Source organism: Eubalaena glacialis, chromosome 1 (assembly GCF_028564815.1).
Source record: "Eubalaena glacialis isolate mEubGla1 chromosome 1, mEubGla1.1.hap2.+ XY, whole genome shotgun sequence".
In the NCBI taxonomy this organism is placed as follows: Eukaryota; Metazoa; Chordata; class Mammalia; order Artiodactyla; family Balaenidae; genus Eubalaena; species Eubalaena glacialis.
This window is the reverse complement of record NC_083716.1, coordinates 238105353-238235090: the sequence shown is the minus strand read 5'-3', so window position 1 is coordinate 238235090 and position 129738 is coordinate 238105353. Positions and strand designations below refer to the sequence as shown.

The following is a 129738-nucleotide window of genomic DNA, read 5'->3' as shown; positions in this document are numbered from 1 at the left end:
TCTCTCAAGAAGTCTCTTTCTCCTTTATTTCCTGCCTGGAGGATACAGCCTGTTTCCTGAGCTGAGGATTTTACCTACTGAAGGCCGATGTCTCGCCTCCCTCAGTCTCCCGCCGGGCTGGGGCAGGAACAACTGCCCAACTGTGTGGAGTGGAGAGTTGTAACTGCTTCTGAAACGGGCCTTCAGCCAGCCCTCCTGCTTTCACTCTTTCACATCCACTTCTAGAGGCACCTGGAACTGCCAATCCCAGAGCCTCTGGGAGCTTTGCAATAAAATCAGATTCTCAGATGCTCTCAATTCTTTTTTACAACGTTGTCTCCTCGGGTATTTCTAAGTCAGTTACCATTCATCTATTTTCTTGAGAGGTTCCAAAATTTTGTTGCTATTTATAGTCATCCTAGTGGATTTATGCCTTTTTAAAAAATTAAAATTCCCTGTAACTTCAAGGGGATTTCAGGAAGGAGCTATGGTAAACGGCCACATCGAGCTGTAAGAAGTCTGGGAAATGAAGACCTATTCAGAGAATTCAAGTCTCCAGCTAGAACTGTGGGTCTGTTATCACAGATGGAGACAATGAAGGAAAACCAGCAATCTCTGCCACACAGATGCAGCTGGTTTTGAGGTAGACTGAAAGTGAGGCCATCTTTCAGTAGAGCAGGAGAAGTGTACACATGGGGGTAGGGGGTAGGGGGTAGGGGGTAGGGGGTAGGGGGTAGGGGGGTGGGCATCGGTGTGAGGAACAAGGAAAACATCCGAAACAGCAAACAGAGAGACATGCCAGGGAGTCACTGAGAGATGAATAAATGCTTTATTTAGTTCATTCATTCCCAAAGCTTCACACCTCACCCTCCCACTTTCAAACTAAGTCACAAAGAACAGGGGCCCGCAGTCTCCACCACCTCCCCGCCCGACAGAGCACTGTAGGGACGGTGTCACCTGACTGAAAGCCACGCGTTACGGACACTTTTAGGGGCGCACTCTCTGCAAACTAGAAACCCCACCACGTAAAGCAGGCTCACCCATCAGTTTAAGCCTGTGCAGCATTTTGGGTGCCTCCCTAGAGCGCCGGGGTCCCCCAGCGCAGTTTAAAACTCCTGTGTTACATAAGCCCTTCTCTGCAAATCATTAGAAACTCTCCAGAGAGCCAGCTGCTTCTACCTGAAGTTCATGTACAAAGGTTTCACATGGTCAGTTCTTCTATCCAATGAGATAAACAGTCCACAAAATTAAGGCATCTGGGGGGAATTAAAGGGGACTAAAGCATTTACTAAAGTTACAATAACGTATCAAAGATGTCCATTGTATTTCTGAAAGCTCTTAACCAGGCACAAGTGCAAAGAATATTCATGGTCCCAGCTGCTGCGGGCAAGCACACAGTCATTACCAAAGGAGGAAGGAGAAACTGAGGGCTGATGGTCAGCATTCCCCGTGTGCAGGCACACGGGCCCCAGTGCGTGTCACACCTCACGTGCTCGACACCAAACAGAAGCAGCGGGAGCTGTGCAAACACCGCAGGGCGGAGCGGGGGCACTGCCGGCTCAATCACAGCAGCAAACTGATGTTATACACACAGGAGAGCCGTGCTCACAAATACCACACTAAACTGCACGTATGCACACGCATACATCACTTGGGAGAGATCTGAAATCCAAGCAACTTTAAAAAGAAAAGCTCCCCATGCATTCCAGACACTGAGCAATTACAAGTTAAGGCAACAGAAGTCACCCTTCCCCACGCCTCACTTCTCCATCGGACTGTCTTCCTAGAATTTATAGCATATATTCCACACATCACTGCACTTCAAACTCTGCACGTCCCCCCCGTGGAATTCTCCTAGGACGTGATCCCACTAACCACTCATGTGTGCACATCAGTTATTTTATTCCACATCAAGAGAGTCAGGTTGGGGGCGGGGGATGAGGAGGGAAGTGAGGCATAAGCGAGCGAGGGAGAGAGAGGTCATGTGGCCAAATGAGGCACTTCCAGGAGGGAGAGCCACGCTGGCGGGGAATCCAGACCACTCGGGACCGGCCGCTGAGTGGCAGGCGGCTGAGAGGGGCACAAGCAGAAGGCCCACCACCAGCACCGGCGCCATCGCTCGGGGGTGCCTCAGGTGCGCAGGCCTGAGGTCAGGGGCAGCCTCGCTGACGAGGCCACGTGAACCTCCCGGGAGTGTCCCTCAGGGGATTCGGGTGGCCAGAGGCCCATCACCCCAGGGACGTTGCTCTGCCGTGGGCAGGACACAAGCACGCACTTCCTAACAGCTCACACAGTGACCTCAGAGCTTGTTCTTGGACTACTAGGCAGAGCAGACGCTGGGCTCTCCTTCAACCACGTACAGGCCGTTTCAAGACTCCAAGAGAAATTCCTCGGCACGTAAACGTACACTGTAGCGAGACTGCGGGTCCCCGACGCTGGATTTCAGAGACAGGCAAACTCAAAAAGAAATTCTGTGCTTCGACAAAAGGGCAGCCGACATTTTATTCTGCAACCAGGAGCATTTTAAAATAAAAATATTGCCCTCTAGTATCACCTTCATTACGTAAGAGGACATTTTGTCACCCAAATTAGGAAGGACGTAATCTCAGAATAAAAGACAACCCTTTAAATTGAATGAACTTGACTTCCTATATTATTTAACATGTGTCCTTGTACCTCCGACCTGCACAGGAGGCCTATGCCGTGGGCGCCGTGACTCTTGCTGCCCCCTGGGGCACAAGCCCAGCCGACCACCAAGATCACAGGCTGTCCCAGCACCATCATCGCCTCGAAGACCGGTCCACTGAGAAGAGGGGCCACGCTCACCAGGACAGCAGTGTACATGTCGCAGGGATGGCTTAAGTGCAAAGTGCTTTCACGTACATTCTCTCACGTGTCCTGCCAAAAGCTCCGTGGGAAAGGCGCGGCCAGACCCGGCCCGTGTAAGAGAGCAGCCTCCCTGGGAACACGACCTGCTCAAGGCCAGGCAGGAGGCAGCAAGCACAGGAGAGCGCTTCTCTCTAGGGCAGATTTTCCTTTGCTCAGCCTGACCTTGGCTGCATGTTCCTCTCTTTCTATTTATGCGTGAACCTTTTATTTGAAGAATCAATTCATGGAAGCAAGAGGAAAAAATTAAAATGATGGCCCTCAGGCCTGATAACAGAAACATATTCAACATCAGGAAACTGCTAATTGTCCTTTCTTTTTTTAAAACTACCTGTTTAACAACAAGTGCATGTTGACTACAACTTATCAAATGTCAAAAGAGAACATCAAAAACTAAGCATCACTGCCTTAAACCCTTTTCTGGAACAAGGTAGGGCATAAATAAGTAAATAAATACATAAATAGCGTAAGTAATATGAAAAGGCACAGATATGTATGACACTGATGGGTTCTGGAAATACATGCAGAAACGCCACCCAGGATGCCACAGCTGAATTCTCAGAGGTTCTCAGAGGTGTCAGTGCTGCCTCCACCACACCCCGCCCCCCCCCACCCCCCGCCTGTCCGCTGCAGCCAAGGCCCAGGCACAGGATTCTGTTCAGCGGCTGGCAGACGCCCCAGCAGGGGCAACAGCAGGACACTCCCGGGACCAGGCTGGGGGGACCTCGGGTCCATCATGCCCCTCCCTGCGGAGGGCTCTGGGGCTGCAGCTTCATCAAGTACCACCACGTTTCCTGGCTATGTGGGACTGGTGCCCCAGGGCTTAGAAACATGATTTTATAAAACGCTCTGATGGAGAGAGTTACTCTTGCCTATTCTGTATCCTATCCTTGCCAACAAAAGAAAAAGGGAGCTTTAGCAAAGCGTCACTCAAAACAAGCAGGAATGGCCTTAAGTAGCTATCTACGTTATGTGCAGATTCAGGTTTGGCAGCTGTGAATGTCAAACTAGAGCCTGAACCTCAAATTTGCTGGGATTGTGAAAAAAGCTCTAAAGGGTGGCTGCACAAAGAGAAAGCCAACCTGTCTCTGCAAAGGAAGAGCTGAGGCCCTGGCCCCTGTGGACCGGCCCTGAGCACACCACGCTCGGGGGCCTCACTCCCAGCTCAACCTCTCCCCAGTCCCACTGCCTCCCCGGCCAGCTCTGGGCCAGGCCCAACAATGAGCGGCGACTCAGTCCACTCCTTCCAGAGAGACCCCAGAAAAACGGTTCCATCCCCCAGAAACAAACCCTGCACTCACTTCACCTGCAAAGGAGGCTGACGCCCACTCCGCTAGTGCAGCCCCAAGGTCGCACCGGCATGGCTGGGACCCCCGCACTGGCAGCATTCCCAGATGCTGCTTTCCAGAAGGTCTGAGAACAGAGCCACCCTCCTACCCAGGGCCGGGCTGGGGAGGCTCTGTCCCTAACAGACCCCTGTAGAAAACACCCAGCAGGGCAAACCCAGAGTGGCCTGCGAGCCTGCAGCATGGCTCAGCCGCAGGGAACCCGAGCCAAAGGGCAGCTGCAAGAGCTTAAAAGTCAGGGGAGCGAACCACTCCTGATACTCCTCTCTCAGCCCGACCCAGGAGGCGACAAGCCAGTGCTGACACACCCCCAGCGACACGAAGCCCCCTCCAGTGGCCCAGTCCACCGCTGGGTGGCTCGAGCTTCCTTACAACCCTTCCCTAAACGCAGGCAGAGCCCCAGCTCCCCACAGCTCCTGGCCCAGCCGCAGCCCAGCTGTGGTGTGGTCCCACCACAAGGGCCACAGGAACACAGCTGATCCCCGGCCTGGGCTGAAGCCCGGCAGCGCTTGGCTCCGGCTGCAAAGGACCACATCGGCCACCCACCGCAGCTCCTCTCCTCTCTTCTCAGGAAGCCTCTCCTGACTCCCAGCTCTGAACGCGACCAGCCAAGCAGGCTCCCCGTCCTGAGGGGCAGCACACAGCCCGGTCTCGGGCCTCAGAAGCCATCCAACACTTACGCCTCAGCCACCGCTTGTAATGAGGTGAAGCCTCCAGCGGCTACGTCGTCCCCCCCAAATCATCGATGACTGTTCTCCCCTCAGACCTCATACGTGCATATACGGGCCAGCCTGGCTTTCCAACACACGTCCATCCGTGACACAGGAGGTGGGGTTCAGAATTCCATCCTCAAGCCACAGAAGACAATGACCAGACACTGCCTGTCTGGTCAGTGAAGACACATAATGACACTAATAATTAAATAAACCCCTATCATTAGTTCAATTGTTACAAATTAGATTTCTCTTATTGCAGAAAATCCAAACACAGATTTGAAATCTGCCCGTTTCTAAACACTTCTAAAGGTCAGAATCACCATGGATCCACACAATGGCCCTGAGGCCTCAAATTACCAGATGTGATTTCCCTGGAAACAGCAGCACCTGGATGCTCTAGAGAGGCAGCCGCTGGCCCACCTGTGCCGACATGGCCACACACCTGGCCGCGCAGCCCAGGTGTGAGAGTGAGCCCTGCCCACAGCCAAGCCGTCCGTCAGGTGACAAGCCAGCTCATTCCTCTCACTTCTCACCACCCCCAGCAGGCCAGGGGAAGACCTCTGACCTCACTGCTATCCCCTTTCTTCGGTTCTAGGAGCAACTACCAAGACATCAGGTCCAAAAAAGTGAAGATCAATCAACCAAACACCAGATGTTTTGTCCACTGAACACAAAGCAACTGAAAGCTTAGAACCACCCAGAAGATGACTGAAGTTTCCACTTTCCGGTACGTGCAGGGACTAGGAAACAGCGCCACAGGCATCTTCTTCCTTTAGAACTGGCAGTGAATGCTGTTGGACGGTCCTTGGTCCGAGTGTAGGCAGTCAATTACTGGCTATTTCAGTGTTGGCCTCCTAAAATCAATCAACTGTCTGGAAGCTCCCCAAAGTGAAATGGCAGAGAACTCATGAGACCTGTTGGCGTGATGCTAGGCACAGGTAGGTATCAGAACAGGTGCAGCGCTGCAGAACTCTGAGTGGTACCTAAAGAGGCTGTGAACAAATGCAGGTGTTGACTTTGAGGCAGTAAAGCCAACCCATGTGGCCAGGAAACCATCCTTGAATGAAGACAATTAATATGACGCCTCCGCCACAAGGAGAGAACAGTGAAGCGGCAAGGAAAGGGGGTGCGTATGATAAATGTCACACGTCTACCCCAGGAGCAGGGAAAACAAACCAGTAAGTTCAAGAACTGCATCTCTGTACTTTTATACCAAGACTCCTTTTCATTTCGCGTTAATCAAGCTGTCAAGTTGAGAGGCAAGCGCAGAAGCACAGTTCTGGAAAGTGCTAGCTCTCCCTGCTGGGGATGTTAGCAGGCCTCCAACCTCAGCCCGAACCTGCTCACATTTCAAGGCCCATTTCATTAATTTCCAAAACAGAGATACTGAGGAAGAACAAAATTAAGTTTTGTACGAGCCTTTCGGCTGATACCGACCTAAGGACTGTCCGACGCCCCAAGCACCTGAGATGGAATACCATCCATGAGAACAAGGCTGATTCCGCTTCACCAACAGCCAGGCGGGATTTAGTCAGCAGCACAGGACGTGGTCACAGGGGCAAGAATCGGTGTCGACCTGCTCTGCAGATTGCTTCCTCCTCACCGCAGTCAACCACTGCTCGTGAATTCTGCTCGTAAAGTAGAAACTTTTTGATGGGGTCTGGCAGAGGCAGCGAGGGAATCAGATGGAGTCGGTGTTTGCCAAGCGCTCTCCTCACGGCCACGCGGCACAGATTCAGCAAGGTCCTGGGGACACCTGGAACGCGTGGGAAGAAAGGGAGAGACAGAGGGAGAGAGGTTAAATGCCTCCCTAACCCTACAGACCAAAGGCTGGCTGTGAGGACGAGCGGAACTGCGCCAATGCTGGCTGCCCCTTCCCACCTCCAGAGGAGAGCAGGCTCTGGTGAGAAAGGTCCTGTCATCTGCTCAACTCTGTGGAATTCCCTAGACAGAGAAACAGAGCTGACCACTGCAAGCCCCAGCAGGTGTGAGAAACTGCCCTCTGCCCTCTGTCAGTCTCTGCTCTTGGTCCCTCCCAGAAGCTCCAAGGGGGTCTGAAGGGGACGGGCCGAGCAACACAGGAGGAGGGCAGGCTGACAATTTTGCTCTGGGTCAAAAAAGCCTCGCCGTGTCTCTGCCTGTGACACAGGCATGAACACAGGGAGCCTAGCTCGTCAGTGTGGCTCCAACTGACCAGCAAGCAACTCTTTTGGGGAAGGCTCAACAGGAGCATGTTTTAATGACTGGTTTAAGGAAAGCCAATAACAAGAACACAACAAACAAAAGTTCTGCGAGAGGTAAGGGACTGGGGAAAAGGTGGTCACTCAGATGCCCTCAGGACCCAGATGGGAAAGGGGCAGGGTGTGGGCAGGTCAGAGGGCGCACAGGGTCAACTTCTGAGTCCTGGAGAGAGAACGACAACAAGGACCAAGCCACGGATCAACTGCAAACTCCCTGGCCATCAACTTAATTCACTGGCAAAATCCTTCTTCATGAATAAGCAAACTGTAGACCTTATTCTAACAAAAATCATCCTTAGCACACAATGCAGAACAATGGTAATTGAGTGGAACTGAAGAAGGGGAAGTGAGGCGCCCTAGAGAAGGAAGGGCTTGCAATTTGTTGTAAAGCAAACACTTAAAAGCCATAAACACACCAGTGAAAGAATCTGGGATCACAAAGCAGAGCAAAGGGCTAAAGAGAACATAATTCTAGGAACTCTGAGAACATGCACTTTGATAGATTTCTTAGTATTAAATCTTAGTGTCTGGGAATTTAAAAAGAGAAGACCAATGTGGAAGACCATTCTAGAAAATTCCTAGTCCTCACTGAAGGTTTTGACCAAGTGCGTAGTTGGAGGCCGTTTTTTTTTGTAAATTGCTACAACTTGGTTCATTCAATTGCCTTAAAGAGACTGCCAGTCAGAGTTCAACTAAGGCCACTTACTTCTGGCCTCTTTAAAGACCTGCAGAGCCTCAGGGTCCACCTTCCTTCTGCCTCTCGACTCTGGGCCCAAGGATTCCCACTTCACCAGGCTCAGGTTGGCTCCGAACTCCACAAGCAGGCTAACGAAGGCCGCCTCACAGCCGTGACGCAGCACAGCATCCATGACGCACCCGGGGGAGCCCCTGTAGAAGCCCTGCGTATTGACAGGACCGTTGCAGTTGAAGTCCGGGTTTGCCCCAGCCTGCAGGAGCAGCTTGAAGCACTGGAGGTTGTGGTAGGCGGCGCTGATGTACAGGGGGCAGACCACCAAGGAGGTGAGCCGCCGGGAGAAAGGGGGCTGGACGTCAGGAGTCAGGTGGTGGTTGACATCGACGTCGGCCCCGTACCTGCAGGGTAGACACACGGACAGTGAGACCTCACAGCGGGCCAACCGCAGCCAACGCATCCCCACGGCACCCGATGGAGATGGGCCCGAACTCCAGGAGCACTGGAGAGGCCCCCAGTCACAGTGGTCCCGTGACCACCAGCAGGCACCACGGTAGTTAGGAACCTTGGAGTCCACTCACGCAAAACAACTCGTAAGGGAGTTCTTTCAAACCTTTGAAGATCCAACAATCCCATGGCTATTTTAACTATTTCAAAGCAAAGAAAAAGAAGGAAAACTTCCAAATTCAGCTTATGAAATTAACAAAACAATAATCTCCAAACCTGACAAAGGCCACACCATAAAGAAAAACTACCAACTAACTGCGCTTACGAATATCAACTTAACAACCTCCAATAAAACGTTAGCAAAGAGAATCTAAAAACATTAAGAAAGCAACATACAATGACCTCACGGGGGTTATTCCAGGGGGTAGTTCTTAAATTAGAAACTCTATTAACATAATCCATCATATTCATAGAACTAAGGGGAAAATCCATGATTATCTCCACAGATGCAAAAAAAAAGGCATATAACAAAACTCAACACTTAAGCCTGTTTGAAAATACTTAATAAAAAAGAAAGTAATGGATATTTCCTTAACATGATAAAAAATATTTCCTCAACCCAGAAGTCAGCCTCTTGCCTAGCAGGGAAACACACGCAGCAGCTCTGCCAGGAGCAAGGCACACAGTCCCACTTTCTAGCCCACTAGTTTTAAAGACTTTTTTTTTTTTTTTTAAGTACTAGTGCAATTAGACAAGAGAAAGCAATTAGCTGACTAAAATTGGAAAGGAAGAGGTAAAACTTTTCCCTATTTGCAGAAGATATAACTGTCTGGAAAGCCTTAAATAATTAATGAAAATGCAGTTAACAAGCAAGGAGAGAATTTATTAAAGTAGCAAGTTTTAAACCAACAGCCTTCTATATACAAACAAAAACAAGTTGAAAGATAAAATGAAAAAGACCTCATTTCTGATAGCAAAATAAATTTTAAAGTGAGATATCTAAGCATAAACTTAACAGTATATGTCCAAAATTTGCATGAGGAAAATTATAAAATACTACTGAAAGTCACATAAGTAGACCTAAGGAAACAGAAAGACATACCATAGTCTTAGATAAGAAGACTCAATATCATTAAGATGTCATTTTCCCTAAGTTTATTATATAAATGAAAATACCCTCCCCAGAACTAAATAAGTTGACTATAAATGTAAATACATAAAAATAACATCCCTGGAGCTACATAAGTTGATTATAAAGTTGATTTGGAAGATCAGGAAAAGACATAAAAACAAAGCTTTTTTAACATAAGTAAAGAAAAACAATAAGTGACAAATTGGGGGAAATGTTACAAAGGGTTGACATCCTTAATATATAAAGACCTTCTAAAAGGAAAAGATCAACAGCTCTATAGACAAATGAGCCAGAGACGGATACAGACACGTGCAAACAGCTCTCAACCAGATGAAAAGATGCTCAGCCTCACTCATAACAGAAATGCAAATTAAAACTACTCGGAGACACCACTTCTCACCTATCAGATTGGGAAAAATCCAAAAACTTACTGACAGAGCTTTAAAGAAAAAGGAAGTCTTATTCATCGCTGGGGGCCAGGCATAATGGAGCAATCCCTGTAGAGGGAAATCTGGTCATAGCTGGCAAACTTACCTATGCATGTACCCTCTGACTCACCAATCACAACTACTGGAATCTAGTCCCAAGACACATTTGCAAACCTCTGGAAAGATGCATACACAAGGCAATTCGTTAAAACAGTACCCGTAATAGCCAAAGGCAGGAAACGAGCCACAGGTTCGTCAAGAGGGACTGGCCCGTCCACATAAAGGAGCACTGTACCATCTGAAAAGGAGTGAGGAGCAGGGCTAAGGACTGCTCTGCAGTGACCTCCAGGACACCCTGATAAGTGAGAAAAGCAGGACGATGAATGTGAAGTACGCTACTGTTTATCCTGGGGAGGAGGCTGCAACACCAACGTGTACATGACACACACCTAGACACATACACATATCTGCCTATTTTTTAATGATGGAAGGATAAACCACAAAACCTTTTAAATGGTTATCTATAGGGCAGGGATGAAGCAGATGAGGATAGAAGCTAGACTGCTTTTAATATACTTTGTTTTATAGATTTGACTTTGGAACCATGTAAATACATACTGTAAACAATTAAACAGCAATCCTTAAAACTTGCAAGCAAAAAGAAATACTTTAACCCAACTGTGTACCCAGTTGGTGCCATCATGTCCTGCCCGCCAGGGTGGCTCTTCTTTTCAGGCACACTGAACACCCAGAGCAGCCAGACCATTCCCAGCATCAGAGTCACCTAGAAGGACCTAGGGCAGGAAGCACAGCAAGGCAGCCTCGCGCAGCCGCCAGAGGTGGGGGCACTCACGACAGTCCCCGAGCTGATCCGCATGGCTGCCCAGGAGCTCTCCTCTCCTGACTCCCAGAGACAGCCCAGATGTGAGGATGAATCTCACACAGGCCGATGCAGGGGCCGCCCGACCCGGAAGCCTCCTTCTCCACCAGAGCCAATCTCTAAACGACTCTACAGGCAGAGCCTTCAGGATCCCCTCAAGGGATCTGCCCTCATCCTTGCACCCAAGGACACCCAAATACATGGCTTTCTATGGGGCATTCAGGGTTCTCCCAGGCCAAGCACAAACTACCAACTGGGTCATTTTACACTAAGCGGGGGCCGCTGACTACAGCAGGGAGGGTGGCCTGCTCAAGCTGCTGGAGTCCCGGCCGAGTGAAGAGGGTGCCTGCCAAGGAGGCTGCCTTGCCAGGGTGCTAGAGCCCACAGCGGGGGAGGAGGCATGTGTGGGAGGGGCAGCAGCATAGGAGACTGGTTCAATATGGGGGATTGGCAAAATAAGCTAACATGTTAAAGGTAAGGGAACCAGGTCTCTCAATGTTGCAAAAGAATAATAAATTTAGAAAGGGAGAAAAGTAGGATGGACCCTGTGGTGCTGGATTGGATTAGAGGCATCAGGGTGAACTCTTTAACTGTCAATGCATAATAGATACAGAAATGTAGACAGAAACATGTTTAAGTAACCTTAGCTCTGTCCAGTAGGAGAGCCTGAAAACAGTGACACCCCATAAGCAATAAGCACTCCTAGTGTCCACATCTTGGCTTTTAAACAGCATTCGCCACAAAAAGAAACCAGGATTCCTTGGAGAAATGACTAATTCCAGGGATGAATCAGGCAAAGTACACAAGAGCCTAGAATAATTGTAACTCCACAGGAAACCATGAGTCTAACATAAATAAATGAATAAATTAAAAATCTGATGAGGAATAGGATATATACATGGTTCCAAAGTACATAGCCACAAAAATACTTTTTAATTACAGAGGGAAACAGAGGAGCTTTACAATGGAAAGAGCTGGCAGACACCACCTTAATCAAAAGATGAAAGTGAACATCAGCAGTACTGGGACCAACGGAAAACATGTGCAACCTGAGAGGATGTAATGAGAAGAGCACAGCCTCACTTCTGTGAGACTGCTGCCCAAAAGGCGTTACCCAACTCTACCGTGAGTAAACATTAGACAGCCAGCACCTGTGTACTTGAGCTTCCATCGCCCTAGACAGTCCTGCAATGCCTCACAAATTCTGTCATCACATATTTCATCTGAATTAGGAAATGACAAAATGTAGGAAGTAATGATGATGGGGCCTGACACGCAGGGGTCCAGGGCGGAGGGAAGAGCATCGTTTTCCATGCCTTAATAAAAATAGCTGGCCAACACTCACAGCCAGCAATCATGTTTTATCACCCGTCTCTTCAGCACTCTTCCAAGCAAACAAAGGACCCTCCCCTAGAAGTGACACTGCTGCCTGTCAGCAGCACAGAGCTGAGGAAGAGAAAGGACAGCACACAGACCAATGAGCTCACATGACAATCTGCTTCCCACTGATGCCATGCAGCACCATCAGCCACTACAAATGCAAGTATCACCCAATATCCTCCAAGATATCCTAGGAGTGACAAAAGAAACATTCTAAAACACATACCAAACCAAGCAGAAACCGATGTTTCATTTCATACACTCAACCAATTAAGAGAACTAGATTTCAAGCAGTGATATTGTTTTTCCTCCTTATTCTTACGGATATGTCTTCTAGAATGTTTGTAATTTTGGGCAATATGACAATCTGGTATTAGCTGAGCTGTGGCAAAGACAGTCGTTCATCCACTCATAAAAATATACTGGATGGGATCAAGTTAATTTTAATCCTGAATATTTTCCAAAATTCCCCTACTGCGTTTAATATCACTGGCAAGGAACCACCGGGACGACTCAATAAATCAGTATAACTTTTGCACATACAGAAATACCACTCCTTACCTTTTTAAAGAAACATCAGTAATATATATCAAGGGAAATGAGAAGTAACAAAATGGAGGTTACTTGCAGAGGGACACCAAATCACAACAGTGACAGAGGAGAGCCCTGCCTATGAGGGACAATGACACAGGGAAGGCAGGAGTTGCGTCTAGATTGTGTTTAGATTGTATTATCTGTTCAGTAACTTAACCCCATTTTCCAAAAGTCAATTATCTGGTAATTTAGAATCCAGAAAACTTTTCAATAGAGTAATATATGCTCTTGGTACCTCACTGTAAAAGTAATGTCCTGTGCTCCAGCGGGGTGGCAAAATGTCTTAATAACGTTTCCTCAAGAAGGGCACCTGTAAATATATCTTAAAGTCAAGCCTGCAGCTAATTCAAAGCAGTTGTGCATCATGAATTGACTGAAATGCCCTATGGGATTTCTGGAACCAAGATGAAATTTCATGGATTGATCCTACTGAAAAACATTTCCAAATTAATGACTTACGTTCTCCAAGATGCAAAGATACGGGACTGAGGTGGTTTAGATTATCAGACTAGAAATTCTTCAAAAGAAGGGGAAAAAAGCATCATCACATCTTTATCACCCACCAGTATAACCAGCATATCACCCTCAATTATCTTTCCAAAAGTCAATTCCATAGCCATTTAATATATAAATCTTTTTGATATAATAAATATATTCTCAGTACCTAATTTAAAAAACCATGTCCTGCACTGGGCGAGGGGGACGCCAGGTCCCTGCTCCTCAGAACACCCCCAATGCAGCCCGTAACAATGCTGTAACCCTCTCCTGTAATACTTTCCCTCACCGACAACCGGACACCTGAACTGCACTCAGTCCAGCTACAGAACAAACGGCCTCCAGAGCCGGGGGGGGGGGGGGGGGGGGGGGGCGGGGGCGGGGCTGCTGGGCAGGGAAGCATCTTTGGTAGAAAGAAGTCACTGGAGACATGAAACTGAAAATGCAATCTGGCTCAAATTTTTAAAAAGGTAACCGTTAAGTACTATTAAAATAAGACCAGAAACCGTCTAAAACCACAGAAAGGGAAAGCAAAGAAAACACAGATCATGGAAAAAAGATATAAAATAAAGGTACAGTTAAGACACAGAAAGACAACAGTAATAGACCTAACATCAGCTATGGCAACAATGTTAACTGTATTAAAAAACAAAGAATCCCTTTATCCTACAAAAGCTTCTTGCTTTTCACCCCATTTTGCAGTTCTCAGAGACTATCCACTTCCTGAAGTGTGAAATAAAAGTTCATTTGTATCACCTAAAAAAACAAAAGAATCCCAGACAGTCAAACAGTAAAAGTGAGCTCACAAAGAATTACTTAACCCCACTAAGATTAAAACTAAAAGTTACAGAATGCTACATAAATGAGCCCTCAATGAAACCAATGGTTTCCTTTTGTTTTGATAAAGGGCACAATCCATAAGCAAGAACTTTCATGAGCCCAATGAGCATCAAAATATGGTAAGCAAAATTATTAGAAATACAAGGGGAAACTGACAAATCACAACAGTAATTACAGACTAATAGACTTCTATAAATTTGGGGCAGATCCAATGGTTAAAGATGTAAAAAAAAAGAGAGAGGGAGTCTGAATAACATAACTGAGGCTGTCATCTTGTACTATACAAATAAAACCCTGTGGTTATATACTTTGTTACAAGTATCCACAACAACATAGTTGGACATTAAAAAAATAATTTTAAAAAAGCCCAAAGAATCTTCAAAATGGAAATTATATATGGTCTGTGTTATCTGAGCACAATACAATAAAACTCGAAGTTCACAAAAGTTTTAATTAAAACTTTCTCCTCCATAACTGTAAGAACAAAGAGGAAATCAACTTCGATTATACTGATTCAAAAAATGAGAAAAAAGCTTAGCAGACACAGCCAAAGCTATAGGCAAAGGTAAATTAATAACCTTGAAAGTTTACATTATTAATCAAGAAAAAAATAAATAAGCATGCAACTCAAAAAGTTAGGGAAAAAATTAAGTAAAATTAAGGAAAATGAGAAAAAATAAAGATAAAAATAGAAATTAATCAGTAAGTAAAAAAAATAAGAGAACTGATAAAGCTAAGAAGCAGCTCTTTAGAAAGACTAACAAAATAGACAAATCCGCTAACAAGTCTAATTGGAGAGAGAGAGAAAGAAAAGGCAAATACAGAAAACAAAAAATGATAACGTGGCTGCGAGAACCTGCCGACGCGGCCACGCTCCCCGTGGCGGCCATCGCAGGGCAATGGTGGCCCGGTCCCTGTGGTACTGACCTGATGAGGGCCTTCAGGATGTCTGCCCTGCCCACCCGGGAGGCGTGGTAGACAGGGGTGCTGCGGTGGTGCCGGCTTCCATTGGGGTCGGCGCCGGCTTCCAGAAGGATCTGGGCGCTCTCCAGGTGCCCGTTCACCACGGCCACGTACAGGGCCGTCTGTCCCTTCACGTCCACCAGGTCCACCTCAGCCCCCTTCCGGATCAGGAAGTCCACGCAGTTCCCGTGGCCTGCGGTGGCCGCGATGCGCAGTGGTGTGCAGGGCAGCCAGCCACAGCACCACACAGACTTCTCGTTGATGCGGCTGAGAGAGAGCACAGGAGCCAGGCTGGGAGGGGCACTGGGAGACCGGCCAGCCGCCCCACCTCCTCTCGGGCGGGACCCTGAGACAGGGAGCGGGAGGGCAGCCTTCGCTTTAATGATGCTTCCAGGTGCTCTGCTCCATGAAATGCTTTCACGTACCCACCCTGCTGGGTCCACGCCTGAGGCAAGACAGGCAATAAATTAAGAGCCCAGTTCTACAGATGAGGAAATGCGAGGCGCAGGTAAGACTGTTGAGCACTAGAGCTAAGCTCTCCAGTTTCCTGACTCGCGGTCCAAAGCTCTTTGCTCCACAAAGGGGAGAAGGGCCTGCCCGGGAGGCAGCGCAGGATGGAGGACAGCATACCTGCTCAGGACCTGGGTCAGGGCCCCGAGGCCCCTCTTCACCAGCTACCACCTGTGAAGGCCTGAGGCTGGACCTCTCTCTGGGCCTCGGTATCCTCACCGGGGTTAGGTGACCGCTGTGGTCCCTCTACCTCTGACACAGCACAAATGACAGCCTGCAGGAATCACCACACTCCTGGCCACCAGCAGCAGAGGGAAACCGTCCAGGCTCAGCTCTCATTGCAAGCGACACTCAGACCACGACTCCCCATCAAGGGATGCCAGGGTCATGCAGTGCACGGACCCATCACGTCACCAGCTGAGGCTCTTCACCTCAAGCTCCCAGCGCAGCTCTGAGGAATACAGATCACTAAAGCAGTGACCCAGAAACACGCAGCAGGTCAGGGTTCCTCCCTCAGCTGGTTACTAGCTTCCACTAGCCAAGGAGGCCAAGGAATGCTCCAAGGACTCATCACCAAAAAGTACATAGCAATAGAAAAATATCATCAAGAAACCAGAGATTCACTGAACCCGAGTGAAAGAAAGAAAAACGGTACTTGAAAAAGCAATATGAACATACTTGGTCTATTTTAGTAGCTTAACTCTACTTTATTCTACTGTTATATCTGCAAATTTAAGGTTTTCTTTGGACTTGAGTCATTCATGTTAAATAGTCATGTGCAATCCACCTAATTTCTCTTTATGACGATCCTTTCTGGCAATTTGGAGCTTTTTTATTTTTAACACGAATATCTGTTCTAATGAAATAATGCTAAGACATTAGAAGGGAAAGAAGAAAGAAACCTATTCTTGTATTGTTAGAAATCCTTCTCTTGGGAACTGTCCACGAAAAGTGGTATAAGTTTCAGTATCAATACACAGGCATTTCTTCTATCAACTCACTGCCATCCTAGCCCTGAAGGGGAAACAGAAACACAGAAAGAGCCTGAAGGAGTTTCTGGTTGCAGGTGAGTTTCAAGTCTACTTGAGACTCGAATCTTAGACACACGGAGAACAGGCAGAGTCTCTGTGCTCCCCGGGTGTCTCAAGTGGGGAAAAGTAACAGCAAGACTCCGATGCCATGAGGGGCTTGAGCCGGTCTGGAGGAGCTTGCAGGATGTGGCAAGGCAACAGGCAGGGCGCTACCAACAAAAGGAGCATGTCCCTGGGTAATGAGACAGCTGGCCAGAGGCTGAGCCCCAGGCCCTGGAGGCAGATGACTGAGGCCCTGAGAAGCCAGAGGAGAGCGCATCAGGAACGCTGTACAGGTTTGATCCATCAGGAAGTCCGGACCCAAAGGGGGATAACGATGCAATAATTAAGGGAGGAGAATTTATGCATGCGCCTTAGGATAAAGAGCCAGAAGAGACTCGCAAGGGAGCAGGGCCGCTGTTGAAGACAATAATGACGCTGTCGTCAAGGGTAACGTCAGGGAAGCTGACACCCAGAGAGCACCAGAAGTTGCTGGAAAATATAAAGGTCAGTGCCAGAACTGGACTTGAACTCAGGTCTCTCTGTCCTTGCCATCAGGGTGTCGCCTACAAGTCCGACCACGCTTCTGGCAGTCCCCTCTTTTCCCATCCTCCGAAAGTGGAAACGCTCAGGGTCTCCACCTGCAAATCGGAGACCGCTGTGCCTCCCTCACAGCTCCCGAGCCTTAGCTTCGTGCAGACCCACAGGCCAAGCCCTGGGCAGCCCCCGGGCGGGCAGCCGCGCTCACCTCCGGTAGCTCTCCTCCTGCAGCAGGCTCCGGAGGGTCTGGAGGTCCCCCACGTAGGCTGCATCGTGGAGCCTCGTGTCCTCACAGTGCTCCAGCGGATGGTCACAAAACTGCTCCCTCAGCCACTCCTTCAGATTCGGACCTGCACTGAAGAGAGGGGCGCCTGTCAGCTCAGGGAAGCCTTGCCAACGCCAACCGTGAGGGGCCGCCCTCGGCCGCCAGCTCTGCCTCTCCCCCACACGGGTGCTCTCCAACTCTCAAGAACACATCATTCCCCTGCTCCAGAAACTTCCAGAGCCAGAAAAATGTAGAAAGTTTCCCTTAATGAAGCTAGCACACTCCTGACACCAAACCTGGCAAGGTTTTAAAACTTTGATGGGGTGGGCGATAATAAGCCAAAACTCCTTAAGGATAGAGAAGATCCTAAATAAAATATTAACAAAGTGAAATTTAAAATATGTATCAAAAAAGTCACCATAAAATTACTCTAATTTATTCCAAGAATGTCTTAGTATTGGTAAAAACCATATAATCAGCTGCTACGTTACAAAAGGACACCTGACTTTGACAAAACTCAATAGCCAGAAAAACACTGCTGCTTGTAACCTAAATGACTCTGTCATGTGATCTGGGCAATGGCCTCGCCACACGGGAGTCCCCGTGAGTGACACATCTGACGGTAACCTAAGATGGGTGTACTTTTCTGAATATAAGCTGCACCGCAGTAAAAAGGAAAAATTTTAAATACATGCATACAAATAGAAAGCCAGCCCTATATAATGAAGATAGAAAACAGAAAAACAATAAAGACTAGAATAAGTGGTGAAAACCATACCATGTACTTGAGTGAGCGTCAGTGCTAGGAAAATTTTAAGTGATACCAAATAAATTAAGAGGTTTAACAAATCTCTTTGGGGTTTTTATATGAGATGTGACAAAAATCTTCTAGAAGTTTATTTGGAAATAAAAATAAGAATCACTTTTTGTTTTTTTTAGTATGTATGAGAAGAGATCTACCCTACTAGATAATAGAAATTATTTCTCATCAGAATAAAAAGATAAATAAATCAAACAATCAACTGCTCAGAAAAGAGCTTAGCATAAAAAACCTGGTATGTGAGAAATGGGCAACAAAATCAGTGAGGAATGGGAGAAGTAGTTGCTATAAACTGAATGCCTGTGTCCCCCAAAATGTCCTGCCAAATAATATGCTGGGAGTCCTAACCCCCAAGGTGATTAGTAAGAGGTAGGACCTTTAGTAGGTAGGACCTTTAGGTCATGAGGGTGGAGCCCTCATGAATGGGATTAGTGCCCTTATAAAAGAGACCCTGGAGAGCTCCCTCACCCCCTCCACCACATGAGGACACAGTGAGAAGACAGCCGCCTAGGAACCAGGAAGCAGGCCCTCACCAGACATCAAATCTGCCAGTGCCTTAGTCTTGGACTTTGCAACCACAGAGCTGTGAGAAATAAATTTCTTTTGTTTATAAGCCATCCAGTCTATTCTGTTATTACATCCTGAATGGACTAGAACAAGTACCGCTGATCACTGAACAACGCAGGTGTCATCTGCAGGGGTCCACTTATATGTAGATATTTTCAACAGTAAATAGCACAATACTGCACAATCTGTGGCTGGTTGAATCCACAGATGCCTAGGAACCTCAGATGCAGAGGACCGACTATAAGTTATATGCAGATCAACCCCCAAGTCATTCAACAGTCAACTGTAGTCAACAAATTTGTACAATTAGATACCTACAGCTGACCCTTGAATAGCATGGTCTGAACTATGTGGGTCCACCCACACATGGATTTTTCTCACTAAATACATACTACACTACACAATCCGCAGTTGGCTGAATTCTTAGATGCAGAACCTCGAACATGGAGGGCCAACTGTAAAGTTTTACGAGGATTTTTGACTGTGCAGGGGTTTGGCAACCCCTACCCCCTGTGTTGTCAAGGGTCAACTGTAATTGAGTTCTTCACCTCACACTGGAGCCCAAAATATCTCTAGATAATTAAGAGCTTTATAAACATAACTGCACAGACAGGGGCATAAGGAAAGAGCATGAACTTAGACGGCCTTCATTCAAGTCCCCACCGTGCCAGCTGTCCTAGTGTGTGACCACGCACAGTTTAAAGCACACCCTGCCACAGGTGGACTCTCTCCAATGCTGAAGTTGCTTTTTATATTCAAATCAAATCTCTTTTGAGTACCTACTGTATACAAGGCTGGGCCATAGTACAACAGGGGTGATGCGTACGTTTCCTTACACTCCAGGATTTGATAGTTCAATGGCAGAGGTAAGACACAAAGGCCACAGGCAGGTGGGCAGAGCAGCGAGGGTTCACAAACGCATGGGTCACTCGAGCTCATGCCACAGCCAGACCTGCAGCAGACCAACAGGCAGGCATCAAGGACCCCTTGGGCCCCGTGCCAGTCCTCCTTCGGGAGCTATCCTCCACTGTAGTTATCTCCCGGTTTCACTCCACAGGCTGAAAAAGTTCAAAGTAGGGGTAAGATTCAGAAGGTGTAAGGAGACTGACAAACTTTTGCTAAGTTCTCCTCTAGGCCTCCCTTTGCTGGCCTCTTTTTGACCCACTACCTGCCCAGCTCAACACAGCCTCCTCTTCCCCAGCTCCAGCTCCAAGATAACTTTAAGTTTGCATTTTTCTGATCAGCTTCTCCAATGACAACACAATTACTCGACACAGCACTTCAGCTTTAACTGTGGCCCCTCTACTCCCAGGCCTGCAACACCACACTAACCAGTAAAACAGCACCGCCTGGATATTGACAAGAGTGCCTCTGTGTAAGGCGGAGCCAGTCTTCCTGCCACAGGACTCTTCTCCACACTGGGAAGCAGCTGTCAGTCCTCTTCCCCCAAGTGAACACCTCTCAGTCCATCCCGCACTCTCACATGAAGTGATGTCCCAGACCCTAAGGTCCTGGCTGTCCCTGGGGTCAAAGTCAATACCAACCAAAGCCCAGGACGGAAGAGGCTTTGTTTGTATTTTTATTCACTGCAGTATCCCCAGCCCCAGCCAGGTCCAGCCAATAGCAGGTCCTCAATAAACCGTTTGTTGGATGAATGAATGGACGGAGGGAGGGATGAAAGGCACTACTTGCACCCGTCTCCAAATCAACATTATGTCTTAAATTTTGGCACATTTAAGAGTAATAAACTCCTTAGTTTATTACTAACTAATAAACTCTTTGGAGGGGTATCTCTCCAGAGACACAGATGAGCGCGTAAAGTCCAGAGCACATAGAAGCACTTGGTACCCGGGGCAAACTGAGACGACAGACAAGGAGGAAACCTCCCCCCACCCCCGACCCCCCAGGTTAAGAGGAAGCCTCTCCCGAAGGCGGGCAAACGCACTTCCCCGCAAATTCACATTTGTTTGGCAGGAATATTTCAAGGTGGAGACCCTCAGTCAGATGGCTATTTTGGGCGCTAGCCTTTCTAGCCGCCTAAACCAAACTATGGCCCGGCTGCCTCCTCTGCCGGTGGGCAAGGGCCCCTGGACCTGCTGTGTCACTGACAGCTCGCTGGGGGTGGCGTTATCGCTGTCCCTGGCCTGTGCGGGGAGGGGGGCGGTTGTGGAGGGGGGCCGATGCCAGGCTAGAAAGAAGGCACCCGCCCTCCCGGGGGCTGACCTCTGGGGGCTCTCCCGGCCGCTGCGCTCAGAGCTGGAGGATGACCCACGTCCTCTCTTTACAGTTGGGGTCCCATCCAGCCCTAGAGGCCAGCCGGCTGGCAGTTACGGTGCAAGCTCCACAGGAGGGGAAATCGGCGCGAGGGCTGCTCTCGCGAAGCCGGGCAGCCGGGCACCCCGCGAGCCGCGCTGACCGACCCCCGGCTGCGGGGCGCGGCTCCGTGGGCCCCGGCCGGCCGCGGGCCAACACGCAGGGCCCCGGCCCGGGCAGCCGCCCCGGCCCCCCGCCGCCCCACGGCCGCGCGCACGTTACCTGCGGGCCCAGGTCCGGCCCGCCCGCCGCCCTCCGCCATGAGTGCCGGCCTTCGGCCCGTCGGCTGCCCGCCTCCCCCGCGGCCCCCGCCCGGAGCGGCCCCCGCAGACCGGAAGCGGGGCGACCGCGACCACTTCCGGCGCCTCGGGCTGTGGGCCGCGTCGGGGGCGCGGCTTCCGGCGGGCGCGCGCCTCCCTCAGGGGCTTCTGGCGCCTCTAGCAGGGCGCCAGGGCCTCCACCTCCCGCTTCGCTCCGGACGTGAGGACGAACGAGCGCCGGCGCCGGGCGCGCGCTGTCGGAGACGCGTGCTCGGGGGTGCGGGCTGTCGGGGGCGCGCGCCGTCGGGCCGCACCGGGGCTGTGTTTCTCCACAGAAGAAGCAGAGGAGTCTGGGAAAACACGCTCACCTGGGGGACGGAGCTAATTTGCATGTTCTAGGAACTCTGGTTGGTCGGGCCCGTCCCCGCCCCCACGGAAAGGGCGAGGCCTTCTGCCGGGAGGGTGTGGGCGGGGCCGCGGGAGGTTCGGGCCGAGGTTTGAATCCCACCCGAGCCGGGCTGCTGGGGCGTCCCCTGGGAGTGCCGGCTAAAGGAGGCCTGCGGCGGGCAGCGATGGCTCAGCGCCAGTGTGTCCCCGCGCGCTCAGCCGGGGGCCGGGAGCAGCCCCGGGAGAGCGTGGACGTGAAGGTGGGGGACTTCCAGCTCTGTTCCTTGCAACAGATTCTGTTGGAGGGGCACGGCACGGCTGGGCATATATTACTGTGGTATTAGATGAATGCCCCCCCGACGTTCCTTCCATGAAGTCAGGGATCGTGTCTATCAAATTACTATAGCCCAGTGCCTGACACAAAGCGTTTATTGAATAAGTTAGTGAACAAGGGAATAACTTTTCTTGCCCACTCGCTTATTAAAATAATGTCGGACCATGTGTACTGAGTTTTGGTTTGTCAGCATGGATTCCTTAGGCTCCTTCCACGCTCCCCACCGGTGGGGAGAAGGGTTCTGCGGGAGGAGGAGGAGGTCTCCAGCAGGCGGGCAGGGAGGGGGGACTGAGGACAGGTGAAGAGCGGGTTCCGAGTTTTACAGGTGGAGAAAAGGAGCTCCAGCAGGGGACCGATGCGTGTGAGGCTGGAGACCCCCCAACAAGCGTGCGTGTGACCCGCTGGCCTGGCCTGTGTTGTAATCACAGGACCGGCCTGGCGTAGGCGGAGCCACACGGCGGGGATTCGCATCCCCAGGAGGAGTGCTCAAGTGCAGTGGGTGGCACCACCTGGGCAGCAGGCCCTGCAGGGGTGTCTCTTGGGGGAAGGGAGCTTCCTGCAGCTCTGTTTGGGCTTGATAACAGCAGAGACCACCACTGGCAGGAAAGCCAGGAGTGACGTGCCCTCCAGGGAGCCAGGGGCCTGCCATGCCCACTGGCCCTCCACCAGACCTGCACCTCGGGGACACCTGGGAGCTTGAAAAACTCAGAAGCCTGGACCACCCAAGTGTCCATCAGCGATGAATGGGTGGGTAAACAGTGTAGTCTACCCATGTGGTGGGATGTCATTCAGCCTTAAAAGGGAAGGAAATTCTAACACATATGACAGCATGCGTGAACCTTAAGGACATCAAGCTGAGTGAAAGAAGCCAGTCACCAAAAGGCGAATACCGTTTGATTCCACTCATGAGTTTCCTAGAGAAGTCAAAGTCATAGAGACAGAAAGTAGATGGTGGTGCCAGGGGCTGGGGGAGGGGGAGGGGGAGCGGGAAGTTGTTTAATGGGCCTGGAGTCTCAGTTTGAGAGGATGATAAAGTTCTGGAGATCGGCTGGTTGCACAACACTGTGAATGTACTCGCTACAGACCTGTGCACTTAAGGTTAAAATGGTAAAGTTTATTATGTATATCTTACCACAGTTATTTAAAAAAAAAAAAGCAAGCCTGATGCCACCCCACCCCAGAGATCCTGATGCAGGCGATCTAGGATGTGGCCTGGGCATCAGGATTTTTGAGGCTCCCAGGTGATTCGAATGCAGCCGGGCTGAGACACCTGCCCCAGCCAGCTTCAGCTGCACTGCCCCCCGTCCCAATATCAGGGCCTTTGCATCCAGAGGTTAAGTGGCCTGAGCAGGGTGTCGCTCCCTGCCGTCACCTGGCTCTGATATTGCCCTGGGGATCCCGTCTGTTCTCGAGAAAGACCTGAGGCCCCACTGGGTCAGAGGCATCCCACCCCTCCTCCTAACTGCCCGCTGGGCATGGGTCAATGCTCTCAACACCAGCAGGTACTGGAGGTAGCACTAACGCTCGCCCTGTTTTTTTCAGGGCCCTGAGGTCAGGGAGTCTTGGTACCGTGCCCACAACACACAGTGGCCCAGTCAGGACTCAAACCCAGGACCGTCCAGCCCTGCGGCCGCTCTCCTCAGGTCTCACCTTCCCTCCAGGTCCTTTAAGCCCAAAACACCCACCGACAAAGGGCTGCGAGTGAATGGAACAGACGGAATTCATCAGATCACGCGACCCCCTCCCAACAGGAACTCCCTGGTGCTGCCACAGCTCTGGGAGCACCAGCCCTGGACAGACACAGGGCCAGTGCCACCTTCAGGCAGAGTAGGGGGCTGTCCCTGCCCCCCTCCAAGTCCCAGGGGTACCCGGGCATTTTCCCACCCCGTCACTTCCTCCTACCCCAAAATCCCCCGTCGCCTCCTGCTGCCATCTGACAGCTCAGGCCTGCCCCACAGCAGCCCACTTATCTGTGTCCCCAAAACAAAACACCCAATGTCCCCAAATGATCCCTCCTTGGAGTCTGGACCAGTCTTTCTGGAGGGCAGCTTGGCATAAAATGTTCATAATCCTTGACCAGAAATTGCTCTTCTAAGCGTTTATTCTAGGGAAATAATCAGATGCATGAGAGATGTCGCTACAGCGGTGCTCATTAAGTATAATGTTTATAGGAAAAAATGTCCAACAATAGCTTTCTGGCTCAGGAGGTCCGGGAAGGGGCAAGGACTGCTCTCTTAATCAGCCCCTCGTGCCCTCCCCCCTGCACGGAGCCAGGACCTCTGGAAACGATGCAGGCGCTGGGGCAGCTAGAAGCCAGAGCCCCAAGCTGCGCGGCGGGAGGGCTCCTGCCCCGGGTTTGGGGGCGCTGGTGCTGCCGGCAGCTCGACCCCCGGAGCCCAGCCCAGGACGGGGCAGCAGACGGCCACCCCGCAGGGTGGGAAACGGGCGGCTCTCCTGATCCTGGGCCCCTGGGCCTGTGTTTGGGGCGTCTCCTCTCAGGGCCTCGGGCCTCAACCCCCTTTCGGAGATCTCCTTTGCTGCTCCCCTCCCCTCCTGCCCTTGGCCTCCAAGGAGGAAGCCACTCCTCACGTTTACCCAGGAGACCATGAGCGAGGGCAGCCCTCACCCTCAGCTTTGCCCTGGAAACTCTTGACCGGCCCTGCTCTGCAGACCCTGCCTCGGCCCCTCAGAGTCCCCGTCGGGGAGTTGGTTTCAGCCGAGGTGCCTACCCTCCGAAGGGGAGCGGAGCCTGGAGTCCGCCAGGAGCCGGAGGCCACGTCCTTCTGGCCCAGCAACCAGTTCAAGGGGCAGCTCCTCCAGGCCTCGGTCTCCTGGAAAATGGGGCTGATGAGCCCTGTCTGCAGGATTATTGTAAAGACACAAAATTCCTCAGGAAGTGCACTCGCTTCCCGGTCCAGAGAGAGCCTCAGAGCAAAACGGGCATTGGTGCCACGGCCTGCTCCGTCCTCCACGCAACACCGGCCCGGGGCACCTACCGCGCTGCTGGTCCCTGGGGGTGGGGGGTGGGGTCCAGAGGTGGGAGAAGCCTGAACCTGAGTCCCCAGGGAACAGAAGGGGCAGATTCTTGGAGAATGACTCCCCCATCCCAGGCCAGCCCAGTCTGCCCCAGGCTGAGGGGGTCCCAGAACGCAGGACCCCAGTTTTCAAACCGGAGTGAGCTGGGACCCTCCCCACCCCGCAGGATTGCTCCCAACCACCCTGCCTCACCCTCCCTCCCTCCGGCCCCACCAGGTTGATTCTGTGCCCTGCGACTCAGGCTCTGTCGCTCTGACCGACAAACTCCTAAATGGTCCCAGAACTCCTGAATGTTCCTTCGCTGGGCATCTGGGGCCCTTTACAATGCAGACTCCAACCTCCCCCCCTCCTGCAGCTCCCACCTCCCACCTAGAACCCAATGTCTGCACACACCCGGAGCCCTGCCCACACCCTCAGCCAGGGGACCTACCTCCCAGCTCAGCCGATGCCTCCCCCATCCCCACCCGACCAGCTGGGCGCCTGGGCTCCCTGCCAGCCTCCACCCGTGCGTTCTGGGCCCCATCTCCTCGCACCCTGACCTGCAGCTGCGGGAGGGGCTGTCTTATCTCTCCTGGCAGCGGTGCAGCTTCCTCGAAACCTGCTTCTGCCCCCAAAGATACTTAGATTCCCTCACAAGAGCTCGCTCGGGACTTGATATTGAACAAACGGCCAGAAGTGACAGCCACCTCAGCTGGGCACTGAGCCTGGTGCAGGGTGAGCCAAAGTGCAGGGTGACCATGGAGCCTGTGGTCCAGTAGGTGGGGTGAATGGTGGTTCCCCAAAAAGATAAGTCCACCTCCTAACCCCTGAAACCGATGAATGGGACGTTATTTGGGAAGAGGGGTTTTGCCGATGGAATTAAGTAAACGATCTCCATCATCCTTCATTTAGGGTGACCCTAAATCCAATGACAGATCTTTGGGTTTGAAAGGAAGAGGGAGATTTGAGACTCAGACACAGAGCAAGAAGGCCACGTGAGCAGACAGAGCCTGGAGGGATGCGGCCACAAGCTAAGAGCCACCAGAAGCTGGAAGAGACAGGAAGGGTCCTGCCCAAGAGCCTCCAGAGGAAGCGTGGCCCTGCCGACACCCTGATTTCAGACCTCTGCCCTCCAAGCTGAGCAAGAGTACGTGTCCGTTGGTTGAAGCCTCCCAGTGTGTAGTAATTTGTCACGGCAGCCACAGGAAACTCACACCCCGACACGGACCAGAATCACAAATCACCCGCGGAGTGAGGGCCACGAAGGATGGAGTGGGGCCGGCGAGCGGGAGGACGTCTGCAGAGTCAGGGAGGGCGAGAAGTTAACCACAACGAGAGAGGACGCATCGCAACCGAGGCACCGGACCGCCGGGCAAAGGCCCTTCTGGGGCCCGGGAGGGGAGGCCCTGTGGGCCTGGTGATGCCGGGTCCTGTGCTGTGTCGCAGGAGGTCAACAGGGTTTTACCAAGCAGTGTGGTGATCAGACCCAGATTTGGACGGGTGTGGGAAATCGAGGGGAAACGGGCGCGGGACTCCAGAGAGACCCGGGCAACCCCGTTCCCGCACCGGCTGAGGGGACAGAAGACGCTGGCCTTCATGGGGCCGCTGCCCCCGCGTCCGGCGCTGGACAGTCCTGTGCATCCCCGTGAGCTAAGAGTGTGTCCTGTGAGAGACGGTCAGGCGGCAAAACAAACACAGACCAGATGTCCCCGGAAGCTGGTTCAAGTACAAGGAGCCTTTGGTTTGGTCTGGGGACACGGGGTGGCCAGGGCGTCAGGCCAAGCTGAACTCGGAAGCCTGGCTGCACGGGACCCGGCAGCCTCTCTGCTCTGTTTCTCTCCTTGACCTGCCATGTGTGTCTCTTTGTGTCGCCAGGTGACGAAGCAGTGGCTTCAATAATCACCAGGTGTCGTCGTGTGCCATCCTGCATCGTTTCTGTGCGGCAGGAACCTGGACCGGGCACAGCGGGAATGGCTTGGCTCTGCTTCATGACTGAGGTCTCAGCCAGGAGACCCCAAGGCTGGGGTGGGCCATCTGAAGGGACACGGGCTGATGCTGGCTGTTGGCTGCGGCTTAGGTGGGGCTGCGGAAGGAACACCCGCATGTGGCCTCCCCACGTGGTTAGGGGTCCTCACAACGTGGTGGCCGGATTCCACTGGGAGCATCCAGAGAGAAGGGGAGACAAAGAGGAGACAGGGAGCGAGGGAGGGGGATGCACGTCTTACGACACCTCGGAAGCCGTGAGCATCATTCCCGCTGCGTTCTATTGGTCCAAGAAGTTACAAAGGTCCGCCCGTGTTCAAGATGCCAGCATGGACCCCACCTATCTCTCTGTGGAGGAACATCAATGTCACGTCCAAAGAAAGGATGTGAGATGGCATATATTTTGCTGCAGCTATTCTGAGTAATACAATCTCTCTTTCTGTCCATCTGTCTCTGCCTTTGTCTCTCACTGTTTCCCTGAACCTCGGTGTTTCTCTGTCCCTCTCTCTCCCTCTCTCTGTCTCTTTAGCACCCTCCCTGTCTCTCTTCCTGCCTGTCCTGTGCGTGTGCCCATCCCCTCTCTGCAGATGGACTTCCCCGGCCCGGCCGTCTCTCAGCTTCTGCCCCTGGCAGCCCTCAGTCTCACTGAGTCAGAAACTCCAGCCTGACCCTAGGTGACCATCAGTTCAGGCACCCACCTCCCCCTGGGTCTCTGGATTCATGTTCTGGGGACAGAGCCCTGGCCAGCCAGTCGGCCATGATCAGCTTCCTCTGGCCCAGGAGCCCCTGCTCCAAGCCTGGACTCCACAGGCTGTGTCGACCAGCAGAGTCTGGCCACCTGGATAATTAAAAGCCTTTGCTGTGGTCTGTAGCTGAGGGGTTGTTGCCAAAAGCTCAGCCTCTGTGCACCGGTGCTGAATCAGATCTTGGAGTTTTGGGTGAAGTAGAAAAGAGCAGCTTTATTGCTTTGCCAGGCAAAGCGGGCCACATGCCCCTCAGAAACTGTGTGTCCCAACCCAGGAAGATTTGGTGAGGAGTTTATAGCAGTGGTTCAAGGGTGGGGTTGCTGATAAGGATTAGGGTGTGTGCAGGGCCTGCACTCCTTTCATCTGGCCTCAGGTGGTCTCGTCCTAATGAGCTTCTCTGGTTCCTTTCATCTGGCCTCAGGTGGTCCCTTGATGAGCTTATCAAACTGTGATGTGCTCTGGAATGAAGAATGCTGACATCGTCCATTGGTTGGGGGTTTTAGTTCTGTAAAGAACTCAAATACATTGTTATATGTATCCCTTGAGGAGGGACCAGGACCCTGGCCCAAGGCTGCTCTACTGTTTCTTGGCTGCTCCTGCCTTGTCTCTGCATCCCCTCCCTTCCCTGATTAGCAACTGTTTGAATCTGCGCTTTAGAACTCAGGGAAGGTCGTGGAGGCTGGAGTCTTGTCCCTACAAACAAGAAAGGGGGGAATGGAAAGGCTTCGGTGCCCAGGAGCCCCACAGGGTCCTGCTCGGGTTCAGAGTTTCCCTCTGAACATCACAGTGAGTTGATGATTTGTCAGGAGAGGCTCTACTCAAACCAGTAAAGGAAAAAAGAATCTATTGGCCTGTTGTAGCAGAAGCTCTTGGTGCCCTGGAACCACTGCAGGGAGGTGAGAGAGAGAAGGACCCGGGAGTTGCAGCCCTTACCTGAGCCAGGGCAAACTCTGACTGTACTTCATACCTCAGAGCCCCCACGGGATCCAGCTGAGGCCCGAAATCAGATTCCACCTGTTTCCACTCTTCCATGTCCCCCGTTGCCACTCCCCGCCCCCCTCCCCAGGCAGCCGCTGCCTTAATAAATCACTTGCACACAAACCCTTGCCTTAGGGTCTGTCCAGGGAACAAGGAGTTGGCGCATGTAATTGAGAAAGCTGGCAAGTGTGAAATCCAGGCTGGCAGCCTGGAAACTCAGACAAGAGCTGGTTTTGTCATCTTGAGCCCAAAATTTGTAGGGCAGCCTAGCAAGCTGAAAGCTCAGACAGGGTTTCTATGCTGCAGTCTTGAGTTAGAATTCCTTTTTCTCAGGGAAACCTGGTTTTGTTCTTAAGGCTTTGAACTGGCTGAGGCCCACCCCGCTGACTTTAATCTCTTTAAAGTCAGCGAATTGTAGATGCTAATTCCATTTATAAAATACCTTCACAGAAACACCCAGACAGGTGTTTGACCAATAACCTAGCCAAGATGACCCATAAAATTGAACCATCACATCTACCAAGACATCTACAGAATGGGATGTCAATGGTGGGATGGTCTTCAGGCACAGCTGGATCCAGGAGCTCAAAGTCTGGCCCTAGGTCTCGCCCACCTCCAGACTTGCTTTCCTCCGTGTGCAGTCTCCACTGTGACAGTTTCTTCTGTGTTGCATCACCACAGGCCTTCAAGCTCCTCGCTCAGTAACTGCAGGAGAAACCTCTCAGCCCACATCACACGTCCATCCCAAAGAGTACTCTGACTGTCCTGCTGGGCCACGTGCCAACACAAAGACCGGTGCAAGCCCGTGGCTGGGTCCTCCACCAGGGCACTGGGGTGAAGGAGGAGTTCCCCAGAGAACTGGAAAAAGGAGAGCCAGAAGGTGGCCAAAGGAGCCAACACAGCACGTAGCTCCTCTAAGCCGCGCTGCTCAAAGCGCCTTGCTTTGGTCACTTTCCTTCTCAGAACTTACGATGTTTGAAGACAACGTGAATTTATCTTATTTTCTCAAAGGTCGAAAGCCAGAAAACACATGCCATTCAACTGTCAGTGGACACTGAGATGGTCACCTTCATCCAGGTGACACAGTGCCACCTGCTCTGCTTTTCCCTGCAGTGGTCGGTCACACCGGGGTCAGGACCAAGGGTGCATGCCCTGCACAAGGGCCTGATGAAAGGCTGCTTCTGAATCCATAAAGTAACAGAAGAACGTCCTGGGTTACAATTAATAAAGGTCATTGTTACTAGATGTGAACAAAGCCGGCCTTCATTTCTTTATTTGGTGGCCCATTTGGTGAAGCACTTAAGAAGTGCCCAGGCCAACATACACATATAATGGTTTTAATTACATCCTGTGAATTTATTTTTCCAGAGAGAAATATTTCTGAGGGAAATGTCCATAAAAGCAACTTTCGCAGCAGTGTGATTGTGTGTGTTTCCTAGAGGAAGTCTGTTTAGTTTAAGTCCCACTCTGAGTACAACTTTTTACAAAGACAGGGGGCCCGAGAAGGCTGCCAACAGCCCCAGAGATGGTGATGTCGTGGCCTGGGACACCGGGGATACTGGGCGTGCAGCCTGCCCCCCATGAAAAGAAGGCAGAGTAGGTGAGGGCGGAGTGGTTCCCACTGACTCACTCTCTGGGCAACCTTTAGTGAGTCTGCAGGGTTATTTCCACACTCAAAATAAGCTTGACAGAATGAGCAAATATAGATACAACATCGTATGCAACAATTTGAAAGTACAGATTCTTTTCAAAATAACATGAGAAGAACAAGTGTAGGCAAGTATGGTGGTTCCTCAACAAATTAAACAGAGAAATACCATATGATCCAGCAATTCCAATTCTGGGTATGTATCCAAAAAAATGGAAAGCAAGTATGCAAATAACTATTTGCACACCCACACTCATAGCGGCATTATTCACAATAGCCAAAAGGTGAAAGCAGCCCAGGTATCCCCTGACAAGTGAGTGGGTAAACAAAATGTGGTCCATCCATAGCATGGAATGTTATTCAGCCTTGAAAAGAAACGGAATTCTGACACAGGCTACGACGTGGATGAACCTTGAAGACACTGTGCTGAGTGAAAGAGGCCAGTCACAAAAAGACAAACACTGCATGACTCCACTTATATGAGGTCCCTGGAAGAGTCAGATTCAGATTCATCAACACAGAAAGTAAAATGAGTGTCGCCAGGGGCTGGAGGAGGAGGGATGGGGAGTTAAGTCTTTAATGGGGACAGAGTTTCCGTTTGGGAAGAGGCGAAAGTTCTGGCCATGGATGGTGGTGACGGTCGCACAACAATGTGACCGTGCTTAATGTCACTGAATATACACTTAAAAATGGTTAAGATAGTGAATTTTATGTTATGTGTATTTTACCACAATAAGAATAAAAGGGGGGATAATGACATGTCAAAATGTTGTTTGTTAAGCCCAATAAAGTGATAAATTGTGAAAAGAAGTTACATGGCATTTTACGAAATTGACTACATGCTAGGCTATATGCAGCCTTCCCTCAGCTCAAAGGTGTGGCTGGTCCCATTCTCTCATGTGATGCAATCAAGCCAGAAATCAAGAAAAAGATAAAACGGGGGAGGGGGAAGTATGCATCTGACAACAGGCCAAAGAAGAAACGATTATGGAATGAGAAAATATTTGCAACTGAACCAAAATAAGCCCTCCATTCAATGAAATAGTATTCAGCTATCAACATGATGGTTAAGAGAACAAAATGACAAGGGGGAAATACGCTAAATTCTTTCCTGAAGATAAGAAGTCAACATTGCGTAACAATATAAGCCACACTGTCTCAACAGTGTAAATATGTGTGCTGATGTGTACGTGTTGCATATGCATAAAAAATAGATGTGATTGTAAAAAAAAAAAAAAATTTAAAGATGGGAAAACAGATACCAGCAACCAGCATATAAATCATTAACTTCGGAAGATGGGATTATGAGTCATGTTTATCTCCTTCTTGATGCTGTTTTCTAACGGAACAAAAATTAAGTAAGCAGGAAACCGAAACAATGAATGTCACTGGGACGAAAGTAACAGTAGCTGTGTGGGCGGAGCAAAAGGAACCCCCAGCACCCACCTTTTGGTCCCCTGGGTGTTGATCCAGCCACTCAGGCAGGATCAATGGAAGGGCCTTGGGTGGTCAGAGAAGGACACGAGACCCCCGCTTCCATCCTCTGCCTTCCCAGGTGAGGGGTGCCACCAGCGGGACCCCTGGAGTGGATGAGGCCAGTTCTGCTCTGTCTGCAATGCCCCGCTAAGTCCTCTGGCTCTTCTCTCATCCTGGAGCCCCAGCTGACCCTGCCAGACCCCGGGGAGCACCTCAGTACCCCAGAGCCTGCTAAATCAAGGGGACTCAGAACTTTCAGGAGGCCCTCCAGCCCCCAGCCAGAACCAGAGGTCCAAACGGAAGACGCCTCCTCCCCTGGTCGGAGGGAAGGGAATTATAAATATCAACAATGAGACAATACATAATAATATATTCTCAAAATATTAGTGGTATAAATATGTGTAGCACACAACTTACAAACAGTAAGATACAATACTCTATTATAAATTCCACAGAGGTCGATAATCGATTCTCACAGAATGCTTTTGTGGATTTTTGCCGAACTCTTGTGTTCATAGTCAACCTATGGCTGTAACTGACAAACAAGTGTAGTTCTGACCTGAATGTCGGTTAACGTTTTCATTTATTTTAACAAGTAAGAGGAAAGAAATACAACAATTCCTGCAGAGGAACTTCGCTTGTTTGGCAGTGACATGAGTGATGACTTTGCTGAACTGAATAATCATTTTTGAACACTGGAATGAATTGCCTCCGTTTTTTGTGCTATTCACCATGTAATGGCTACAGATACGCATACTTTATTATCACTCTCACTCTATCAAAGTTGCCAGTTTCCATGGTGTAACTACTTCAACCTTGGCCAAAAGGGACTTAACTGAATTTGGATTCAGGGAGAGATGCAACTCACAGTAGTATTCCACCATACAGATAGCCCCAAAGGCAGACACGAGAGTAGAAAGTGATAAAATAATTAGGAAGCGATGCGTTTTCAGTATCCACTACTTTTGTTTTTTAACACAACAGCTCGCAGTGTTCCGGAAAGTTTAACAATCGCTCGTACGAGCAGCTCCAGACCACCGTGCACCCCTCGACCTGTGCTCTGGCCCTCGGGGTGCCAGTGTCTGGGGCATGTGGCCCTGGAGGTCTGGAGGTGCCCCTCAGGCAGGGCCCTGCCAGGCTCCTCCTGGGGGGACAACGAGGGGGAATGCTCACCCCAGAGACAATTCTTCTCTTTATAAACTGTGACCTTTTCATTCCGTTGCTAAGGAGTCTAATAAGAGTTTTATTTTAAAACCACAAATGGTTGTTTTGGCAGCTGTAAAAATAGGGGAAATACTGAGATGGGTGTGCAGTTTTACAGGCGATAGGAGGGAGGCTTGTGGAGGGCTGGAGGCTGGTCCGCAAGCCCTGCCCGCGGGGTTGTGCTGGCAGCGGGACACAGAAGCCACTGCTAAGGGGACAGCTTCCTTCCACAGCACTGCGGGCTGCAAGAGGCACGCCCACGCGCTGATACGAGGCTCTGATTTCGCATCCATCCGAACGAGCTTCATGCCTGCCTAAAAGCCACAGTTTAAGAGCTTCTATTTGCAAGTTCTACTTTTAAATGCACCTCCCCGGTGTTTGTACTGAAACTGCCCCAAAGATGCTTTCCTTCAGAACCATAATCCCTGGAAATGGAAAACCCACCGGAAGACTGCAGCTCTGCTCCACTCCCTGGGTGCGTCCGGGTAAAGTGAGGAGTGAGGTCACCTTCGAGGTGGGTCCAGCCACACTGGGGACGGGACGGGAGTGAGTCCCAGCAGCCGGGCGGCACTCAGGCTGCACGATGGTCCGTGGCACTTGTGCCTTTGTGGGCCCTTCTTTCACAAAAACTATTAAAAATTCTATTTTACAACCACATTGTTATAAAGGCAGTTGTATTAATATTATATATTCAAACATTTACTCTGACCTAAAAGTTAATTTTTTTATTATAAAAAGTTACAACACTTTCCCGGGCCCCTCAAAGTGCTGCAACTGCTGTGCCCGGTGGGTTGGTGGGTACTGCCGACGCGCCCAGTGGCTGTGGCCCTCGGGCTGATGGGCCAGGTATCAAGGTCTTGGCTCAGGTGTGCAGTTTGAGACGGGCAGGGGGTGACCCTCACCCTACAGACTCAGGCAGGGAGGCGTCCTTGCTGGGGCACCAGCCAAAACAAACAGGGGCTTTTAGAAATCACTGACTCGCCCTTTCTTAGCTGTGTGCTCACCCAGATGACAGAACAAGGAACCCACCCTGGGGATCGGCAAGCGATGTGTTCTCAGCCCAAAGGCCAGCAGCCCTGGACCCGGCCTCATGCTCTTCAACTCAGCCCAGGTTTGCTCACCCCAAATGCAGCCGGACAACATGCCTGGGGCTTAGACCTGGCAGAGGCCTGAGACTTGCTATCACAGCCCCGGTTTTCTCATCTGTAAAATGGGTAGCTAAGGCCTGACTCCCAGCCCCAGAGAGGCTCACGTGAGAAGGTGGGAGGGAAAGATCTTTGTAAACAATTCCATGCCAGGAGGGCTCTTTCTTTTTCCCCGTAGCTCTAACAAAAGAGCGGAAGGGGCTTCCCTGACAGAGGGAATGCCAGGCCCTGACCAAGGTGCCAAGCCCTGGAAACCCGCAGGGCAGCTACAGCCAACCCAGAGAGCCAGTGCCAGGCACGGGATCGCAGAGGACAACTTTCCCCGGGGTTTAAATGAAAACTCTGGAACACCCTGGAAGGGTCTCAGGCTACTTGAAAGTGAAATAGAAAAATTAGCAAATGCTCTTGTCCCAATCGGTCTCTGTCCTGAGAGGCACATCCCCCTGAAGCTGCCTGCCCATCGCCTCCAGTTTCCTGGGGCCGCGATGAAACCTCCTGAAAGGCAGTTTGTATTCAGCAGAGAACGATGACATCCACCCCTGGCTGGAGGAGGGCAAGGCGAGGCCTCTCCCGGCAAACTTTGAGCAGCGGAGGGGAATGGAGGCTGTTATTTTTGAAAAAAATAACAAGACTAAAATTCGAGCTTTCTACTTTGATATTCATGCTTATTTTTCTTCTCAATAAGCAACTTAAAAAATGATAACTGGGGGCTTCCCTGGTGGCGCAGCGGTTGAGAGTCTGCCTGCCAATGTAGGGGACACGGGTTCGAGCCCTGGTCTGGGAAGATCCCACATGTCGCGGAGCAACTGGGCCCGTGAGCCACAACTACTGAGCCTGCGCGTCTGGAGCCTGTGCTCCGCAACAAGAGAGTCCGCGATAGTGAGAGGCCTGCGCACCGCGATGAAGAGCGGCCCCCGCTCGCCGCAACTAGAGAAAGCCCTCGCGCAGAAAACGAAGACCCAACACGGCCAAAAATAAATAAATAAATAAATAAATAAACTTCAATCTCTTTTTAAAAAAAAAAATATGGAAGCCATAGTTTAAAAATTATAGTTATGCCACATACAAAAATGTGAAATGACTAAGAACACTGATACGTGAGAGCAGTTAACGGTCATTTTCTTTTTTAAAAAGACATTTACACGTAACACTGTCACCGGGTGTCACGCCGGGCTCCGTGGGAACATGGCCCAGCCCTGCCGTCCACGCGGACCAGCCGGGCCTCGCCCCCACGGGCACCTCCTGAGGTCGCGCTGTGCCGGCTTCAGCACGGAGCGCCCGGGTGGGGCCGTCTCCACGCGCCCGTCGCGTCCTGACGGCGGTACCAGGAGCCCCGGGGCTCCTCCTGCTGCTCTTCTCCAGGCAGGGTCGGCCCGGTCCCATCTTGCCGCGGCCCGGGGAGGTCCTCCGGGGCCTCTGTCCTGCCCGGCCAAGGTCATGCCAGCTGCGCACGGAACAGACCCACTTCCTGCAGCTCCATCCGGACGGCTGGAAGGGCGTCCAACAGGCCCCCTACGATTCCCTTCAGGCAACGCCAGCTCAGACGGGAGCCTTTGGGGAAGGCCCTGCCACAGTCGTGAATCCAAGACACACGTCCACGTCTCGTCCCGGGCAAGCAGAGGCCCTGTCACCTGTCTGCAGTGTGGACGCGTCACGAACGCCCCCTGACCTGCGGCAGAGCTGTGGCGACAGTGGGACCCACACGGCTCTCCTGTCGCTCAGAGGGGCCCCGTCACCCCTTCACGGCCATGTGTCACCACTCCTGGGTATCAAATAGGGAGAGGGAGCAGGTCATTTGTCATCCAAACCAGGACCCTCCTGCAGGCGGGGAAGGGATGTATTAATAATTATGCCTCAAGAAAAGGCACGGCTGCCACCGTCCTGAGCAGATCAGGGCTATGGCTCCGCTCCCGGGGGGTGCGCGTCGCGCCCCAAGTACAGGAGGGCGCAAGAGGCACCACGCACCCGGCGTTCAGGCCGGGGTCCGGCAAGCGAGGCCCACGATCGCTGGCCGCCATCACCCGGCAAAGTGCTGGCTTTGACGGGGATCGTAAACTGCAGACCTAAGTGTTTTTTGGTTTGTTACGTCACGGCGACAGCAACGCTAAGAGCCTTTTCCGAGAACAGAACGGGAAGTCCGAGAGTGCAGTGAGGAACAGGACAGATGCTGTGAACTAGCCGACAAGCGGTGGTTGAAAACTGGTGCGGGCGGAGCGTCCTCCGAGCTGGCCTGACTCGCCGGCCTCGCGCGGGCTGTGCTGAGCCGGCGGTGCGGGGGCAGAGGGCGGGGCTGCCGGGGAAGCTCGCACACCGAGCGCACCCACCGCACTCGCTTACAAAGCCCTGGTTCCGCCTCGGCTGGCCGGCACAGCCGCCGTGATTTACGGCCTTGGCTTCCTTCTGAACCCCGTTTTCGTTTTCTTTTGGGGGGGCGGGGGGTCTGCACCACGAAGCTTGTGGGATCTTAGTTCCCCGACCGGGGACTGAACCCGCGGCCTCGGCAGTGCAAGCGCGGGGCCCTAACCACTGGACGGCCAGGGAAGTCCCTGAACCCCATTTTCTCACCAGAAAGACCAACTTGCTTGGTTTAAGAAGCTGATAATCAATCTGGAACTCAGCTCTAAATATGGACTTAAACACTAGTTTTATAGCTTAAAAAGCCATTTAAATGTCATTTCTCTCGCTGAATTAAAAAAAAAAAAAAGTCCTTCCCAAACTCCCTTTATGAAAACACACATAAGCGCCAGAAGGGGACTCTTCCAGGGGCCTCCTTCTGCCCTCTTGCAGAGCTTGTGTGAACTGTACTCACCCAAACACTTCTTAGGAAAACATGAGGCCTTGTGATTAGTGAAGGGCATCCCAGGAGAGAGGGGAACACAGCCCCGCCACGGCAAGGGCTCACCCCGGGAGTGGACGGGCCTGGGGCTTCCTCCCAGCTCGGGCGGTGGGCTCCTGGGGGCGGGGAGGGCATGAGGAGCGAGGCGCTCTGCCTCTGCCCCCCTGGGAGCAGGCAGAAGACCCCGGAGCTGGGAGGGGGTCTGGGTCGGTGCGGAAACCCGTCCTTCAGGGTGGCCGCCTGAGCACAGGGTCCTGCGTGCGGCCTCACCCTGAACCCGATTCTTGTGGGAACTCAAGCAGACTGGTCGTCCTAAGCCTGTGACTGGTGACACCAAGCCGGTAAAGGTCCAGCCACCTCTCCTCTCACTCGTGTGCCCCAGGGCTGCGCACGTCAGCAGAAGACACATCCCCGTCAGTTCAGGGCAGCTTGGAAAAGAAGTCTGGGAATATTTCAGGGGCACTTGTCAACAGACTGAGAATTTCAGACACCCCCCCCATCCTAAACTGCACTTATATTGTCACTAAATAACATCATCTCTCTTCACAGATTCCAGTTTTGTTTTTTTTTTTTAATTTATTTATTTATGGCTGTGTTGGGTCTTCGTTTCTGTGCGAGGGCTTTCTCTAGTTGTGGCAAGCGGGGGCCACTCTTCATCGCGGTGCGCGGGCCTCTCACTATCGCGGCCTCTCTTGTTCCGGAGCACAGGCTCCAGACGCGCAGGCTCAGTAATTACGGCTCACGGGCCCAGTTGCTCCGCGGCATGTGGGATCTTCCCAGACCAGGGCTCGAACCCGTGTCCCCTGCATTGGCAGGCAGACTCTCAACCGCTGCGCCACCAGGGAAGCCCCCAGTTATCATTTTTTAAGTTGCTTATTGAGAAGAAAAATAAGCATGAATATCAAAGTAGAAAGCTCGAATTTCAGTCTTGTTATTTTTTTCAAAGGTTTATGCATTTCCTTTAAATATAAATATGTCAGCTCAACTTTTAAATTAAAATTTCTTTTTTTTTTTTTTGTGGCCGTACCACGTGGCACGCGGGATCTTAGTTCCCCCCACCAGGGATTGAACCCATGCCCCCTGCGGTGGAAGTGCGGAGTCCTAACCACTGGACCGCCAGGGAAGTCCCTTAAATTAAAATTTCTGAAGTATGACTCCAGTACTTCTTGAAAATTTACAAGCCAAAACAGAGAAAAACATTTAATAATCCCATTTGTGTATTCTATCAAAATAATAAATAACAGGATTTAATTCGTTTGTGATAAGATACAGTAATAACTACATACAGAGACTTTCTAAAACTTCCTGAATGGTCTTAAAATTTCTGATAAATGCTTACCTGCCTTATAAGACTTCAATTTATACAGAAAAGGGGTGGCACAATGAGTGAAAATATAAATTTCCCTGAACTTTCTTCAAAGAAAAACAAACTGCACACATTTCAAAACTAAAAAAATCCAAATGCTTACACATGCTTTCTTCCAGGTGTGAACTGAACTGCACAACCCATACACTGATAGAAAAAAATATCTGATTATTTTTAATGATTTATGTATAAAAGAAAAATAAATTTTATGATACAATTTGAGAGACTACTTCATACAAAATTTTACTCATATACAATGTATGCAATTTTTTGCAACACAAAATCTCTAGTCTTATGTACAAATGCATTAAAGGTAGACACCTTAACCTGAAGCAAAACAGGGTCCCTTTAGGATGGTGGCTGCCATTCAAGTCAGTGGAAAAGAGCCTATGAGCGTGTGGAGGACTGGGGACTGATACGCCTCCCCTCCGCCAATGCTGCGTTTAGTGGAACCTCGCCAAACAGAATTTTATGGTAAACTACAGAAAGGAGAAGAAGACCAATGTTTCACGACAGCAGATCTTAATAATCTGACCTTGAACTTACTCAGCTTCGAAAATCATAGAACTACCTTTGTAACAGATTTATTTTGGAAACTACACTAAGAAAAACTTAACTGTGCCATTTGTGCTAGTCTTTTAAAGAAACAAAACTTTCTCAGGCAAATTCTAACACTTAAAATGGCCTTCCTTGGGTTACATAATAAATACAGTGTCTAGAAATAAAAGTATCAGGACCCAGACCTTAAGACCCGTAAGTATGTCTCCAAACAGTGAAATCCTTTATACACAAATTGAAGACTTTAGTATTTACAATATTATATGTAGTGAAAAACAAAATATAAACCATGTTTTAAAAAAAAAAACTTTTGCTTTAAAAAAACAATTTCCAAAAAAATGCTAACATTAAAAAATTTTGCAAATCCATGTATCCTTTTAAGTCTTCCTTTTGCAGTTTTCCCTAAGCTACCTGTCTCTCAGGTGCACAGGTGCTTACACCTGTGCGAAGGAAAAGGCATGATGCCGAAGCCTTGGAGAGCAAGCCCCTCTTCTGGAGAGAACGAGGCAAGTGACACAACTGTGCACGTGGCAAAAACCCAGGGGCAAAATGTTGAAGAAAGTGAGGATACAGCCTGTGACAATCTCATGTCCAGACGATGTCCATGAAGGCCATACTCAAATCTTTTTAAATGTATGAACTTTAAGGGCTGGAAATATAAGCAAAAGATAAAAGGGACCAGTAAGAAAATTACATAAAGTGTATGCAATTACAAAGAGGTTAAAAATTAAAGTTCATGCGTACCTTATAAAGATATGGGCCGAAATTAACCCTTTTCAAGTGGAAATGAGCTAAAAATATAATTCATTCATTTTCAGGCTTCATTGGATTTATGAAGCTCCTATCAAAAAGTACAGCCATCCTTCACTCAGTGCTTGACTCACAGAAGTCCTGTCACTAGACTCAAGAGTCTGAAATTACGGACTCCTGCATCCCTGGCTGTGCCAGCACCACTTACCTGCTGGAGAATCTGGCACAGAACTGAACAGCCTACTGCTGAAATACAAAGAACAGGCTTGTAAAGAAACTTTTCACACAGGCATTTGCAAGAGCTATTTATAACTAGCAAGTATTCTAGCCGGAGGAAGGTAGGAAAACATGGTCTTTCATACACTGAATATGCCTCAAGCTGTAAAGCTCTGAAAATCAGTTGGATAACATTGTAAACTGTTCATTGTCTTCAAACTGAAACTTAAGGAGTAACGATGTTCTAGCCTCCTTTTTACGTGCAAACTGAGGACCACCTTTAGTCTCTGAAAGGTTTGAGCTTTCACCTTCTGGAACTCAAATTGATACTATGTACCATTTTCTGAATTTTCTCTTCATTCTTTAGAATACTGGCCTTCACAGCACAGATCTTGTCCTGCTGGTCTCTGACCAGCTGCTCCAGCTCCGCCAGCTCCGCCTTCAAGGGCTCCACGGCACAGTCTGTGATGCTGATGGAAAACAAAGCCAGTGGCTCATAAATATCTTTCTCATTTTACATTTGCTTCTTAATTAAAACAATGGAAGACAACAAAAGTGAATTAGTCATTGCATCCAAAGAAAAAGGGTAAAAATATAAACGTACTCTTTTAGAGTGAAAAATTAAAATACTTTCAAATTACAGTCACAAAGCTTTGGGGATTTCGATAAGATACATGAAAAATATGGTATCCAAACTGCAAAGTTCGCTGTCTGTTTTAATGTCTAAATCTCGTTTTTGAACACTGACTGCAGATCTTTTCTAATTGCTACAGAGAAATGCACGTTACACTATGAACGAGAAAGAAAAAGAAACGTGTTTCCTTCGGGGGAGGAGGTAAGAAGGCGAGGGTTGAGAGGCGGTGGGCTCTCGGGAGCGCTCCCCCGGGGCTGCGGGCACACGTGGCCCCGGCCCCCCCACCGGCTCACCTCCCCCCCCCGGCCCCCCACCTCTGCTCCCTCTGCAGGGCCTCAGCCTGCTGCCGGCTCTCGCTGCGCCACAGCTGCAGCTCGTTCCGCATGGCATCCACGTCTTCCTGGAGGTAGTCCATGATCTTGCCCAGGGGCAGCGCGCTCCTGCACAGGGTCTGGATGGACCCACGGAGCTTCTCTATCTCCTTGGAGACGATGTCCTTCTCCTTCTTCCACGCCGACTCAAAGACGAGCAGCTTCTCCTACGATCAGTGGGAGGAGAGTGAAGAGAGAGCAACATCCTCACTCCTAAGGCAGGACAGGGCCTGCTAAGGGCGGAAGGGGCATGGGCGTGGGGACAGCGCCGGTTCGGGACCCACCGGGCTGTGGGACACTGATTCACGCCTGTGACCGTGAGGCTAGGCCAGCAGTGGCCCCGGGGTGCCAAGCCCTGTGTGAGCACGTCAGCAGCGCCCCGTAAGGGCCTGTCCCTGGAAGGCTGTCCGAGGGGCACATTTCTGTAGGGTACGATTTTCATTTCCCAACTGACCAGAAACTTACTGCCGTTATTGTTACAAAAGCTCAGGCAGGGCCACTGATGATCTTCCCAAACCGTCTGGCGGGAAGGGGACCTGGCCCTGCATCTCACTCCTTGATGCACCACCTTCCCAGCTCAAACGACTCTGCAACCCAGCCTGCCAGGCCAGAGGAGGGCAGCCACCAGCCGAGGAGAGGAGGACCGCTTGGTGGAGAGAGGGAGGTACGGTGTGCGGACGGAGGGCGCGGCCAACGGCAGCGCGGGGGCAGCAGGTGAGGTCGAGGAGGGCTGGCCTGCGCTGGCTGGCGCGCAGGTTATGGGGCCTGGGGCCCCGGTGGGCATCGAGGGTGCAGGGTGGGCGGGGGAGGGCCTCATGCAGCAGCAGGTGAAGGAGGTGACGATGGAGGTGACCAGGGAGCTTCATTCAGTTTTGGCCAGGAGTTCTTGGGCTCTTTGACAAGCAATGTTTAATTCCCTTCATATGAGGTTTTACCACAGACATCTCTGAATTTCAAAAACTGATTGGGATTGACATGTATACAGTGATGTGTATAAAATTGATGACTGATAAAAAAAAAAAAAAAGAATTAACAAGCAGTTTGGCTCGGGAAACCTTTCCTGGGGAAATGAACACTGCTTAGCAAGTCCCCCCTAGGTGCTCCCACTCCACACAGGCTGACTAAATGTCCCTGCTTTACCCACTGACACTATGAGTCAGATGCATTAAGTTATAATTTATCAACGTCTTGTTTTATTTTTAAACTTCTTTTATTAAGTTAGATAACCGCTTGTGTCACTTGTAATTCCGGTTTCAGACCGTAGGCCCCAGGAGGGCAGGAACCCTGTGTCTGGTCCATATAAGTGCTCCTTAAATATTTGCCAAATGAACAGATGAAGTGAATAAGTAATTTATGAGTCAAGATCCTAGCCCCACCACGTCCTGGCCTTTGGCAAACAGATGGAAAGCCTTAACATAATGCCTGGCACATAGAAAGTGTTAAGTACGCAGGACTACAAATAAAAGGCCAAGCTCATAGAACTAATAAGTGAGTTCTGCAAGGTTGCGGGATACAAGATAAACATACAAAAATCAACTGTGTTTCTATTTACTGGTAATGAACACACGGATACCAAAATTAAAAATACAATGCCATTTATAATTGCTCAAAAAAAAGAAATACTAGCTGTAAATCTAACCAAATATGTACAGAACTTGTATACTGAAAACTACACAACGTGGATGAAATAAATCAAAGGAGATCTAAAAAGAGAGAGCCATACCCTGTTCATCAGTTGCTAGATTCAACATAGTAAAGATGTCAGTTCTCCCCAAATTGATATATAGGTTTAATACAATTCCTACCAAAATCCCAAATTCTCTGTAGACATGGACAGGATTATCCTAAAACTTATATAGAAAGGCAAAGGAACTAGCACAGCTAAAACATCTTGAAAAAGAAGAAATAAGAGGGAAGAATCAGGCTACCCAATTTCAGGACTTCCCAGATAGCTACAGTAATCAAAGACAGGGTGGTACTGGCAGGATGGACACACAGATCAATGGAACAGAACAGAGAATCCAGAAACAGATCCTCACAAATACGCCCAACTGATTTTTTAAATTTTTTTTATTAGCACCTTTAATTATTATTTATTTATTTTTTTGGCTGTGTTGGGTCTTCGTTTCTGTGCGAGGGCTTTCTCTAGTTGTGGCAAGCAGGGTCCACTCTTCATCGCGGTGCGCGGGCCTCTCACTATCGTGGCCTCTCCTGTTGCGGAGCACAGGCTCCAGACGCACAGGCTCAGTATTTGTGGCTCACGGGCCTAGTTGCTCCGCGGCATGTGGGATCTTCCCAGACCAGGGCTCGAACCCGTGTCCCCTGCATTAGCAGGCAGACTCTCAACCACTGCGCCACCAGGGAAGCCCCCCAACTGATTTTTGACGACTGTACAAAAGCAATCCAGTGGAGGAAACATAGCCTGTCAACATGAGGCACTGGAGCAACTGGACATCCACAGGGAAAAATGAACCTTGATCTAAGTCTCACATCTTGTACAAAAATTAACTCAAAATGGATCACAGACTTAAATGTAAAACAGAAAACTATAAAACTTCTAGAAAAAAAGCTAGAAGAAAATCCTTGGGATTTAGGGCCAGGCAAAGAGTTCTAACTTGACACCGAAAGCATGATCAATTAAAGGAAAAACTGATAAACTGGACTTCATCAGAATTAAAAACTGTCGCTGGGCAAGAGACCCTGTTGAGAGCATGCAAGACAGCCTAGAGAGTGAGAGGACATATGTTCAAACCACAGACCTGGTGAAGGACTAGTACCTAGAATGTAAAAACTCTCAAAAGTCAACAGCAAAAAAAGCAAACAATCAAATTAGAAAACGGACAAAGGACAGACATGTCACCAAAGATGATACACAGAAGGCCAATGAGCACGTGAAAAGATGTTCAAAATCATTACCTATTAAGGAAACGGAAATCAGAACCACAATGAGATAACACTCCACACCTATCAGAGTGTTTAAAACAAAAAACAGCGACCACACCAAATGCTGGGAAGGGTGCAGAGAAACTGGATCCCTCATTCACGGCTGGTGGGAATGTAAAATGGTACAGCTGCTCTGGAAAACCATTTGGCAGTTTCTTTAAAAGCTAAACATGCAACTGCCATACAACCCAGCGATTGTACTCCTGGGCACTGATCCCAGAGAAGAGAAGACATGTTCACACAAAAACCTGTATAGGTATGTTTACAGAAGCTGTAGTCAAAGGAGCCAAAAATTGGACACAACCCAGATGCCCTTCAAGGAGTGAGTAGTTAAATAAACTATGCTACATCTGTATCATGGAATACCACTTGGCAATAAAAAGGAATGAACTGTTGATTCACACAACAACCTGGACGGACCTTGAGAGAGTTATGCTGAGTGAAAAAAGCCAGTCTCAAAACTTACATGCTGCGGGCTTCCCTGGTGGTGCAGTGGTTACGAATCCGCCTGCCAATGCAGGGGACACGGGTTCGAGCCCTGGTCCGGGAAGATCCCACATGCCGCGGAGCAACTAAGTCCATGCGTCATAACTACTGAGCCTGCGCTCTAGAGCCCATGAGCCACAATTACTGAGCCCGTGTGCCACAACTACTGAAGCCCGCGTGCCTAGAGCCCGTGCTCCACAACAAGAGAAGCCACCGCAATGAGAAGCCTGCGCACCGCAACAAAGAGTAGCCCCCGCTCGCCACAACTAGAGAAAGCCCGCGCGCAGCAATGAAGACCCAACACAGCCAAAAATAAATAAATAAAATTTTAAAAATTAAAAAAGAAAAAAACCTACATGCTGCATGATTCCATTTATATAATATCCTTAAAATGATAAAACTATAAAAATGGAGAACAGATTAGTGGTTGCCAGGGGTTCAGGACGGGGTGGGGTGGAAGGTAGAGGGTGGATTGTGGTTATACAAGGGCAACAAGAGGGATCCTTGTGATGATGGAGATGTTGTATCTTGACTGTATCAAGGTCAGCATCCTGGGTGTCATACTGCACTCGGTTTTGTAAGATGTTATCAGTGGGAAAAACTGAGTAAGGCGTCCCTGGGATCTCTCCATTATTTCTTACAACTGCATTTGAATCTACAGTTATCTCAAAATAAGTTTAATTAAAGAAAAAAGGTAGTAGCTATAAAAATGCTTTTAAATTAAAATGCTAAATGACTAGAATGAATCAATACAATGACAAACGACTTCCCAGGAAAAATTGTGTTGTCTTTATTATATTGACTACTTACTGACTTAGTTAAGACATTTAAAATTCTATTTAAACCCACTCATAATGATTATTAAGTAATTCCTATGTATCTGGCATCATGTTGTCTCTAACACAAAACTGTTGAGGGCACAGAACTTAGGATGGAGACTAACAGGCACGACGTCTTGCAAAATCGGCAAGTCCCAACGTGGATGAAGACAATAAGGGGTCATCTGTCAAAATCCTTCATGTTTCTGTGGCACAGAACCAAGCAGGATTTGGAACACTAATCTTAAAAGTCATAATTTTACTTTTAAGAGCCTAAGAATTTTAAACAAGATACATTTGGGCTTGGATTATGATAGTTGGGAGAGGCTTCTATTATTGCTGCAAAATATCAAAATTCTGGCATTTTTCAAACTTTCACTTAAAGTGGCAGGTGGGGTGGATAAGTCAAGCACTGATTATGTGCTTTACAAGCACACTCCACTGACGACAGCCTCTGATTTACGCATAGCTTCTGCTATATCAGCAACTTTCCAGACAAACACAACCATTATAAACCCTTGTTTTACAGACTTTTAATATGTACGGTAGAATTTGAGAATCCACCACCATACTCACCACACAGGAATTAGTCACATGAACTATGCTTAATTTTTGAAAATGGAACAGCAAAAAATAACAAAACTGTATCATGACCCAAAATAGTACCTAAAACCGCCTAGAACACCGGAGGGCCCGTGGGCGAGGCGCGAGCGGTCGGGAGCGTGTGCTCTGCGGGGCCCAAGCCCGTCCCAGCCCGCCTCACCGCCGCCCAACTCTACGGCCTCGGGAGCTTGACGTGACCTCTCTGTACCTCGGTTCCCTCACCATAAAATGGAAGTAATAATATTTACCCTGCAGGTCGGATTAAATGGGATAATATAAAATAAGCAGCTCAGTGCCTCGCACAGGGTGAGCCCTCGATGAACGGTAACCATTCTCATAAATTTCCCCACCATGAAGGAAACTGCAAGGCCTGCAGGAGCAGCTGGCGAGGTCCTGCTTCAGTGCAGGCGCCACAGCTCGAGGCACAGCGGAAGGCCGACAAATACGCTGGTATGCTGTCAACACCAGCCAACAAGCCGTACGTCCAGCTTCAGGCAGACGAGTTCTTTCACCAAAAAATCATTTGCCTTCCTTCCTGACACATCCCCTTCCCCATCGCCACTCTATAAATAACCCAAACCATGAAATTAGCCCTGAAAAATCTCTACCGAAAGACTGCGGCGCTGAGGTCGGAGATCCGCTCTGAGCGACGCAGCACAGCCCGCAGCTCCTGCGTGTGGCCTGCCCCGGGGTCAGCTGCCACAGGTGACACGGAGGGGCGGCAGCTGTGTGTCACGGGCTCGCACGCCCGCCCTCCCGCCTGGCTGGCCCTCCTCCTGCCGCAGGCTGCAGACTATCTGCTCAGCCGGCAGCGTCTGGCCGGCCACTTAGCACGCGCGCTTCAGAAAAAGCAACTTTCCAAGAGTTTTCAGGTGAACAGTTACTCCTGGGACTTAATATTATTTGCATTTACCACACACATACTTGTCCCCAGAACTGCGGGCATTTGTGTTTACAGTGATTTTTAACTTTATAATGATTTATTATTATAAGTCATACACATAAAAACTGCTGACCTCCGAGATTTGTTTCTTTAAATTTCAACTGCAATGCTTCAGGGCAAAAAAGTCCTATTGTTAAAATAATGCTTGAAAGCCTGACCCTGAGATTCTGCTAGAAGTCTCTCAGAAGCGGGATCTGGGGTACGACACTGCCCTCCACTCTGCCGCTGATCTGAGGGGTCACGGACACTCCTGAGCAGAGCTCTACCCTACGTGAAGCCAACCCGATAAACAAAGGCCTGATTAATTGCGGAGGAGGGTAAAAAATCAAAGAGTGTGAGTATTGCTTTAAATAACATACTCTCCCATGACTTCAGGAAGCGGTTTATATACAACCTGTCAAAAATTCATTTTCTTCATAAACCGAGGAATGCCTGCATCCAAGTTACATGAGAAAAGCAGAGACCCACAGAATAATGATTCCAAGCGTCCTGTTCATCCAGAAATATTCCATCACCAAACTTCTCTGTAAACCACACATTCATTTCTAGTGTGGGTCAAACTGGTATCTTGAACACACAGTAAAACAGTCTGGAATCAAACACTTTAACTTTTACACACACACCAAAAAGCACCTAAGACATAAATGAACGGTTTAACAAAATGATAAAGTGACACCTGCAGCCATCATCTGGGTGAGGAAAGCAAACCCTGCCAGGGTCCCCAAAGCCCAAGGTCACTGTCAGCCTGCCGCCCCTGGTGTTCGAGTCCCGGGTCTGCACGACGGGCTGTGCTGTTTGCTGACCCGTGTGCCTGTCCTATGTGCACGGGACAAATGGAATCACACATGTATCTGCATGTGTTGGCCTCCGTTGCTCAACGCTGTACTTGAGAATCAACCATGTAATTACGAGCACATGCGTTCTGTTCATCTGCATTGCTGAACGGTTATGTCATCATATGAATACACCATGATTTATCCAACCACTCCACTGCTGGTGGACACTTGGGTGATTCTTGGTCTGGGGCCACGACAAACAAGGCAACTCGGAACAATCTTATACATTTGTCCTAATACACACAGGCACAGGATTCTCCACGGCATGCAACAAGAAGTGGCATTGCTGGGTCAACGGGTACGTATGTCACACAGTTTTCCAAAGTGGTTGTACCAATTTACATCAAATATTTTTCACAAGCCAGTATTTTACTTCTGTGCATATACAAGAACATCGACTCCGATGGCATTTCCACAACCTGACAGCTGCGGGTGTAACTACTGAACACTGGCAGCAGAGAGAAAACCGCCGGTCCAAGTCAGGGACATGCTGCTAAAAACACCTCCCAGCTGGTAAAACCTGCTCACTGCGGCCACTACGGATAAGAAAAAAACACGAGCAGGAAGCTTTTAGAACGTATGTATGAGAAGCTATATAGTGTGAGGTTCACTGATGTCCTACCTGTGCGACTGTCTACATAGTCTTGGGCAAGATAACTCTTGTGCCTCAGTTTCCTAACCTAGAAAATGGGGATGACACCTATCTCATAAATTACTGTGAGGATTAAATGAAGTGATGTATGCAATTCCTTAGGGGTAGTAAGTGCTCTATCAATGTCAGCTGTTGTTATAATTATTATATTGTCTATGACTGAGAATATCCGATGGGTAAGCTTCTACAGGAGAAGAAATGCATATAAGGAACCACCTAGAACCTGGTGCAGAGAGAAATCAAAAGATCATTAAATGTTAGCTACTTCTACAAACATTAATGTCCTTGGAAAGGAACGAGGAACCCTCTCGGAAGGCTGGTGTGTAAGGTAAGAGTACGGAGGCTTGGCGTGGGGTCACTGTGGCTGAAGCCAAAGGTTAGTACACAGAACAGAGACAACATACCTTCAGCCTGGCCTTTCGGACTGACCTGAAAATGGAAAGAATTTAAAACTCATCTTGTCACATGGAGGACTGACCATACTGACACTAACAAAGCAGGCAACAGGGAAATGTAGAACTCAGATCCCCAGCTAAAATGATCCCTTCTCTACTTAAAGTAATGAAAGTAAGTTAAGAATATGACATTACTGGCCTAAACCTGGTCCTTTCAAACATTTTTATGAAAGGCTATTCTCATATATTTATGCTTTCAGAAAAACTTTAGAATATTCCCTGCCAAATTCCAAAACATCCATTGACTATTTACTGGAATTGCATTAAAATTACAAGTTAACTTGAGAGAAGTGACATCTCTATAATATTGAGTTTCCATCCAGAAACACAATGTCTCTCTCGACTTTTTCCAGACCTTTTATATTTCTTGGTAAAATTCTGTGGCTTCTCAATACAGTTACTATAAATTCTTATTAAATGCATACATGCCTTGGAAACTTACATTTTTGTTTCCAGTTCTGGATGGGGGACTTGATATACATTGTTTCCAAGTGGTTATTGCTGACATATAGGAAAAATACTGACTTCTGTGTATTTATTTTGTCACTGGCCACCTTATAAATTTTTTATATAGTTTTAACTTTTAGGGGGTTGTTTGACTTGGTAGACTGTTGTCATCTTCAAATGATGGTGACCCTGTCTCCTTTCCAGAATTCAACCTCATTTCTTTTTGCACCAGTTAGACCCTCTAGAGTATCTCAGCCAGGTTTCATTTCACATCCTTGTTCCTGAATTCCATGGAAACACCTGCAGCCCCTCCCTGTTGTGTAGGATGCTGACTGCTCGATGCAGGTACTCTCCCTCCTGTGGCCAGAGGTACCTTCCTACCCCTCGTTCACTGCAAGCTTGTAGCAATAATGGACGTTGAATTTTATATATGCCATTTATTCTTGAGAGACAACCCACTCACTAGTGATTTTACCTGAGACACAACACACTGACTAGTGATTTTATTTGGTTCAAGAATAATTTCTTGGTTAAATGTAAGGTAAGTAAGCTAAGTTTAAAGGATGCTACAACAGCTGACTTGAATTTTTTTTTCACTGAAACAACTGACTCTTTCCTGGATGTGGCAGCCCAAAAGAAGAAGAAACACTGACTACTAAAGAAAATGGACAAAAATAAATTTATCCACTAGGGAATAGAGTTTCCATTCCTAGAGTGTATTCTATTTCACTATTAATCATATAATAAAATATATGCTTTAGAAAAAAATAAGATTAGGAATTCGTAACCATGAACCTTTATTTTTGTATTTCTTTATCTTTGTTTAAATCTCTAAAATTCATTCTAGCTAGAGATTTTTAGGATTCTGCAATTCTTTTAAGCTACACCAAGTAGATTCTGCCCAAATAACAAAACTGAAACCGAACTAGGGAACAACTATAAAACAGAACACAATGTCAGAAGCACCCATGCTCAGGAGATGGACAAAGGCAGTGGACGGCTCAGAGCCGGACAGGAGGACGCTCGGGCAGCCAGCCCGCTCTCGCTCCGCTCTCCACATGGGGACAGTCTCCCAACTGCGGCACAGAGTAGGGGGCCACCAAGCTTTGGAGACTCTACCACAGGGCAGCGGATGTGCTGACTCTGCAGGCAGGGAGCCCTTGGAGAATGCCGTCTTAGGCGATCACCCACGATGGGAGCCTCTGCGGAAACCCAGGTTTCCGCGGAGAGGTCCAGCACACCACCAGAGCAAAACAATCCAAGTGTGGATGCACTGGAGAGGGAAAGAGAAACAGCCTGACTTCACCCATGGTGTCACTCCTCCCCGAGGTGGAACAGCTTAGGGCCAAGAGAGACCACCATGGCCTGTGATTTCTCCCGAGGGGGACAGTGAGAGCGCCGCAGTGGGCACTCCGCTTCCCCAGCTGTGCGGGAAGCTGCCAAAGAGGCTCCTTTCTCTCTCGCCCCATCCAGAGTCGTGAGCTGCATTCCTGGGGGGCTCGGAGTGGCTGGGAGAGTGGCAGGTAGCTAAACTGATGCAGATCCTACTACCCCCACTGCAGACTCCACCAACAAGTCTGCCTATGAGCCGCTGGGGACGCCTCACCTACGGACCCCCAGCTGGCCCATGGGTGCCCCCCAGCGCTCAGCGTGCCTCACCCACACGCACTCCCACCCTGCGGCCACTCCTGTGTGTGATCCCCGCATGGTGAGAGCAAGCTCTGATGGACGGCTACTGAGCACATGCAGAGAGCCAGCCGGAGTCTGTGGAGGGAGAGACCACAACCTTCAGCTTGACCTCCACTCCTGGGAAAAGAGACAGAGGCTGTCATCACCCAGCCGGGGGCTGCAGGGCGGAGACGGCAAGAAGCTGAGGAATTCTGCTGAAGGAGGGAGCAAGAAACAGCAAGAAACATGGAGCGAGCGTACGTACAGGAGATGAGAAAGCCTCAGAATTCCTAGCAGGGCTGGTGGAAATATTTATCACCCAAAGTCAGTTAGTATAGATTGAAGGAGATGGCTGCTACTTCAAACGTGAAGACAGCAACATAAGACTCGAGGAACAAGGGGCTTCCCTGGTGGTGCAGTGGTTGAGAATCCACCTGCCAATGCAGGGGACGTGGGTTCAAGCTCTGGTCTGGAAAGATCCCACATGCTGCGGAGCAACTAAGCCCATGCGCCACAACGACTGAGCCTGCGCTCTAGAGCCCGTGAGCCACAACTACGGAGCCCACATGCCACAACTACTGAAGCCCAAGTGCCTAGAGCCCGTGCTCCACAACAAGAGAAGCCACCGCAATGAGAAGCACACGCACCGCAACAAAGAGTAGCCCCTGCTCACCGCAACTAGAGAAAGCCCGCGTGCAGCAACAAAGACCCAACACAGCCAAAAATAAATAAATAAGATAAATAAATTAAAAAAAAAAGACTCAAGGAACATGAAAAATCAAGAAGACATGACACCACCAATACTCTTCCAGTAACCAATACCAAAGACATGGAGAGCTCCAATTTACCTGATAAAGAACCCCAAATAGCTATTTTAAGGAAGTTCGATGAGCTGCAAGGAAACACAGACAGTTCAACAAATCAGGAAAATGATATAGGAAAAAAAATGAGAAGTTTAACAAAGAGATAGAAACAGAAATTCTGGAGCTGAATAACACAACCAACGAAATGAAAAATGTGACGAGAGCATCAACAACAGAATGGTTCAAGTGGAAGAAGAATCTGTGAAGTAGAAGACAAGACCTTCAAAATTATCCTGTCTGGGGGGAAAAGAATGAATTAAAAAGAGTGAAGAAAGCCTACGTGATCAATGGGCACCATCAAGAGAAGCAATCTACAAATTACTGGAGTCCTAGAAGAAAAGAGGGAGAAAGGGGCAGAAAGTTTATTTAAAGAAATAATGGCTGAGGACTTCCCAAATCTGGAAGAAGATTTGGACATCCAAGTTTACAAAGCTCACAGTTCATCGAACAAACTTCACCTAAGGAGATCTTCTCCAAGACACACGATAATAAAACTGTCAAATATCAAAGACAAGAAGAGACTCTTAAAGCAGCAAGAGAAAAGCAGCTTGTAACTTCCAGCTATCCCCATAAAGCAATCTGCAGATGTGTCAGCAGAAACCTTACAGGCCAGGAAAGAGTGGGATAAAATATTCAAAGAGATGAAGGAAAAAACTGCCTACCAAGAATACTCTATCCAGCAAAGCTGTCCTTCAGAAATGAAGGAGAGAGAAGACTTCCTCAGATAAACAAAAGCTGAGGGAGTTCATCACCACTAGATCTGCCTTATAAGAAATGCTGAAAGGAGCTCTTCAGGCTGAAACAAAAGGACACTAATTAGTAACATGAAAACATGAAAATATACAACACACTGGTGAAGATAAGTATACTGTCAAATTCAAAATACTCTGATACTGGCCTCTTGCCTTTCAAGATGGCCCACACTCTGCCTATGGAGTGTGTATCTCCCTGAATAAACCTGCTTTCGCTTTAAAAATAAATAAATAGATAAATAAATAGGTGCACGTATAAATGCAATTATTTTTCTTGAAATGTAGTATTAACCAAATTTAAAACATTTCATCTGAAACAAAATGCTGATTTTGAAGGAAGCAATCTCAAGATGGGACCTCATAGTTCTTATGTCATGACATATAGTTACTCTTAGATTTATGGCCGTTAAATAAGAAGCCATAAAGTCTCAAAAATAGCATATTTGTTAACTGTAGACAATCCCATGTAAATCGTGCCTTCTAAAGTGTCACAGACAGAGAAGAAATGTCACAAAGCCTTATCCACGTCTAGCGTTTCTGCTAAAGCCAAACGAAACAACAACAACAACAAAACTCTAGTACTCTAATGTGATGGAGGTATTAACCACTTAACTCTAGTATAAAGGTTCGAGGAAAAAAGTATTAAAAATAACTAAAGCTACAATAATTTGTTAATAAATACACAATATAAAAAGAGGTAGATCACAATATCAAAAACATAAGGGGGAGTAAAAGGGTAGAGTTTTTGTATGCAATTGAAGTTAAGCTGTTATCAGTGTAAAATTGACTGTTATATCTATGTTTTATGTAAGCCTCAGAAAAAAACAAAGCAAAAAAAAAAAAAAACGAAAAAAAAAAAGCAAAGCAAAAACCTACAGTAGATACACAAAAGAAAAAGAGAAGAGAATCAAGGCATACCACTATGGAAAATCATGAATTCACAAAGGCAGGCAGAAAGAGAAGAAGAAAGGAACATGGGAATCAGAAAACAGCCAGAAAACAACAGGATGGCATTAGTAAGTCCTTACTTATTGTAATTACCCTACATGTAAATGGATTAAATTCTCCAAGCAAAAAGCATAGAGCGGACCCAGCAATTCCACTTCTGGGAACATATCTGAAGGAAATGAAAGCACCATGTCAAAGAGCCATCTGCAGCCCCATGTTTATTGTAGCTCTATTCACAGTAGCAAAGACATGGAAACAACCTAAGTGTCCATCAACAGATGAATGGATAAAGAAGTTGTGGGATGGATGGATAGATAGTTATACACAGTGGAATATTATTCAGCCACACAAAGGGAAGAAATCCTACCATTTGCAACAACACAGGTAGACCCTGGGGCATTATGCTAAGGGAAATACATCAGGCGGAGAAAGACAAATACAGTATGATGGGGGTAAGGGGAGAAGGAATTGGAGGAAGGTGGTCAAAAGGTATGAACTTCCAGTTATAAGACAAATAAGTACTGGGAATGTGATGTACAACACGATGGTTATAGCTAACACTGCTGTACAGTATATATGAAAGTTGTTAGGAGAATAGATCCTAAGAGTTCTCATCACAAGGAAAAAATTTCTTCTTTTTGTATCTATAAGAGATGACGGATGTTAGCTAACTTGTTATGGCAATCATTTCACGATATATTTAAGTCAAATCATTATGCTGTATACCTTAAAAGTACACAGTGCTATATGTCAATTATATTTCAATAAAACTGGGAGAAAGAAGGCATAGAGTGGCTGGAAGGATAAAACAAAACAAGACTCAAGTACCTGCTGCCTGCAAGAGACTCACTTCATCTTTAAAGATACACATAGGCTAAAAGTGAAGGGATGGAAAAAGATATTCCACAAAAATAGAAACCAAAAGAGAGCAGGGGTATCTATACTTGTATCAGACAAAATAGAGTTTAAGCCAAGAACTGTAAGAAGAGACAAAAAAGGTCATTATATATAATGATAAAGGGGTCAATTCATCAAGAGATTATAACAACCATAAATATATATGCATATATATATGCATATGCATTATAAATATATATGCACCCAACATCGGCACACCTAGGTATATTAAGCAAATACTAATAGGAGAGAGGAAGATAAACTCTTGGGCTCAAGCTGCCCCATCTGACCTAGAAGTTCCATGGAAACAGAATTCTGAAAAAGTATCAAGCCTCCTCCTGAGTCCTGTCATCAAGGCAAGAAGACCAGTGGCCATTTTGTCAAGAGGACGGATGACTCTGGGAGTCCCCTCAGACGACCAGACCAGACGCGCCAGGCTCAACGGATGGAGAAAACTGGTGTCAAGCACTCAGAGGAACTTAAATCTGAGAAGACATTCCCAGGAAGGGCCCTTGCTTTCCATCCAAGGCATCTCCATGGCATCTCCATGGCATCTCCATGGCTATAGCATTCACATTTAAGCATCAACTAATAAGTCTTCAGGGACATCAAAGTTATTAACATCCTTTTATGTCATTTTCATTACATCTCACATTCCTCTCATCTCTTTACAAGTCTGTATGTGTTATTTAGATTTCTCAGGAGCTCAAAGATTACAAAGGTGTGTGCAGGCATTTCTCGTAAAATATTGTTAGGATGATCTCACTTTGGGGAAGGGGGGAGAGCCACGGGGTAAGCGAGTAAGCTTGGAGTGGCTAGGCTCATGCAAGCCGGGGCCAACAAGAAACAGTCCCTGCTCCTGACACAGCAACCTGGGCAGACGCACCGGCGAGGAACAGGCCCCATTCCCTGCATGTCAGCAAGAGGAGGAAGCTATAACTGGAGCACACAGGCCACCAGGCAGGAGGTAGTGCATGTTCCCTACTGGTTAGGACGATGCTTTTAGACCTGCCTCAAGTCCATAGCCCCATAGCCCCCCCACCCAAATGAGCCAGGTCCAAGAAGGACACTGCTACCACCCAGGGATGGAGGGAGTGGACGGGCTCTTTCCTCCCCGAGCATTGACCCCAGGTCTTCTAAGGGTTTAATGGGATCAGCCCTTGTGCACAGGAACCAGAAGTGCAGGTTAAGCAACTCCTACCTCATCCCTCCAGGGATCATCGACCACCTGGAGCAGAAGCTTGAAGGCACTGTCTCATTCCTGGCTGCGCATCAGAATCAGCTGGGGAAGTTGTTAAACATACCCACACCAGGATCCTGCCCAAAGACTGACCTATGGGTCTGGGGCAGAGCCAGCACCAACACTTAACAAGACCCTTTGGACGGGGCTAACGCACAGACTGCTTGAGCAGATGTACCTTAAGGAAATTTCAAAGGATACAGGGTTCTAAAGTTCACTTGCTTTATGCTTCATAATCACCTCCCATGATGTAGGCAGTGGCAGCAAATGAATCTAAGTTTAAAAATATACTTTAAAAGTGTTTTTCTCTTTTCACTATCATCTCTGGAAATGCCCATTAGGATTATTAAATTATTTTGCTTTTCCTTTCCATCCCTTTACTAACTAACTGAATTCGCTACTTTAAATGTCTCGCTAAAATATTTACCATTTTCTATTGAGCCTATTGTTCCAATCTGTCCTTATAATTCTGGCTCCAGTTTTATTTTTTTATATTTAGACTTCTAAATTCTTACCATATTTAATGGCTCTAAAAATACCAGATAAAATAATCACACCCAAATTAACCATTAACCCCCAAAGGCAGTTACTGGGCTAAGACCCCACTGAATTTCACAGTTGGCATGTGAAATGGAGAAGAAACCAACACTCAAACCTGTAACTGGAAGTAACCGGATGTCAGAGATCTTCAGCAGAAAATAAATGTCACAGAATTAATGATGAGCATTGGGCTAGGAGGAGCCAAGGGAACTCAAATAAAGGACGCTCGGGTCCCAGACCCCCTGAGGGCGCTGAGGACAGCGGCAAGAGCGCTGCAGGTGCCCTGCAGACACAGACGGCACCATTATTAGGTCTTCTGAAGCCGGGACTCATTATTCTTCGCTCCTCCAGCACTCAAGTCAGTTCAAAAACACATCCTACAATTCCAGTTAGCCACCGATGCCATGAAGAAAACAGTCGGGTCGGACACTCGTGGGTGAGGGGCTGGAGGGAGGACTGGTATAGCCCGCAGGCAGGGGAGGCCTCTCTGAAGAGGCGACATGTGAGCGGGGACTTGAGCGGGGGTTTCTGTGACAGGTCCTGACACTGGCCACCCGGCCCGAGAGGCCGGAAGCCGCCTGCAGATAACCGAGGCCGCAGCACAAGCCAGGGGAGGAGGCGGCTTGCCCGCAGGCAAGCAAGCCGCTAATTACACCCTGACAACAGCCCCGCCCCACCTCCTACAGACAGACAGACCGAGGGAGCGCAGAGGGGACAAACCTCAGCTGTGGGATCCCGCCGAGCCCCCGCAGGGCAGCTGCACCCAGGGCTTCCCGGGGACGGAGGGGGGGGGGCAAGCTGACCCACGTGTGTAGGAGAAGGACCCCTACCCAGGCCTATGTGCCCCGCAGGCAAGAGCATGGGAACCTGTGACCGCCAGCAGCTGGGGGCCAGGGAACCCTGTGAGCTCCGAGCTACTGGTTCTCAGGCTGTCGTCAGGTAAGAAGTGAGCTCCTGCTTCTGACAGCAGCCCTGGGGAGAGGAGCCCCCGAGGGGACCAACCTCTGTCCGAGAGGAAGGAAGGGCACCCAGCCTCAAGGCTCCATCAAACCTCTGTGAACCAGATCACTCCTCTGACTTAAACTGTCTAGGGCACAGGAAAAAAACGAAGTTTATAAAACCAACATAATCTCGATAGTAACACCTGATGACAATACACAGACACATTCGAACAAACACTCCAGGTGAATTTCACTTGAATAAAGATACAAACTTCTATTTTAAAATAGTAGTAAATTGAATATAGTTCTGCAGTGGACAAGTAATAGTCTATGACCAAGCAAAGGTTACTTTAGGAATGTAAGAACTGCTCAACATTAGGAATTCTATTAATATATGATAATCTCAACAGTTGCCAAAAAGATATTTGATAGCATTTAACATTCATTTCTGATTAGATGCCTAGAACAGTGCCCAGGATATGGCAGGTGATCAATAAATGGCTGGTGAGTGAATGAACACTGACTTTTTTTTTCTTTGGCTGCGCTGTGCACTGTGCGGGATCTTAGTTCCCTGAGCAGGGATGAACCCGTGCCCCTTGCAGTGGAATCGCGAAGTCTTAACCCGTGGACCACCACCAGGGAAGTCCCGAATACTGACTTCTAAAACAAAATAACTTATAATCATAAAACACGTTTATATTAAGGTTTTTTTAAAAGGCTAAATAAAAGCTAGTAACAAGTGTCCAACTTAAGAAATTAAAAAACAAAACAAAACAGAATAAACTCAAAGAGTAGAAGGAAGGAAATAAAGAAAACTTGAAATATCAGCAAAAAGTAAAATCAAAGATACAAAGTGAAGATCAACAAAGCCACAATTTGGTGGTTTTAAGAGAGTGACAGACAAATTTCTGTAAAAAGTGATTAAAAAAAAAAGGAAAAAGCACAAATAATATTATTAATTTAAAAAAAAATAACCTAAACTACAAATAGAGCAATGTTTAAGAGTTCTATCAAAAGCTTTTTTGCGGGCTTCCCTGGTGGCGCAGTGGTTGGGAGTCTGCCTGCCAATGCCGGGGGCACAGGTTTGAGCCCTGGTCCGGGAAGATCCCACATGCCGCAGAGCAGCTGGGACCGTGCGCCACAACTACTGAGCCTGTGCTCTAGAGCCCGCGAGCCACAACAACTGAGCCCGTGTGCCACAACTACCGAAGCCCGCGTGCCTAGAGCCCGTGCTCCGCAACAAGAGAAGCCACCGCAATGAGAAGCCCGCGCACCGCAATAAAGAGTAGCCCCCGCTCGCCGCAACCAGAGAAAAGTCCGCGCGCAGCAACGAAGACCCAACACAGCCGAAAAATAAATAAATAAAATAATAAAAAAATAAATTCTTTTAAAAATGCTTTTTTGCAATAAGCTTGATAGTTTAAAAGAAATTAATAACCAGAACTGACTCAGGAAAAAATAGAAGCCTGAATATGCCCATGATTAATACAAAAATAAAAGCAGTAGTTTAAATTTTTCCCACAAAAGAAACACCACACTCAGATGGTCTCACAGGTGAGTCCCACCAAAGTGTCAAGAAATATATCATTCCATCATCCACAATCTCGTCCAGAGAGAAGAAAAGGACACTCCCCAATTCATTCTTAACCTGGGGACAAAAACAAGACGAAGACGACATGAGGAAGAAAATCAGGGGCCCATTTCACCCACGAATATAAGTGGAAAAATACTAATCAGCAACTAGAATCTAGCAGTGGATAAAAAAGAGAGCATATCATAGCAATGTTGGTTTTATACCAGGAATGTAAGAATAGTCTAATATGAGAAAAGCTATAAATGATATTATCAAATTAAAAAAGGACAACAGAATCATCTCAATCAATGCGGAAAGAACATTTAATAAAATCAACACCCATTCAAGATAAAAGCCCCATACTGGGAAAAATCGTACTTTCTCAACTTGTTTTCGCTACAACAAATCAGGAAGGGGTAACTTCTAGAAGCATGTCCATTAAAAATCAGGAAGGAAACAAGATTGCTCACTCTCACTACTACTATTTCATTACTACCCCGGCCAGAGCAATTAGACCCTAAAAAGAAAACCGTGAGGACCGGAAAGGAGGAGGTGAAGCCGCCTCGACTCGAGGTGGCGCATGGGCTGGGGTCAGAAGGCCTGCGTGGGAGTCCCCGCTGCGTGCTGACCAGGCCCTTAGCCTCCTGGAGCCCCCCCATCTGCATCTCAATATCATCTACCTTAGTATCCAGTGGCTATTACAGCATAGACCACAAAAGCATCAACAGATGCATTTTGAAGATAATCAGTTTATCGAGGAAGCTGGTTATGAATCAACAGCACTCCTACCTACCAGCAACAAACAGAAAACAGTTTTTAAACATACAGCACTTACAATAACTGAACGAACTCTGGAGTACCCAGACAGAATCTATAAAGAGATGTGCACAACCTCTACAGAGAAGATCCTCAACATTTACTGAAAGACCCAAAAGAAGGCTAAATAAATGCAGAATCTTGTGCATGAACACGCCCACTGAACTCAAGAAGCTGGTTATAACGTTTACATGGCAGTGGAGAGGGCCAGTAACAGCCAAACTCCCAGACGTGGGGCCTTATTATAAAGCTACAGGGACTGAAGCAGGGTGGACGGGGCAGGGCCAGCGAGACAGTGCAGCCCACAGCCCACAGCCCGCAGCCCGCAGCCCGCAGGCTGGCCCACCGCCTGCTTTTCACACAGCCCATGAGCTGAGAATGGTGACCTTTCACTTTCTTAAACACTTGAAAAAATATTTAAAGAATAATACTCTGTGACACACACGAAAGTCCTATTAAATTCACATTTCAGTGTCCACAAATAAAAGTTTATTTATGGATACGTTCACGTGCGTGTTGTCTACGGCTGCTTTCACTACAATGGCCACATTGAGTACTGGGCACGGACAGCATGGCTCTCATAGACGAAAATATTTACTACCTGGCCCTTTACAGGAAAAGTTTGCTAGCCTCTCGTATAGAGAATCCAGGAAGAGCCTTCATATACAGCAGAGACAGCATCACAGATCAGTGTGGAAAGGAGGAAAAACTGTGGGGAAAAATTGTAGCTCTACCTCAAGGAATACAGGAAAATCAACTCCACGTGGATCAAGGACTTAAATGTCATAACAAAGCATTAGTCTTTTAAAGAGAATAAATACCTTTCCGGCCTTAGAAGAGACAAGGATTTCTTAACGAAGACACAGAAAGCACTAATGATAAGGGATAAGACCGAGAAATTTGACTAGATTAAAATTAAGAACTGAGTAATCAAGAGACACTGAAGAAGGACAAGGAAAAGCTGTGAATAAATGACGCCGTTCATGCGACTTGACCTCCCTTGACTCTCTACCCCACTACCTGCTACTGTGTTATTTTTCTATAAAACTGATGTTTTGAAAGCTGTCTTAAGGATTTCACATTTAATTCTGTAGCCCATTCAAATTCTCTTTGCTTAACTGGTTTTAATGCTCAATTTTAATTCATTTTGTTCACACCAATGATGCCCACTACAAACGTGTGAGCCACATACATAATATTTTCTTCTAGTTCCGTTAAAAAAGGGAAAAGAAATAGGTGAAATTAACTTCAATTTAATTAACATTGTCCAAACTCTTGTTTCAACATGCAGTCAATATAAAAATTACTAACGAGATGGTTTCTGTCTTCTTTCCTTCTAAGTCTTCTAAACCCGCTGCGTCTGCTAAGCTTACAGCACACTTTTCAGCTCAGACCAGCCACTTCCGGGTGCCCAAATGCATCTGACCAGTGGCTCCTGCACTGCCCAGGCCTACCTTCCCCTTTCCAGAGGGGTGGGCTTGGGCTGCTTTTTTTGATCTCTTAGTTATCTAGATAGACTGTATTTTAGGCAATCATTTTTTCCAAGAAGAATCCAAGAGCAATATTTTTTGAGCCCTTGCATTATCTGGGTATGCCTTTCATTATTTCTGCATACGAGATGCCAACCTGACTAAATAATAAGAATCTTGGGTCAATCTGTTTCTCTCCAAATGCTATAACCACTATTATTATTCCATTTTCTTTGGGCATTTAGGGCTGCTGAGAAGTGTAAAAGCAAATCTGACTTTGGTTCCTTTGAAAAGAACCTACTGTTTCTTGCCCTACGGTATACCTATAGAATAGTTAAAAACAAACAAACAAAAATAACCGTCAATCCCAACAATACTGCCAGTATTGTGAGTTCTCTTTTTACCCAGAACATAAAAGCCCTTTTAAGTGCAGGCCCACCGCAGGTTAAGCTTCTTGCTTTTGTGAAAGTACCAAAGCACCTCTTAAAAAGCATACTCTTATGTTTAACATCACACTAATCTAGGTCAGAAAACCATTTAAGCGTCATGCCTATCACACTTTACTTGGAAATCTGAATTACTGTTCAAACCACAAACTTCCATGTTGTGGCAGAAAACCGCAGAGCAAGGGGCTGTGCCTGCTCCCCACCACCCGGCGGCCTGCGGTCAGGCCATCCGGGGCTTTGCACCAGGAGAGCTCCGCCAGAGGGGCTGGAAGCACCACCCAGCGGTTAGTGTGGGGCTCCCGAGGCTGCTGCCCCTCCTGGTTATTTCATCTCTGCCAAGGGCTTCCTCACACGTTAGCATTCCTTCTCTTCCATGTCCCTCTTTCTCTTCTAACTTTTGTTCAGTAGCTCTGAAATTCACCTAGTCAACAGGTAATGATCACTTACTTATGTCCAATACTATGCGAGCCACGGGAGGGGGAAATGAGATGCACGGGTCCTCCTCACCTTATGAGATTCCCTTCCGAGGGAATGTCAGGAAGTGGCCTTTCCAGGCCCCTTTCCCTCCTGAACCATTCCGCCCTGAAGCCATGAGGTGGGCAGAGCAAGGAAAGCATCCGCACGGGGTGGGAAGCCTCGGGGGCCCAGGGTGGGGAGGGGAAAGGGAGGAAGAGAGCAGCAGTCAGCGCAGGCTGCAGAGAGGGCACCCACGCGGGGAGACTGGCCAGCCCAGGAGTGACGGGGAGCTCGTCCACAGCGCAGCGGTCACACTGGTGTTCCGGCGAGGGCTGCTGGAACCCAAGGTGGGTGAAGAGGGCAGCCACACAGACCAGGGGTGACAGCAGCAACGGGGACCGGTTACATGCAAGGGGAATTCATGTACAAGTTCATCTACAAAGGATAATGAGAGCCAGGTTTCACACTGTTGGAAAAGAGAAGTACAAATACAGCAACAGAAAACTGGAACACAAACACACACACTCTCACACACTTTTTCTCTTTAGCTCTGACCCACGAGAGGGCCTGGGAGCAGAAACACTTCGAGAGCAGTGAGCACACCTAGTGAGCAGATCTCGGTTTCTAAAGACCCTTCTCCACCGCAAGGAACCAGGAGAAACGGCTCATGCCAGGGCCGAGGCAGGGAGAGTACAGGCAAGGCCTAGAACATCTTGGTGAACCAGAAAGAAAGGAAGAACTCAAAGAATGACAGGGGCAGAATGAAAGGACACAGAAGCCAGTCTGAAGGAGCCCCCACTGGCCAAATCAGAGGCCATTTGAGCGTTAAAATAACCATAAAACTAAATTGGAAACCATGAGCCCATAGTGATATAAATAATGAAATTGAAAGTTAGTGAAGAACGGGATACTTACGTGGTTCCAAAGCACTTCCCCACAAAGTATTATTTATTACAAAAAGTAACCTGACAGTGGAGAAGCCTGGCAGACACCAGAGACCGAGGCAGCACTAACGGTAACGGGACAGACTGAACCACATGCCCCGTGACAGGGCCCAGTGGGAAGAGCAGGGCCTCGCTGCTGGGCTACGCCCACCCAGGACGGCAACGATGGCAGCAGTGTAGCAGTGCTCACGCCCGGGGGAAGGCGGCCCTGTTGCAGCGATGAGAACGCCCTCGTTCCGAGAACTTATTCAGTAAAGTACCCGGGAGTGATATCAGCAATTCGTTCTCAGAGAGTTCAGAGGGGAAACTTCTTTGTATTGTACGTGCAACTTCTCTCCAAGTGTAAGAGTACCATGAGAAATAACTGTGGCAACATATCCAGGCACAGGGCTCAGGGTCTGGCCCATAACACAAGCTCACCAACTCTGGGACACGATGATTATTGCTGCCACCCCAGGATGGGCTTCGGAGAAGGCCTTCCTTCCCTAGAACCTAAGCCGGCTTCACCCACTCGAGGGCTGAACGTGGAGCCAAGACTAACCAGAGGAGCAGAGCGGGAGGGGCCCTGGAAGGAGGACCATGACACACACTCCTTTTTCACATTAAACATCCCAATCAGTCAGAAGTATCTGAAAGTGCTCAAAAGTGGTCCTCACAACTTTAAATGCTTGACCTGCTTCTAAATCTTTTCCTCAAAAGTAGCTTTTAAAATTGTTTAAAAGTATTTTCTTTGCCTTGTTTAGTTGTTACTATTACAACATAATTGTCTATCATTCTTCACTGCAAGTGACTCTATTTGTAGTACGACAAAGCTTTTAAAAGCTACCTGGAAACCTAATCAGTCTCAAAAATATTAATATGCGGAAATTACTCCTGAGTTTCAAAACCTGACAAATAAAACTTTTATAACACATCTTGTTTGTAATATGGAGTACACATGTAAGAGTATGAGGATACAGTGTATTTATTTGTAAATAATTTATAAATAGCAATGTCTAAAAAATACACATTTCTACTTTAAGATCTTTTTTTCTTTAAGGGATTTAAGAATATTCTCTAAAATTTATAGCTTATGTAGAGCAAAACCCTGACATAAAACAGGCCCTTCACTAAGTGGCCATCAGTCCTGGCCTCTGTGACAACAAGGATTATGGAAAGGCTTTATTAGTCATTAAAGGGTTCCACCTCGTGGGGAGAGGTCTTCGGCCAGAAGGAATGTTTTAGAGATTTGATCAGAAAACCTTGATAATGCTCCAATATGAAAAATTATACATGCAGCACTGCTATAAGTAGGAAATCAAAGTATTTTAATGCCAAGCATTTCAGTTTTCCTTGATTCTACAATACCCCTGTGACCTGGACCCCGGGAGAGTGACAGAGCCGTGCCCTTGGCTCCTCCATCTCAGTCTCTCTGCGATGGCCATTTGGCACAGATTACATTAAAAACTCAAGGAAACCTAATTTATTCATCCAGGTCTGGTCCCTCCAGCAACAGTGCTTCACAGGAAGCTGCTTTTCAAGTCATAAGTAAACACACAGGAACAATAAAGAGATGGGAACTAGCAAAATAAAATAAACATGTTTCTCACTTAAAACAGTAAGCACAAATGGGTATGTTTTAGGATGGACAAAAATAACTAAGAATAGTTACCAGGAAATAAATGTGTTTGTTTAAAGTGAAGACAAAGAAATATGGGATTTCAGGATTAAACCAGTTCTAGGAACGAGCAGCTCCACCCAACCCACACAGCACAGGTTCTGCCCCTGCAAACTGGGGGGGGGGGGGGGGGGGGGGCGGAGGGGAAGCGGTTTCTGGTGAATCTGAGATGTGTCCCCAAGCAGCCCACGGGCCCTACTGCGTTAAGACCCTCTGCCCAGGAGTGGAATAAGAGCTGGGCCCCAGGCCTTGGGCGTGAGACCTCGGCAAGGTACGTAGACGCCCGGACCCCAACTTCCTCAGCAGTGCAATCCTCCCCCAGTATCCGGGGATTGGTTCAGGACCACCCCCCCACCCCAGACACCAAAATCTTCGGATGCTTAAGTCCCTTACGTAAAATGGCAAAGTATTTGCATATAACCAAGGCACATCCTCCCGTATACTTTATATCACCTCTAGATTATTTATAACACCTAATACAGTATAAATGCTATGTAAATAGCTGTAAATTTAATGTAAATGCCATGTAAACAGTTGCCAGCACTGCAAATTTAAGCTTTGCTTTTTAGAACTTTCTGGAATTTTTTTTTCTCAAAATATCTTCTGTCTGAGGTTGGTTGAATCTGTGGATTCAGACCCCATGGGTGCAGAGGGCCCACTGTAAATCATCAATGGTACCGGGCAGGGCTCTGAGCAAGGTGAGGAGATTACAGGAGATGCTGCATGGGGAACGTGGCTCTCCCACCTCTGTCACCCACGGACCTGCAGTCCACCTGGACCAGCAGAGACACCTGGGGACCCGCCCTGCAAGGCTGCTCTGTGCCGGGCTTCAGGGGACCAGGCCAGACCTGCACCAGCAGGCCAGCCAAGGCAGGCTGAGCCAGCAGTGGCTCAGCTAGATCATTTTTACGCCACTCCTTGTAAGCCTTGATTTCTAATGTTCTTTTTTTTTTTTTCTTAAAGAACAGTTTCATGACATCTCATGGATATTTTCTTGTCTTCCTACCTCCACAAACTAGCGAGAATTACCCTTCAGTCAGGGCAGCGCACGTGCAGTCTCTTCCTGTCGACGGAGCCAGAGTCTGGCAGCTGGAGCTTCTGTGACGTGTGACGAAATCTCTCTTATTTGTCTACTTTCTGCTCCCCAGACTACCCCCTGCACTTTTCTACAGTCAATTTGTCTAAACTCACTCTGAATCCTAACCCTAACCAACTGACGTCCACCCTGTGGCTTCCATAGCACAGTTCCCTCCTGCGTTCATTAACGTGTCACAGCGAGTACAGTTAAACCCCAGGCTCCATACCACTTAGTAACTGAATGTCCATCTACAGACTTAGGCTGTCAAAATCAATCAAACTAAAGATATTTTTTATGCAAAGCACAGAACTTTGGAATTGAGGCCAAAATTACTTATCGCGACAGAACTAAAATCTAGGAAAGTATAGATATAATAATATGATTTGAATTTTAAGTTGACATTTTGAGTAAAAATAAAATATTTATTTGTCACATTATCATTCACTGAGGAAACATATTAAAGAGAAGATGATGACCATTCAATGTGGAAACGTTTATAAGACTATAGCTAATTCTTAGAATCCAAATTGTTAAGTCACATATATATTTTTTCAGGTAAAGTTTCCCGATCCACATAACAAACCACATCACAGGATATACAGAGAAGGCCTATGTCCTCATAATTATCTTCACAAAGTTCAGATACATATAATGTTTTGATGGTTCCTAAACCACTTTTGTGGTCTATAATATATCCATGGTATATTATCTGTAAGTATTTTGAAGTGATACTGTTGATAATTCTATTTTAATTTTATATCCAAAACTCCAAATCCCCAGCCTGTGTATTGGAAAACACTGCACTACTTGGGAACATAAAACCATCACCTTATTTCCAAAGAAAGAAAGAAAGAAATACAAAAACCCTATAACTCTTCATGATTACAATCAATTTCAGTGGTTCCCCAGTTTAGCTATTAAAGTCTCACCAGTGAAGAAATATCGTAGCATACGTCCCCTTTTATTTCTTTCATAGCAATTTAAAGAGGAACAATATTCTTAGCAAAAGAACATCCAATAATACTAGGACCATGAACTTCCAAACTAAGAATGTATTTATCAGGCACAGAATTTCAGTTAAGCAGGGATTTGGAATAGCATTGTTCTAACAGGGTTAAGGAATTTGTAATGAAATTGCACCATCTAGCTACCAAAATAAGAAATAACTTGACGAATCTATTCAGATCACCAAAGTAAAAGAGAATACGACCGAAACCCCTGACTTTCATATAAGAATTTAGGTAATTACTATTAGCTATATTCTACTTATTACAATTAAAATATAACATGTTTGTGATAAGATCATTTTATCCATCAAGAGGCGTTTCAAGATACAAGAGGTTCTCATATGCCCAAATAAGTGCTTCTTTAAGACAGTCATCCATAATCTCTAAGACGTGTGGGTGCTACCTTAGGTCCTTATGACAGCTTTCCTTCAGAGGGGCAGTGAAATACATACATGCAGGTCCAATTCAACACACGCTCAGGTTCTCATCTGAAGAGATGTATGACCTCTAGCAGTCCCAGTACAATACATGGTTTATGTGACCGAGAAGATGAAGAGAGTAATAAAATCACCAAAACTTTAAATAAACGAAGAGAAAGAAATCTACGAAGAGAAATAGACTCTCTGACTCTATTTCAAAATAAAGAATTTAAATGAAAAGAAAAAGCATCTGAACTTTAACATTCACAGAACAGATATAAAATGAAAAAACACCCGAGAGAAGACTATATAAAAGGAGATTGAAAAATGAGGAGTGAGAAATCTTTAAATGGAACTGTAAACTGAGTGAACCATCTTTGACACTGCTGGTTATTCTCCAAAGCATCTTCATTTATAAAGCTTAAAAAGCAAGCATTTTTAAAGCATAAGGAACACTGTAATAAAACTGCTTTTCTGGTGGTTTTTCAAAAACTTCATAAATCTGAAGGAAAAAAATACTTGGCATGGGCTAATATCTTACTATTAACGAAGTTTATATTTCCTCTTGAAAAGAGAGCAAGTAAGTCAGGATGATGAAGAAAATGCTCAAAGCAATCTGACTCACATATTTATTCTATAATGTATTCCTCAAGTCCATTAGCACAATAAGAAACGGCTTTTCTTCCAACACAACTTCAAAGACAGGCTGGAGAGATGCCCAGATTACAAATATGTATTTCCTTAGCACTGAAAAAAATGCTCCTTCCAAAAAAATAAAAAGTACCGAAACTACGGGCACACTACAAGTTATGTGAGAGCAGAGAAAAAACACCTACTATTGGAATTTTTGAATAAGAGGGAGAAGATAAGCAATTAATATTATGATTAATACATATAAATCAATAATGATCATAGATAGATACGGTCTGCACACAGTCGTCCAATCACCTCTCCGTGAAATCAACAGTGTGCACTGAAGTGTGTACACCAAAGAGAAAGCAAACGTACTCCGCAAGCACTCTGAAACATTTATAAAAACTGACCACAAACTAGGCCACAAAGAAAGTCTCAATTCCAAATAATCAACATCAGACAGACCATATTCTTTGAACATGCAACTATGTTAGATACCGTTAAAAAAACAAAACTTTTTAAAAACCTTTATGTTTAAAAACTAAAGACCAGACTCCTAAATAGCCCACATGTTAAAGAAGAAATAACAACCAACTACTTCATATTAAAATTCAAGGTGTTTTTAGTATTCAAAAAATTTTAAACTTAAGGATATAAAGCATGCTTAAAGGGAGATGTCCAGTCTTAAATATATTTGTTTAAAATGATAAAGACTAAAAATAAATGAGTTGTGTCTTTTACTCAAGAGGCTAGAAAAACTAAACACCCGAAGAAATTAAGAGGAAGAATAAAGAGTAGATATCAATGAAATGAAAATAAAAGTGAATATCTACAAAACCAAAAGTTGATTCTTTGCTAGAGGGTGTCTCCTTCAATAGTTTTTTTCAAAGTCTTATCAAAGGAAAAAAGATGCAAAGATTTTGGAAGATAAGGAAAACTATAACTATAGATATATTTTTTAAATCATAAAAGTATCTTGAAACATCTTTTTGCCATGACTCTGTAAAATGTGCATGAAATAAGCAACTTCCTAGAGAAGCACCGTGGAAGGGACTGCTGGTTGACCCCCGTGTCTGATCTCCCTTCTTATAGCAAAGCTTCCTGCCCTGTGTGCAGCCCACATGTGGTAGTCGTGCTGGTTCCAGAACCCTCGGCCCCTAGCCAGGCAGGCAGCCTCCGCCACTTACCCAAGTGCCTTGCAAAATCATCATTTTCTGACCATGCCAGGCAATGAGAAAATTTGGCAAGTTCTAGTCTGTATTAATGGAACCTCTGATTGCTAGCTAAGCAAACGAATGCCTGGAATAAAGGTGTCACTTCATAGACCCCTTCGTGACAAAGATCTGGCCAATATAACGTAAGTAGAAGCAGTGTGCATCACTTCCATTAAATAGCCTAAAAGAGAAGAGGTGGGCCCTTCTCCTACTTCCCTTTTCCTTCTTGCTGGCTGGAACGCAGTCGTGAAGGCTAGAGCCGACAGCCACTGTGGCCCACGAGGTGCCCTGAGGAATGGAAGTCACGCATGGGGGAAGGAGGCAGAAGGGTCTGGATCACCACCACCTCCAGACTGACTCATGACCTTCCACCTCACTTAAGCCACTATTGCTTCAGATCTTTCCTCCACCCACAGGTAACCCTAATCCTAACTGATTCAAATATTAATTACCATAATAAACTCAAAACGAAATAGGAAATGGAATAGACTCACTTAGGAAAGTGACTTGGTAAAACAAACAGAAAGGACCAGTTTGAGAGAACAGAAAAGCTAGCAACACAGAGATGCCAATACTAAGAAAAGTGAGAGAGGAGGAGGAACCAGCAATGGAGACAGAGGAGAGGTGACCGGCACGGAGCAGGGGTGACCGGCACAGAGCAGGGGTGACCGGCACGGAACAGGAGCACCAGAGAGGCACGCTGCTGTCCTGGGAGCCAGAGGGAGAAGGCACATCAAGGAGCAGCGCCCCACTGAATCAGGTGCTGCTGCTAATTCCAGTAAGATGAGGCCTGAGAATTACACGAGGAGGATTTAACAGCCAGGAAGGCAGGTGACCTTGACAAGAGCAACTCAGAAGAGTCATCCACAAGAGGATGGGAAGGGGTGAACTGTAGCTGGTGAGTACATCCAATTCCACTGAGGAGTTCTGCTATACAGGGAGGCAAGGCACTGGGGCAAGAGTGAGCAGCCAAAGCAACATCAAGAAGGATGAACACAATTCCAGCCAAATCACAACAGGATTTCTAATGGAACCACACAAACTGATTCTAAACTTCATACAAAGCCAGAAAGGTTTAAGAATAATAGCCAAGACAACCTGGGGTGCGGGAGGAGTGGAGGGGAACAATTAGAACGTCTTTCCCAGACATAAAAACATAGGACTTAAAACAGGAGGAACACACCAGAGCCCAGAAATACACCCACACACGAGGGGTCTGGGTTCACTAGAGGGCGGCACCACTTACAAGGAGAAAACAAGCAGATCCCTACCCGCGACATAAACAAAAACTCCAGATTAGAGACCTAGATGTAAAAAAGAAAACAAACTATTTTAAGAAAACTACTGAGACCATCTCTATTACCAGGATAGGACAGTTTTTATTTTTTTAAGGCAAGAGCAAAACAACTTACAAAGAAAAAGGCTGATTAAATTTTATATCAAAATAGAAAAGTTCTGTATATAAAAAGACATTAAGTTAGACAAGTAACAAACTGGGAAGATGCTTACAACATGAGACACAAGGGATTATTCCATGACACATGTAATATATGCAACCATAACATATACCATATATGATCTTTATTATTATAGGATATATGACATATGCAACCATTTTACACACACACACACACACACACACACACACACCCCAATAACAAAAGGACAAACACCACTAAAGAAAACGGGCAAAGATGTGAACAGGCAACACACGAGAAGAAACCACAGTGTCAATTCCAAAACCCACAAGCGCTGAAAATGGAAAGATTTTTTCATAAACTTGGCACCAAAACTCATGTGAGGTTATTTTTAGCATTCTGCCCACCCCCTTAGTGGGACTCTTAATCCATGCTGTTGTGGAACTGTTCATGCATTTGATTACCTCTGACCTCAGTAGGGATTAGAGGATATACAGTGAATGTACCACATCACACTTCTGAATCCAAATACTTCTGGCATCAGGAGTTCTGCATACAGGACTGTGGCTGAACTGACACCAGACAGTTGATATGAGGCCAGAGCAATCAATACAAAGCCCCTCGCACAGAGGGAGGCAACAAATGTGTGCTGCTATTAATACTAAATTAAAGAAACAAGAAGATACAATCGTACATCCTTCAGATTGGCCAAATAATTTGTTAAGGGTGACAATTTAACAAATGATGCTGGAACATTTGGATACCATATGCAAAAATAAATAAACAAACTTCAATATACCTCGCATTCTATACAAAAATTAACTCAAAATATAAAACCTAAAACTATGAAACCTCTAGAAAATATATGAAGAAACCTCTATGACTGAGGGTTAGGCAAGACTTCTTAGACATAACACCAAAACACAACCAACAAAAAGAGCAAACCGCTACCTCTGACTGCCTTAAAATTTTAAACTTCTGCTCTTTGAAAGACGCTGTTAAGAGAAGGAAAAGACAAGCCACAGACTGGATGAAAGTATTTGCACATCATGTCTGATAAGGGTCTCGTATACAGAATATAAGAAGAATTCTCAGAACTCAACAGGAAGTTTAAAAGGGGCAAAAAAATTTGGACACTTTACCAAAGAAGATATTAGAATGGAAAAATAAGCACAGAAAAGACGTTCAACATCATTAGCAACTAAGAAAATGCAAATCAAAACCACAAGAAATTAAAAAGACTGGCCATACCAAGAGTTGATGAGGATGTAGAGGAACTGGAACTCAACTGCTGGTTGGAATGGAAAGTGGTGCAGCCACCCTGGAAGACAGTCTGGCAGTGTTTTAAAAAGGTGAACATACATTTACCACATGACCCAGCAGTCCCACTCCTAAGTACTTACCCAATGGGATGAAAGTATTTGTTCACACAAAGACTTGTTCACAGCAGCTTTGTTTGCAACAGTCCCAAACTGGAAACAACCCAGATGTTCCTTGGCTGATACACGGGTAAGCGCACGGCGGTACACCCATACCGCCGACTACTTACTACTCAGCGGTAAAAGAAAAAGTGAACTGTTGATACACGATGCAACATGGAGATATCTCAAAATAATCAGGATGGATAAAAGGAGCCAGACCCAATAAAAAGTATATACCAAATGAGTCCATTCATACACAGTTCTAGGATCGCAAACTAAAGTGACAGAAGGCAGATGAGCAGCTGCTGGGGATTGGGGGGAGGGGGGGACGTGGAGAGAAGTGGGTGGGAGGGATGCCCAAGGGCCACTTCTGAGGGCGGTGGGCATGTTCGTTATCTTGGCTGTGGCTGCACGGATGTGTGGCAGCAGAGACTTTCATTCCATTCAGAGAACAAATCGGTCCAGCCTTTGACAGTACCTGGTGAAACTGCAGCTCTGCCCGTGCTCTGGCAGAGCAATTCCAGGCCTGGCACGGCCTCTAAAGTAGGGGGGTCGCAAATCACAGGCCCAGGCCTGGTTCTGCTGTTGTGAATACAGTCTCACCGGAACGCAGCCACACATCTGTTTACTGGTATCTATCCTATAGCCGCCTGCAAGCTCGTCCGCAGAGATGAGACGTCGCAACAGACACTGCACGGCTCTGAAGCCTTAAATATTTACTCCCTGGCCTTTTACAGAAGACGCGTCCTGACCACTGCTGGAGAGAGACACTGGCTCTTGTGTGCCAGGACACACGCCAAGGAGCCCGTGGAAGCACTGTTCACAACAGCGAAAGGCTGAAGAATCCTAAACGTCCATCAGTAAAGGAATTAATTACTGACAAACACTGGAATACCATTCATCAATTAAAATGAATAAACTGGATCTACCGGTATCAAAACAGGCAGAGTCTCAGAAACATCACGCTGTCTGAAGAAAGCAACTTGCACAACAAATCAACAACAGGATAAAGTTACAAGCTCATAAAGCAAGGCAGATACACATAAAAGTAAGGAGCGCACCAAATGCATCTTAGTGGTTGCCCTCGTGAGAACAGGATTAGAGCAAGGACAGAAAGCACTTCAACTTTTCCTATACATTTTAACTTATTTTTGAAAATCTAATTAAAATGTTTGTAGAAGACCCACAAGCTAAATTTAAATCTGATGTCTATAACATACCAAAGAAAAAACAGCAGAGAAACTTGCTGACTTTTCCCGGCCAACTGTAATATACATCGCCCCTGACTTTAGAACACTCACTAACTGTACTTCTTTAAAGCAGCAAATGTTCACCAAACAAGGGAATTTTTTCCCTTTTATCTTCTGAAGTCAGAAGATCTACTAATCTGAAATTTACTCTTCAGAGGAAACTGAAACACAGGCCTAGTGTGCTTTGCAGAAAAACACAGCTATAAAATTTAAACCAACTGAAGCTTCAAAGGTTACCTACAGTAACAGCCCGAGGCCCACACTGGAGGTTTCCGAGAGGGTTGTAGAAACACTGCCAGGGACACCGGGACAAGTCCTCAGGCCTATGAAAAGGACTATGACATATTAAAATTCCACAGCAATAAACAATAAACGGCAGAAAGAGTTTTTCTCCTTTCAGAAGAGCTGGCGGTGGTGTTGCCGGCAGAACTCGGGCTACGCTACTCTCCCGTTACTGCTGTAAAGGGCTCCCTCTAACGGTGGGCTCTACCGTGCGGCTCTCCTCAGTAGCTATTAATCCTGCAGGCCGTATCTGCATGCCAAACCAGGACATCTTAAGCAAAATTATCTAAAACAAATAACTGTTCATTCAACTGGAAGGAAAGAAAGGTGTCTGTGGGAGTGTGTATGCAAAACTTACTGGAACTGTTGGCTGCTGATAAAGCTAACTAACCAAGAAACTTCTGTTAAAAAACCCCAAAAGGAAGATTTATTCTTATTTTTTTAAGGCGCGACAACGGAAACCTCACCGTGGCATTTGAGGCACACTACCCGGCCTGCAGGTATTCACCCCAGGTCACGTGCCCAAGGGCAGTGGCTGGTACGAGGCCGTGGGTTCCAACAAAGCCACATCACACACCTGTAAGGGAGACGGCCGGAGGCCAGATACAAATAGCACGTGTATTTAAAAGCCAGCCCTGAAAACTTGCCCCGACTCTTCCTTCGTCATCAGCCAGGGCCATGCGGACAGCCTGTCCGCTCTGCGCAGGGAGAAGGGATGCACCAGGCAGGAAGGGGTCAACATGGGGTCAGAGCAGAACAGGTCTTGGACCCTGACTCCTGAGCTCCCAAGCAAGGCCACTGCCCCACCCAGGACGGGACTGGATGTGGGTCCAGGGAAGCAACGTCGCACCCCAAAAGCCCCAAATCTTCTATCCTCCCAACTGGAGGGTGGGAGAGATGGGAAGAGGCTTGTAAACATGTAAACAGACATTATTGATAATCACAACATTTGAAAGATGCTTCTAATTTTTAAATGTAAATGTGTGAAACAGACTGCTAAAATGCCACTGTTTACAAAAATCATTTTGTTACCTTCTCTCCAGGTTTGGGTGACTGCTGCAACTTCTCATAATCTTTCTTAGTCTCCAAAATTTTTTTGACAAGTCCTCCTGTTGAAAACCAGTGGTTTTATGTTAAAGTGATTCTCTGCCCTAAGAAGCTATCCTGTTCTAAAGGGGTGGGGGGCTGGGGGTGAGGAGGAATACTTAGTTCTTATTCTTTCTCTTTCTATACTGAAACAGTTTCAGATAATCATTATATGATAAAAGATCAAAGCAATTCTCTCAGCCTATTGTAGACTAAGTACGAATACTTTTTTTATACTGGGACAAGTCATCAACTTTTTTTTTTTTTTTTTTTAAAAAGGATTACTCGTGGGGTAAATATCATATGAAAAACCATTTGAATATATCTTGTTTGGTACATTTGACCTTGGAACCATGTGAATATTTTACTTAAGGGAATATTTTACATAAATAAAACAAAATTAAATCAAAAATTTCAACGCCTAAAAGTTGAAAGCAAAATGAAACTATAAACGTAACAGTATCGAAACCCTGAAGCATCACGAACTGTCAGCTCATATCTGAAATCGTGTCTCCACTGAATCAGAAGCTGCAGCAGTGCCACAATCCGTGCTCTGCAGGACTGAGACCCGAGGAAGAAGAGGTTCATCCGAGACCCTGAAATCAGACCTGCCCCCTTCCCCTTGACCCTGTTCCCGCCCCACCCCCGTTACAGCTCTGCAGGCCAAACACACTTATCACCACGTCCACCTTCTCCCATCATGCCTTGCAACCAGAGCCCTAAGACCCTGCAGGTACATCGGAGAAAACCCACAGGAGCAAATGCCTCCCTTTTTCCAGTTCTGAGGGACCATGAAGCAAATATCATCAAAGAGTCCCTTCTAATTGCTCCTTGAGGACAGAAGTGATGGTGACTTTTTCATTTTGGTTTTTTGCTTTTGTTTCTTAATTTTTTATAAATAAATAAATAAATAAATATAACAGTATCATGTTGGCAAGCATAACCGAACAGAGAAGAATTGGTTGTACATCCCTAATGGGATATGCACTAAGAATAAAAAGGCAAGCAGATCTGCCAAAAACGATCCTAAGGTGTTTCCAGTAATCACGTTGTTGTTAACCACCAGTGGCGTTGCTCTAAATTGCTGTGAGTGCACAATGTAGGGTAAAGAAACAAACAGCTACTGCTGCTGGGAGCCAGGACTGGGGTACGAGACAGGAATGTACCTGCAAAAATCAAAGAACTTAGGAAGAACCCTGCAATCATAAATCTAAGTTGGAAATACCAGTACAAACTCAGGATATACTTTCCTACAAAAAATATTAGAAAACCCCCAGAAACAATGACCAACCCAGAAGCAAGTTGCAGCCAGGCCCCTTAGAGACACGGGGCAGGAAATACACAAAACGAGCCTGAAACATCTGTCCTACCATAAACAAGGAAGCTACAAAGTCCACTGGGACGCGTCAAAAGGCCCCCACAGTCAAACACTGGACAACAGAACATCAAGGAGAAAACTGAGATGGATTGAAATGGAACACGTCAAGTGTGTTAAAAACCATGACATCATACAGACATCAAGCGCTTGCTTCGGCAGCACATATACTAAAATTGGAACGATACAGAGAAGATTAGCATGACACTTGTGCAAGGATGACATGCAAATTCGTTCCATATTTTTGTAAATCAGCTACTCCAATAAAAATTAAAAAGAAAAAAAACCACCACCACCACCAAAGCCCTCATTAGTCACCCCTGAAGGTGCCAGGAGACAAATGCACTATCAAGAAAACTGATCAATAAAGGGGAAGCACGAAGCTGGGCCTCGGAGCGGCAAATTCCTGCAGAGGGAAAGCCTCACAGTGTGGAGACTGCCAACCAAAACGTGCTGGAGGGGGGAGGGGGCGGGACGAGAATGGTCACCGTCCCCGCAACCCTCATGAAACAACAGACTGAGACCGACCTCCAAGCACAGAGACGGGCAGGTATGATGAAGAACCAACACCACCTGTCAAGTGTTCTTGCCCGAAAAACCTGAATCTGACCAAGTCTCTAGAACCAATTTACAGGAACCGAAGAACATGGAAAAAACCCACAACACCGGGGTGTGACAAGCAACACCCAACTGTAAGGAACTCTGCTGGACAACCGACCAGCCTCTTCAACAAATAAATGACAAGGGGGATGGGGTGGGAGGGGACCTACAGGCTAAGAGAGGATTCAGAGTTAGATCCACCAGCTGCAAACACAGGGACCGTATTTGGATTCTGACTCACACAAACTAGGAAAAAAACACACAAAACAACTGGAAAAAAAAACAGGCATTTGATGATATTAAGGAATGACTGCTTTTTTTATATATAATAATGGAGTTATGGTTATGCTTTTTTAAAAAGAACATGTTTATGGCAGAAACGATGCTCTCCAGGACTTGAAAGCAGTCGGTGGAGACTGAGATAAGACCAGATGACCGCTCACCGCAAAAGCTGCACGACAGTCAGGGGTTCACGAGACTATTCTCTCTGCTTCTATAAATGTTTGAAATCAAAGAAGACATTGTGCTTGGGAAGAAAACAATATGACAGAACTGTCGACCTGGGAAGGACTTCAGGGGTCATCTAATCCCACAGTCTAACCGTGCAGAAAAGAAGTGATGTCATCCCCACAACTGCCTATGGCTGCCCTCCGGGGTCCTGGCCACCCCCCTCCCCCAGCAGCTTCCATCGCCTCCCAGAATAAACCACACACAGAGGAGGCATCCGTGCCCACAGCATCCTATCTACTGCTACTCAGACCCCTGACCAAACCCAGGCAGGCAAAGCTCATTTCACCAGATCCTTTCAAAACACACGGAGCAGACACACGTGTGCACACACAACCCCACAACTCACCGTGCTTCTCATCTTCTAATTCCACCGCTTGTACCTGAGCAGGAAAGGAAGGAGAAGAAAAGGAGATTCAGATTTGTTGGGATCTCAAACTCATGCTTGCATGCATCTCAGCAGAGGTGACAAAATTAAAGATGGCAGAGAACTAACTGAAACGCTGGAGGAAAATTCTGTCTACACAAATCTCAAAGTGGGAGAATTAATTCCAGTGCTGTCTGAGTGTGATTATAACACATACGCTGCGGCTGACCAACCATTTCAAGCTCTGACACCTCAGAGAGCTGTGGGGCGGCCTCCACCACAAACTGATCGTCATCCTCATTGTCAGAATTCTGTGACTCCACGATCACATTTGAGATGGTTTTACCACTTCCTGTCCTAAATGAAAAGAAATTAGATTAAATCAGAAACATTCCCCAGGTCACACGTCCTCATCAATCCCAGCGTCTGGAACTGTGTCTGAGGTTCCCTGAGAGGAGGCCGGAGCTGAGACGCAGTCTGCAAACGTGAAGTCTGGGGAAAGCCGCCAGACCCCGCCCCCCCGTGCTGCCCCGCCCCCACGCCGTGCCCTCTTCCCAGCCGGGCTCGCTGCCGCACCAGCCCTGGGCCTGCAGCCCCTCTCCAGGAGAGGCCCAGTCTCCCAAGTCGCAAACCTCAGGGCAGGGGTGGCACTGGTGGCCCTGCTGGCCAGCGCCGCCCCAGACCCCTGCTCCTTGGCCTCTCGCGGGAACACAGCAGCCTCCTCGAGGCCCCTCATTTGGCTGCTGGGCGCTGTCCCTGACCTACGCCCCGCCCAGCACCCTCACTTACACACCTCCTCTCCCCGAGGGCCTGCCATCATTCTGGACCAGTCTGATGTCCACGGGCTCCTGACCTGGTCTCCCTGGTAACCGCCTCCATCCAAGGGCTCTCTCCTGCCTCCAGTGGCCACCGCTGGAACTGCCCCGCCTACTGTCACCCCGCTGCAGACCACCACCAGCTGCCTGGCGCTTAGGCACTGACTTCTGCTGCGCCTGCACTTGGACCACAGCCCCCAGACCCAAACACTCCATGGCTCCCCACCAGCCCCTCCTGCCCTCATTTCTTCCCTACCAACCTGACACAGTCACGCTTCAACAAATACACTTCACCCCCTGCCACTATCTCTCCAGCACATGTACACACACGTGCACACACACCCTTCAGTGGGATGGGAGGTCCAGAAGGAGTCCCTGCACTTGGGTGTGAGCTCTCAACACAACACCCGCTTCCCACTAACACCTTCGGCTCCATCCCCAGGGTCCTCAGACACTCCCAGCTGCCCATCCTGCCCCACCAGGACCGACCTTGTCTCATCCTTGGTCTTCCACGCCCTCTGCACACCCCGTCGGCCTACATCCCACCCCTTCCAACTCCTGAAACCCTCCCCCTCATCCTTCCCCTCAGCAAACCCTCTCCATCCTCACCCTCATCCCGGAATGCTGCCGCCACGTGCCTGCCCTGCGAGGCCTTCCTCCTTCTGGCCTCCGACCGCCAGGTCCCGGGGACGGTCAAGGTTTTCCTTGTGCTTATGGAGGCTTCCAGATCTTTCTCCCTAAAATCTCCCAACTCTGAATCTCACGTTGTCAGAGATTCCCCAAGAATCAGAGTCTCACCCTGAACCCCATTATGAGTGCCGCCATCTGCCAATCCCGGGCCTCACCCCTGCACTCCAGGCTCCTGGCTTCACTCTTGAGGATTTCAAGGGCTGAGAAATGATCCTTCCCAGTCCCTGGGCTCTAGGGTCCCCGGATTCTCCCGCATCCGTCTCTTAGCCACACTCCCAGGGTGATGCCTTGTCACTGCCACTGACAGCAAATGCTTAACCGCAAATCCAAGCACCCACTCTGTGACCACCCCCACCCATCTTCCCAACTCCGGCTGGAGAACAAAGTCCACGCGATGCTGACCCATCACTTCGCCCCACGTGCCCCGGGAGGCACCCCACAGACCTCTGGGGTGGGGCTGCCTGTCCTCCACAGGATGTTCAGCAGCATCCTTGGCTCCAAGCCCCAACTAGATGCCAAGGGCCTCCCCTCCACCTCCTCCCCAGTCACGATGCTACAAAACGTCCCCAGACGTGGCCCCGGGCTGGGGCGGCCCCCGGATGAGGACCTCTGCCCTCGTCCGTTCACCAGCCCCTCTCGTGGAGGACGCTATCCACCGCGTCCTCTCTCCTCTGAGCCCTGCTCCTCCTCCCCCAGACTCGCTGTTGGCTCAGGAGAAAGATGAAGAGCCAGGGTCTCACCTCCCGGGATCTCACCCGCCCGCCAGCTCCCGGCCTTCTCTGAGGCCATTCCCTCCACACGTCCTGGCCCACCCAGGGGCTCTGTTCCCACAATCCCCTCTCCCAACCCCACAACACCGGCATCTCCAGTCTCCCCCTCTCCACTGGACCATCCCCCGCACCAGAAAAATGTGCGAGCCGTCTCATCTTAAAAACAGAGACCCCTAACTTCCCTTGACGTTGCACATCCCTCCGCTTCCCCCGGCAACCACACGTAAAACACGTCTACGCCGCCTCCAGGCCCCGCCTCCCGTTCCATCTGAAGCCCACTCCGACCAGCCTGTTTTCATCTTCCTAGTTTTTTGTTTTGATTTTCTGTACTGGATCCACAGGTAGATTTGTAAAATTTATAAAAGCCCTGCCTGAGGCTTGTCTTTATACTGCTCATGACTTTCTGACCACCTTTTGTTTTTTAATTTTTGTGCAATTAAGCCTTTAAATTTTTTTATCCTATTTTTTCCCCTAATTGTTTTTATGCTTAGAAAATCCTCTATCTAGAGATGGGGGCAATCCACTTTCCCCGGAACTGTAAAGGCATAACCGTACGAGCACGAACACCTGTGTTTTCCCTCACTTCTATCTGAAGCATGTGGCAGGCACGAGGTTTGAGGTCGCGGTCTACCCCGGGTTCTCTTCTACTCAACAGCTAGTGCTCCCTGCACCGTCTGCTGCCTGTTCCGCCCCCGTCTCTCAGCACACGCACGATCCTCACCCATCCCTGTCCCACCAGCGCCAGGGAAGCCCTGCTCCTCGGTGCCAACGTGGATGCCAGGGCCTCACCTGTCCGTCGTCAGCACCTCCGCACTCTCCTGCCGCCTGACCCGGGGAGGCGCGGGCCGTGCGCTCCCGGGCCGAGGTATCCTCCTAAAAAGAGATACAAAACACTTGCACGTTTCAAAGTGGACAGATGAAAACTCACATTAATGTTAATGCTAATTTCCAGGCCACCATCAATATGCCAGTTAGGACATAGTCTGCAGAACAGTAAGGACGTTCCATTAACCTGACAAGTCTAAAAGTATCCATCTTTTAATCTTACATTCTCGTTAATTTTAAGGTACAAAAAGTAGTAACATAACTATCAGGAATCAAACCATGACATAATTTAGCCTTAAGTACGAATTTCCCTAAATCTCTAAAACATTCTATGTGAGTTAGTTACACCTCAGGTACAAGAAAATTAAACAGTTTTTGCTTTCTTTGTACACATACTTCCTCACAATTAAGCTCAAGCATTAAATGAGCTGTGGAAGGTACGGAGAGGAGCAGGGCAGCTGCCCGGGCGGGAACCAGAGCACACGAACCTGACGGCGGCTGGGAGCTCGCCTGGCAGCTCGGAATTCTCCGGCACCTCACACTTCTCCTGGCCAGAAGGTCCAACGTCTCCTTCTGGACGGACAGCAAGCCAACCAGCAGTTCACAAAGAAAGAAACAAATAACTGGTAAATATGTGAAGAGACAGCAATCAAACAACTGCAAATATAAATGAGCTTTTTTTCATCTATCATTTTGATGAAGTTAAAACAGACACTTGATATCTAAATTTGGGGGGAGATTTGGGGAAACGGGCATACTCAAACCCTGGGAATACAAACTGGTTTAACTTCTCAAGAAACAGAATTCAAAAGGTAGGTTAATCAAGTCAGCAATTGAACTTAAAGGAAATACAAGCTAAGGAAAGAAGCGGACACGTGTAACCTCGTGTCAAGACGCTCACCCGTCAGCATTTACAACAGTGACAGACACTAGGAAACTTCAAGAAACTGCGGTTTGTGAGACCCTCGTATAAAACAGTCATCATGTTAATGTATGTATAATCAATAGAGTAGGGTAACATATCTGATGATTACATAAACATAGGTGAGGTTCTAGAAGGACATTCATTCAAGTTATGAGCAGGGGGACTGCCAGTGCTTTTCATTTTCTTCTTCATATTTTTCTGCATTTTCAAGGTTTTTTACTTTGGCTCTGTACCATATTATTTTTATAACCTGAATAAAGTTTTGTTCATTGTGATAAATATTTAATCAGTAAATAATAAACCCAAACTACAATATTAAGACAATTAAATTTACTCTTACTATTTAAAGTAAAAGGACTTTATACATTAGAAAATAGTAAAATCAGAATTTGATTATTGGAAATACAGTTTACACTCAGGAAGAAATTCTGAAATGTATTCTTTTGAAACATATTTTCATAAAATATGAAAATTAAATCTTAACTTGGTGTAGTTATGTTTCCTTAAGTTACTTTCACTAATACAATTTGTAAAACATAAATCTGAGAGTACACGTTAATAACTATACACACGTACACAATTTATACCAAGCAGATTTACTTAAGGCTATTCCTTACCTGCATCACTAGGAGAATCACCTAAAAAAAAAAAAAAAAAAAAAAAGTGCATCAGAAAATCAACTTCTGTGTTAGGAAACCTCAGTATATTAAATGAGCAGAACAGGATTAGAGAAAAATACATAATTAATAATTTTGGATGTCTACTGGGGAAAAAAATGGTCATTTCCTCATAGACTTTTTTCTAGTTTCCTACTGCCACTGCTTTATTTTCAAAGAGAGAAAGACAAAGAACAAACAAAACTATGAATCAGAACATGTTATTACATGAAAACAGGAAGCAGCGATGAGAAGAAAGTGTATCCATCAAAGAGATGAATGAAAGAAACAGAAGAGGGAGAAGGTGACAGAGCCTCGAAGCCACGGACGGACTGACTCCATGTGTGTGGGACGAGCCAGGGGTGAACTGGCGAACACACCTTGGGGCATTTTCAAGGCTCTGGATGGAAGCAAACAAGAGCCCGTCTTACATAACTCAGCAGCGAGTGTTTCTCCATCGGCTCCTAAATAAGAAGAAAGTGTCTCTGCCCCACACGGGCCTGCCCTGGCACTCTTCCCCCAGGACCCTTTCTCTTCAAGTGCTGCTTTATGGGGACAAATGTGACCGACGCGGCCACAGTCAACGAGTGAAGCATTGCAGGGGTGGCTGGACCCAGGAAGGTCTCTGTGTTACACTCCTAAAATGCATGAACGCGTGTGCAGAAGGCCCAAAACTCCCTAGATTCAGGTGAGGGCCTGGACAAACGCCCCCCGGGGATGGGCCCAACTTACCCTCAGGACACACAGACGCGACAGACAAGCGCCCCTCAGACCCCGGAGCTGTGCGCCAGCGGGGGGACCTCAAGCGCTTTGGGTGGCCTGTGGACGCCGTGATCAGAGCCACAGAAACGCTGCCCCAAAGAGGGCAGCTCTAGGGGTGGGGGGCCCCCACTTAGGGCATCGGGGGGACCCGGGAGCCCTCCAGGACCCCATCTGCGTGGGACACAGAGCCTCCCGGAGGTCCCTCCCCACAGAGGGACAAGGCGAGGACAGGCCTGGGGAGCGTGGCTCCAGACGGAGCCTCTGGAAGACGGGGTGACGGGGGCTGCCCGGGAGGACGCACAGTGGCCACAGCCACCCTCCTCGCTGCCCTGTCGCCTGGTGCGCGAGAAAGAGACCAGCGTGAGAGCCGCTGGGCCACCGGGGCCCCGACACCACACCCCCAGACTCTCTTCAAAGCCCATGCCCTCGGCGTCGCCGGGGACAGGCCGTGGGTCCCGGAAAGGTGGCTGAGTCACGAGCTGATGCCCAGCTGGTGAGAGCACACGGCAGCCCCGCCCACAGATCGGCCCGGCCCCTGGGCGCCCCGTTCTCGCGGATGCCCAGGTCCTCTGCGGCTCCACCTCCTCCCCAGATTCCGGGGCCGAGGCGGCCCGTGCAGGCGCTCTGTCCCCCTCGTCCCTCATCCCAGGTGAGCGCACCCTCACAGCCGGCCGCGCCCCCCCCTCCCCCCCCGCCCCCCCGAGCTCGGGGAGCCTGCCCTCAGGTGTCTGCGCGTCTCGAGACTCGGCCGCTCCCCCCTCCCCGCCACGCCACAGCCCAGGCCGCTCTCGCCTCTGGACCATGCGCTGCGCTGCCCACGTGGAGGCCATCTGAGTAGGGCTCAGCCACTCATCGTAAAAATGCCATCGGCTTCCTGCTGCGAAGCTCCCTGACGTGGCCACTGGCCCCAGCTCTCACCCCTGCCCCTGCCCAAAGGCTCTCCCTGACCCTCCCACAGAGGGTGCAGAGTCCCTCCCCCCAGACCACCCCCAGCACCCCTTAGGGCACCTACTGGCTTCTGCCCACTCATGCACTCACTGCCTTAGGGCCTAGCACACAGTATAGGCCTTCAACCAACATTTTCTACTGGAACAAATTGACAAACGTCGGCCCTCACCTGGCTGTGCCCCTGCTGCCCCGGTCCCAACACCCTGCACCAGGCCCGGCACTGGGGCACGACTCACGTGCCAGGGGGCACGTGCACCCCTCCATGCTCGAAGGAGCTCCAGGGCCTTAAAAAGCAAATGCTGAACGTGGACTTTACCACGACTTTTTTTTTACTGCTGAGAAAAATTATGCCAAAAGCAGAACCCCACTGGGGTAGACTTAAGACACTCAGAGAACATCAGACAGAAAAGTCACAGTCGTGACAGCGCTCTGAGCTGCTTAAAAGTCCTCTTTGGACCTGAAACCTGGGGGATGCAGCTCGGCCTCTGGGACCCCCAGCAGCAACTGAGGCTTGTCCCTGTCGTCCCGACACTCCGGGCTCTGCCACAGTATCTCAGAAGGAACACTGGGGACACAGGAGAGTCTGCTGCCATTAGGCAGTGACTAGAACATGCTTTCTAGTTTCTGTAAAAAGGCAAAAGTGAGCCATTTGCCATGTTCAGTCCTGATGGTGTGGAGAACAAGGGACTGGACTCTCTGGGGGGGTCAAAGACCCAGGGAACCTGTGGTTGCAGCCATGGCCTTGGGATGAGAGGCGTCCACACAAGCAGCGCCACATCTGGGGTGCTGGGTCTCCCTCACGGGACAGGAGTAGTTGACAAGGGGCCCCCTTCTCACCTTTCTGCTTTACTGCTGGTTCTGGCTCAGCACTTTCTCGCTGCAGACTAGATGAATTCGCATCAGAAACACTAGCTGAGTTAGTATTAGCTTCCTTTGTTCCTGATGTAAGACAGTTAAATGTGTTATTAAGAGGGAACTGGTCATCAGCGGCACCTTACTTATCTATGCTTCCCCACCGCAAGCTTCCCAAGGATGACCCAGGGCAGCTTCTAGAAAACGCACCTAGAACACTCCTCCCAGGCCTGGCTCTGGGATCAGGAGAGCGGGAAGGGGCACCCAGACGTGAGCAGACCCCGCCCACGTGGCCCAGGCAGAGGCCTGGGCTCCCACAGCCAAAGCACCTGGCCCCCCATTTCCAGGACCACCCGACACTCCCAGTCTCCCCTCATCTCCCCACGACAGCCAGGCCTGGGAGTCACAAGCTGCAAATAGGTTGCAACTTCAGGAAAGCAGGAGGAAAAGGAAAAATATTTCTGGCCTCGTGCACAGCCCTAGACATGTCAAAAGCTCCCAAATACTTGCCTCCTGATTACTGACTGATGTGCGAATGTTTATAAAAATAGAAAAAAACACCAAATACCTGAGAAATAAAACAATTTTCCTAGTAAAAACAAAAGGAGCGGTGCTGGGGAAACAGATTTTGAATTGTGGCAGGACCCAGGGAGGAAACCTGACCCGTTACTAAAGGACCCTCCCACACACTCTCTAAAATGGATCAGGAGACAAAAATAAAATTAGAAAAATGTTTCCTTTCCTGAAACACGATCTTATAATTTCTTAAAAGTACTCAAAGAAATAGTTTATGTCAGAATTAAACTGTCACTAACTATCAAAGAACTGCTTGATTTTATGTAGTGGAACTACATAAAATAGACAACATATAATTTTCTGAGGAAATTTTTTTTTTGATCTGCAAAAACGATGCTGACTTAAACAGTCTGATTCAAGTCTATAGTTAATTATTTATGATATCTCATAGGACCAACAAGAAATACCGTTAAGTTCTAAAACAAACAAATCTAAAAATAAGTATACGCTAGGCAGCTGTAGATTATCAATTTTAGAAGAAAACACCCCAATAACTTTAAGTTGGCATATGTTATTTGAAAGTATCAAATATTTCTATATTGTACAAAACCCACCAGCACAGTAAGTAAATTACAAATGCATTATTTCTGTCCATAGCTTGAGGAGACCAATGACACTTTGCACAATTTTATCTCCTCAAAGCTCTTTCTTTCTTTACTTTTTTGAGAGACCTATGATGGTTGTTTTAACGTTTCTAGTGGTATTCTTAAGTAAGGTTTACTAAACCCCAAATTCACACAAACAAAAAGAACATAAAAACAGACTATCATTCACTAATAATACTACAATCGATTCTTAATCAGAGGGCAGGTTAACCAGCTTGCCAAGCAACAGCTTTTAAAAAAATAACGCACCCATAAGAAATTAAAATTACTATGAATTGGCAAAAAAAAAAAAAAAAAAAAAATCAGTGCATTAGTACAATCTGCTGTCTGAGTTAGCAGCAATTACTGAGCCCCGCAGGTAAGGACGTGGGCAGAGTGCCGCACCTTGAGGGGGTTCTCACCCCAAGAAGATCACCTGCGCAAAGCTGGGGGCACCGGCTGGGGCCACGGTGTCAGCACCAGTCACTCTCCCTGAAACTCACCAAGCAGCGCAGAGCCCACAGCACTGCACAAGCAGCTTGCCGTTCTGCCAGGCCTCTGTGCAAAGTTCAGCTGCACAGAGGTGCTGACTACATCTGAGGGCAAATGCAAATAACCAGGGTTTAAAATGGGCGGATCTGCCTGGCCCAGTGACCAGCCTTAGCATCATATCATGGGATGCAGAGACATTAAGTGCACCCTGACAGGACATAAGGTAAAGGGCACAGCATCACCTACGTAGGGGTGAGGGTGAAGCAATCTCTTCAACCCAAATCTGATCAGGCCTTTAGATCTAACAGAAATACGGGGGGGGGGGGGCGGGGGGGCCATAAGTTAAATGACACCACAAGGAAGCAATCAGACAAACACAGAGGAGGGAACGCTGTACAGGACAAGCAACCTTACCTCTCCAGAAAGTCAATGTTCTGGAACGAAAGGTGGGGGAAGGGAGGCTATTCCAGATTCAAAGAGGTTAAAGAGACAAAAAGAATAATAAAAAACATACAGTGTGTTCTAGATCCTGGTTTTTAAAAAAATAACATCGTTGAGACAATAAGAATGCAGACTGGGTTTTAGAAGCTCTTGGGGAATGACAAGCCTGTTGGGTGCAACAATAATTTTACGACTATGTAGGAACATTTTTTTTTTTTTTGAGGTGTATGCTGAAGTATTTAAATGGAATTATTTAGAGATAAAAGTATTAAAATATTTTTTAAATACTCTGAAATATTTCATAAAACTATGTCACTATAGATGAAGCAAGTATGTCAGAATGTTAGGACTACTGAATATACGTGAGAGGTACATGGGTGCGAATCATTCTATTCTTTCTATGTATTTTCTGTATTTTTCATAATGAAAACGTCTAAACAATAAAACAAAATGAAATGAGCGAACCCAAGCAAAATGAAGACATCGATGGTGTAAGGTTCCGGGAAAACATAAGACGATCAAACAGCTGTAGAAGGAGCGAGTCTCCTCAGACAGCCTGCATGACAATGTGAGCAGGGGAAGGAGACATTCATGTTTTGAAAAGAAATGGATAAATTCCTTGTTGGATTCTTCAATCCACCTGCAAAGGCAAACGAGAACCACCAAGCCCACCCATTCTCCCGGGCACCCCAATGGTAATAACGTAGGCCGGCCAGGCCCTGGAGCAGTCAGCACGACACGGCCAAGCGCTGGTTTGAAGCGCTGGCCAGGAGAGGAAGGGGACCGGGAGGACAGACCCAGTGGCCTGGATCTGGAAGCCACAATCAGTCTGGGAACTTAAGGAGCCCTAACAACTGCTGGCAAACCCTGAATTCCGGAAGTAAAATGACTGCCAGTGCAGGACGACATCTGTGATGACAGGGACCCGGGGTGTGTGCAGTGAGGAAGGGTCTGCGGGGAGGGAGGCTCACCAGGACCACCCAGGGACAGGGAGCGCACAGGACTCTGCTGGCGGCCACCAGGTGGCACCAGGCTTCCTTCTAATCTCCGCAAAGCACTCAACTGAGAATCGCCTGCTGCAATGTTCTGTGCTTCTTAAACACCGAGCTTTTATTATTTTCACACATGCAGATAAAGATCTGTAAAGATCCATAAAGTCTAACATACGTCTAAAGAACTACCCCAATTTATTTTAAATCCATCATACCATCTCAGAACACCGCTGACTCACCCTGACTCGGGGCTCTCGGTAAACTTTATATATAACGTGATCGGTACTAAAGCAATGGTGTACGACACGTCTGTGACAAGCCGGCCACTTCACGAACATCACCTCGTTCACCCTCAAGGCAGGTCTTCTCACACCCATGTACCCACGAGGAGGCACTGGCTCAGAGAGCACACCTGTGCGGCTCGTTCCAGGCCAGCAGGTACGCAGGTTTGGGTTTGGATGCGAGGTGTGCCCACCAGGGCCACCCAGGGCCTGCGCAGGGCAAGCCCTCCCTCAAGCTTCGCGCCGCCCACTCCCCTCTCCTGCAGTGCCAGGACTGCCCCGTGCTGCCCCCCACAGGACCCGCCTGTGGCTGAGAAAAGCTCCCGCGGAAATGAAATAAACCATCACAAGACGCAGCTGAATTGCAACGTGCGTGGCCACTGAGAAAAGCATTTTCATCCGTAAGAACTCATTCTGTCCCAATTTAGGTCATTCGGTCCTCCCACACTGCTCAAGACCCAGATAAGCCACACAGAGCTGACCTGCTTGGAATAGAATAACCACAGACCATCACTGCTGAGCCCGCGACGGAGCGGACGGCTTGCAGACACAACCATCTTAGAAAAGCAAAAACTAGTAAAGGGAGAACGCGAGTACGGAAAGATGGGCTTATTGTTATCCTAGCTACAGTTACAGAATGTTAAAACACCAGATAGATCCGAGGCAAGTTCAGCCTAGACAAATTTTTATCTTTCCCTGGGGGCAAGATTTACACTATTTTCCCCCTCAAATGTCACTCAAGAATTGCCATATTTCTGAAGAATGTAGTTAAACATCACAGAAGACTACATACAGTTACGGTCTTGGATCACCCCACCGAAATTCCAGATCCGTGCATCTAATCACACGGTATCAGCAGGGTAAGGAGGTGCACACACGCCAGCCTCGAGTGTAAAAGGGGAGCCACTGGGACACTTTCCCCAGCCGCGCCGAGCAAGCACTTTAAAATATTTCTTGTGGAGCATTTTCTCAACACAACACAGCAGAGCACGCCGGAGAATTGAAAGATAATTTCTCTAACTATCCACAACATTTTTTTAAATTCCAGGAGTAAGATAAAGAAAGCATTTTGACTTAGATGCAAAGATGTTACACATAATGAAGCATGTAAAGGTTAACTTAAAGCTGAGTTAGTCTTCTTTATCATAAAACTTAGCAAATTAAAGCAAACAGACTGTCAAGTCATTTCTGTTCTTCGATACACTGTGGGAAAAAAAAATCTGATGAACATTAAAGTGGTTAGAAAAATAAAAAATAATGATAACCACACTGAGATGTAAGTATTTCATACCAAAGTGGTGAGGAATTTAAACTAAAGAATATATTTTTCTTACCTATTTCTGAAGTTGTAGTTTCCTGATCTGGTTCATTATTTAATCCAGACACTATGGGGTCTAAAATTTTAGCTGAAATATCATCCTCCTTTCTTCCTGACATAAAACAGTTAACAACAGATTAAACTATTGCAAAGGTTTTTGCGTTTGGTTGCTTTGGTTGGGATTTACAAGGCTTTATGCCAAGGTCACCAACTAACTGTCCCATCAACTCAACGGTCAACTCTCAGCCTCCACGGGACCCGTCTCAGAAGCGCTGGATAAGCCCCTCCCTCTCCCGGAACCCCCTGGCTTTCAGGGCGCCGGTTCTCCAACCCCCCCAACTTGCTGGCCTCTGTCTCCTCTGCCAGGGCCGTCTCCTCCTCTCCGACCCTCGAATCCTGGGCTCCACGCTCCCCGGAGTCCATTACTGCATGAAGGCCCGCACGCTAATCTGGGAACCCCCAAGTTCTTCATTTCAACGTCAGCTTCTCCAGCTCTCCCCCTGAACGCCAGGCCCACACACCCGCCTGCTGTCCCAACACCTCCACCTGCTTGTTTCAGCACAGGCATCTTGAACTTAAGGCCTCTAGAACCGATCCGCCAACCAGCTTCTCCCAAAGCCTTCCCCACTTCAGTAAATGACACCGCGGAGGTGCCGGACACCTCCCGACTGACCCCACCTGGGATTCCTCTCTAACAGGCGCCGTGCAGTCCATCGGCGCGCCTGTCGTCCCTTCCGTGAGGGCAGCCTACCCCACCCCACCCCCCGATCTCCGCAGCAGTGACCCTTGGGCCCCAGCCGTCACGGCCCCTCACCTGGATGCCACAGCACCACCTAACTGCTCTCCGGCCTTCATTCCCGCCCCTGCAGTTTTAACGGGGGTGCTTCTCAAACCTAAGCCAGAGCCTGTCTCTGTCCTGCTGGGCACCCCCGGGACCTCGCTCCCACCTATTCTACCATGTCCCTAGCCTGCCCGCTCACGAGCCCCTTCTCCTGGCACTTGCCCTCTCTCTGCTCCAGCCTCACCACCCGGCTTCCAGTCACTCAAACAGGCAGGCCTGTCCCCAGCTCAGCGCCTCTGGCCATTCCTGGACACCCACAGGTCATGTGCTCTGTGACGCTAGTGGACTCTGTCCAGACACCCCCTCCTCAGGGGCCCTCCCTGCCTACGCCCCCCCTCCACCTCTCTCGGCTTCATCTCCCTTCAAAAGACTCATGGCTAACGAACACGAATGTATACATCCTGAGTTCTCTTTATTATCTGTCTTCTCCTTCTAGATCGTACTCTCCACGCGGGCAGGTACTCCACAGATATTTGCAGAAGTAAGAAAGGAAGGCTCACATGGACGATTTCGGCCAGTGACGGAGTCACGGACGGGAATCCGTGCACGGCGGGGGCAGCCCTGCGGCTCAGACAAGGAGGCCCGCCGGCCCCCTGCCCCTGCTCCACGTGGGGCCGAGAACCGTGCTCTGGCACCCGGGCCCGCGTCAGACAGGGCGCATCTCCTCTGCACCACCCACAGGGCTCCGTCTGTTTAATGACCAGACGGAAGCAAGGGATCAGGCGGCTAAAGGTTTTGAGTCGCAAACCCTCACTCGCAGCCTCCCTGGGGTTCACTCAGTCTTACCGAGCTGCTTCCCGGTGTGTTCCTTCTTAGCTTTACCGCTGGAAGAGTTACGTTCTTTTTCAGGGGAGAGACTATTTTCACTGGTTCTAGAATCCCTTCTTCCTAACATGAAATTGCACAATGAAAATACGTATTAAACTTAATTTGTGATGCTGCATATTTATCGAACAAATGAAATTAAAATGCACCCACTAACTCAAAGTGACTTGCTCTGTAGTCTCCACTAGTTAAGAATAAGCAAAAATTATCATATTCTTATGCAGAATGTTTTTTGGATGCTATAGAGATTCTAGTATGGCCTTAAGGTTCTAAGTATGTCTAACAAACGTGATGCCCTCCCTCTCTAGTAAAGGCAAGGCTTCTCTCCTCGGCGGGAGCACAGAGGGCCTGTGTCTCGCACACCTCCTGGGTGCTGGACCCTTCCCCTAATGCTACCCGCTAAAGCGAGGCAGCAGGATAGGGCGCAGTGCCAGCTTTGCTGGGCAAGGACCCGGGGTGAGGTCAGTGCCCGACTAGCAGGCAGGGAAGAAAGAGTTCACCAATTTGTCGACGGCTCAGTAAACCTTAATGTCATAAAGCTGGCAACTCTCTGATAACCAAGTCTCTTAAAGATCAAATAAAAGGAACCCTACAGCACAAGCTTACCGGTTAACTCAGATGCAAACATCCTGAGTTATTAAAAAAGAAAAGCAGATGATACGACCATCAGCTTAGAAAATCAAAACATCAATGGAACAATTATGGGTTAAGATCCAATACAAGCTAGATTTAAGATACATTTACAAAAATCAATAAAGCTTCTATATTCCAACAATGATCACTAAAAATTAATGAGGGGAAGAAAGATACCATTTCCAAAAAAACTGAAAACAAAACAAACACTCGAGCAATCCCTGACTGACAGACACACCCAAGCACCCAACACACGTCTCGGTAGAGGAGGAGACCCCTGTCTAACTTGAAAGTAGAGGTGTCCAATCTTCCCAGCATAACGAAAGCCTGAGTTTCACCCAAGTCCAATTACATCCTGATCCATTTGTTTTGTGGGAGGTGGGATTCTTTGACTCATGAACTGATTATAAAATACATCTGGAAGAATAGCAAATAAAGGGGCTTAAAACTTCTTTGAAAAGAAAAATGATAGGGAACTAGTAGTGAAACAGAAAACAGTAGAGAAAAAACAAAAACAGAAACACCAGACTCCAGACTCCAAAAGGCATGTGGGGAGATCACAGAGCAGGAGGGAAGGGAACAATTATTTAGTAAGTGACCCTGGAACACCTGATGAGTTATTATGAAAAAATAAATTCAGAGCCTCATTTTACACCATGAATTAAAATTAAGAGATAACCAAAAAGATTAAATATTAAAACGTATGACAAAACACAAACCTTCACCTCTCAAATCTCTGGACAAACTACAAAAAAAAGACTGCTAGCTTCCAGTGCATAAAAATTAAACACCTAGGCAAGTCAGAAACCAAACATAATTAGAATTTAAAAAGTGGAAAAAAAATATAAGAAACAAATACTTATTTAAAAATCGGCAGGGGGTGATGGTGGGATGAATTGGGAGATTGAGATTGACATACATACACTGATACGTATAAAATAGATACCTAATAAGAACCTGCTGTTAGCACAGGGAACTCCGCTTCCCTGTACAGTAGAAACCAACACAGCATTGTAAAACAACTATACCCCAATAAAAAAAATAAAACAATAAATACCTTAAAAAAAAAAATTGGCAGATGTCCTTAACGTACAGGGAGCTCATGCAAATTAAGAACACTCAGACCCTGAGTGTTTTCCATCTATCAAAATCAGCAAGCCTTTCAAACAAATCCCCGGAGAAGGTGTGGGGTAGAGGGTACAGACAGTGTCCACTGTAGCTAAAACCTTAAAATGTCCATAATGGCCCTCTGTGCCAGTAATTATACCCTGGGAACCTATCCCACAGAGATCGCCCAAAAGGGAGAGAAAGTTTCTGGCACAAAAAAGTTCACTAAAGCATTTATCGATGTCAAAGAGTGGAACTTACCACCTAAGTTCAATTTCTCAGTGAAAAATTCCAACTACTACATTCTTGCCATACTTCTTTAAGTTTTACAATTTAGGAAAAGGATGACTTTTCAGGACCTACTACTGCTCATTCAAAGTAACTTCATGCTTCCACTGAAAGCCTCCGACACTGCCGGCCTCCAACTGTACTTCCCCGCATTGGACTGACATTCTTTCCCTACTTATTGGTCTGTCATAAGGAGGCACATCCTCGGGCAAACCCACGCCAGGCCCGTTTGCTTCAGCTTCAGCTTTTAGCATGACTGCCAGTGACATTTTCTGCTATGTTTTAAATGCATAAACATCACCTGTCTAAGGGCAGGATGCTCCTGATGTCCATCCTGCATCAGGACTAAACCAGCTTTACCCATTCAGGAGAGTCAGTGAGACACGCATGACTGATAAATATTTCTGGAAAATTAACATTCAATCACACCTTTTAGATTGGAACACAGATCACGCAGGTGTACTCTGCCCTTGGTGTCGTGAGCTCACACACGTGTGCAAGGGCATGCACAGGCGTGTGGGTGTGAAAGCCATGTATCTTCATCATTTTCACACAGTCTTTGTTCATTCCTTCCAAAGGCAAATCTGCTTTCTAGTCACAGAAGCTTTTTCCTACTAGATGTTGTGATTAAAGCAAAGAATCTAGTATTGCGTTTCCCTGGTGGCACAGTGGTTAAGAATCCGCCTGCCAATGCAGGGGACATGGGTTCGAGCCCGAGCCCTGGTCTGGGAGGATCCCACATGCCGCGGAGCAACTGAGCCTGCGTGCCACAACTACTGAAGCCCGCGCGCCTAGAGCCCGTGCTCCACAACAAGAGAAACCACCGCAATAAGAAGCCTGCACACCACAAAGAAGAGCAGCCCCCGCTCGCCACAACCAGAGAAAAGCCTGCGCGCAGCAACAAAGACCCAACGCAGCCAAAGATAAAATAAATTAAAAAAAAAAAAGAATCTAGTATTTTCAGCTACATTGTATGATAAATTTTGCAGTACCTTCCACTGAATTTTTGGATCGCCGTTTTGATGTCTTTGTCGTCACTGACCTGGATGCTCTAGTGGAAATCTCAGTCTTAAAGAAAAGAGAATGAAAAAAAAATTAATTGATGCACCACAGAGCAACATCATGAGCAGATTTATTATTCAAGCTCAAGGAAGAACAAATATGAAACACAACAACATCCGTACACGTTCAAAGGGGAACTGACTCCACGTCAGTGCAGCTAGGCACTTAAGACCTAAGAGTGTGAATTAGAAGGAAGCTGAAAGCTCTTTCACTCTAAATGCAGAATTCCACTTTTCGGTACAGCCCTAAAAAGGTCAGCCGTGCACTGAGAATCACTGTCTCGTCAGATGAGTTTACGAGGACTCGACTTCTGTCGCTACATGCTTAATTACTTCAATGCATTTGTGAACGACTCTGAGAGTGAAAACGTACACGATGTGTTTAAACAGAGCGCAAATCAGAGAAAACAGCACATCCCGTCCCTCCCACCGCTGGCTCAGTTCCCTGGCCCGACTCCTCCCTCAACCTGTCATGAGGGCCTCTTAACTAGCCTCCCAGCCTCCACTCCAGGCCTGTCCATCTTGCCTGTGGCTGCCCAGATACACTTTCTGAAATGCAAACTGGACGATGAAGTTGGGGTGAGTCTAACCTCCCCAAGACAGCCCGGCCTGGCCTGTACCTCACCCACAGGAAATGCACTGCGGGGTCCCGCCGGGCCAGGCGGAGCTTGGACGGGTCCCTCCAGCCGGCCCTCCGGTCCCTGTCTGCCTCGTGTCTTAATCCTCTCCCAGACTCCTCCGAACTGCCACCTCCATCCTCTCCCAAATGACTGCCCTACCCCTCCGTACACCGTACATCATACTTGTCACATAAAGGTACAAGGAGAACCAAGAGTCCACCGCAGAGCAGCAGACGATAAACACACCCCACCTACTTTACAGGCAGTAAACCATTTAAATCGGTACTTTTACAACAAAATAATATGGCCCTATTGTGTGTCAGCCTCCGCCACGCCCCGCCCCGTGCCTCCGTGGACGGGGGGAGGACCACACAGCACCTACTATTTCAACACAGCTACGGGTTTACGTCTCTCAAAATTATGTTTTCAAGTTTACCTCTGTTTCAGCTTTGGAGTCTTTGAAAGATCCATCTGACGACTTTTTAGACATCTCTCCTGAGCTTGAGGACTATAAAAAAAAAAATTTTTTTTCAAACTCTAGAATTATTCAAGTCTGTAACATCTAAAAACGCGCCGAGATGTTTCCTCTAACACTGACCAACAACAAGATAACCCTTCACACGGGAGCACCACGTCACATCCCAGCCCCGACCCCCTGCGGTCGCCGTGTGGCCTGGATCTCCAAAGGCCCATCCAAGATCTCTGCCCACCAGGGGCCAACCAGGAGGCCAAGGGCATCAGAGGCGGGGCCTCGCAGGAAACTGTAGGGGGCAGTGTCTCCCAGGCCCACGCGGTCCCTACACCAGGCCGGACTCCTCGGAGGTGTTCCAGGGACACACAGGGAATCTGGAAACGAGGGGGTCGCCCCACTCCTATCTTCTGTGAAGGAACCACTCTCACCTCCCAATGCAGCGGTTCTTTTTGAGCAAAGTCTTCAGACGCTACATCAGGAAAGCACTCTCAAAACAAAAATGACGTGAAAACTGTAAGCATGTTAAATCAACACCTTAAAAAATCTCACACTTAAATCAACTCTCAGAAAGACATATCTCGACATAAGAAGTAGAAGAGACACAATCACTGAGATTTTCCTCCGTGAAAAGCAATGGATGCCTGTTGAATACTCCAACAATTAACTGTCCTCATAACTTAATTATGAAGGTAGCAGACCGTATCCGAAGTAGCTTCTTGTGTGGGCCGGGCTCTGTGCCCGGGGCCCCCCCAGCCCAGAGTGCTCAGTTCCCTGCAGACATGGGAGGAGGGCAGCACCCACACGTGGCCACTCTGACCTCAGACTCATCCTCCCCCGCCACACGGGGACACAGCCGTGACTTCTCAGAGTGCCTTCACACCTGCTGTTTCACAGGTTGAGAATGTCTCACCATCGTCTCTTCTAAGTCATGGGATTCGACCGGAGGCTGCAGACTGCCCGGCAGGGCCCGCGTGAGAGCTGAGTCTCCTCTTCCCCAGAGCTGCCCTCCCGGAAGCCTCGAGGCTCGGCTCTCTGGGGGTCCCACCACTCCTGGGGGAGAGAGCAGCCTGCCCCCAGAGCCCTGTTCCACAAAGGAGCCCCAGACGGACACAGAAGGGCCAGTCCAGCAAAATCACCACGACAGGTCTCTGAACACCTGCCTTCGGCCAACGAGGGCCAGCTGGGAGCAGGAACGCAGTCGGTTCGCCCTGGTCTCACACACTGTTAAACAAAACCATCACTCGCTCGTGGCTCCAATACGTCCCATATATCCACCTACAAAAGTTCTCTTGGAACTGTCTCTCTACTTAAAAAACCAGTCACACCACCAGCAACCTCAGTGAACATCACGGGTGGGACACTGGGTCTGAAGGCCTGGAGGGCTGAGAAGGTGCCCCAGGCAGGGGCTGCCTCGTGCACGGTAAAGTGCGCTAGAATGTTCGAGCACCACACTAAAACCGGCTCAGTGAAAAAGACTTTTCTTAGACCTCTAAAAAGAAGCAAAAGACGGGGAAGGTCTTTGTTATTTCTAAAACTCCTACGGGAAACCAGGCCTTTATGACACATACGCCGTGGTGGGTTACTTGACTCCAGGGTGTCCCTGGGAGACCCCAGGGTCCCAGGTAGCATACCGACAGCCAACAGAACCACCGAGCAGACCAGCTTCCAGGCCTGGCGCACAGTCTGTCCCACGGGGCCCGCTCACCTCCCGGTGCCAGGGATGCAAGGCCGGCTCGGCAGGGAAGAGCAAGCTGGCCCCTCACCGCCTGGCCGCCTCACCCAGCAGACCTTGTACTTTTCCAGACCTCAGCTTCCTCCTTTCTAGCAGCTGGAGACCAGAGGATTTCCAGGACCTGCCCAGGACACTTTACAGTTATATGATGTCCCCACAAGAACCAGCATCTGCAATGCCAGCCCTGCCAGGAGACTTACCCTATCTACAGCGAGTCCGAAATAACCTGCACATCTAAAAAACAGTGTCTGAAACCAAAAGAATTTTCTGGAAAATCCTAAATTTACCTGAAAATTTAATTAAACAAAATTCAGTAAACTGAGGTCTCATTTTACTCATCTGCTAATGCTTCAGAGACTTAGAAAGTAGCCCTAATCCTTAATAAACGCAGCCCTGCCCACACCCCGGGGGACCACACACTCTGAGGCTGCCTGGATACGCAGCTCACAAAGCCACGGGACCCACTGAGCCCCAGTCTCCAGGAGAACGCCCAAAGACAGACACACACACAGCAGACAGGAGAAGCAAAACCCAGTGTCACTTTAAGGTTCTCCTAGGAATCCACGACTGTCAAAATTTTAAATTGGTGACAAAGAAATCCAGTTTCCTAATCACACTACAACCAAGACCAAAGTCATTTTGGAGAACACCACGAACCCTTTCCAAGTTAAAGGCAGAGGTTTTCCAACAGGACTTACCTTCTTCTCCGGCTTATCACGCTCATGGCTCTTCTCCCTGTTGGGGTCCCCACCGTGCTCCCCGTTCCGCACCCTCTGCCGGCCCCGGTCCCGGTCCCTGTCTCGCTCGCGCTCTCTCTCCTGGTCCTTCCACTTCTCCTTCTCCTTTCTGCCCTCGTTCTTCGGCTCCCTCTCCCGCTCTGCGTCCTTGGCCCTGTCCCTCTCCGGCCGGGCCCTGTTCTTGGCCCGCTCTCTCTCCCCTTCGTGGTACTTGTCTCTCTCGGGATCTTTGTGTCTGTCTCGGTCATTCTCCTTGGCCTTTTCCTTGTCCCTTTCCTTTTCTCTTGGTTTGTTTTCTTCCTTTAATTCCTCTTTCTGTTTTCGACCTCCGCTTGTATTTCTCTCGTTTATTTCAGAGTTTCTTCTATCCTAGAAAAAAAAAAAAAAAGCTGGATAACAATATCACTTATAAATGTCTACCTGAACCACAAAAAGCCTCATCGTTTCATTTTCAGACGCACGTGACTTGCACTCACCGCTTTATCTTTAGGGACCCTGGACGCTTCCACCCTCACGTTCTTATTATCCAATTCTTGAGGTTTCGACGTCAGTGAGGACCTTCCTTTTGTTTCCGCCTTCTCTCCGGCTAACACTCTCTTCACCGCATCGTCGCTGGAGAGCTTGTCCCCACGTGAGGAAATAAAATGCAAGGTTGCGATGAAATTAGTACATTTAATAAACATGAATGTCAGCATTCAAAGATGGCTCATTAAACGGAATCTCTGTCTCCTAATGGATTTCAGAGGATAACGTATTAAAAGGAAATGCACGTTATCACAGACAACGTACAGCATCTCCTCTAACCGCCCCCTCCAGCGCCGCTGCACTAACAGCACAGCCCGCTCAAGCTAAATGAACCCTGGGTCCCTTCCACCCGCGCTGCCAAGCGTGGACGTGTGTGCTGTTCAAGGACACCAAAGCTGACCACACGACGCTACGACACCCTTCACTTCTCACGGGGCCACAGAGGCCCAGCACCGAAAGGGCCTAAGGAATGATCTAACTGGAGCCCCATCAAATGCCAAAATCCCTTCTGCAGCATCCCTGACCGCCCCCCAGAGTCTCTGAACACCTCGGGTCAGGAATCCCACTGGCCCACACACTCCCGCTTTCCGCAAGCCTGCGCTGAGTGACTGCTACACGCCAGGCACTAGACCCCGGGCCGAGGACGCGCTGCACACCAGCGAGGCGGCCAAATACAACAAGCAAAAGTCAGTGTGCTGGGGGAACATGATGGGGGTTCCAGCAAGAGCAGCCAATCCCACACGGCTCCCGGGAAGCAGCTCCGCACAGAGAAACCAGCAGCACAAGCGAGGGAGTGAGACCAGGGCAGGAGACCTCAGGGGTGCAGGCACAAGGTGAGAGATGAGAGAAAAGGACCAGAGGAGAGGGGCTTCGTGAGCGGTGCACGGAGCTGGGGGCAAGGGATTCAGCAGGAAGACTAGTCAGATTTGCTTTCCGGAAAGATGATCAACGAGAAGGATCTGGGGGTGGGGGCGGGGGACAGAGGCCAGCCTCTGGAAGATCAGCCTCTGCGTCTCCATGCCTTGGACCCAGCACACCAGGGCGAGGCTATCCTGAGGCCCCGGGGGCCAGTCTGATCCCACTCCCCATCTCCCACTGCTGCTGTGTGAGCTGAAACCCACCTTTCCCATCTTGGTAACATGGAAGGTTAGCCCCCAGCCCATCAGGTCCATGAAGGGCTCTATTAGCCACGCCCTTGATAAAGGTCCAACTCCGCTCCCCGGGGGGCTACTCAGATCCCACAAAGAAGGCAGGCCCTGGGGATGACCTGCTCCCACGGCCCCAGCTGGACTCTGAGGCCAGAGAAGGCAAGATTCTAGCCCATGGTGAGGATCCCAGGAAATCCAGTCCCCGCACCAGTGAAACGGGATCTCTTTGAAGGCAGCACAGCTCTGCAAACACCCACCAGGGGAGAGGGAGGGATGGAGGGGAGGAGGGAAAGAGGGAGGGAAGCAGACCCAAGAGGCTGGAAAGGCGGGCAGAGAACAGGGACGTCCCACAAGCCCCAAGACGAAGAAAAGCAGCTGCTCCGGCCACCCAGTTGGAAACAGTCACCTGCCCTGAAAGGAGGCCCAAAAGGAGAAAGAATGCAGGGCTCAGCAGGCCGGGCACGCAGCCTCCAGCCACGAGCAAAGTGCCTGCGGAGTCCCTATGTGATACTGACAGCTCGTAGACCCTGTGCGTAGCACTGCCTTATCTGTTTCACCGTACAGCTTTAAACTACTTCTGCAACTCTGAGGCTCCAGGAGAGGTGGGATCAGATTGCAAGCACAGGGTTAAAACCCCCTCCTTAAACACCTCCGGCTCCATTGGGTGGCCTGCCCTCCCCGTCTGGTCATCCCTCCCGTGCCGGCAGCTTCCAGCTCGGGGGCGGCGCTACCTTGTTGAGACAGCACTTTCCGATCCTCTGGAGCAGCTCGTTGGTCCTTTCAGGCTCGTGCCCGGCCACGATCCGAGCCGGTTTTGCCAACAGTGGCTCTCCGGAGACCATGACCACCACGTCTATGGCCTTCTGAAGGAAGCTAATTTTGGCATCTTTATCCTGAAAGATTTCCATTTAAAACACAAATATTAAAATACTTCAAAAAGAGCTTGCATTATCTTCAGTACGTCCAACAGGCACAGTTCCCGTTTAGATAAAAAGCTATTTTTAGATGTGTGTCAAATTTAGAAATCCCGACTCTTTATAACAACCACCACCAAAAAAAAATCTTCGGTAAAGCTTTTAGTTTTAGGTGGTGGGCTAGCATTAACCTCTGGAACACTCATTCCATTTCTCCAGGACAACGTTAGCGTGCTAGGCGGCTGCCGCAAAGACCACGAAGTGAGGGAGGGCACGTGGCAACTCCCAGAGCCGCCGGCCTCGCATGCCGGCCACAGGTCGGCCGTGAGCGAGGGGCCAGCACAGCGCGCCGCTCACAAAAACCCTGTTCGCGAAGGCGAGCAGGGACGGCGCCTCAAACCTACCTTAACGTTATCGGACTTCATCTCGGCGTCTGTGTAGAGGCCCTTCATGAAGCCAGTCGTCCTGATCACCTTCAAAAGATAAAGCGAGGCCGTGGTCAGCACCCCACGGGACGGCCCGTGCCCTGGCCTCGCCCACTGCCCACGCTAAGGGCCGCCTGGATCTGTCTACGCCCAGGATGTCATTCATCCACTGACGCAACGAGCACTGAGCATCTGCCACGTGCAAGGCCTCGTCCCAGGCAGAAGCCAGCCTGGTCCTCACAGAACTCAGCCTGGCTGTGACGACAGGTAAACACGATGGACCCGCGGGGCTATGAGGGGGGACAGGATCACTCCTAATCCAAGTGCAGGAGGCCCCGGGGAGTCAGGGAACACTTCCCAGAGCAAATCATATCTAAACTAAGACCAGAAGCTTACGGGAGAAGAATTGGGGGAGCAGGTATTGAGGAAGCACATGCCAGGCAAAAGAAACAGTCCCACAAGGTCCAACTAGGTCCTGTCCAAGGGGCCAGAAGAAGTTTGACAAGAGGAGCCTGAGGCCAGGGAGTCAGCAGGGGCCTGAGCGGATGGCCTTCGAAGCCATCAGGAGTATGGACTTAGCCTCACTACCACGAGGAGGCCCCGAGAGGTCCACAAACAGGAAACGGCCTCCTGTGAGGATGGCTCAGGGCAGTGGAGAGCGTGGATTTTGGGAAGAAGAGGCACTTCCCAGCTGGGTTTCTCCTCACCACCGTGTCACTCACTTCCTGGGACAGAGGGCTGCTCTGTGCCACATCACTTTTGCTCTCCCCCCACCTCTTCCTCTCCTCAGTCAACCTGGACCTCCCAGTTACCCCTCAGTCAGGCTTTGGGGGTGGTGATGCTTTCCGTTCCTCCCCACCTCCAGACACACCAGGGCCCTGGCTTCTCTCAGACCAGAGGTTTTCAAAATGCGGCAGGTCACTATAAAGTCAATGTGATGGGTAGCAATAAGCATTTTTTTAATAAAACAGATAAGAAAATATCAGACTGCACTGTACGTAGTAAGGATGAATATCGCCTACATGTGTGTGTCCTGGGTCAGATATAAAGAGTATTTATTACCTTAAAAAAGAAAAAAAAAAAGACAGTCCCACACTAATATTAGGCTCCTTCTCTGAGACCAAGCTACAACTAGCTAGCTATTAATTAAGCTAGCTTTCATTCCTCAAACTACTGAACAGCTGTGCTATTTTTTTTTTCCTGACAAGACAGGTGGAATATTAAGAGTATCCTGCATTTAAAAAAAAAAAAAAGAGTATCCTGCATTTAATATTCCTGGAACTTTTGCATCCTCAAAAGGAAAAACCTTTTGAGGTTTTTCCAGTGTGCTGACAGTTAAACTTGTGAGCAATCATTTTAACCAACAAGAGACATGAATTTCACAGGATCAGTGCTTCAATTTATGAAAGAGGCAGAGTTGGTTTAGCAGTAGCTAAAATACTAACACGGAGATTTGAATACAGTACTCAGGAGCAGTGAAGAATTTTCATATGAGGATCTGCACATATCATCTGAAAATGTTTTCCAGATGTCAATTGTCCTAACATCTTTATTGAGTAGGTGACAATTAGCGTATTTATCTTTACACAGGTAGAGAAATTAATTTTGACCTTAGATTAGGAAAAACCTGAGGAAGAAAAGCAGACCAGTGGATCCCGATTGGGAACACGGAACTCCTTCCCCACACCCTGGCTACCTGGCCAACCAAGTCGATTCCTGCCCGAACCTTCCTCCTCCTTCCGACCTTCCAGGAGGTGGGGACAGCAGCCACCATGAGCCCAGGGCCACACCAAGACCCACAGGACGAGGTATGGCCCCCAGCCTCCTTCCTGGCTCTGTTTCAGTGAGGAGATGGGACTAACGCAGAAAATGAAAGTGTGAGGCTGGGCGGCAACCGCTGTAGTTGGCCACTCACCTCCTGGCTAAGTGACTTGACCCCTCCTGGGTTAGAGGACGCTACCTGCCTACTTCACAGGGCGGGGGTGATGCAGCTCAAGGCCCGGCTCCCACCAGGCTCTCCACGCAGCCACGTCCCTTCCCCAAACACTGTCCAGGGCAGGTCTAAGTGCTGCACTAGCTTAGGAGGAGGGGGAGGCCAGTCAAGGCAGCTCTTGGGATGTGGGTGGGTTTCAAGAGAGCTGTAAGCACGATTAGGGTTTTTAACAGAGAGAGGCACACACTGTAAGCTAAGCTAAGATAGCAAAAACGAGCAAAGCAAAGTTTGTGTAAGACGCCGCACCTGCTGGAAAGAGTGAGAAGTGAAGTTTAAGGACAAACATGGGGCAAGAGTGGGAGCCCCAGCCCCTGGACACCTGCAAGTTCGAGCTGACTCCTAACTCCCCAAGAGCATGCCCGAGTTCCCAAGGTCAACACCGCACTCAGGTGCACCATGGAAATGGGCGCTGCCACCCTGAGTCACAGCAGCCTTGACCGATTCCATTCAACAATGAATGTTTGTCGTGCACCTTCTGTGTACCGTACCCAGGATATGCCAACAAACAAGCTACCGTCCGTGTCACTCAGGAATTCACCAGCCAGTGGGAGAAGTTTACAGACAACCAATCTCAAGACATGCTCTGCCGTTTATCAGCAAATACTGACGTGCTCTTTTATAGCTTCTTCTTTTCAGGTCCCCTAAAACCACCTTCAATCAATTCACCCACAGGTACCGATTAAGCATCCAGTATGTGGTGACCACAGTGGAGCAGGTGGAGAGAAACTTGGGGAGAGGGGGTTTATAAAAAAAAAAAAGAATGATTCCATTCTCCCGGGATTTGTAAGCACTCTCCACATGCTAGACACCGCAGCAAAAAAAATCACAGAAACAGCTTTGCCAAGTAGAGTGGAAGATGTGCTCTAAGAGATACATGGGTAGGATGGGAAGAAATAAGAATGCTCCCCAAGGGGCCGGGAGTCCCCCCGGAAGAGGGGGCCCAGGGGGTTGGCGCGAAGGGGAGCGCAGCGGTGAGAGCAGAGGCGCTGCGGAATCCGGCCAAAGCGCGGCTCCTCGGGCAGGGGCCGCGCTCAGCGACGCGAGGTCCGACCCTGACGCCAGCCCTGGTCCCGACCCCCAACCCGGCAGTGACCCCCGACCCGCATCCCGGCCCTCACCCCGACCCCCACAAGGGCCCTGACCCCTGGCCCGCACCCAGACAGCGCACCGGGACCCGTGCCCCGACCCCGACGAACCCCGGCCGGCACCCCGACCCCCGCCCCGCCCCGGGGCTCACCTCCGTGATGATGTCGTGCAGGTAGCGGAACGGGGGCTTGTTCAGCAGCTTCTCCGTCAGCGGCGGCCTCCGAATCACCTTCCCCAGAGCCTCCTGCGTCCGCTTCACCACCGCCGCGTTCATGGCGGCGCCGCCCGCGTCTCGCCGGCCGCCGAGCCTAAGCCCCGCTCCCCAGCCGCCGCCGGGCCCGCCGCCGCGGCCAGGTCCGGCCTGGACGCCCCGCTCGAGTTTCCATCCCACAGTGCACCGGAGTCCGCCAAGGCGCGTGCGCGGGGCCGCGGCCCTCGGTCGCCAGGGCGGCGCGGCCTTAGCAACGGACCCGCGGCGGCGCCCCGACCCCTGTCCCGCTGCGCGCGCACTTGGGCGGCGTCTGCGGTGGGGCTGCCTGAACGTCCCTGCCCGGTGACAGCGCCGAACCCCTCCACCGCTCAGCAGCCTCGGAAAAAAGCTGTTCGCCCCGCGTTAGAGGAGACCGCCCGAGGACTGGAGAGCAGCAACACAGCTTCCAAGATTCATTTCAGGGGGACTGGATTTAGTTATCCCGAGAGACACATACCTTATCCTGTATGTTACTTAATATGGCTTCTTGGAAGAGTAACTCCTTTTCTCTGAGGCTCTGTTTCTGTTCCTGTAAAGCAGGGATAATATGTGCCAGCCTCCCTAACTCCCAGGGAGACGAGGACCAGACGATGTTTCAGGGCTTTGTAACCAGGATGAAGCCGCTCCCTTGTTCTACCAGGTGTCTGTGGTTCTGTCCCATCTGTCTTCCATCCGCCACGCACAGGCTCACTGCACATCCTTCTATCAATTTTGAAGCTTTGTGGGTCTGTTTTTAGTTCTTCTATTGGATACCTTTATAATTTTTATTTACATTCATTTTTACCATTTTCAGTGCGCTACATTCTTTATGTGTCCTTTGCTCAAGATGTATCTGGATGTGGAGTTTTTTAACTTAAAATTTATATTTGATTTTTTAAAATATTTATTTATTTGGCTACGTCAGGTCTTCGTTGCAGCACGCGGAATCTTCGTGGGCGGTATGTGGCATCTATCGTTGCGGCGTTCCTTGCGGCGCGCGGGCTTCTCTCTAGTTGTGGCGTGCGTGCGGGTTTTCTCCTCTCTAGTTGTGGCCTGGGCTCCAGAGCGCAGGGGCTCTGTAGTTTGCGGCACGTGGGCTCTCTAATTGAGGCGCGAGAGCTCCGTAGTGGCGCTCAGGCTTAGTTGACCCGCGGCACGTGGGATCTTAGTTCCCCGACCAGGGATTGCACCCATGTCCCCTGCATTGGAAGGCGGATTCTTTACCACTGGACCACCAGGGATGTTCCTGATTATTATTGACATTCAATAAAATTCACCCATTTTAAGTGTACAGCCTGATGCTTTTTGGTAATTTTACACAATTATGCTACCATCACCACAATCAAGATACAGAACAGTTCCTGTACCCTAAAACATTTTCTCCTGCTCATTTGCAGTTCGTCTCCTCCCCCACCCCAGCCCCAGGCAACTGCAACTGTCATTATAACCATGCCTTTCCTAGAGTTCCATATAAATGGAATCATACAGTACATAGTCTTCTGTGTTTAATTCTTTCCTTTATAATGTTTTGAGATTCATCCATATGTCATTCCTTTTTGCAGCTGAGTAGTATTCCGTAGTACAATTTGGTTATCTGTTCAACAGTTGATGGGTATTTGAGTTGCTTTTAGTTTCTTATTATTTATGAATAACACTACTAAGACCATTCACATACAAGTCTTTGTATGAACATAAGTTTTCACTTCTCTTGGATAAATACCTAGAAATAGGATTGCTGGATTATATAGTAAGAATATGCTTAACTTTACAAGATACAACCATACTGTTTTTAAAGTGGCTGCATCAGTTTTCATTCCCACTAGCAACGTATGGGATTCCCAGTTGCTCCGTATCCCCTGGCAACACCTGATGTGTCAGTCTTTTTAATTTTAGTCATTCTAATAGGTATGTAATAGTATCTTATTATGGTTTTAATTTGCGTTTCTCTGGTAATTACTGATTTCAAGCACTTTTCATGTATATGTACACTTTTCATTTTCATGGGCATTCATATATATTTGGTGAAGATAGCCTACAGAGTATCATTCAGACATTTATTGAATCACTGCTGTGTGCTGAGTATTGTTTAGGTGCTGGGGATTTCTGTGGAACTACATACCTTCTAGTAAGCAACTTCCACAACATCCACTGTTGTTCACTGCTCCTAGGACCATAGCCCTCTCTGCTGCTAACTGCATCCAAGACCATGTGAGCATTGGTTATCTAGCCAGAGGCGAGGTGAACAGCCAGAGCTCATCTCCCTCCAGCAGTGTCAGCCTCATTTCTTTCCACACTTCACCATGCAGGTGGGCTGGCTGTAAGAGACTTTACTGAGAGGTTGAGAGAAGCCTAAGAGGTGACAACCTGTGAGGGAAGACATTTGATAACACTCACTGTGCAGAGCTATTCCACGGTCCATGAGGAAGAAAGCCCCCGGAGAATCGTGCTCTCAGAGAGATTCCCTCCCGGGTGGCCCTCGGTTATTAACCCTGCTTCCCAACTTCCAAGTCCACCCCTTGGCCAGAGCACCTCCATCCTCTGACCCCTGCCTTATCAAATCTTCCTGACTTTCTGGAAACCCCACTCTACCCATAGGAGCTTTTGTCTTCCCATCCATTCCCTTTCTCCCAGCAGTACATTTCCCAGAGTCTGGGTTCTCCCGTCCAGACTCCCAACCCAAGGTTTTGGTAGGATAGTCCCCTGTGGCATTTGGCACTTTGGTCCCTTGGGTGATGGTGGACACTGTGAACCAGGCTCCTTCCAGGGCTCTCAGATTCCTGTTATTCTCCTTGCTGTCCACACACTTATCTTTATCACACATGTATCCTGTTTCCCAAGAACAAACATTCATTCTTTTTTTTTTAATAAAGAAGTTTATTTATTTATTTATTTATGGCTGTGTTGGGTCTTCGTTTGTGTGCGAGGGCTTTCTCCAGTTGCGGCAAGCGGGGGCCACTCTTCATCGCGGTGCGCGGGCCTCTCACTGTCGCGGCCTCTCTTGTTGCGGAGCACAGGCTCCAGACGCGCAGGCTCAGTAGTTGTGGCTCACGGGCCCAGCCGCTCCGCAGCATGTGGGATCTTCCCAGACCAGGGCTCGAACCCGTGTCCCCTGCATTGTCAGGCAGACTCTCGACCACTGCGCCACCAGGGAAGCCCAAACATTCATTCTTAAGCAGTCCATCAAACGCCATAAAGAAGCATAAACCAGTTTCCCAACTGCCTCATCATTTCTTAGCATCCTCACCCACGCTGGTGCTAGTATTTCACATCACGATGGAGAATGGTATTCACTCCCTTCCCCCTCCCCGTCCACCACCGACCCCACCTCAGGCCCGCTGGAAGTCTATTAAAAGGGGGGCCGTAATGGGACTGCGTACTTCTCCGTGGCTGGGCCCTTAGTTCATGAAGCTTGGCCCAAAGCTCTGAGGTGATTCAGCCCTTAGACGAGGATGCACCCGCTCCCTGCCCTCCAGGTGTTAGGGAGAGAAGGAAGGGGACCTCACCGGCACCGGGCGGCCAGGTGGAGCCCCTCGGGGGCTGCAGCGGATGCAGCAGATGCTGTGGCGTCTGAGGGCTGGAGCGTCCCACCCAGACCTCTTCCTCCACCTGCCCACCGCGGCCAAGCTGGGAGCCCAGAGCCTGCCGTCAGGAGCACCCACCCGTGAGCTTTGAACACTGGCTGGGGTTGGCCTGAGCAGGGGCAGAGGGGGAACTCAGGGAGGTCACTGACCTTGGCCTCTGACCCCAAGTGCCCTGCCTTCTCAGCAGAGGCTCCCCAGCCTCCTGCCCAGAAAGTTCACGCCGGGCAGAATCCTCCTGTGGGCCCGGAACAGCCAGGGCAGCTGTGCCAGTGACCGGCTTGTCTGCGAGCGGCGGGGGAGGGCGCGTGGCTATGGAGAGTCCTCTGGCCCCGAAGGTCCACCGAGGACCCCAGCCAGTGCCGCGTGAGGAGGAATCGTGTTTCTCCCACAGCCGTGGCGAGCAGGAGGACGTCTAGGCCGAGGAGGCCCTGTGGAGGCCGGAGGGCACAGGCCTGGCCCCTCCCTGGGGGACCGTGAGAGGGGGTGTGAGATCTGAGATCTGGGACAAGGGAGCAGGGTCACCACCCCGCACGGAGGGCCTGTCTGGGCGGAGGTGACCGTCGAGTGGACATGAGTCCCTGTAGGTCACCTCCTTAACACTGTCCCTAGGTGAGTCCTCACCTCCCACCCGGAAGGCAGGTGGGCCGGCATTCTGGGCCCTGGGAAAACAGGGCTAGTGGATGCAGCTAAGGATTCCTGACTCCAGGAAAGAGACCTGGAGCCAGGGCCTCAGGAGTCGGGGCTGGGGGAGGGGGTGCCAGCCTGGGGCCTCCAGTTCTGGGGGCTGCAGGGAGTGGGGCTTCTGTAACCTGAATTCCCCCTAAGTGCCTCAGAGTCATGAAAGGATTAGAGAAAAAGGCAGAGAACATAAAAAAAGCGCCATTCATAAAGAAAAGATAATTGATTAAATAACTAGAGAAAATCACAGCAAAGAAAGTGTTTGAAACATAAAAGCCTGGCAGGAGATGCTTTTGAAATTGGCAGTTTCTGAATGAATGAATGAATGAAGTAACCGTGGCCAAGACTCACCCCAGGAGGGAAAGTCCACAAAGCAAGGTGGCTTCCAGGCCCTACCTTCCCTTGCCTGAGAGGCGAACATTCCTAGAGACAAAGACCCACAGAGGCTGGGGAGGCCCAATCCTGAGCTCCACATCTGAGAAGAGCCCAGAATGTAGGTCAGCCAGAGGGATGGGCTGGGAGGTAGGCACCAGGAGAAGAAGTGGCCAGAGCCTGGGGACAGCCTCAGAAGGGCAGGTATCAGTCTGTCTGGCCAGTCAAGTGCCTTGCTGTATACTCCATCATCTAAGCCATGAGGTAACTGACATCATTTTGTGAAACCTGAGGGGTCTGCCTAGAAGGCTTTGTCCCCTCCTCTCCAAGTGAGCCTAGAAGGCAAAACCTTCTATCTGTTCCTAAACTTGCTAAGATCATTTCTGCCCCAGGACCTTTGAACTTGCTGGTCCTTTCAGCTGAATAACACTGGTCCCCCAGATCTTCATATGGCTGCATCCTTGTCATTATTTGGGTCTCAGCTCACATGTGACATCCTCAGAGATGTCAAAAGTAAACCACATGTGAACTCTCCAGCCTGTTATCTTTATTTTCTTCAAAGTACTTATCACTCTCTGGAAGTAATGTTTTAAATTCATATCTGCCTTTTCATTTTCTGTCTCCTCTCCCACCCCAGTTGCCCCCCAGAAAGTGAGTTCCATGAGTACAGGTTGATTTGCTCACCTCTGAATCCCCTATACCTTCAACATTGTCAGATGCATACGATACTCAATACCTACTTGCCAAACGCTGAATGGCTTATGCAGTTAGTAAAATTGCTCTTTCCTAAGGGCTCTTAGTAACATGGTTCACTTATACCGCAAGTTTAAACGAAAAAATCAAACTATGATGTTATGTGGACAATATGATCTCAGTCATGTTAAATATGTACTTGTGTGAGTGTGTTTGAGTGTGTGAATAAGTCCAGCAGTCCCAAGGTTTCAGAGATGATCTTGGAGTTGGGATAATGGGACATTTCTCTGCTTCTTTATACCTCATTGTAATTTAGATTTATTTCTCAATAAATAATAACTTTTCAATCAAAAACAAAAGTTAAAAGTTGTCAGAGGAAGCCCCCACTTAGGAAAAACCACAGTACTGATGCCTTGTTGGTGAATGTTCTGGGTGCCCATTTATACCCCATTCAAATATAACTGCATCTAACAGGATCATTTAGGAGACTGAAGTTTACCTGCTACTGTGGTGAGCTTCCCAAATTAGCAGCGACCAGCTGTCACTTTACCTGTAACCAGCTGTGTGACTTTGGTCAATTCTGGCTTTTTAGTCCTCATCTATTTCACCAGGAAAGTGAGGGATTTGAATTAGATAAACTCAAACGCCTCCTCCAATAATTAGCCCTAATGACAAGCCCTTGGAGCAACGCCCCACGGAAGAATCCGGGCCGAGCCAGATTCCACCAGGATTTTCTTAAACCGGGGTCTCCCAGGACCTAGAGATCTGATGGAGGGCCCTTACATCCATGACAACACAGACAGAATAATTGTTTAGGGCACCTTCCTGGAGTGGAGGAGGGGGGCGTCCATGGCTTTCCTTTTATTTGAACAGGGGGGCTGGTTCTCAAACAAAGGGCAAGAATCATCTGCTGTCAGAGACCCAAGCAAGCCCTTTCCAGGAAAGCCTGGTTAACTAGTGTCCAAAGTCAGTCACGGTTTGCCCGAAAGCACGAGGACAAGGCACACACGTGGACGTGGCGCTTTCTGCCAGAGTAGGTGTCACAGGAGGGCAGGCGGGCGGGTGCCGAGGCCGGAGGAAGCTCAGCGCTGCCCCTCCGCCTCGCGGGGCCCAGCCCCTCCGGAGCGCCTACCAGCGTGAGCCACACCATCCACACCTCAGAGCGGAGTTTAGGAGCACAGCTTCTGTCTGAATCACGTAAACACTGAGTTTTCCACCCAAACTATGCCAGCCTACCACCCCTGCAAGCGCTGTAGGCTTGTGGGTCATTCCTCGGGGAGCTTCCTCTGACCTGCACCTCCGGGTGCCTCGCCAGGTGGCCCACAGCCGCCCATCGGCTTCCTCCGGGCTGCACTTAAACGAGAATTGTATAAAGGGATGTACAGTGTCTCCTCCCCACTAGAACGCAAGCTCCAGGAAGACAGGAGCCTGCTCTGCTGTCTCCTCGGTACACACGGTGCATCTTGGCTAAATGAGCCAAAGTCTGAAACCACTGTCACGGATGCTGTGGACGGCCACCCAGATGCTTCTCGGACCAAAGCCCACTCCACAAGGAGAACTGGTCCTTGTTGGCTCCCAGCTAAGTTCCTCTCTGGGGAAATTCAACCGAAGCGGCTTACCTCCCCCGTCATCCCCCCGGGGAGTCCCCATTCGAGTTGGGGCTACAAACCCACTTTCTCAGGGACCTCCACCTAATATAGCTGCTATCAGGAGTGGTCTGGGGAAGCAGCCTCTAACCTGAGACTTTGAAGCGGAATCACCCACTGGCCAGCTGAACTGAAGTCCCCATGATTAATGTAAGAGTGGGAGAACTGAGCATCTGGTGCAGTAGGGATGCAACTGTGAAAAATCTCCCCAGCGCTGGAGGGATGGAAGTCCAGCAAGAGGGCGCTATCTTCAGCATCTGAAAGAACCATGGGGTCAGTTGGTGGCTGTGGGGTTGCCAGGGCAGTGGATAAAGACAATGAAGGCCGAGGCTGAAGGTCAGAGGACCTCCTTGGCAGGTCGTAAAGAAACTCTTGTGTCTTGCAGCCAAAGATCAGAAATAGCTGAGGATCGGGTCCAACATTAATTTTAAGGGCAGTGGAGCTCCAGAGAAGGTTTATTTCTCAACTCCAGGAAGTCTATTCTGCCCAGATGAGATGTCTGATTGGGAAGGAATGGAACTGAGATTTGAACAGGACATCTGGATTGATGTGCTCAAAAATCTAGAATCCCCACATTCCCCTGAATCTTCTGGGCTTACAGAAGTGGTCCACTCCTCCCCGTAAAGGGCTAGCATTCCCCCTTCTCGAAGACAATATAGAGGTCATTGCATGCAAGACAACACGCACCTTTCTTGGGATCTTCCCCATTAGCCCCCTCCTGGCCCCAGAGCTGTCACTAGGGTCAAGTCATGACATGACCTGTCTGGGCCTGCTGGGCCTGCTAAGGGAAGAAGGCACTAGACCCTACAGGAGCTGCAGGACCCAGCAGAGCCTGGAGACCGTATTTGGGATGGCATCCCAACATGCTGGATCAGCAGGGGATAGAATGAAAAGTTGGATGAGAGAGAGTTAGTCAGTATGGGAGGACTTCTGCCATACAGTATAGGATTTACGACCCTGGCAAGGGCCCAGGGAGACGGAACTAATCATGTTCGTTGTTAGTATGGCTCTTGAAAGCCTGCAAAACGCTGTGGCCTTCACTAAGTGAAGGAAAACTGCCATCCCTGCCACGGGATATGGTGGAGAAAAGGGTCAAAGGCTCAGAGAAGTAGTCCTGCTAGAGTAGATATAGTATGTAACACCAGCAAACCCACCAGCCGACTTGCTTCCATGGGAGGTCCTGGTGGATCACTTCTTTTACCAAAGCAATGACTGGTGAGAAGTGCACTCGGCGGGGGCTCGTGGTAGGGAGATGCTGTTGTGAGTCTGAGCTCCCTGATAACAGTGGGGAACGACAGGATCTCAGAATAATAGAGGCCAAGTAGCGGTGCTTAATGATCAGAAACAGGGTAGATACAATTACAGTAAAGAGTGGCCAGGTTGGCGTGGTCACCAGCAGGAGCCGACATGCAGACAGCTATGAAAATGGTTGATAGAACACAGTGTTCCTAGGGGCCAGATGCACAGGCAGCCAGTGAGGGTTAAGCAACCAAAGAAATCAAAGATAATCCAGAGGCTGAGCGTATCTGCCCCCAATAAAATGCCTCTATCCCTTACTCACTTTTCAGACCTGGACCCCACTGACTGAAGGAAAGCCCAGATTCCCAACATCACTGCCGTTGTATACACTCATAATCTCCCCCAGTCTTTCTCCAAAGGGACCTATGTTCACTCATCCAGGTAGCCCTACACTGGGGGGACGGGGGCGGGGTATACACAACCATTTCAAGGAATATTGGACGCAGGGTCCTGGGGGCCTGAAGCATCATCATGGCCCCTGTCAGAGGGAGGGCATTCAGGGCCGAGTGATAAATAAAGTCCCGGCCAAGATTTGCTTCAGTTAGCTGTAGGTTTGTTTAGATTTTGTGAGGTCCACTGAGTCTATGGACCCACCTGGTGGTCATTTCCCAAGCCCTTAAACGCATAGTTGAAATGGACACACTTAGCAGGTGGGATAAGCCCCGTGTTGGCCAGGTCCTTGGACTGTGGAATAAGAGCTATAGAAGTGGGGAAGGCTGTGTGGGAGCCCCTGCTCAACGTCGGCCAGGAGAGTAAACCAGAATGATACTGTATACTGGTGAGAATGACAGCAGTTATAAGAATGGGATCTGCCCCACTCTTAAGATGGATAGTCTTCCCCATCATACAGCCATTTCATTCATCGGTCTAACTCCTATAAAATTCAGTTGGATCCTGGAAAATGACAGTGGAGTACTGCAAACCCAAACAAGTAGTAGCCCCAATTATTGTATCTTTTCTAGAGCAGGTCAACACAGTCTCAAGCCCGTGGTAGGCAGCCAATACATTCTTTCCCATCCCTACTAAAAAGGAGGACCAGAGGCAGTTTACATTCATTTAGGATGGACAGAGGACACATTGATGGTCTTGCCCCAGGGTTATGTTAACTCTTTTCCCTCTGTCCTAACATAGTCTGGACTGTCTGGGCGCTCTGCATGACACCATATTGGTCCAGCATATTAATGGTATCATATTAATTAAACTGGATGAACAAGAGGAAAACACATCAGAGGCTTTGGTAAGGTACACATGCTGCAGAGGGTGGGAGAGAAACCCTATGAAGACTCAGGGGCCTGCAGCATCCATGTTTAGGAGTCCAGTGGTTTGGAGCATAACGGACATCTGCTCCAAAGGAAAGGACAAATACTGCATTTTGCACTTCCCACCACTCAGAAAGACCCACAACGCCTCGTAGCTTCTTCGGATGCTGGTGGCAGAGTGGGCCACACTTGGGAATAATGCCCTGATGTACTTACCAAGTGGCTCTGGGAAAGGTCCCAGAACAGCAAAGAACTCTAGCAGGTGCAGGCTGTGGTACAAGCATCCCTGCCACTTAGACCATATGATCTGGAAGATTCCGTGGTTCTAGAGGTACCTATGCTGGGAAACGGTGCCATATTCCTTTAAACCACTAAGCCTGTGGTAATTTTATGGCAAGCTCCAGGAGGAGAATCACAACGTAGACCCCTAGGTTTCTGGAGCAAGGCCACACACTACCTGCAGCAAAGACCAATAGCTGCTGGCACGCCTCTGTGTCCTAGAGAAGGAGTGCCTGACTGCGAGATACCAAGTGGTCACCACGCCACTAGAGCTGGGTTCCACCAGACCCTCCAAGTTGCAAGGTCAGGCACAGCCAACTGCGATCCACTGGAAGAAGAAAGTACGTCAGGATCGGGCACGAGCAGGGCCAGAGGACGAAAGCAAACCTCGTAAGCCCAGACCCTCGTATCACCTACTGCTGTTGCCCCAGTTGCCTGTCTCTTACCTCCACCTATTGCTGTGTTGGGTTAGGGTGGCACTTATGACCAGCTGACAGAGGAAGAAGGGAGCTGAGCTTCCTGTGTGGTTGGGTTGGCTCAGGGTGGGGTGCAAAATGTGCCTAAAAACAGCAGCGCTACACTACGGCCTCACTCGATGTCCCTGAAGGGCAGAGGTGAAATGAAATGTTCCCAAGCTCCCAGGGAGGAGAAACTTGGTGTGTTAGTTTCACTGTTGCTGCTACAACAAATTTCCACAAACTTAGGAGTTTAAAACAATATACATTTAATATCATACAATCCTGCAGGTCAGAAATCCAAAATGGGTCTCACTGGGCTAAAATCAAGGTGATGGCAGGGCTGTGTTCTTTCTGGAGATTCTTGGGGAGAATCCACTTCCTTGACTCTTCCAGCTTCTAGAAGCCACCTGAGTTCGTTGGCTCGTGGCTTCTTTCCAGCAATGACATCACTTCAACATCTGCTTCTATCGTCACATCTCCCGCTCTGACTCTGACCCTCCTGCCTCCCTTTTTCACTTTTAAGGACGTTTATAGTTAAATTGAGCCTGCCCAGATAATCCAAGATCACCTTCTCATCTAAAAATCCTCAACTTAATGACATCCGCAAACTCCCTTTAGCCATAAGGCTAAAACCCTAAACCTAAACCCTCAAACTCTAAAAGGGGCAATGATTCATGCTGGCTGATTCATGTTGGCTGAATCAACGCATATTCCAAGTGTGGATTTGTTCTTCCTGCCTTTATGGTCACTCTCTGGGGCTTATAAGAATGTTCGATCATCAGGTATAGAACAGCACATAATACTGCTCCAGACCAAAGGACCCACTTGACAGCAAAGGGGGTGTGGCATTAGGCCCATGAGCGTGGAGTCCACAGGGTCTCTTGTTTACCCCTCCACCCAGAAGCTGCGTGCCCAGGTGAGTGATGGAGCGCTCCTCTTGAAGGCTCAGCTGAGGTCCCAGGTGGGAGAAAATACCCTATAAGGATGCGACTCCATCCTTTAGGACACGGAATGTACCCTAAATCATTATAAATTGCTGTCTCCAATTGATAAAATGCATAGGTCCGGGAACCAAGGAGTAAAACTAGAAGCAGTGCCCTTTCCTTCACTTCCAGGCATTCACTGGGAGAATTTGTGCTTCTCCTCCAGAGGGAGACCACTTCCACCAGGGTACCCGGTAAGAGTGCCACTGAACTGTAAGTCATGGCTGTCACCAGTCACTTCGGGCTCTTTGTGCCCAGAGACCGGCAGGCAGGAAAAGGAGTCACCACCGGAAGGTGGCGTCCCAATGTAAGGTCAGACCTCCTCAAGCACAAACAAATGGGAACGTGGTTGAATTTTTAAATAACCTTTTAAATAAGCTGTAAATCCGGCTACATGAATTATGAAACCCAAGCCTCTGTTCTGCACACTATACACAACATACTTTTTTTTGGATAAGATTAAAAAAATAAAAACAAACCAAAGGATGCCCAAGGTTGCATCTCCTGTGAGACCTTCGACTCCCACCTCAGCTGGTCCCCAGGGCCCATCCACCTAACCCCTTTCTCAGGCCACGTCCTGGGGATCATTTTGATGGTCAGACCCCAAATGTCCTTTGACCCTCCCCTACCACGTCCCGCAAGGCCTGCACTGTCCCCTCCCCACCGACCCTACTCCTTTTCCTTTACTTTGCCCATCAAGTTGGTCTCTGATCCCCCAAACAAGCTTGTTTACCACCATCTGAACAAGATTTGATATTTATTTCCCTCTGATGCACTCACCTTCAAATCAAATCAACATTGTAAAAACAAAAATAACACAAGCCAGAGAAACAGGAAAATAACATTTATATCAATTCCCACAATGTTCACTGTATGCAAACAAAAAGCTGAGGCAGAAGTCCAGGCGTGATGTGCCTCTTCAAAAGGCAGTATTTGGCTAACAATTTAAATGTTAGTCTTGTCCATTCACTTTGTGCAGTCCAAACAGATGAATTTTATATGTGCCCAACAATTGTTACAAATTTAGGACAGCTAACACTAGGCATAATGCCAGCTTCTAGAAGAAAGCAGGGCTGCATCATTGTACGGAGCCATTAAGTGAGGCCAGGCCCACCCCTGAGACTCCTGGGGGGTCCACACGCAGGAGGAGCATGGAACAGTTTAAGAGTTAAAGCAGTTGGTTTTACTGTAAGTGCAACGAAATTTTACAAACAAACCAAAACCAATTCCACTTGCTGGGACTTAGTAGGCTCTCAGCAAATGCTTAGTGCACTCGACTTTCCTTTCACTGAAGCTCTCTGCAAACTCAGGGCTCAGCCGTGTGCCAGAGCTGAGCCTGGTGCCTGTGGGGCGTCCATCACCACGGGGAACGGGGGCTTTCACAGGCCTGAATCCCAGGTACCAACAGGGGGTGATGTTTTCAGGGTATTTCCATTGCCCCCCGTTGACTTTATGCCTAAAGAGAGGTTTCCATTATGACTGAGCAAAAGGAAACCAGAGTCTTGTAAATTTTCCAGAAAGAAAGGAGGTGAGATTTCACAGGAGAGCCAAGGCCAGGCTTCCTTCCCACCTGCTAAGCCCCTACCACTTCTCTTAAAAACAACCCGGCCCAAATGGAGACACATTTCCGCTCTCCCATACAAACTGAACAAAGGCTTCGTCGGCTGCGAGAAGGTGGCTGCAGAAAATGGGTCAGTCTTTTGACGCCGGTGAAAGATGCTAGTCCCTGATGATAGGCATTCACGCACACACATGCGCACGCGCACACACACACACACACACCCCTCACGGGGCCGTGCAGCCGGAGCCCCAGAGCCCCCAGGGACAGACATGGCTCTCCCAGGTGTCACACGCAGCCTTGGCCGGAGCACCCTCCAAAGACCTGCAGGGACAATTCCCAGTCAGGAGCTCCACGTACAAGCCTGCCAGGAGCTCCTTTACTGGCCGGCAAAGGGTATCTCAGAGGAGCGTTCATCTGTGGACTGACACAGATGTGGCCTGAAATCTTGGTGACCTGAACAACGAGGGGGAGGGAAGAGAATATTGAGGGCAAGGTAGGGGACAAAAGAGTTAAACAAAAACAAGCCAAAGGACTTCCCTGGTGGCGCAGTGGTTAAGAACCCACCTGCCAATGCAGGGGACATGGGTTCGAGCCCTGGTCGGGGAAGATCCCACATGCCGCGGAGCAACTAAGCCCGTGTGCCTCAACTACTGAGCCCTCGCGCCACAACTACTGAAGCCCGTGCGCCTAGATCCCGTGCTCCGCAACAAGAGAAGCCACCGCAATGAGAAGCCCGCGAATCCGCAACGAAGAGTAGACCCCGCTCGCCGCAAGTAGGGAAAGCCCGTGAGCAGCAACAAAGACCCAACACAGCCAAAAATAAAATTAATTAATTAATTTTTTTAAAAAAGGCAAAAACATTTGGATAGGATGAGGTGAAGCTTGTCCTTGGAAAAAAGAGTGAGTTCCAAACAGATTTGGAGAAGAGCGCTCTTAAACCTAGAGCCCAGGGTGGCGAGAACTTAGTCCCTCAGAATAAAAAAGGATCCATGATCCCGGGCAGGGACGCCATCAGATGTTTCCCGAAAGCGGCAGTTGGATGAGGAGTTCCGAGTGTTAGAAGAACGCTGGAGTACCGAGGGTGAGGACAGAGAGGAAGTCGGGGACGGGTGGCAGGCATGGGTACACAGTGTCCCCGCGTCAGGGCCGGCGGAAGGTGAGAACCGGGGACAGATTCTGCACGAGGCGACTTCCAGGATGCAAATCCGCCCGCACCCAGCGCTGACCGACGCTGTCGTGTCGGGGCCTGATGTCTTCACCCAGATGACACCCAGGGCCACGTCCAGTCTTCATGGATGGAGAAGCACGAACAGGCAACCCGTGTTCCAACCCGGAGCCTCAGGGGGTCGGAGGAGGAAGGGGCTGAAAAGTGACCTGGAGGTGCGCTAAAAGCCTCGGGGGTCCAGCTGTGAGCAGGCGGCGGGCAGCGGCAGGGTGAGCCCCCCGCCCGCCCCCAGGGCTCCCCCGCACTGCCCTGACCCGCTCCAGGAAGAGCCTCTTGCCACATCTCTGCCTTAGCTCCCCAAAATCCCACTCATGAGAGATGCCTGGTCTTTTTTTTTTTTTTTTGAAGTAGAGTTGATTTACAATCTCGTGTTAGTTTCAAGTGTACAGCAAAGTGATATATATGTATATATTTATATAATTTATATTTATATATATATGCATAACCGAATATATATATTCTTTTCCAGTTTTTTTTCCATTAAGGGTTATTACAAGATATTGAATGTAGTTCACTGTGCTACACAGTAGGTCCTTATTGGTTATCTATTTTATATATAGTAGTGTGTATCTGTTAATCCCAAACTCCTAATTTATCCCTTCCCCCTTTCCCTTTTGGTAACCATAAGTTTGTTCTCTCTGTCTCTGTTTTATTAATAAGTTCATTTGTATCATTGTTTTAGATTCCATATGTAAGTGACATCATAGGATATTTGTCTTTCTCTGTCTGACTTACTTCACTTAGTATGATAATCTCTAGGTCCATCCATGGTGCTGCAAATGGCATTATTTCATTCTTTTTGTGGCGGAGTAATATTCCATTGTATATATGTACCACATCTTCTTTATCCATTCGTCTGTTGATGGACACTAAGGGTATATCCATGTCTTGGCTATTATAAATTGTGCTAGATGCATGGTCTTTAAGCAAACATGCTTAGAAGGTTTTGTTTTGTTTTGTTTTGTTTAAAATCTAGCTGAGAATGCACAGGAATTAGCATCCCCTGTTTGTTTGTACAAGCAAAACAGAGTTTGGAAAACAAGTGAGGAAGCCACTTCCACTCCACCCACCCGACAGAGGCGTATTCCTTTCACGTTTTCCCTCCCCGCACTCCCCATTGGCACGTATGCTTCATACGGTTGTACATGTAAGATACGTACACCCAAAAGCACAAATTTTGCTTTGTCTTTCTGCAATGTTGCCACATCTACATTCTTTGGTTTCACAGATATAGCCAAGCTCATCATTTTATTTATTTTATTTTTTTACCTTTCTGTAGCATTTGTGTCTTGGCCTGACTCTTAAGAACCCCCAAATATTAGGTGTTTTCTGTCCCACCTGAAAGCCCACTGCTCTTATTTCCATTGTTTGTTTGTTGCACTCATGGCTGTGCCTGACCTATGTCTGTCACATTATTTTCTGTGGTTTGTTTATTGTTCTATCACCTGACTTTGGCTCTGTAGAATATTTTATTTGTTTATCATTTCTGCAAAGGTTTGGACAATAAATATATGCTTGGTAAATCTCTAGCAGTGGTTGTTCAAAACAGCATGAAACTCATATTTATGTAATTATCGAAGACAAAAACTGGGAAATGAAGAGAAGTCAAACAAAAATAGTAACTTCACAATATGAAGAATTCAGTGTCTTTGCTTTTTACTGCTCTGGTCCCAATTCTTCATCTCTATTGGGGTTACAAAGCCAGCCATTTTAAACTGATACTAAGCATCCTATTCAAAATAAATTTTTTAGTTCAACATCTGCAAATCAATGTGATACACCACATCAACAAAAGAAAAGACAAAAACCCCATGATCATCTCAATAGATGCAGAAAAAGCACCTGATAAAATTCGCCATCCATTCATGGTAAAAACTCAAAATTAATTTTTGATTTATATTTAGTAGTTTATAACATTTAAAACTATATTTTTCTAATTATAACAATTCTTATTATAATATATAAATGTAGATTATCTAGAATTTATACAAATATATAGAACATGTAATGAATGCTTATTATAGAATATATGAAGGACTCTGAAAAGTATGGTATAAAAAAGAAAACTAATGTCACCCATATTCCACAACTCAGGGAAAAATCACTGTAAGAGTTTTGATGCTCCTTTTTGGTTTTCCTCTATGTACACAGTCACACAAACACACGCCCCTAAAAACATAGGCTGTTGGGGCTTCCCTGGTGGTGCAGTGGTTGAGAATCTGCCTGCTAATGCAGGGGACACGGGTTCGAGCCCTGGTCTGGGAAGATCCCACATGCCGCGGAGCAACTAGGCCCGTGAGCCACAACTACTGAGCCTGTGTGTCTGGAGCCTGTGCTCCACAACAAGAGAGGCTGCGACAGTGAGAGGCCCGCGCACCGCGATGAAGAGTGGCCCCCTCTTGCCACAACTAGAGAAAGCCCTCGCACAGAAACGAAGACCCAACACAGCCAAAAATAAAAAAAATTTTTTAAAAAACATAGGCTGTTAATTGTGCACCTCATCTGGAAGGTAAGTCCATATTCTTTCAATAAAGTGCAAGTCTGGCTCTCTCAGGCCAACACTCGACATCAAGGGTGGGGGGCTTGGGCACAGTTCATCCCCTGCTGGCCATGCTTGCCCCCCTACCGCTGAGGAACAATCTGTCAGGGACACTGAGACTTTCTGGTGACCTCCTCCTGACCTTTGACCCCGAGGGCTGGTTCCGATGTGAGAGGCAGGGGCGGGAAGAAACGTCCCAGAGGGCAGGGGTCATTTCCAGGGGATGAGACAGGGGTGCCTGGCAGCCACTTCTCCTTCACTGGAGCCCTGATGACTTACACCAGTACCTGGGCCCTCATTCAGGAGAGACACTTGGGCCGCCTCCTCTGGGCCAACAGTAGATTGCACAGCCGTGAAGGGCAGGAGTGCTGTGACCGCGGACTGGCCTGTCCTTGTCCCAAGCAGTGTCTCAAGAGCCATGATTACAAGTCCAGCGGGAACTGACCTACAGCGGAATCCTCCTACAAGAGGCCAGAGGCCTCAATAACCCTGAGAAATATTTTTGCAATGAACACTTTATTCAGATTATTTGGCAACACTTACCTCTTTTTAAATCTTCTAAACAAAGAGTTGTGAAAAAGAGTCTTTTAGGTGTTGAACTTTGGAAGACCCATTTCTCCTTGCAACTGAGTGAATTCACTCTACTTTCTAAAGAAACGCTTCTGTCAGCCGTACCGGACTGAGTCCGGTGTGGATCTTTTCTCTTCACGGTTTGGCCTTGGTGGGCATTGCCACTTTCCTAAGAGAGTCACATTGGTAGCTGGAAATTGGCCACAGTGGGGACATTTACACCATGACAAACATTTTTTCCCTCCAGAGACCCAGGTGTTAAACTTCTACCAGCACACCACTGGAGTCACCCCCAAGAAATGATTAGAACCAGTTCCCAGTGTTCTTGCCAAAACGTTAAGTTCTAAACCACAGAAGAGTGCCCCACGCCAGTGAATTCTTCTCCAGCCACCAACCTAGCCTAGTAGTCCTCCCCCTGCAGCACTCTGAAGACCCACCATCACACGTGTACTTCAGGTCCTGTGGGTACATGTCAGCCAGGCTTGCAATTCCTTTGGCCTGTGGGCTGTTTCTTACCAGGGCAGGGCTTATCTTCCCTGCTCCAGCTATGCTGAAACCCGATTCCCCTCATAGGCCTGGAATCAAAGAGGCACGCTGAGAGGAGATCTTGAGGAGAACAAGCATCATTTTGCAGGGCACCTGCTCCAGGTGAGGCATCCAGCAAGGACAGTCAGTTCTCTGGAAGGGGGAAGTGATTGTTTCTGCCGACGAGGAGACTCCTGGGAACTTGAGGCTTTGAAAATATCAGCTCATCCATGACCCAGGATCATTCCCTATCTGACTCCTGACCTTGACATAAGGGACCTGTCAAGCCTGTGACTTGGTCTCCTCTGTAGCTCTGGGAACCTCATAATTAGAGTCTAGGCCTGATTTCCACCAGTCTACCCAGTGGCCGTGGGAGATGTGAATCTGCTGGGCTGCAAAGGGGCCCTCAGGCTTACAGAGTTGGTCAAGTTGGCAGTGAGCTGTCCTAAGCCCACCATTTTCTTCTTCCAAGGTCTCCAGCACCAACGTAAGGAGCCACCCTTCTCCACGATCAATATCATTACCATTGTCCCCTCTGATGAAGTACCACCTCTGCTTGATCTCCCAATGCCTTGCTCTCTACCTGTGCCCCATCATAACTGACCACCCGTGAAAACCTAAGGAATTGCAATGCTACTGCATGGTAAGTTATTACCAGCGGTCAGCAAACTTTTCCTGTAAATGGCCAGATAGTAAATAATCCAGGCTTTGTGGGCCTAGTGTGATCGCTGTAGCACATTCTTTGACTTTTTTATTCCTCCTTTTTCCCTTTAAAAAATAAAAACCATTCTTGGGACTTCCCTGGTGGTCCAGGGGTTAAGACTCCACGCTCCCAATGCAGGGGGCCAAGATTCCATCCCTGGTCAGAGAACTAGATCCCGCATGCCACAACTAAGACCCGGCACAGTCAAATAAATAAATATTAAAAAATAAAATAAAGTAAAAATTAGAAAGAAAATAAAAACCATTCTTAGCTCAAGGACCATACAAAACAAGCCATGGCCGAACCCTGGTTGTTACAATCCCACTTACCCCTAGGAATGGATAAAGCTGTGGCTTTAAGACAAGTGGGCAGTTCAATTCCAGAATGAAACCCTGAGGGTCTGCTTTCTAAAACCATTTTCAGTCTCCAGTGTCTTAGTTTAGATTCCCTGGAAAACAGAGCCTGAGGAAAGGCTTAAGAACTCACACTTTATCAGGAGGCAGTGATATCCCAGGGCAGTGAGCACGAAGGAATAGGGAAGAAAATGCGAGATGCAGCATTTCCATGGCCACCTCTGCTTCCCAATGAACCATGTGAGACACACCAGACAGTCAGCAGGTTCACGTGGTCAGCCCATGAATTTCTCTGGAACAGCTGGGATTTTTGCTCCCTGGAGGGCAAAAGGTGGGGCACTGGTGAGCTGGGCCTCTCCTGCCTCTTACTGGAGAAGTGCAAGGCTGGCTCGACAGTCCCACCAGGGACATGGGAACAACCAGGACAGCAGTTACCACGGTGACCTTTCTTGGGCTCCATCGGGGACCCCAGGCCTAGGATCCCTCCCCTTTCCAGCGTATATGACACAGAGGCTTCAATCCCCACCCAGGCCCAAGGGAGCAGAGGGCCAGGGCCTCGGTCCTCATCTTCTTCTGGTTTGAAGGACTCAGGGTGTAGGGAGGCCTGACCAGGGCTGGTCTGGCTGGGTGGACCCTCCAGCCACAAGCGTTCCCTTCAGGAATGCGTTTCAATGTTGTCAGAACGTGGCCTGGCAGCTCTTCGGCTCCACTCCCGAGTCCTTCAGAGGGGCAGGAGCTTTGCAGGGTGGACCACAGAGGTGAGGATGATGGGCTCCTCTCTCCTAGGGACCCCCCCCGGCCCCAGTCTTCCTCTTGCCCTCCCTTCCTAGTTTTCATCACCATCTCCCCACCCCTGTCCACACACTTCCTTTCCAGCGGTCCCTTCCCTACTCTCGCCATGGGCCCCTTTGTCCTTCTTCCTGATCTACCAGACTTCCACGGTGTAGGGTTAGGCAGGCCACCATTTCCCTACTCAGCACCCTTTGTTCCCAAGCCATAACCACACCGTTTGGGAGGGGGGCAGGCCCTCCCCCTCTTTGCTCCCCTTTCCTAGCTCAGGCAGAGATCTGGGAGGACCGTTCCATCCCTGGCACTGCCTCGGGGCTGGAGGAGCAAAGCCAAGGACATACCCCCTTGGAGGCCTCACAACGTTAAATCACTTGGCATTTTCTGACTCCAGAAACTGTAGTCAGGGGTTCTTCCTGGTTTCCCACAAGTTCCCTCAGTAACCCCATGGCCTCAGTGGGGTGTCCTAGTTTATCCCAAGGTCTCAGGAGCTCCCCCGGGTAGAGTAAGGGGGTATGACGGATGCCCTTGAGCACCCACTCCAAGACGCAAGTGGGAATGCCAGTCTGTCCAGACCACAGACTCCGAGGCAGGGGTCCTGGATTGGCCCCCGCCCCCTGCCCTTTGCTTCGCTCAGCAGCACCATTGTTGGCTCTCATTGTGCAGACGAACCCTCCAGGCTTCCTGAGAGTCCGGAGTGCTGGTGGCAGCAATGCCAGGGGGAGCCCATCTCGTTAATGAGCACTCACATATATCCCCCCAACACGTGGTCTTCTCCCTGCACCACGGGGCCCCAGAAGCTTCAGTAGTGCCATGGGGCTGGGGGTCTCCTATTTTCCCTTCCTCCTCCCTCGCAGGACTTGATCCGTTGAGGAGTGGGGGGATGGGCACACAGCGGCCTTCTCCCCCCAAGGGTCTCTTTCACAATGGGACCACCATGTGCCCCAAGGCTGCTGCCTTCCACAGCTAAGTCACCTGGGCTCCTGCCTTGGCAACTCAGCCAGGTGACCTGTCACCATCCCCAGAGGCGATGCTGCCCATCCTGAGAGTGGTCTAGTCAAACCCCTTTGTTGCTTCCAAAAAGGTTTGGTCCGGGCACAAGTGGTATATTTTCCACGCTGGGCAGCAAGAAGAAGCAGGTGAGCAAGGACCAACACGGCAGGTAACGCAGGTGAGACATACGCCGCAGTTTACTGGAGGGGAAACTTAGAGGTTCAGGCGGAAGGCAAGGGCCCTGCCATCCAGGGAGGCCCTGCGGGCGGCAGGGCCAGTGGTGGGTGGTGGTCCACGAGGGGGACCTGAGCTCCAGCCACTCCCGCCCTCCATTCCCCACCACCGTGAGCCTCTATGTATTTAAAGGCAGGTGAGGAAGGTGCTGGGACCTGGCCAGCCACATCACAGAGGGAGATTTTGAGTGGGCTTAATGTTCTGGGGACGAGAGAGACATTGGAGCTTGGATTTTGGTCGCCGTGTTCCCAGGCTCTGCGGGAGCAAGCAGTGAGGACGGCCACGAGATCGTTCTGCAGACAAAGACCGTCTCTCCTTGATGACATGAGACACGGCTCTGCACGATTCCTTAGTGCGTCCTGATGTTGAGGGTGTCTGTTGCACAGGGACCGTGGGGATCTGGATACACGCCTCACAGAGCTGTGAGGATGAAGGAAGAGAATTCACGTAAAGTGCTGCCAGTTGTGAGCACGTGCTAAGTCATAGCTCGTCCACAGGGTGAAAGGCATCCTGAGGTTCAGGCCCGTGCATGAACGTGGAGCTCACCTCAGCCTCCTGAAGGATCACACGCCCTGACGGGAGGGCCCCTCTGGCCTCCCAAAGCATGCAGTGTTCCAATTCCAGACACTGCCCAGGATATGGATGTTTGCGGGGGTACCGGCTGGGCTACCCTTCAGCACCAACCCCAGCAATGCTGGCAGAACCAGCCTCGGGGACACACAGAAGGCAGAGTGTGACAGGGCGAGAGACTCTGCCCCAGGGGCCTGCCCGGTCCAGTCCAGGGCCCCAAAGACCAGCTGGATAGCATGCCAATGAGAGACCTTCTGCCCTCTGAAGAAAGGGGCACCTTGGACATGGGGGGCCTTGTTGGTAAGCTGTCTTTCTTTGGGCCGTTCCAGGACAGTGAGGGATATTAGTGGCCCAGAAACTCTAGGAAGGGGGATCAAGCTTCCAGAGACCAGAAAATCTGACCCATAAATCAGCCATCAAAGTCGTGAGGCAAAAATCTGACCAGCAAACTCAACCTCCCCACTGCCACCTCCCTCTCCCTCACCAAAGGGCACAGGTTTCAGCTCAGTGAAACCCTCGGGTTAACTTTTAATGGCCTCGTGATTAGGAAGTTTGAAGTTTTAATCCCTTCTCAAGTGACACAATAGCAAACAGTTTTTTGGCTTCCGTTAAAACCACGCCTTCTATTTGCAAAACTGATAATAAGAGAATTCCGTTGGGTACACATTTAATCATTGGGTTCCTATAGCAAAAAGAAGAAACTGACAACATGAAAAAGGCAGAGTCTTAGGCACTAATTTTTTTATTCATTAATATTTTTTGTTTTAAGACACAATCATGAATTAAGCAAGTCTATACACAGTGTTGCATGGTAAAGACAAAGTTATGGTGATTTAAAAAAAAATTATGGTGATTTAAATTATTTGCAGATCTAAAAAAATAGATTAGATTTATTTGGGGGGGATTTTTTAAATAATAATAATTGCCATGGATTAAAGGTCATTGAACCAATGTATGAGTTTAAAAAAAACTCTCAAAGGGACTTCCCTAGCAGTCCAGTGGTTAGGACTCCGCACTGCCGCTGCCAGGGGCCCGGGTTCGATCCCTGGTCTGGAAACAAAGATCCCACATGCCGTGCAGCGTGGCCAAAAAAAAAAAAGAAAAAAGAGAAAAGAAAAATACTCTCAGCAAACTATACAAATAGAGAATAATAATTGCATTAGTAATGTAGTAGATAACATGATTATATTAATAATAATATAATAGAAGGACACTTTCTCTATGTGACAAAGGACATGTGTAAAACACTAAACACCTAAGGCTCACATCACACTTCGTGGAGAAATATTGAGCACTTTTTCTCCAGTTGGGAACTGGGCACGGGTGTCCACCGTCACCACTTGTATTCTACATCGTACTGGAGGTCCTAGCCTGTGCCATCAGGACTGTCATGCTGGGGATGTCGCTTGCAAAGGGGCCACGGGGATGCGGGGGCCAACGCTCCTGGCCAGGTAGTGCTGTGCAGACTCGCTCAGTCATTTTCAAAGTCTCTTCTCCGGGGTGAGGTGAAGAAAGATGTTGGCTGCACACTCACTGTTGATGGCTCAGTCTACGACTTCCCGGGGAAGGACTATGGACACACACGTGTGCACACACGTGTGTCGTGCACGTGCAACACAGACACACGTCTCCCCAAAACAAAGTACAGCCTTCCCGGTATCTATATTTAGTTTAAAAAAAAAAAAAAAGAACCTTCTCAGTAGGTGGCTAGCACGATAAAGACACCTCCTTTACACTGGTCCCCAGACCACCTCACAGCCGGAGAGGAGCACCAGCCCTCTGGTCACTGCCTGGTTCAGGAAACTTCCCAACCATGAGGCTCAGGTAGGCCTTGTGTCACCCATGTCTTCAGACCCTGGACACAGCTGCCCATGCCTTTGGACCCACCTCTGGGAGATGGCTGAGGGTGTCCCTGACAGGAGCTGCCTCTGTGCCCAGTGCCCAGCATGAGGGAGGCTGGAGAGGGAGGGTCAGGGTCCGGCGTTCTCATGTCCAATGTCCCTAGAGCCAGAAAGATCCACAGTGTCCCTTCCATCTCCCTAGAGAGGACATGATAGCCCCCTCCCCATTTACAGACCTAATTCTCTTCCCGGCCCCCGTCCTTTGCCTTCCCAGCTCGCGCCCCAGCTTGCCAACTCACAAACCACGTGATCCAGGAGGAGAGGAAGCAGTGGCCAGCACCGTGCTTGTCGCACAGTAGTTGCCTAGTAAACAGCTGGCCGACTGAGTGCAGGAGCAAACGAGAGAACCAGAGCCCTGGCAAGGGCACGGGGCCCAGGTGCAGAGGGGCCCTCCAGGCAGGGCCCAGCAGGAGTGGGCAGAGCTGACCTGGGCCAGGCCCCCTGGAAGAAGCGGGCTGCTGGGAATGGACTGGGCGTCCGGGCAGAGCAGCTTGGCTGGGAGGCGGGGTGAAAGCTGAGACCAGAGGCCAGCTCCTTCCACAGACAGCATTCCCCAGGCACCTGGGGACCCCGGCTCACCACCCCTGCACCCAGGCTTCCTCCTCGCCAGCATGCCTCCCCCACTGCCAAGAGCTCTGCGCTAGAGGTGACGGCTAATCTGAACACATTTCCAGGTCAGCGTAGACTGACCAGGAAAGGATATATGCCCCCCTGCCCCTCCAACCTGAAAGCACTAATGTGTGCACCTGAGTGCACACACACACAATCTCTCATACACACACACACACACACACACACACATGCTCACCCACAGTCTTGGTTCAGTGAGAATGTCATCATGGACTTGGCCTGGTACTAGGGGTTTGCGCCCTATTGGAGCTGGGGTGGACGCTTCCGCCCAGGTCTATGCAGTTCTCCTGGGACTTACAACCCATCTTAGATGAAATTGCCTCCGGACCTGCCTCGTCACCCCTTCTATGTTGCAAACTCCTTACAAGCAGAGGATCCAATGAGATGCATTTTTCCACACCCCCCAATACTCAGGTGTCAACAAATATTTGTGGAGTGAATGAAAATTTCCAGAAACAAGAATAAAGAAACCAGCTGTGAGACATTGAAAATAGATTCAATTCCAAAGAGTTCTCGAGGTCCATAATGTTTGATAATTTCTAAAATAATGGATTTCACTTTTTACCAGATTTATGGGTGGAAATACAAATGGCTAAATTTCAGGAGGAAATGTGACGTTAAGCTGAAGGCTGAATAGGGAGCAAGACCAAAGAAAAGCTGAGCAGGAGGAGAATCTCTGTGTGATGTGAATATCTGTCTGTTTTCTCTCGCTTCCAGAACAATGGAGCTCACCATTAATGTCAATGTATGTGAAGAAACAAAAGGCCTCTGGGTGTGTGCAGGGTGCAGCTGGGCCTGGATTTGCTTGGGTTTGTGTATGTGTATTTAGGGAGGGGGGCGGGGAGTACGTTGTCAAGGTGTCAGTGTCAGAGAAACAGGAGGGGCCGCTCTCACCAAGGAGTGTGCGGCACGCAGTGGGCCTGCCAGGACTTATGTGGGAAGGATTGTCCTGATGAACTTGGCATTGCTCCGCTTTGCATCTGTGTGTGATGAAGCTGCACACGCACCTTGCCCAGGAGAGGGAAAGAAGTGACTTGCACATAGGAAATCCTGAATGTGCCTTTGGCTTTGGGAACAAGCAGCTTGGTTTGTTGCAGGCCACCAGATCATAACTCTTCCTTCCCTCCCATCCCTCGTCCCCAGGAAAGCCCACGAAGAAGAATGGACAAATGGAGGGAGATTCTACAGGCCCCTTCAGCCCTTCAGAGCCCAACCAGCCTCGTCTCCCCCATCAGACCCTGCAGTTTCAGAGCCTGCTGCAGCTGAGCTGCCTTGGAGTCCACCTGCTGTTTCATGTCCCACGGGAAAGCCTTGGCCCTCTACCTGGTCTGAGAGGAAGTTCTACTCTCTCCTGACACTTTAGACGGAAGGCTGGGGCTTCATATGCCACAAACAATGCTCACTGAAGAACAAATGCCCACAGCCAAGGTACTCAGAGTACAGCGCTCTCTCCCAGAACTGCCCACACCTGACTCATTTGTCTCTGTGGCTTCCGCCTTCAGAAAACCCTCCTTCGACTTCCCTGGTGGTGCAGTGGTTAAGAATCCGCCTGCCAATGCAGGGGACACGGGTTCGAGCCCTGGTCCAGGAAGATCCCACATGCTGCGAACAACTAAGTCCTTGTGCCACAACCACTGAGCCTGCGCTCTAGAGCCCACATGCCACAACTACTGAGCCCGTGCACCTAGAGCCCGTACTCTGCAACGAGAAGCCACCGCAATGAGAAGCCTGTGCACGGCAACCAAGAGTAGCCCCCGCTTGCCGCAACTAGAGAAAGCCCACGTGCAGCAACGAAGACCCAACGCAGCCAAAAATAAATAAATTAATAAATTAATTAAAAAAAAAAAGAAAACCCTCCTTTTCCAAAGGCCTTTCCCACTCTTCAAGCGCTGCCTCCTCCATGGAGCCTCTGGCATGACTCTAGCCCCGGTTAATTTATGATCCGTACCGCCCAATTTAATATTTGATTAAGCTCCCTTCTCATGAGACGTCCTTTCTCACTAATGACGTGGTTGGGGGCAAAGACAACATCATTTATTTCTTTTGTACATCCTTCCAGTAACAAGGACCCTATTTGCTGAACCAAAACTTGAGACACATGGTCTGAAAAATAAGAAAGGCCACCTGGAAGCTAACTTGTCCTGGCAGATCTGGGACAAGTGTCAACCTCAGTGGCCTGGGTGGGCGTGCACCGGGAGCTCCTGCAGGGCCGCCCAGTCTCCTGGGCAGCTACAGCGCCTAGCGGTGAATGAATGAGAGTGAGTAAATGAATGAATGTG

The 129738-nt window shown here is 48.7% G+C and overlaps 2 protein-coding genes and 1 pseudogene across 8 annotated transcripts; 1 reads left to right on the top strand and 2 right to left on the bottom strand.

Moving 5' to 3' along the window:
* Positions 1 to 811: 811 nt before the first annotated feature.
* On the bottom strand, positions 812 to 21439 carry ASB1 (ankyrin repeat and SOCS box containing 1). Of its 3 annotated transcripts, XR_009700801.1 has the most exons (6): positions 21325 to 21439; positions 17346 to 17487; positions 14982 to 15284; positions 7874 to 8259; positions 6365 to 6683; positions 812 to 5919 (listed from the first exon to the last, which is right to left on the bottom strand). XR_009700801.1 is itself a non-coding variant. In XM_061188981.1 (5 exons), exons 1-5 carry the CDS (start codon positions 21362 to 21364, stop codon positions 6478 to 6480), a joined length of 1077 nt encoding a protein of 358 aa, XP_061044964.1. In that variant the 5' UTR covers positions 21365 to 21439; the 3' UTR covers positions 812 to 6477. The 3 variants fall into 3 exon arrangements, 2 of the variants coding, with proteins under 2 accessions (XP_061044964.1, XP_061044972.1); XM_061188981.1 differs by having other exon boundaries at positions 812 to 6683; XM_061188989.1 differs by lacking the exon at positions 14982 to 15284 and having other exon boundaries at positions 812 to 6683.
* A 16712-nt stretch (positions 21440 to 38151) lies between these two features.
* On the bottom strand, positions 38152 to 103770 carry TRAF3IP1 (TRAF3 interacting protein 1). Of its 5 annotated transcripts, XM_061206372.1 has the most exons (18): positions 103544 to 103770; positions 100293 to 100361; positions 99706 to 99867; positions 97778 to 97921; positions 97263 to 97670; positions 94797 to 94868; positions 93672 to 93747; positions 90613 to 90714; positions 89002 to 89097; positions 84287 to 84388; positions 81701 to 81721; positions 80647 to 80731; positions 80123 to 80206; positions 77292 to 77415; positions 77041 to 77074; positions 74156 to 74232; positions 40952 to 41175; positions 38152 to 40473 (listed from the first exon to the last, which is right to left on the bottom strand). In XM_061206372.1, exons 1-18 carry the CDS (start codon positions 103664 to 103666, stop codon positions 40308 to 40310), a joined length of 2169 nt encoding a protein of 722 aa, XP_061062355.1. In that variant the 5' UTR covers positions 103667 to 103770; the 3' UTR covers positions 38152 to 40307. The 5 variants fall into 5 exon arrangements, with proteins under 5 accessions (XP_061062355.1, XP_061062322.1, XP_061062332.1 ...); XM_061206339.1 differs by lacking the exons at positions 84287 to 84388; positions 89002 to 89097; XM_061206349.1 differs by lacking the exons at positions 89002 to 89097; positions 90613 to 90714.
* LOC133079025 (U6 spliceosomal RNA) lies at positions 75731 to 75830 on the top strand (annotated as a pseudogene).
* Positions 103771 to 129738: the final 25968 nt, after the last annotated feature.

Coding starts and splice junctions, on each gene's coding strand:
- TRAF3IP1 (XM_061206372.1), bottom strand. CDS start 103,666: ATGAACGCGGCGGTGGTGAAGCGGACGCAGGAGGCTCTGGGGAAGGTG. Junction 80,732..81,700: donor TGATTCTCCTAGTGATGCAG/GTAAGGAATAGC, acceptor CTGTCCGTCCAG/AAGGAGACGTTGGACCTTCT. Junction 74,233..77,040: donor ATTAGAAGATGAGAAGCACG/GTGAGTTGTGGG, acceptor GGTTTTCAACAG/GAGGACTTGTCAAAAAAATT.
- ASB1 (XM_061188981.1), bottom strand. CDS start 21,364: ATGGCGGAGGGCGGCGGGCGGGCCGGACCTGGGCCCGCAG. Junction 15,285..17,345: donor CAGGAGGAGAGCTACCGGAG/GTGAGCGCGGCT, acceptor GCTCTCTCTCAG/CCGCATCAACGAGAAGTCTG. Junction 8,260..14,981: donor ATCCTGAAGGCCCTCATCAG/GTCAGTACCACA, acceptor TCTACCCTGCAG/GTACGGGGCCGACGTCGATG.